Genomic DNA, 123,720 nt, shown 5'->3' on the forward strand with positions numbered 1-123,720 from the left:
GTGTCTGTGTGTGTCTGTATGTGTGAGTGTGTCTGTGTGTCTGTGTGTGTCTGTGTGTGTGTCTGTGTCTGTATGTGTGAGTGTCTGTGTGTGTGTCTGTATGTGTAAGTGTGTCTGTGTGTGTGTCTGTGTGTGTTTGTATATGTGAGTGTGTCTGTGTGTGTATGTGTACGTGTGTCTATATGTGTGTGTCTGTATGTGTGAGTGTGTCTGTGTGTGTCTATACATGTGAGTGTGTCTGTGTGTGTATGTGTACTTGTGTCTATATGTGTGAGTGTGTCTATACATGTGAGTGTGTCTGTGTGTGTATGTGTGTGTCTATATATGTGTGTCTGTGTGTCTGTATGTGTGAGTGTGTCTGTGTGTGTGTGTCTGTGTGTGTCTGTATGTGTGAGTGTCTGTGTGTGTGTCTGTGTGTCTGTATGTGTGAGTGTGTCTGTGTGTGTGTCTGTGTGTGTGTCTGTGTGTCTGTATGTGTGAGTGTGTGTGTGTGTGTGTCTGTGTGTGTCTGTATGTGTGAGTGTCTGTGTGTGTGTCTGTGTGTCTGTATGTGTGAGTGTGTCTGTGTGAGTGTCTGTGTGTGTGTGTGTCTGTATGTGTGTGTGTCTGTGTGTGTGTGTGTCTGTGTGTGTCTGTATGTGTGAGTGTCTGTGTGTGTGTCTGTGTGTCTGTATGTGTGAGTGTGTCTGTGTGTGTGTCTGTGTGTGTGTCTGTGTGTCTGTATGTGTGAGTGTGTCTCTGTGTGTGTCTGTGTGTGTTTGTATATGTGTGTCTGTGTGTGTGTATGTGTACGTGTGTCTGTATGTGTGAGTGTGAGTGGTTAAGTGTGTGCTCTGTTCCTCTTCATTGCACTTCCAGGTTTGCTTCCAAAATTCCCAGGGCCCAACCCAGACAAAACAAGCAGCAGATACAAAGCCAGTGAGTGGGAGCCTGGTCTAGAAAGGAAGAAATTTTTCCTTTTCTCAGGAAACTAGTATCACCGATCTGAGCGTGGGCACAGGTCTCTCCAGGCGAGGCGCAGAGCGGGCGGCGGGGCTTACACAGGCATGGGTGTTGGGGATTCATTCAGCTGCACTGCTGAAATGAATTCATGTTACTGGACATGGACCACGTGCCAATTAAGTTGACGCCAAAGGAAACATGCACATCTGTGTGCATCTGTACGTGTTCCTCAGCCCGGCCCCCGCCCCGTGGTCACGTCCCTCCGCCCCTGCTGCGGGGAGCACCCTCTGTCCCCTCTTACAAGGACACTTGGGGTGACACGTAGGGCCCACCCAGGGAGTATCCAGGATAATCTCCCCAACTCAAAACCCTTGATGCCACTCCCACCGTGGAGAAACTGTCTTCCATGAACGTAGGAAGGGGCAGGGAACACGCAACAGGAGGTGAGAGGCCAACGAGCAAAGCTCCACCTGTGTTTACAGCCAATCCGCATTGCTCTGCCCACCCACCCCCGGCCCCCGCCCTGGTCCCCACCCCTGGCCGTGCAAAAATTGTCTTCCATGAAACTGGTCCCTGGCACCAAAACGTTGGGGACAGCCACCCTAATGGAACAGGGCCGAGAGGCTTTAGCCGCTTTTCTCAGTGTGCGCGTGGGTAAACCTCCACAGGGACCTCCAGAGTGTGTGCTGAATACAGAAACCACGCTCAAGTCCAGCGTCCAGGCAATTGTGCCTAAGAACGACGTCAACTGGTGGAAGACAAAGAGCCAAGGATTCCCCACGTTCTGACACCAGCCCCACCTCTGACTCGCCTCTCACCTTTGGAGCGAGCCACTTAGCCCCACCAGGCCTCAGTTCCATAAGCTGGTGGTGGGGGTGCAGGGTGGGGACTGTTGGCCTTACTGCCCGGAGGTGGAAAGAGACCAGTGAGGACACCTCCTTGCCCACCTGTGCTCCAGGCAAGCTGGGACTGAATCTGCCTGGACCACAGCCCAGCATGCAGTAGGCACTTAATAGTGATCGAATGAGTGAAGGAAACCTTGGGTTCTGCTTGGAACTTCATCTGACACAGATTGGAGCATCAAAGATGCCCAGAGAAGCTTAGTCCCTTGCTAGGGCTGGAAAAGTCTTTTTTTAAAAAATCAACTTTATTGAAATATAATTTGGCTTTTGCCAAATGCATATGTCAAGGGTGTATGTGGTCAACACCACAATCAAGAACATTTCCAACCCCCTGAAGTTCCCTGTGCTCCTTCTAGTCTTCCTCTAGTTCTTCCTCTAGCTCCGTCTAGTTCTTCCTCTCCACCAGCCCCAGGTGATTGCTGATCTGCTTTCCGACACTATAGATTGGTCTTTTCTAGGGTTTTTGTAAACAGGGCTATACTGTATGAACTCTTCTGTGTCTATCTTTTTTCACCCAACAGAATGTTTTCAAGATTCATCCCTGTTGTTGCAGGTATCAGCAGTTTGTTCCTCTTTATTGCTGAGAATCCCACTGCTGGTTCAGTCCCCTGTTAGTGAACTCCTGAGAACTGCGTTAGTCGGGTTCTCCTGATAAACAGAACCAGTGGGATGTGGGTGGGTGGATAGTTAGACGGAAGGAGATTTACTATAAGGAACTGGCTCGCTGCGGAGCTCAGAAGTCCCAAGAGCTGCAGCCGGCAAGCTGGAGACCCGGAGAGCCGAAGCTGTAGCTCCAGTCCAAAGACCAGCAGGCCTGGGATGGAAGAGAGTTGACAGTTCAGTGAGAGTCTGAAATCAGGAAAAAACTGGTATCCCAGCTCCAAGGCCCTCGAGCAGGAGGAATTTCCTCTTCCTGTTGGGAGGGGTCAAACTTTTTGTTCTATTTGGGCTTGTAAGTGACTGGCCGGGGCCCACCCACCTCGGGGAGGGCACCTGCTCTACTCGGTCTGCAATTCGAGGTTAGTCTCATCCAGAAACACCCTCACAGACACATCTAGAATCATGTCTGACCACATGTCTGGGCACCCCACGGCCCAGTCCTGTTGACACATGAAACTGACCGTCACAAGTGGTTCCCGGTTTGGACCAGCATAAGTCACTCCTACACATCTTTGCGGAGACATATGAGTGCAACGTCTGGGCTGCAGGGTGAGCAGGTTGAACTTCTTAGAGAAACTGCAAACTGCTTGCCAGAGTGGGAGTACGTCCCGCCGTCCGCCCCGCCAGCAGAGTAGGTGGGTTTCTGGGGGGGCCGCCTAATTCTTTCTTTTGTAATGGAGTTTTATCTTCCCAAATACACAGTCGGTTGGACCTGCTGGTGCATCTCTGCCAGCGGCTGGTGCCCCTCCACCCTTGGCGTTCCTTGGAGCCGCCTAATTCTTGGTGAACAAATAAATGTGAAGATGAATATTTTTATTGAAAACAAGACCCTGACAAGAGGAGGCCTCACTGGAAAAGCGGCCTTCGAGCAAGGCCTTGAAGGAGTGAGGTGTCTGGGTGAGGAGTGGGACCTGCATGGCCAAGGCTGTCCTGGGGAGGGGGGGCTGGGCATCGAGCTCCCGGGCGAGGGGGTGGCAGCTCAAAAGGCTGGAGGGGCACAGGGACAGGGAGGCCCTGGTATCAGGGCGCTGTAAACACTTTGCTTTTGATCTGAGTGACATGAGGAACCATCTGAGGGTTCAGGGCAGAGAGCTGACATGATTTGACTTACAAAAGGGCTGCTCTTGCCGCTGTGCTGAGAACAGGCCACAGGAGGGCAGGGCGAAGGCCACCCAGGAGGCTGGCGCACAACTCAGAGGTCACAGTTGAGGGGATGTGAAGTGGTCAGGTGCTGGATATAATTGGAAGGTGGAACCAGTGGGATTTTCCTGTCATATTCTCTGTGCAAAATGGGGAGAAAGAAAGGAGTTGGGATGAACTTGAGCTTGTTTGCATGGCCTCGTGGGGCACTGGGGTCAAGGGGTCAAGAGTGAAGTCCAGGACTCATCCATGGAGTCTAGTAGGCACCCAAAGCCAGTGTTGAAAGGATGACACGCTAGCTTAAAGATTAGAGAAAGAAAAAGAGAATTAGAAAAATCTCACCCCTGAGCCTACAAGAGACTTTGCCCATTGTAATCCTTCATGCTGAGTGGAAAGGGGTCGTCCTGCCCTAGATAACGTAGCGCCATAAGCTAGTTCCCGTGCGTATCTGCAGCCTGAATCCACACAACTAGTTGGACAAAATTCCTTCAAGCTGAGAGTTGGGTTCACTTTGTTCTCAAACTGGGAGAGGCCCCTGCAAATCCCCTCAGAAGGAATCATCTTCATCCTTCGTCTCAAAGAAGCTCACAGATGATTTTCCAACAAGCAGTTATTAAAGAATTAATGGTCTCTTTCCCTTTCAGTAGCAAGAAAAATCCATTTTTTCTATTACACTTACACAGCTCACAGGTAAAAACTTACTACATGCACAAAGAAATGAGGCCCCATAGATGAGAGCAAACAGGAACAAGAGACAGTAGAAATAGACCCACAAAGACATCAGGTTTTAGAATTATCAGGCCCAAAAATGAAAAAGTTTAAAGGACTAAAAGATGAGATTAGAAATATGTATGGAAAACAAGAAATGATAAGTAATGGCCAAAATAAGTTCTAGAAATTAAAAAATAATAATTAAAATTAAAAACTCAATAGGTGGATTAAACGCACAGCTTAGGAAATAATTGGTGAACTGAAAAATCATCCAGAATGCAGCATGGAGAGTCAAAGAAATGCAACGTGTGAAAAAGCAGCTCAGAGACATAAAGAATGAAGACAGAAAGTCTTGTATATGTCTCATCGATATATTAGAATGAAAGGAGACAGAAGGAAATCTCCTCTCTGGACAATATTTGAAAAGATTACAGCAGAGAATTTTCCAGGATTAACGAAAGATCCAATCCATAGATTCAAAAATCCAATAAATTCCAAGTTAAAAGCAAACACACACACACACACACACACACACACACACACACACACACACACACCAAATCAAGACACGTTATGGTGAAAGCACAAACACCAAAGCATGAAAAAAGGTTTTCAAATTTTCATGTTTTTGTGTAAATTCACCACAGGTTGGTGGATTTACTCCCCCTATATGAACTGACTTTCATTTGTGCATCTATCCGAAAACAAAAGACCCCTGATCTGGTTACAAACTAGTAAAAGGCCCCTCTTCACATCTCACTTAGGAACCAAAGTGACCACAAAATCCCTCGGGGACACAAAAATATGAAAATTTGAAAACCCTTTCAGCTATTTTTATGCTTTGCTTCCCTGTTTTCCAAAGTGACTGTGCTTCGTTTACTTGAACAAAACATTTTTAAAATGCAGTTGTCATCTATTCTATGCCTCCCCGAGCCGGGCAGTTTGTTTTACGATAAATGGTGGCCTTAGCTCGCATCACGTGACCAGAGGGAATTCAGCACACGTCCCAGCCCCTAATCGCAGCCCATAATGGCGTTTGCGCGGCTCGCTGCGGCGTCCCCCTTGACCCTGCTGACCGCAGCACTCCCATTGTGCCGGCTGAAAGGCCCGGGGATTGAGCCCGAACAAAAGGGAGTCTGAGAATTGTTTTCACACCCTGCGTCCCGGCCAGCTCGACCGCTAACTGAATAGAAACCCTCTGGAGTCCAGCCAAAGCCACTTGATGGAAAACTCTGACTTCCAAAAAGTATTCCTGGTGCTTTTTAAAAACATCACGACCGGCCCGTGTTGAAAGAGAGAGCCCGTCTGCTCGCAGAGCACGGCTAGCCGGCCGCCGGCCCCGTGGCCCCGGCTCCACAAACCGTTTCTGGGAAGGGCTGGACAGTAAATATTTTGGATACCGTGAGCCAAATGGTCTCTGATGCTACTGCACAATCCGGCCACCGTCACACGAACGCAGCCGTCGCTACCGTGGGGACAAATGGGTGTGGCTGTGCACGCACAGGCCGGGCAGGCTTGGCCCGGGCAGTAGTTCGACTCCTGCCTCTTCATAATCCAGCAATAGTCACCTCTGAGTCCCCTTCCCGCCCGGAGGTTCTTACAGTCTGGTACCTTCGGGGCAGGTGGTAGTTTTAGATGTAGTTGCCCAATGTGGATGGTGTCAGGGACCAGGAGGTGGCAAAGGGGGCTCGGCCAAGGCCCAGCGCACATCGGGTGGGGAGCCGGGGCTGCACCAGCGAGGAAGCTGGACCCCAGTTTCTGTCCCTTCCTCTCGTAGCTGAGGTGCTAACGTCTGAGCCTTGTCCTCCTCCATTGCCGTTAGGTTTCTGCAATCGGAGGGGGAATCTTCCCCTCTGCAGGCGGGCGGGGCAGGCCCAGGGCCGGTCCGAACCCGCCACCCACCCACAGCTGAAGCCCAGCTTCCCCGACAGCCTCAAAAGAGAAATCGAGTTCTTACCCCTCCTCCCCACTTTCCCCAGCAACCTGCTCAGAAGGGGCAATGTCACTTCTCAGCTCCTGGTCTGCTCCCAGCTCAGCCTCCATGTGGGGCCCAAGGCCTCCGACGGGGTCCCCCCAAACGCCCCCTCAGCCCCCACATCGGTGCATTTAGAAGCGGCTCCTGGGCGCGCCCTCTGTCTCTTCCTCTTCTCCTTAACTGTGGGCACCCCAAAAGCTCCCTCCTCTGTTCCTGTCCCTTGGAACGCCCTCCTCCTGAGACCTCATCCATCTCGGTCTGCTTCTCTGGCCTCGTCCGCCTTGCCCCGAGCTCAGCGCTCGCCTGGACCCCGAACGTGGGACAGCGGGATCGAGGGCCGGCCTCCAACGGGGTCGTCCTCCTGAGGGCCCCTTTCCGTCTGTGGCATCTCCCGAAACCCCAGACCCAGGACCTCAGAGTAGCCGTTGGCCTCTCCCTGCCCTGGAGTGCCCAACCCGGGCTGTCCTTCCTCCCAGTCCCTCCACCTGCCCTCCGCCCGCAGGCCGGCCCCGTTCAGCCGACCTCCAACAAAACTGCTCAGATTCACACCTTGAAGCCCATTTTGGAGTCACCTCTGTGAGCTCCCGTTTAAGTAAAGTTCCTAGGCCTTCTCGCTGGGCTCCTTGCCGGGCTCCTCACGGGGCTCCTCGCTGTCTCCCCAAGCTGCCCACCCTCAGCCAGCATGGACAGCTCACTGCCCTCCTCCCTGGCTTGACGGGTCCCTTCTTCAGTGACTGTGCTTTTGTTAATTCCCGATAACTGAAGGTCTTCTCTGTGTCTTTCCCTATCTGTTCCCTGACTCCAACAACCCCTCGGTGGCATCCCCCAAGCTTAGCGTCCGTCCCTCCCGTCTGGTCACCTGGGGCCCGATGTGGCAGGTGCCTTCCCGGTGGGCGAGCACCTGGGGGCAGGCCTTGGTGTTCCTGCGCACACCCTGCCCGCACACGGCGGGTAGCCAGTTAACCTTTGATCCAGTGAATAAGTGTGAGTTAAAGAGGGACATTGTTTCCCCATTCCTGGAGTAAAGATCCACAACAACCTGTTTGTTTGGGGGTTGGTTTTTCATAGCTTTTAACCCATCCCACAGACGAGCATAGACATGTATTTCATGGGTGGTTCTTCATAAACATCAGATTAATCTTAACACAGAGAAAAGCAGTACAGGCAGCCCCCCTTTCCCAATGACTTTATGCTTAAAAAATTTTTTTAAGGTGTCAGAAATATTTTATATAATCAGAACTCCTCAGGGGAACTATATAAAAACACAACATGCCAGGGGAAAGGTGGAAAATATGAATGATCATAGTTACATAAAATAATATGAGCATATGGGTAAGGACCAGACCGGGCAATAGTAATGTGCTGGGGGGGGGAGCAGGATTTCAGATATATTTGCTACATTAAAATGTTTCTCCTTTATGGTTACAATCATATATTCTTTACTGCTTTTACAAAATAGTATGACTTGAAAAATTTTTAGATCTAAATAAAGCAGGATATTTTACTGATAAGAATATGAACTGTCCAGAAAGCTGTTATTTGGAAATCCTAGCTCCAAAAACTAATTAGCCACTTTCTACTCTCCCTGACCCAAAGCTGTTCAGTATCTTTTTTGCTTCGTGTCTCTAATTTCACGAGTTTCACCAGGATGTGTTTCCACCAGCCCTTGATGGCAGCGTCGGCGTGTGGCTGCAGTTCTCTGCTGTTCGTTCTCTGAAAGCCCGGCCACATGACAGTCTCAGACGGTTGCACAATGGGACACGGAAAATTCTGGGCCACATCATCAGACCGGGACAGGGAGAAAGAGAAAGAAGAATGAGAGTCTAAACCATTATGACCTCTTCTTTCAGAAGGCGTGGTTCTCCAAAGCAAGTTCTTTGAGCCGAAACCCACCTAGGCACTGCACATTGATAACCAAAAACTCAGAGATGTGACTCTTATTTCCCGCTTGCTGTCAATTAAGCAAACATGCTACAATAGAAACAAAAATAAGGGGAGGGGGGAGTAAAATATCCCACCTGGGTTTTTAGGGCTTCTAGGATTTGCCACAGAGCTGAGATTTCCGTTACGAAATAAACCCAGCTCTCTCCCTGGCTCTGTGCCCCTGCCTGTGGCCGGCTGGCAACCTGGGTCACTCAGAGGACTTCATCCCCACACTGCCACAGAGAATGTCCTCTCCCGTCACACGCTGGAGGGGAGCGGCCGTCGGTGACGCGGACAGAGGCCTCGAGGCAGCGGCGGCGTGCGGGTGTGAAGCTGCCGGACCTACCAGCTCGAGTCCAGCCCGACTTCCTACCAAGGGAGCAAGCCCAGAGCGGGCCAGGTGGGCTTGGGGGGTGACAGATGATTCCTCTTCCACCCTAGACTCTCCCCGGCTCAGGACGCCCGCCGTCAGGTGGGAGTGGGCTTGTCGCAAGAGTGAGCTCGGCCCCTCTCGCTCTGCTCTGCTCTCTCCCTCTCGGCCTCCAGGACTGTGAGAGAGAGATTTCCCTGTAGGTAAGCCACCCGGGCTGTGGCATTCTGTCATGTCAACACGGAACAGACGGAGACACCTTCCCGGCGCCCCCTGACGCACGCTGTCCTGTCCCGAGCACCGGTCTGGACAGCTGGGCCCTCTCGGGGAGCCGCCGCCCAAGAGTTCGCTTCGCAGGGAACGGGTGCCCCGAAGACGGGTGGCTGAGACGCGGGCGCTGGCTCCAGGCCCCGAGCCAGGGGCGACACTAACCCGGCTCCGGACACCCCACAGGGTGGAAATCGGCCCGGCCGCAGTGACAGCAGATTCGGAAGCGGGCACGTGCGGCGGGTGTTCAGAAGATGCCCGGCTTCACCTTCGTCCCTGTGGCCACCTGACGAGCTCTCCCTTGTCCCTGAAGACCCAGTCCCAGAGCTCTGCGGTGCCGTCCCCAGGCTCCTCCCCACACCCTGAGAGACAGCGCCCTCCCCGGCCACCCGGGTCCCCTGCCCACCGCGTGCCCCCCTCAGGTCACATTAGACTGCAGGCCCTTTTCTGTCTGTCCGTCTGTCTCTCCTATTGAGTCGAAGGGGATATTCTGAGGATATGTTATTCATCTTTGCTTACCCTGCGCCTGCAGCCACGACACATATTAGATCCTCAAGTCCTCCCTGAATGGGGTCTAACATTTCCCCTCAGCAAGTCATGAAATGTCTTATGGAAAGATGCTCTTTGGCCAGGCACCCAGTGGCTCACGCCTGTAATCCCAGCACTCTGGGAGGCCGAGGCGGGAGGATGGCTTGAGGTCAAGAGTTCGAGTCCAGCCTGAACAAGAGTGAGAACTCGTCTCTACTAAAAATAGAAAAGTTAACCGGGCATCGTGCCAGGCAACTATAGTCCCAGCTACTCGGGAGGCTGAGGCAGGAGGATCGATCACTTGAGCCCAGGAGTTTGAGGTTGCTGTGAGCTAGGCTGATGCCACGGCACTCACTCTAGCCTGGGCAACAGAGTGAGAGACTCTGTCTCAAAAAAAAAGAACACTAAAGAATGCAGGAAGAGCAGCTGTCGGCAGCAGCTACTACCTCTGGGACAACGGAGCGTACCCAAGGCAGGACGGGGGCCGAGGGGCGGTGGCTGCGGCCTGTGGGTGGGTGGCAAAGTCAATGAGCTTGGGGCGCTGAGGCTGAGCTGCGGGTGAGACTCCCTGGGAACCCGCCCGCTGGGCTCCTGCTGGCAGCCTCGCTGGGAAGACAAGAAAAATAAGCCTGAAACCCGCGAGAAGGCCCTTCCTCTTGCAGTGTCCGCAAATGTCCTCTATGACGGGGCTCGACAGTGTGACAGTCAGCAGGGAGAAATGTCTGTGGGGTCCAGCTCCGGTACCACAAAGGAAGGTGAAGGGTGAATTTACAGTCGAGGGACGACGACGCTGGGGCGCTGGTCACACCAGCCTGCTGTGCCGAAGCCCCTCGGCACCGCTCGGCCGGGTAGCCGCTACTGCCGAGATCCAGGTCCTCCTCCTCCTCTTTCCTGATCTCATTTTGGTGGAGCAGAGCCACTCCTTGACGTCGGCTTCTACGAGGCGAACTCTCCGAGAACTTGCATGTCTGAAAATGCCCTTCCTCCACTGGGCTCGTTTGGCTCCATACAGAATTCGAGGCTGCAAATGATCTTCCCTCAGAATCTAAAGGCATTGCACCGTGAGGTGCCCATGTTAGTGCTGCTGTTTCAAAGCCAGACCATGTTCTGATTCCTGATCTTCTGTATGTGGTCTGCTTTGGGGATTTTTTTTTTCTTCCTCTGTGGAACTGTTAGGGCCTTTTCTTCACATGCAAATTTTTTGAAATTTTACAACGACACATATCCTGGTCTGAGTCTTTTTAGATTGATTACCCTGGGCATCCCCATGCCCTTTCAATCTGCACAATCCTCTTCTCCCATTCTGGGAACTTTGTGCTATTTCTTTGCCATTTGCCTCCCCTGCACTTTCTCTATTCTTTCTCTCTCAGGAACTCCTCCTCCTCCTCTTTTCTTTTTTTTTTTTAATAGAGAAAGAACTTCACAATGTTACCCCAGCTGTGGAACTTGCAGTTGTTTGATGTTGGATCTCCTGGGTTAAATTCTATAGTTTTTTTTCTCTTTCATACTTTGCCCTTTTGCATATTTTTGCTCTACTTTATGCACGATTTTCTTAACCTTGTCATCTAATCTTTCTGCTGAATATTTTATTTCTGCTATCATATTTAGGATTTTTTCCAAGTCTTTCTTAATATTCCTTTTTCATAACTTCTGATTCTTGTTTCCTTGATGTTAATCTTTTTAAATCTCTAATTATCTGTAATTTTTTAAAAAAAATGTTTCCTTTGCTATCTACATTGTAGCTCTTCCACTTTCATTTTCTTTTACTTTGCTTTTACTTTGCTTTGATCCTTGTCTTTCATGACGAAAGCTTTCTCAAATGTCTAGTCCATGCTTACTCCAGAGTGAGAAACCCCTGGAGGGAAGCTCTGTGGGCCAGGGAGGTCTCCTGACCGCTGGGGTTGTCTGTGAGGTCACTGCAAGGCTGAGGCGCCAGCAGCTGTAGGTGTGGCTGCCGTCTGCCCTGTGCTGCTCTGTCTCCCCAGAGAGGAATCCTCGGGTCTTCTGCCGGATGGGCTAGAAGACCGGCCCGCAGCATCCAGGGTGCCGAGAGCTGGGGCTCTCGCTCTCAGCTGTGGACTTGCACACAGCCCTCCTGCCTCAGTGCGCCTGGCCTCCGAGTCCCAGGCCTCTCTGTTGCACCTTCTCCTGAGACCAAACCTCGACTTCTAGGGGTGTGGGGAAGGGCTGCAGAGGCTGGGGAGAGGATCTTGGAAAGGGCTTAATGGTTACTCCGATAGACTTTTATACCATCTCCTACACCCGGTCTTCAGAGTATTTGATGCTCCCAATTCCGGAGAATGTGGGGTGTTCCGGAGCACACATCACTAGCTCTTGTTTAGTTTTACTTTCCACAGACAGATGCTTTAACTTTCCAGGCAGTGTAGTGACTACACTCACAGACTCCAGAGCCCCGACTGCCTGCTGGAACCCTAGCTTCATCATTTGCTAGCTAGCGGGCCTGGGCAAGTTATTTAGCCTCTTTGTGCCTCAGTTTACCCATCTGCAAAATAGGGATAATCACAAACTACTCTGTAACAGCTTTCAGCAGGGGTTAGCACACCACGGCCCATAGGGCAGACCCGGCCCACAGCCCGTTTATGTCGGGCCTGTGTGCTAAGAATGGTTTTTACATTTTTATGTAGTTGTAAAAAAAAAAAACTCAGAAGAACACGCAGCAAAACGTTAGGAGGCCCATGAAGCCTACAATAGTTAGCCCTCAACAGAACAGTTTCTGATGCCTGCTGTGTAGGGTCGTGGTGGTCACCGAGGTAGCACGGGTAAAACACTGGAACAAAGTCAGATCATTCATGCATTTATTCCCTGGGTTGGAGATACATAATTTCATATATTTAATGGAGTTTTTAGTGTACTGACGTCATGTAAAGCCATTGAGACCACGTGAGAACCCCAAAAGATCTAGATGAAAGAGAAGGGGCCCAAGAGCAGAGCTGTGGGCAGCCCTACCTGAAGAGGTGAGGCGATGAGGAAGGGATCGGCAGAGTGCTGAGCAGGGTTACTTATGAAGTAGGAGAAAACTCAGGATAGTACGTAATACTGGAAACTGGGTATTAAAGAGGACGCAGTGCTGTGCAGCTGGGAATGCTGCTGAGGAATGAAGCGACTGGGAACTGCCCGTTGGGTTAGACAGCGTGCGAGTCGCGGGTGACAATGGTGAGAGCAGTCAGGGGATGCTGGGACAAAATCCTTGAAGTTTAAGAGACAGTAGAAGAGGAATCAGAGACCAGGAGGACAAACAACTACTTTGAGAAAATCTGCCACAAGGAGAAGCAGTGAAAAGGGGTGGAGGGAAGTAGAGTTAAAAGAGGGCTTTGTGAAGATGGGCTCACCGGCAGCTCGTGAATAATTCATATGCTTGTGGGTGGGGACGATGATGGTGGCATCCATGGAAGTCATTTTTGATTGCTTCAAAGTTGCACTTTTTAAAAGACTGAAGTGGAAAGCAAGGTAGGCAACTTACGCAGGGACTGACAAGCTGCAGGCTGCAGGCCGAGTCTCACGCACTGCCTGCGTTTGCACAGCACGCTAGGGACGGTTTATGTGTCTTTAAATGGCCGGAGACATTTTAAGAGCTATTTTGCGACAAGAGCAGGGTGGTGCAGTTGCGACCCAGCGGGATGTGGCGCTGCCAGCCTTGCGCCGGGCACACCACACACTGCGGTGAGGCCCGCAACACGGCGGCGCCCCGAGTGCCGTGCGTGTCGTCGCCACGCACCAACATCTTATTATTGTCATCACTGCGAATCCGCCCTGTCCAGGCAACTGCAGCGTTCTCTGAACGCCATGCTGTTAGGGCACCGTGCAGTACGGGGTCGTGTGACCAAATTAGATGGCCATCGCGCTCCTTGTGAAACGACACTATAGCTGTGCTAAAGAACACGACACCCACCGACACTGCCAGACCAAGCCCTTGTCACCCTATTTCCAACACACGGGAAAGCAACGGCCAGAAAAACAAGAGAATATAAAACAATATCCCATTCCAGCAGAATTTCCTCACAAAGATGAAAACCTCAAATGAGGCTGCAACTGAAGTTTCCAAGTGGACCATTGGTTAGCTGAGCAAGGAAAGCCGTCTACCAATGGTCAATTAATTAATTACATTGCATTTGATTGCAGCAGCCAAAGAAATGTATCCAAATAAAGTAAGCTTGTTTAAGATTACTGGCCTCTTGGCAAGAAGAATTGCTTGAAGAGTTGAAAAGTAATTTAAAAATTTAAAAACTTAGGTAGATGTTTTCAGGTGGTTTTTCTTCTCTCTTGATGAGTCGAGAGCTCTCACCAATACTGCTTAGTTGTCTTTTCAAGAAGTCAGTGCCAAGTTTGAAGTGACTGAAGAACCAGCCTCTATGAAGAGATCTATCTGTAGGTGACAACTACCTACAGATACAGAAGAAAATTTTCAAAGAAGTGGAGAAAAACTGAAAGCAGAATCTGCTAAGATGTGTGCAGCTCACGGCAAACACGTGCATGCAGCAGAAAAGTCCTCGTTGAAACGCAAATGTTCACAGCCTAAGCTTGTTCATGACATCACACACCAGCAGGGACTCTGCAGCAACCATCTGAATCTCTCACGTGACTGAGCCAGTAGTGTCGGGGGTGAACCTCGCTCACTTTCGTGGATTTAACCGCCCTCAGTTGTGAACGTTTGCGGGCTAGCAAAGCTGAACGTTCTGACTTCCCTACTCCACAGGAGATCGTCGCTTAGCAGTGCGTGAGTTTTATTGTGATGTTTTGAGCTCAGGCCCAAGACTGAAATTTTTCTGAATGAGATGAACCACACTCAACCACTATTCCTGAACACTGAATACCTTTGGAAATTAGCTTTTGCTGCAGGCGTGATGATGTTTCTTAATGAATTCAGCCTAACGTTACAAGGTAAAACAGTACCTATGTGCAAAATACACTGCAGCCAACTAATTGCCAACAAAGAATGTTGCCTGAATCACAAGGTAACGTCAAGCTGCTGGCACACTTCTCGAGCTGTCAGAAGTCAGAAGCAGCGACATTCCCATCCCCACACATTGACAGCAGACATTTTCCAGTCTCAAACTATAGTTCCAGCAGTGTTTTTCAGAGCTTGATACAAGTGTAAAGGAATTTCCATACTTCAAATCCACTTAATTGTGCAAAAGAGGAGATTCCATGTAACCTTCAATTGAAAGTGATTAATCTGCAACATAATGACATGTTGAAAGGCGAACATCAAGAGAAGAATCTAATAGAATTGTGCCAATGCCTTCCAAGTGATGATGTGAACATGCTCGATTAAAATCATCTGCTCATGCATTGATATCCGATTCTCTAACCCACCTGTTAGAAAAGACAATTTCAAAGATGAAATACATAAAAGCTAACACGAACATTTGCAATCAATTCCGATAACAGCAAACTACCTTGCTTTGGACCCCAATTAAGCAAAATGGATACTCCCCCGCAAAAGGATTCTACATCTCTGATTAGGAAAAAAAATAGTACTCAATCATTATTTTGAACTTTGACAGCAAAAAATTTGCGGAAATTTCTCTCTTGTAAGTACCTATGTAACATCCTTGATGTTGCCTCTTGATATTGACTTTCTGGTCCTTCACAGAAAACGTTTACTGACCCCTGAGCATAGGATGGGGAAGTATCAGGAATTTGGAGCAGGAATCCAGCTGCTGCCAGCCGTTCCTCTTGCACACTCAGCTGTGGGCGCACGTGGGCGGGCAGGCAGGCAATTATTCAGAGCATCCATGTCCGAGTCCATTTCCACATGTCCATCTGCTTTCCGTCTTCCAAAGTCTTGCTGCATGCTCACTTATTTTTGTCTTGACTTATGCTTGCTAAACATCTACCAATGAGAAGAGGTTCATGGGCGACTCGAGTAGCCTGGGCGGGTTACCTACTTCATGTCTGTCACAGAAATGGACAGCCAAGTGGTTCAGGAGCACACAGGCGGGCTTCTAGGCACAAAGACCTACATGTGGATCACAGCCCTGCCACTACTAGTCGTGTGACCCTAGGCACTTACCGATCTTTAAATTGGGGATAATACCAACCATACATCATGATTGGTACACAGAAAACACTCCAGGGACTCTTATTCCCACAGCAACTCTTGGGGGAAAAAAAAATCATGCCTCAAACTTAATGCAAACAAGCAGAGAAATGGGTCTGTTTCAAATATTCCCTCGCTATAGTTTTGACTATTACCTATTAAGGCAAAATGAAACAGCATGTGTCCCCATGAGAGTTGTTCGCAACTCTCTGGAACTGAATGTAGACACAATTAAGAAAGTGGTATCTGAAAACGAAATGGAAGGCACAGACTAACACCAAACCCTTCCACAGTGTAGGGCTTCTCTTAGTAAGTATCCAAGGGGAGGGCTTTCACACTCTGAACACTATAGAAATATATTTTATATTTGCCACCCAATGCATGAGTATATAATATGTCTCACAAAGAAAATAACTTTATTGGTCAGGAGTGGTGGCTCATACTTGCAATTCTAGCACTTTGGGAGGCCAAAGCAGAAGGATTGCTTGAGGCCAGGAGTTTTCGAGAACAGCCTGGGCAATATAGTAACACCCCACCATCGGTACAGAGATTAAAAATTAGCCAAGCGTGGTGGCCCATGCCTACAGTCCCAGGAGACTGAGGTGGGAGGACTGCTTGAGCCTGGGGGGTCAAGGTTGCAGTGAGCTATCTTAGCACCACTGCACACACCAGCCTGGGCAACAGAGCAAGACCCTGTCTCTCAAAAAATACCTTTATTATGTTTATTATGTTCTATTCCATGCAATTCTATTTCATTTTTTAAAAATGTAAAGCCATCTTTGGGTTTTTAGCCAAGGCATTAAAAATGCAGCTCTCTGGGACTCACCCAGATTTACTATACCAATCTCCAGAGGATATTATTGGAAATCTCTATTTTAACAGACTTCCCAAGTGATTTTAAGTGTTAGTATTTTGAGGACTATAAACCATCAAGCCCTACATCTCCATCCCCTTGGCCATCACAAATGAAAGGTTAGAGGAACTCAAGTGGCACAAGAATGCTGAGTAAGTCAGAAACGACACACATGGGGCAGAGGGAGGTGGGAGGGAAATTTAAAAAATAAATAAGAAAACACATACACCAAACACAAGAGTGCTCAAAGGTACACCAAAAAACAGGCATTTCTTTATGGAGCATGGGTCCTACTTTCAATGGTTCATTTATTTTCAAAGATCTTGAACCTAAACGTACTTATGATCATAGATTCATTCAACAAACATTTATTAACACCTGTGCTAGGAACTTTCCTAGATGCTTGGGATTCAGCAGGGACCAAAAAAAAAAAAAAAAAATTCCCTACATCACATTCTAGTGAATTATGTTCTGTTCCTGCAGCTAAGTAACTGGTTAAAAACTGAATGAACAAACACTAATAACCTGTAAATGTCAAGATCCTCAATTGATCACTGCTGTTTCTCAATTTGCATTTTTCTGCATCCTAAAAGTAGTTGGCGCCTCTCCCTTTCTAGAATGGGAAACAAATGAGTATAATTAAAGTGTGGAACGCAGTCAGGAAACAGCTGGCTGGTCTCATTAAAAGTAGGCCCTTGATACATTACTTGACCTGAGTATTTTTACTTTAAAATACAAGTGATTATGCCCGACAAGGCCTAAGTGCCCATCTTACTCTGGTATTCCATCCCACTCCCATTTCTCCCCAGCTAGACTCAGCCCTTGAGAGGAGGGCTGGGTCTTACATCCTACTGCGTCCCCAGCACCTAGGTTAGTGCCTGAAAGAAGAATCATTCAAGTATTTGTTGAATGAATGACGGGCTCCATCACATGACTACAGCTCTTCACACCATTTATTGTATTTATGTAGAATACTTACAATGCTACAATATTGAGGCCACATGGAAAGTGATTTTCAAGGGTTTCAGAATTCAGTGGTTCTAGAACTGCCATTTATATTTGTGCCTGTTCTAAGCATCTCATGTATTTTTCATAAAATCTAATATACCAATTTTACAAAAGCAAGCATTCAGGTACCTCTACCAAAACTAAGCAATAAAAAAAGTGGAAAACTAAATATTTTATTAGAAGGAAAATACTAGATCTGACATTAGTTTTCTTATACAAGTCAGCAATCTCTTATCAGCAATTCTGATACAAATAAACTCTGAAAAACTAGTTTTTTCCTGAGTCTGTGATACAAAACTGACCTCAACTATGTAAGGCTATCTAGAGATAGGCTTACGTAGCCTATTCTAGTTATGAATGTCTCATTTATAACTGCAGAAATATTAACCTTTTTGAATTGTGGGGTGCTGCCCCAGACCCCATTGAGGGTGTTATATAATCTACAGGATATATGCTATATTATCTTTGAAAAGGAGAAAATTCTGAATTCTAAAACCCCCAAGCGTTTTTAGTATATTTATAAACAAAGAAAAGCAACTGAAGCCTTGTGCTGTATAATATTGCCATCTGCTGACATCTATTTAGAACTACAGATACATAATCAAAATGGAAATGTTTCATCTTGCTTATAGGGCTAAGAGTTTTCCCATGACTGGGAAAACAGTTGAGAAATTATGTCTATTTTCAAAAGTTAACTGCTATGAAAAAAAAATCCTTAAGTGAATTTTTAAAAAACATACAATATATGTTGGACCTTATGTGTTCCATCCATCCTGCATAACCCAGAAGTTGGACTACTTGTCGACTTCACTATAGTTGAAGACCTTTCTCTAATGCAGGGGTGGGTGCTCTAGCTGCCCCTTTGGGTACTATTTTTAACTACTCTTGTATTGAGTTGGACTGAAAATCAGGGCTAAGAACTGATGCCATCAAACCATACCATCAAAATATTCAGAAATTGTTCTACTGACCATTTCTAACAGAGCTAAAAGCAGTATCAAGGTTACAAGGATTCCAGTTTTATACACTGTATAATCATAGATGGTGGTAATCCTCTCAATGAAACCTCGTCTGGACCATAATAGCCTTTTGGAGTATTTGTGTGTCCACAATTATCTCTATCATAAACTATTAATAGCATGAATATATTTTCTATACGTTCCCTAGGAGTTAAATGTACAGTATACCAGTGTCTCAAAAGAGGTAAGCTTTGGAACACTGATATCTTCTAAATCTTTTATTTTCTCTTCCTCCTTAACTACCATGGTTAGCAGTTGTTTGGCACAGAGGAAATATGTAAAAAATATTAAGTTTTGTGATAATGAATTTTAGTGTGCTGAGTTTACTTCTGAAGAGTTATCTGAATTGGACTTGTAAAAATTAGGTATGACATGTTCTCAGTGCTAAGGCCATTTTAGAAAAAGATCTTTTCCCTCTTCAAAAAAAAAAATGTGCTTCTAAATAAATCAGAAAGATTCTAATGTAAGCCTCTGTAAAATCTACTATTAACCATGCTCAATGTTAAACTCCAGAATCAGAAATCAAGGCAATGCCTTCGTTTTGCAGAAGAAGAAACTGAAGTCCAGAAAGAATAAAGTACCTAAAATCCTGAAAAGAGCTGTAATTGTTCTTTTCGCTGTGCAACAATAGAAATTATGCTCATTTAGGATTTACACCTCCTAATTTAGGTTCTAGTCTTAATATTTTATTTACAAGTTAAATCTTACCTTCTTTTTCAAAATGCCTAAATTGATGGACTTGCTTAACTCAATAATTAATTAGGGTATCACCTGTCCAGATTTTAGTGACAACTTTCTTCTTCCCAGTTCATTACAAGGCCTAAGACCAGAGCCACTTATTTGGAGTGCCCCTGTAACATCTAACTTCCAAGTAAAGAAAAAAAGTATTACTTGAGACACTACTTTGTGTTTCTATTCTCAGATCCAGACTGATTCAGCTAAGCTCTTCTGCGCATCAACTTCTAAATTGACAAGATTTAGTTAGTAGTATCAAGTACTATACACCCAGAAAAAAAAAAAAAGTACTTGAATACTGGAAAACAGCATTAAAACTGGTCTAATCCTAAGAATACAGAATTAAATAAATGAAATTCAAAATCTTCTCTAAAAATGAGTAAAGGACTTATTAAGGGGGAAAATCCAAAAGTACTATAATTTAAAGAAATTTATTCTTTAAAAATATTTTCATGTACACTTTCATGACTATTTTGTTTGAAGGGAACAAGAAAGATTACCCTAACAGTCAGTGTTAGCTTAGAACATAATGACATATGTATAACAATACATTTTGGAAATATCTGGCAAAATAAAAATGTAAATGTTTATAGTAACGTAAGACTGCAAGATATTTAAGATCTCAGATTAAATGGACCCACATTAGAGTTTTGCAAACCAAAACTTGCAATTTTATGACTTCTCCATTACTGTAATCCTAATACTATGCATAACCAAGTTAACCCCATTCCCAAATCATCACTGGCCAGGACAAAGGGAAAGTCCATCAGAAAAACAGTGATAAATTTGAATGCAGCGTATAATACAATATGCACCCTCCTCTTATTTCAATGCTTACTTAACACGCTGGTACAACTCCATTTAATAAAAGAAAAACATGAATTACTATTTAAGCAAAAAGTATTTTATGGGGAAAAAAAAAGTTGAGCTTCTTGCCTAGAAAAATTCTTTAATATCTTATGTTCTCTAATACAGTAAAAAGTCTAAAAAAATGCGTTAATGAAGATTCAATTTTCATGGGAAATCCACTTTCTGCAATATGGATAAATGTTTTTCACTGGATCATTTCAAATGGCAAAATCTTCTTCAGAACAGAAAAATATAGCATCTTCAATAGACAATAAAGTTATATTTACAGGATGCTATCTATAATCAGAGATCACCAAGAACCAAAAAGAAATTGCTATCATTTCATTGTCCTTTTTCTCAGCAGTCAGCTATGACATATAAACTAAGAAGATCCAAGAATCAATGAAATGTGTTCTAGGTAAGATAAGTTTCACAGAACAAACAATTCTCATAAAATAAGTTTTTTTTTTTCTTTTCACCCTGAGAATCAAGTTTATCTACCATTGGACCGCAATCAAGATAAAGACAAGAGCTCTAAATCTTCAATCATGTCAAGATCAGAATTATGTAGACATTTCTGCTTAGAAAAGCCAAAATACACAAATGAAGAAAATGTAAATAGCAAAACAAGGTGCTTAATAGTAGTACTATGGCAGAAACTTATGGTATTTGGTAAAATATACATTAAGTGACATTTGGGAAAAACTTTATTGCTCTTGATGAAATATAGCACCACTTTGAAGAATAAAAGATGGTTAGGATTAACCACCTTTTAATCAACAATAGGCATTAATAGGAAAAGTGCTTAAAGAAGTAGTTCTGGAAAAAAGTAAGTTTGAGGAAATTTTTGTATTATATATTTTAAATGTTATCCACTTGTCTTCATTAAATAGACAATCTGTAATCTATTTTAGTAATGTAATATCAGATTTGCTATCAGTCTGATTATCACTCAACAAATATAAAATCAAGGGACAAAAAAGTCATTCAAACTTATAAAACAAGTTAGAACATTATAATTTTTATGCCAAAAACATTTCAGATAATTATTGCTTAAATATACAGTGATCACACCTGTGAAATTTTCTAAATCATGACTGAGAAAATTTCTTTGTGTGCTAACATTTATCCTAAGTGAGAGAGAAATATCTAAAGAAATGTGTACACATTGCCTAACCACTGTGGAAAATAGCCCAATTTCCCCCTGAACAATTTTTAAAAACTAATGTCACTATAATGATTCAGGAATTAGAAATAAGAAAACATGATTACACACATGCTATATGAAGTCAGCCAAATGATTTATGATAATTTGTGGCTAGCACTTTGCCTAGTCTTCAGAAAGTAGGATTTTAAATAAATTCCCTTATTCTAAAAGAAAATGTGAATAAATTGCTATGCAGAAGCACAAAGTTTTTAAATGCAATCTTCTATAAGAAGTAATTAAATTTTAAAAGCCAAATAATCTAAAATCAAATTTGATTTCCTCTTCGATTTTATCCATCAGTTTCTTTGTTCTTCAATCATCTGAAATATCAGAATTACTACACTGATAATCATCATCATAAAATGTGATACTGTCTTATTTAAAGTAGCTTGACTTTCTATAACAACTATTTCAGGAGTGGCATTTCTAAAAATAATTTTATCTAATGTATGCATGAGTCATATTTGGAAGCAGGCACAAGAATTGTAAGAAAATTGGTAAAATTTTAGAGTACTACACAGGTAATACTGCAGCATGATCTGCATCCCTAAGGAAGAAAAATAAATAAGTAAAAATTAAAAAAATCAAACCTCTATAAATGAAAGGTATTTCAGATACTTATGGCTGACACAGAAGAAAACAGAATTTTATACTTTCATCAGACATTTTTACAAAGAAAATGTCTTGATGGTCTTGTTTCCAACTTATAGTCATTCTTTATATATATACATATATATAATTTTTTTTTATTTATTAGGGTGATGCAGAAAGCCACAAATGAGAAAAGGACACTAAGGTTTTAATAAGGGAAACAAAAAGTTGTTTTCACCAGTATAGATTCACATTACAGTACACCAATATTGACAGCATTCTCTTGTCTATTTTTGGTACAGAAGATGGTTTCTCTCTACATAACCTCGTAAGGCTTCAGTAACTAAAATGTAAAACAAAACAAACAAACAAAAGAAACCCCAAAACAAAACAAAAACCCCAGCCTATTAGTTTACAGTTTATTTTAAAAATTCTGAAAGACACTCCAAGTTCTAAACTTTTAGTAGTGCTACCCATACACAACCATCTGGTTAAGAACCCAGTGAAACAGCCCCCTTTCGAGGAAGCTTTGCAACAGTAGAGCTGTGCAATGTGGATGCTTCTTACTACGAGAAAAAAATTATACATGGCACATTCTCATTCATATTTTGTAATGTAAAAAGTTACAAACATACCTAATCAAATAAATAATAATAAAAAAAGAATTTGAATGTATTTGTTAAGTATCCTAAAACCACTACATAGAATAATGGCAACTTTCACTCACAGATTATTTACATGGTAATACCCAGTGTGGGTACACTGCTACAAAACTCGAAACAGAAGGAGTAAACTTGAAATGTTTTCCATAATAAAGATCTAGCAGCACGACTATCTAATGCTGTTTTATCCCGATTGCTTCTGAAATGTTCCTTTTTAGTCTGTGTCTTCATCCAGTTCATAATTGTCTTTATCATAAATATCTTTTACTAGAAGAACCCGTACGAGCATATTTTCCAAGGTGTTTCGGTCCAGTGAAGTAGATGTGTACCAGATAGGGCTATCTGTAGAACTAGAGCATTCTGGTTGCAAATAAAAAACATCCATTCTCTGATTAAGATTCTGTGGACTTTGGAGGAAAGGAGAGAAAAAGTCAATTTCACAAAACACATACATAATTTCCCACAACTTTCTTTTCTTTCAAGAATAATTCAGATCCCACTAATCACGTTATGTGGCCAGACCCTATGCCTCATCACCCACATTAAATACTGTCATTAGAATATTCTCAAAAGTTATTTTCTGTGATAAAGAGATTTCTTCCCATTATAATTTAAACTCTGTATTTCACTGAACCCAAGACGCTATCAATAGACACACTATTCTTTATGTTACCACTAAGTGGGCAAAACACTGCCAATTATAATTTTAAGATGCATCACTTTAAACATGTATCCCAGGCCGGGCGTGGTGGCTCATGCCTGTAATCCTAGCACTATGGGAGGCCGAGGTGGGAGGTCACTCAAGGTCAGAAGTTCGAGACCAGCCTGAGCAAGGGTGAGACCCCATCTCTACTAAAAATAGAAAGAAATTAATTGGGCAACTAAAAATATATAGAAAAAATTAGCCAGGCATGATGGCACATGCCTGTAGTCCCAGCTACTTGGGAGGCTGGGACAGAAGGATTGCTTGAGCCCAAGAGTTGGAGGTTGCCGTGAGCTAGGCTGATGCCACGGCACTCTAGCCTGGGCAACAAAGTGAGACTCTGTCTCAAAAATAAATTAAATAAATAAATAAACAAACCTGCATCCCAGTTTCAGAATAGTGAAATGTGAAAAACGTGTCTTAAAATTGATGAACTATGGCAGCACATAAAAATCCTTACAGCATTCTACAATAGAAACTTAATTTTTAAAACACCAGTAAGATAATACCAAGATAGCAATTTCTAATTTCCTAACAAATAGTTACTATCATTGGAAGAATCCTGATACTGTTGTAGCCAAAAAGGGTTACCCTAAACCATGGTAAGAAGTACAGGTTGAACATACCTAATCCTAAAATCCAAAATCTGAATTTTTTTTTTTTTTTTTTTTTTTTTTTTTTTTTGAGACAAAGTCTCGCTTTGTTGCCTAGGCTAGAGTGAGTGCCATGGTGTCAGCCTAGCTCACAGCAACCTCAAACTCCTGGGCTCAAGCAATCCTTCTGCCTCAGCCTCCCAAGTAGCTGGGACTACAGGCATGAGCCACCATGCCCGGCTAATTTTTTCTATATATATTAGTTGGCCAATTAGTTTCTTTCTATTTATAGTAGAGACAGGGTCTCGCTCTTGCTCAGGCTGGTTTCGAACTCCTGACCTCGAGCAATCCGCCCGCCTCGGCCTCCCAGAGAGCTAGGATTACAGGCGTGAGCCACCACGCCCGGCCATGAAATTTTTTGAGCATCAACATGACACCACAGTGCAAAATTCCACACGACTTCACGTGAAAAGAGTCACAGTCAAAAGGCAGGCACATAACACACAGTTTATTCAGCATCCCCAAGGAAAAAATAAAATTACCTTCAGGCTATAGGTATAAGTATATATGAAACATAAATGAATTCTGTGTTTAAACTTTGGCCCCAGCCAGGCACAGTGGCTCACACCTATAATCCTAGCACTCTGGGAGGCTGAGGCAGGAGGATTGCTTGAGCTCAGGAGTTTGAGACCAGCCTGAGCAAAAGGGAGACCCCATTTCTACAAAAAATAAAAAATGAGCCAGGTGTTGGTAGAGTGCACCTCTAGTGCAAGCTACTTGGGAGGCTGAGGCAGGAGGATCACTTGAGCCTGGGAGTTGGAGGTTGCAGTGAGCTGTGATGATGCCACTGATCTCTAGCCAGGGCAACAGAACAAAAGTCTATGGCCCCCCTCACCCCCTCCCAAAAAAATCTTTGGCCTCATTCCTGAGATCTCTCATTATGTATATGTAAATATTCTGAAATCTGAAAAAAAATCCAAAATCCAATACACTTCTACTCCCAAATATTTTGGATCATGGACATTCAATCTGTACTACTATCATTCTACAGGTGACATTATTGTTCCTATAAGTTCTTGAGGGCCATCTTAGGAACCTAACTGTGATTTATAAAATTGTTAATATAAGGAAGCTTAGCATGAACTCAGGAATGTGCTTCCTTATATTAACAATTTTATAAATCACAGTTAGGTTCCTAAGATGGCCCTCAAGAACTTGTAGGAACAATAATGTCACCTGTAGGATGGTATAATTGAAAAGTATAATACTTTCAACACACTATTATATCTTTCAGACCTTCTTTAAAAAAGGCTATTTTCTCAGGTTTGTGCCCCTGCTTTGCAGAGTCATTGAAATTGTCATAATTTAAAAGAAGATGACAGCAGTAGTAATTTCATCAACAGAGAGTGATTTCTTAATACATGCTTGAATCCTAAAGTATGAAGTACATGCTAGGTATTTCATATAAAAAGTTATAACTGAATGGACTTGGATATAAGTGAGAAGAGAGAGAAATCTACAAAAAGGATCAGTAAAAAAATGAGACCTCTTGTTCGTGTTAAATTCAAACCAACCAACTTTATACTACCATTATAAAAAGTTAAAGTATCATTAATACTCACCTTTTAGATAAGTAGCATTCAAACATTTTCACAGGACATCTAGAAGGATTGGCTGTGTTTTCAATTTGTTCAAATACTGGCTCATCATCTTCATGTTTTCTTTTTCCAGTAGTAATTTTATCTTAAAAAGTAAAAATTAAATAAACCTCCTAAAACTAATCTTGAAGAATAGAACAGAAGCAAACAACTAGATAGTACTATTCATTCCTAGGATCTGTTATACCAAAGAATGGGACTAGGTGCGCTTCAGAGTTCTAAGTTATGGGTTTTGGTAATGCACAATTTTTCAAACAGAAGGAACTGAGATATCTTAAGAAGACATAGTTTGCCTTATTTTATAAAAATGACAATCCTTAGGCTCTTAACAAGGGACCCAGATAATCTTTAGTAAGGCAAGATTTGTATCCCCACCACATACGATCTGTAAAAAAAAAAAACAAAACACATGAATACACTACCTTCATTATCTGTTCCACATAAGGAAGACACTTGGTATCGAAGACACGCTTTGTTTTCCATTGTTAAAGGATTTTTTTTCCAATGCCTAAACACAGTGCCAAAGGAAAGTCTTAAGTGTTGTTCCACTGTTTTCAGGCCAAAATACTTAGTGTTAAAGTAGAACAGTGTATTCAGAAGAGCTACTGGAGAGTGTGATCCTAGTTGTTTTATCCTCCAGAGATAGTCTTCTTCAACTCGAGAGAATATTGACCCTTAAATAGAGAGAACTATTTTTAAAGAATTATAACCAATAAAACAGTTTTCATTCAACCATCTAGATATAGATAATGTTAACTTAGAAACAAACCTATTATCAATCCTCCATTCACACCAGGTCAACTGGAATGAATTTTGGAATTACCTACGCAGCTCTTTAACAACACAGAGGGCTAGGAAACACACCAGACTATGAACTATCATCTCTGGAATAGGGACTAGATGTTTGCTTCTCTCTACAATAGGAGAAGCAGACAATGGTCAGAATGGAATTAAGTCTGTAGAATTCCCCAAAAAATAGGTGATCTTATATACATACACATTTTCTTCACACATCTAAAACCGTGGTTTAAGAGAAATTTATATCAGAATCTCCACTGTAGACCTTAAAACACAACATCCAGTCTCTTATTCCAGATAAAGTGGGTCACATTTCTTACAAAGTTCTTCATAAACAGTAGTTAATAACCACATTCAATTCTAATTCAACAAGAGATGAACATTAGATGAGCTCGTAAGTACTCATAAAAATAAACTATCTAATTTAAATGACTTCCTATTATTTTAATATACTCTCTGTAAAAATAATCCAAGTATCTAGTTAGCAACACCTTTATTTAAAATAGCATTACCATCTGGAAGTATGCTTGGTTGCCAACTTCGGAGTATTTTATTCAATTCTTGTTCAAATGTCTGGTATCCTGGATCAATAAATATGTTGTCTTTTCGATTACTACCACACAAGTACTATAAGAAAAACAAAAAAATTATTGAATGAAAGCCAGCTGATTTTAAACAGTAAACATACTATATTCTGTATTTCTTAAGAAAAAAAACCAAAAAAAAACAAAGATATGTGTCTAAGAAAAGCAAGTATGCTAATAAAACATGAGGGATGACTGGTTTTATGTATGTACCTATAATCATAAAGAACCAAACATTACCAACTAATCTGTTGCTCAAAATACTCAAAGCTAAAATATACGCTCCAGAATCCACAATGTAAAAACTGGATGAGAATCTTCAGTCTGTCAGACAAACAAAATAATATCTGACTCCAATGTTTATTATATAATGCATGGGGAAAATTTAAAGAGTAATTAACAAAGAAAAACACCAAGTAGTAAGGATGGGATGAAATGTCCCTCTGTAGCTGTAGCTTTCTTCTAACACTCTTTGTCGGGCTAATGCTTTTTTTCTTATCATCTCTATATGCTTAACTCTCTACCTGTGAGCCTGTACTAATTTATGAATCTTATAACTTACGGTCACAACCTTGAATCTTAACAGTGAAGGCTGTTACAGAGTAATTTAAACACTAAAATTTAAATACTAGTGGGATTTAAAAATAAAATAAAAGTAAATAGTATGGTAACAACAGCACAAAGAATGGGAGACAGAATTGGGAGTATACTGACTATACTGCTGTAAGGCTCTTTTTCTACATGTGAAGAGGTAAAATATTATTTGAAGGTAAATAATGATTAATTAAATATGTATATTGTAAATCCTAGAGCAACCAATAAAAAAACTTTTAAGAAGTACAAATAATAAACCAGCAGTGGAGATAAATTCAGAAGAAAGCACAAAAAGACAAAAAAAAAAAAAAACCAGAATACAAAACCACCAGCACGACAAGAGATTCAAATTTAATGACAGCAGTAATTATATTATATGTAAAAGGTCTAAGCCAGGTTGGCAAAGTAGAGCTCTTGAGCCATATCTGGCCCACTGTAAATAAACAAAGCTTTCTTGGAATACAGACACACTGGCTCATCTGCACAGGGTCTATGCAGCTTTCATGCTATAGTGGCAGAGTTGAATGGCTACACAACACAAACGTGGCCTATAACGTGGCCTAAAACATTTTCCATCTCATCTTTTATTTAAAAAGTTAGTTCCAGTCTACACATATCAACTGAAAGATAGTATCAGACTGGATTTTTTTTTTTTTTTTTTTTTGAGACAAGGTCTCACTCTGTTGCCTGGGCTACAGTGCAATGGCATCATCATAGCTCTCTGCAACCTCAGACACTTGGGTTCAAGCAATCCTCCTGCCTCAGCCTTTCAAAGTAGCTGGGACAACAGGTATGTGCTACCACACCTGGTTAATTTTTTTATTTTCTGTCAAGATGGGGTCTTGCCATTGCCTAGGCTGATCTCAAACTCCTGGTCTCAAGAGATTCTCCTGCCTCAGCCTCCCAAAATGCTAGCATTACAGGCATGAGCCGTCACACCTTGCCCAGATTGGATTTTTTTAAAGTAAGGTTCAATATTCCATCTACAAAAAATCTATTTTAAGTAAAAAGACACAGATAAGTGAAAAGTAAAAGAAAAGAAAAATGTATACCATGCATACATTAATCAAAACCTAGACTAGATGGGTATGGTGGCTCATGCCTACAACCCCGACACTCTGGGAGGCTGAGATGGAGGGATCACCTGAGGCCAAGAGTTCAAGACCAGCCTGGGCAACATAGTGAGACCCCCATCTCTATGAAAACAATAATAATAATAAACCCTAGACCAGAGTGTCATCATTTGGGTTGATCTAATGTTACTCCTACTAGTTAGAAGGAATATTAGCCATCAAGATTCCAAAACAGTAGAACAAAAACTCCTAATTAATGCCTTTCAAATAGGATGACAGACCAATTGGTAAAAGCCTGGCAATCAATGAAGTAATATGCCAGGTCCCTTCCCTGCTTTTGGGTTACTCAGAGGGTAGGAGTTCTAAAATACCATTTCCTAAACTCTGGAGATCCTCACTCTTATACATATAGCACTGATTGGTTAAAATACAGTATCATGATTCAATCTATTTAATGTGACTGAACTTTTATAAAGTATCACCTCTAGATTTTTATTTTATGTATGTACCTATAATCATAAAGAACCAAACATTACCAACTAATCTGTTGCTCAAAATACTCAAAGCTAGAATATACGCTCCAGAATCCAGAATGTAAAAACTGGATGAGAATCTTCAGTCTATCAGACAAACAAAATAATATCTGACTCCAATGTTTATTATATAATGCATGGGGAAAATTTAAAGAGTAATTAACAAAGAAAAACACCAAATAGTAAGGATGGGATGAAATGTCCCAACTGGGATGAAATGTGCAAACTGAGTTGCACATTATATAAAACAATCACTAAAGTAAAACCTCCAAGTTTAGAACAGCAATTTATGTGTTGTTCTTACCATAAAGCAACATAAATAATAAAAAAATGAGGAAAATGATCCTGAAATAATTATTTTCATCTGTGAGTCTAGCAACAAAGGGAAAATAATTTCTATGTATTTTCACAACTTTAGCAATAACAAGCTAAAATCTACTTAGATCACAACTCAACTCTACTAAAAGTAGTTCCTAAGTCAAGAGCCTGCCAATACTTAGTTATTCTGAAAAGGTTTCTCTAGGCAATCCACAATAAATTCAATGATCTGCTGCCCTTGCTGTTAACAGAATGGATTACAATGTACTTTATAAGTCACTGTTGTAGTGTGGGAAGCAATGCCATATTAGTATTGCTGCTGTTACTTTCCATTATAGGCAGTCCCAATTTACAAACACCTAATCGATACATGTATGGCTGCCCTATCACCAAAAACCTTGTTATCAATGGGACTCTACAGAATAAAAGAAAACTCATGGTTTCAGAAACAGAGGCAAAAGAGAAGCTGTGAAGAACAGTAGCAACTTACAGGAACTAACCCCAAAGAAAACTCCCTGATAAGACAGGCTTGTCTCAACAGCAGCACTCTTAATAAAACATTATCTTCAAAGAAAATCTTCAATTATAGAATTATTTGAATAAGTATCTTCTTTTTTTTTTTTTTTTTTTTGAGACAGAGTCTCACTTTGTTGTCCAGGCTAGAGTGAGTGCCGTGGCGTCAGCCTAGCTCACAGCAACCTCAAACTCCTGGGCTCGAGTGATCCTTCTGCCTCAGCCTCCCGAGTAGCTGGGACTACAGGCATGTGCCACTATGCCCGGCTAATTTTTTTTATATATATATCAGTTGGCCAATTAATTTCTTTCTGTTTATAGTAGAGACGGGGTCTCGCTCTTGCTCAGGCTGGTTTTGAACTCCTGACCTTGAGCAATCCGCCCGCCTCGGCCTCCCAAGAGCTAGGATTACAGGCGTGAGCCACAGCGCCCGGCCTAGTATCTTCTTTTTAAAATACAAATACCTTAATAAGAATTACTGATCTCTCACTTTACTTAGGTTTATTTGGAACTATACATGAGAACACTAGAGTTCTCTAGATAATTTTGGAATGACTATATAGAGCAATACTGAACAATAAAAATATGTCAGTTATATATGTAATTTTAAATATTCTAGTAGCCACATTTAAAAAATTAAAAAGAAACAAGTACAATTTAGTATTTTACTTAGCCCAATATATCCAAAACATGCAACCTCAACATATAATATAAAAATAAATGAGATATTAACATTCTAAAATTCATAAATTTCTTTGAAATTGTGTACATATTTTACTCTCAGAACACTTCTCATTTCAGGCTAGCCACATTTCAAGGGCACTGTTGTTCTGGTTTAAAAATGCTTTGTAAGTCAAAGTAGCACATTGATGGATATCTATTTACTTAAATAGAAATGATGATACCGGTATTTAAGAAGCACAATGAAAAAGCCCCATATAACATAGCTAATAGGTAAAAAATATGTATTTTAGATAATATGTTCAGACCATTAACATGTTTGTTTAGCCATGTATTGTCAACTAACACGACAAATATGTATTGTCAAAGAATGTTTTGGAGAGATAAAGCAAGAAACCAATTATGTCTAACAATATAAATACGAATTTATGAAATTAAAATAAATATTGGGAATATAAGACATTCATAACTTGAGGGCTATTAAGAGATTTTACTTTTAAGATCCTAAAATCAGTTTTAGTTATTTGAATAAAGCTTCATTAAGAACAACGTAAAATAACCCACCATTACTTTAGCTACAAATCAGTAGTTCTGCACAATAATTTGGGTTTCAATGAAAATATTCCAGCCTTCAGTTGCCTACATCCAAGAAAAAAAAACAAAATCGAGTGTGATCTTTAAAACTATTTAAAACCTTTTCATGTTTCACCCTAGATAAAAGATGAAGTCTAAACATCTGATCATGGAATACAGGCCCTCTGTGGCATGACTCTTGCTGACTGTGCCACCCTCCCCCAATCACCCTAAAGCTCTCTCCACTTCACATTCTACACTCCAGCCATGCCAAGCAGTTCCTGGAAAACATGCCTTTGTATATACGTTTAACCCTTCTTGTAATGCCATTGTCCTTCCCTCATCCTTTCTGCCTAGAAAATTTCTATATGTACTTCAAAACTCATTGTTTTCTATATTGCTGTATTTTTCCATATTAGGTACAATTAATTTATCTCAGTTCTGTGCTACCAACATACAATGTTTAAATATTATTTGTCCATATATTTCAAATCCTTTAGTGAAACATATATATTGTAGTAGCTTTTAAGTCAAACTGCTCACCAGATTCAAAATGACTTCCTTATCAAAAAATGGTGATAATTACAGCAAGGTAGTCGAGAGGATTGACTGACATGTCAATCACGTAGCAGTATATGGAAGGCAATAAACAGTAAATGTAAGATGTCAACACACTTATCTCAAAGTTTACTCCAATGTCCAGTGTCCAGCATACAACAGTACCTTAATGCTTACTGAATTAACCAATGAAAGAAGTATTAGCAAAACTCTGAATCTACCTCATCACTGCTATAAAATAAAAGCAAATTCTTAAGATTCTCTGAATAAAAAGAGATTAAATAAATTTAGAAATGTTCTATGTATTTTAATAGAATTATTTGAAAATTACTCATTTACACACAAATTAACAAGCTACATGAGTGACTTGACTTTTTTAATTTAGTAAATGGAGTTCATCCTTCTTAAAAAACACATTTCTACATTCTTAAAAATGAAAAAAATACCCACATTCCTCCATATAAAAAATAAAATATGAAAATTCTGGAGAAAAATTTGGGAAAATGACAGTTACCATCTATAATAAACAAATTCTCACAAACTAAAAAGGATAAACCAATTGGACAATGGGACAACTCACAGAAAAGCAAATGCAGATGGCCAATAATCACAAAAAGCTCCTCAACCTTTCTGGAAAGAAATCTGGTGACATCTTTAAAAATCAAAAATACCCTTTTCTTATGATCTGGTAATACCCTTTCAGGAATCACATCTCAGAAATAAAAGCATCAGCTCTTTAGGATAATTATATAAGACTTAGGGGAAGGAGGAAGGAGAGTACACATTGTCTTTAATATCAATATTTTATAAAACAAAGGGAATGCTCATTTTAGAAATGACTAAATTGTGCTATGTCATACAATGAAATATAATATACATAGTTAGGTCTGTTCTAGCTGACTCAGAGGAGCCACCACAATGTATAGGAGTGTAGCAGCAAAGTGAGATGTTTAAGTATATAATATGGTCTCATGTTCTTAGAGAAATGTCTATATCTTTTCCCATGTTCATGAAAAGCATATACATCTAGCTAACAATGATGAGGTGGGGGCATTAAGGAAAAAGGGTATTTTTCCATTTCCATTTATGATAAATTTGATGTGAGGGACATATGTTCACATATGTAAATAGTGTATGAAGGAATGATCTCGAAATCTTGATGCATTGTATTGTAGGATTCTGAGATTTCACATTATTCTTTCTTCCTCAAACATTACTATATTATGTGAACATTTAAGAGTAACCATCATTCCTTACCCAAAATCAGGGGGAAAACTCAGCTATGTTGTTTGTAAAGGAGAAAAAAAAAAACAAAAAACTGTGCTCCCCTTTTATATAGTATCAGTTAAATGTTCACAATTATATTTAGATTTTCAATGTACAAAACAGAAGTGGCTACTTAACTTTTGTGTATATTCACAAGACTTAGTCCTTACAAAAGATGTTACTCCCTCTGTAGATGTATGGAAGAAAATCATACTTCAACAGTATGTTAGTTTTATTGTCAGACGTGAACAAACCAATAAATGCAACACACAGAAAATCATGGCACACTCTTCCAAAAATAGCTTCTATTTCTGTACACAACCTTGAAGTTAACATTAAACAGCACTGATTTCTGGAAAGTATATTTTAGATATCTTATCTTTACACTGAGTTTTAGGATTATTTTTAAAGCTGCTTATAAATACCATAGTCTTTGAAAACAAACCAAATCTGTATAAATGTGTCCAATGATGAGAAAAAATAGTATGCAATTTTAAAAAATTGTGGTAAACAGAACACAAAAATTACCATCTTAACCATTAAGTGTAAAGTTCAGTAGTAACACAATGTTTTCCAGGAAACATTTATCATTACCTAAAGAACCTATTAAAAAAGAAAGGAAATTCTGACACATGCTACAATGTGGATGAATCTTGAGGACATTATCCTAAATGAAATGAGCCAGATGCAAAAGAACAAATACTGTGATTCCATTTATATGCGGTATCTAGAGTGGTCAAATTCAGGGACAGAAAGTAGAATAGTCGTTGCAAGGGCTTGGTAGAGAAGGAAATGAGAAGTTATTGTTTAATGAGTACAGAGTTTCTGTTTTACAAGACGAAAAGAGTTCTGGAGATGGATGGTGGGTGAATGTACTTAATGTAACTGAACTGCAGACTTAAAAACAGTTAAAATGGTAATTTTATGTTATGTATATTTTATAATAACAAAAATGGAGGGGAAATCTATTTAAAGATATAATTAATAATCATTCATTATGTAATCCATTTAGCTGTCAACCCTCTGATAGTATTTGGAGCACAGATATTTATTAATCCATCTAACAAAAAAAAATAATCCAAAGATTCAATTTCCTCTGACAGCATTTTCCTTACTTGAGTAAAGGAAAATGAAAACACAACATAAAAATTTGTGGAATGTAGGTAATTTTAGAGGGAAATTTATAGCTTTAAATGTTTTCCTAGAAAAGAAAGGTCTAAAACTAATGATCTAAGCTTCTATCTTAAGAAGCTGGGGGAAAAAGAGCAAATTAAGAAAAGAAAAAATAAAGATCAGAGATTAAATAAAAAATAATTAATACACTTTTAGTTAAAAGTAGGGTAGGCAAACTATAGCCTGGCCCCACTGGGCTCAATCCCACCAGCCACCTGTTTTTCTGTACAGCCTGCGAGCTTTGTTTTTGCTTTTTTCATTTACAAATTGTTATATTTAAAATAGATTCTAGATTTTCACCTCTTGTTCTGAAAGCCTAAATTACTTACTATTTTGCCCTTTAAGAAAAAGTTCCTGAGATAGACTGTTCAATAAACAAAAGGTACAAGATACCAATACTAGATATACCAATACTAGATATAAAGGATAAAAAGAGGAATATTATCAACTTATGCTAACAAATTTGACAACTTTAATGAAATGTATAACTTCTTGAAAGACAAAATTGCCAAAAGTGGGTCCAGAATAGAAAATCAAAACAGTTGACATCACCTAAAGGAAGTGATTTAGTGATTTAAAACCACACCCACCCCTACATACACAAACCCCAATCCCAGGCCGATATGGCTTCACTAGCAAATTCTATCAAACATTTAAGGAAGAAATAATACCAATCCTCACAAATTCTTTCAGAAAATAGGAGAAAGGAATATTTCCCAATTCATCCTATGAGGCCAGTATTGCCCCAAAACAAAACTCAGATAAAGACAAAAAAAATTATGGACTAAAAAAAAAAAAAAAAAAAAAAAATTATGGACTATTATCCCTCATGAACATCTGTAAAAATTATAAACTATATTAGCAAATCTAATCTGGCAATATGTAAAAATGATAATATATCATTACCAAGTATAATTTATCCAAGAAATGCAAGAAAAATCATATGATCATCTCCATAGATGCAGAAAAAGTAGCTGACAAAATTCAATCACAATTTATAATAAAAACTCAATTCTCAGTCAACTAGGAATAGAAGAGAACTTCCTCCACCTGGTAAGAGCTACAAAAAAACCCTAGAGGTAGCATCACACTTAAGGGTGAAAGACTGAATACTTCCCTCCTAAGGTTAGAAATAAAGCAAGGGTTTCTGCTCTCACTACTTCCATTTAACACTTACTGGGGGAAACGGACCTTAAGCAATGTAATAAAACAAAGAAAAAAGACATGCAGATTGGAAAGAAGACTGTCTTTATTCATAGATGACATATCTGTGTATATGGGATATCTAAGATGTAAAAAAAAAAAAAAGCAAAAAACAAAACCACCTGCTAGAACTAATTGTGAATTAGTACACAATAGAAGACAAGGAAGTAAAAATCAATTGTATTTCTATACATAAATAATGCCAGAACAAATAGCTGTAACAGCAAAAAGTATTTGACTATAGAGAGAACTAGTGGACTAAAGATGGGTGGGGCAGAGAAGATCCCATTTTGTTGTGTTTTCGTACTTGTTGATTTAAAAAGTTACACTATCTAGATACTAAGTTTTAAGCTATGTTTCTAGGAGAAGCCTTTTTTTAAGTGAAATTTTATATAGAACCCCAAAATATAGCAAAAACATGGAGCTGAATTACAAGAGGAGGAGCCTGGAATTCAATCTCTCTCCTTCCTACTGAGTTAACTTGGAAGAACCCTAGTACTCTCTGTAACATTTTAAAAAGTAGTTGAAGCTGATCTAGACAACACAACTACATCTAACATAGAGATATAAATGTTCTTTTTAAAACACATTGTTCCAGCCAGACGTGGTGGCTCACACCTGTAATCCTAGCACTCAGGGAGGCCAAGCCGGGAGGATCACTTGAGCTCAGGAATTGGAGACCAGCCTGAGCAAGAGTGAGACCCGTCTCTACTAAAAAATAGAAAAATTAGCCAGTTGTCCTGGCACACACCTGTAGTCCCAGCTACTCGGGAAGCTGAAGCAGGAGGATTGCTTGAGCCCAGGAGTTTGAGGTTGCTGTGAGCTACAATGACACCACTGAATTCTATACATGGGGTGACTGGGCAAGATTCTATCTCAAAGTAAATAAATAAATAAAAATTTAAAAAGGTAAGGAAAGGAAAAGAATATGGGGTTTATAGGTTTGCTGTATAAAAGTCATGACAACCATCCAGCTCAACAAGTGCCTGCCTACTATATGGATAGCCACAACACAAGAAAAGGAAGAGTAAGACCTAGCTCCTATTTGCTTTTAAAAGGATGTATATGTAATAAATAACTTGTTTGAAACCAGAGGATTGAGATGATTTCTCTTACACTCAGTACAATATTTATAATAAAAGAGGAAGGGGGAAATGTACACACAGATATAGAGCTGGGGCCACATATGTTTTGGAATTCATAATATTTTGGATTTTATAGGGAAATACCAAGGCATATACCTAACTACAAAATAGTCCCAGAGAGCTCTGGGTAAATACCTAGTACTTGTTTAGAAACATTAACAATTCTATAGTAACTTCTGTAGTTCATAGTCTGTGATTGGATTTCACGTGTAATAAATAAAGACAACAATAGCTTCACAATTCTTCAAGTCAGGTTTTATTGTCAATGTGTTTTCATTAAAAAATGCGTTTCATTCCTCGTTAGTATAGTGGTGAAAAAAAAAAAAAAAAAAATGTGTTTCATGTTTGGAGATTTTGGAATAGAGGACCTATATCACCATCTAAGCCTGAAGCTCAAAGTACATGTAAATCTATCAAAGGGGAATAAGAAAAAAACCTATTATATTTCTTTTAGGTTGCTACTTAAAATTTGTGGTGGTCCCTGAATACACAGTAATTTACAGCCATGCACTATTTCCATACCACCACTTACATAATCTTAGGCAAATTTCTATTCTGAAAAGAAAATAAATAAAATATAAATTAAGACAGTTCTAGTTTTCTTCAGTAACTTATTTCATTATTTAACACCTGCTGACAGAATAACCTTAAATTTTAGGCATGTAAACAAAACTCTAAAGAGATCTCCCCTGTAAACAAAACTCAGAGAACTCCCCTGTGATCTACCACATTTCAAAATACACAGGATGTGAAGCTGGAGATCCTTTCTGACCTCTGGGCTCAAGCCTATAGAACTTGTTCAGAACTAGAAGTCATTACTTAAAGTTGATCTTCATGTTTATTGAAGAAAACAGGCTTACTCAGATTCAACATGTGAATGAAGTTTATTTAAAACCCCTAAAGAATGACCTATTTTTATGAGACGATTCCAAAGAATTAATGAATAGTTATACTATTTAACAAGTCAGTAACACATCAGAAGCCATATGGTGAAACAGACCTAATATTCATAGGTAAGACATATTTGTTTACATGTAGATTAGCATGATCTATAGCCAAATGTAGCTATACATCATGCCTAATAATGTGAATTCACCTATTTGCAATTGGTAAGGAAGGAATGGTGTCATCATTTATATATTATCATTTATAAATATGGTGGCAAATATACAACTTTGTTAGACCTGTTAAAAAAGATGCATGAATTCTGAGTAGCATTCCCATACCCTATTTTTCCCATAAATTCTTTCTGGTTTTGGCACACAGTTTTGGAGAACTTGAAGGTTTTTAGGAATACACACACACACACACACACACACACACACACACACACACACACATATTGCACTATAGCAGAAGCACAAAGTAGCTAAGGAAATTCTTTATAATATTCTAGTATTTCCAAGTAGACTGAATTCTTCATTGTCTTTCTTAATAAGCCAGTCAAGTTTCCATAAAGTTATTACCTTAGTATTCTGGAAGAACAACATTTTTTCTCCAAGAATTACCACAACAACCTTTGTTACACATGTTCTATTTGAAAGCAGCCATCCAAATACTGACCTCCTGTATTCCAAGGCAGAGATAATAGATGCTATCAGGTGCGTAATTCTCTCCATTTGGCCTTCGGATCTCATTAACAAAATGAGCTAACCCATAGTCAAGTTCAGCTGTGGTGTGAGAGAGTAGATCCTCTTTTAACTTTACTGATTTAGCTAAAAAGAATTAAAATAAAAAATCAATAATTGCTATTATTTAATGCCCTAATGTGAAGAAACTTTCTGAATTAATTTATTCTTTATAAGAATTTTAAAGTAAAATAAAATGCATTTGTAGAATTATTTTAAGCTACATTTTTGTTTTTTAAAATTAAAGGTAGTCCGTAACAGAAATCTTGATTTTAAATAGGACTTAAGAGAAATGAAATCAAAATACTTACGAGATTTTAGCTCATCTAATACCAGAAGATCTTCATCAAGTTGCCTAGTTTTTACCCAGTGTTTCCATGCATTTACACCATATGTATATTTGAAAGGAAAGCTGCACTCTGAATTGTCAGAACTATCATCATGAGACTGGTATCCTGATACAGCTTTTCTCTTGGCTCCCTGTAGTAAAACACCACAGTAAAATATTTTTTATCAGCCTACATTATTTCATGACTCTATGTAAGCCATCTCTCAACAAAGACAAATTACAGTTGACCCTTATGCAACACAGGTTGGAACTGCATGGGTCCACTTATACGCAGATTTTTTTCAATAAGAATTATAGAATGTGCCTGCCTCTCCTACCTCCTCCACCTGTGCCACCCTGAGACAGCAAGACCGAGCCTCCTCTTCCTCCTCAGCTCACTCAATGTGAAGATGTCAGGAAGAAGGCCTTTATGATGATCCACTTCCACTTAATGAACACTAAATATATTTTCTCTTCCTTATGATGTTCTTAATAACTTTTTCTCTAGCTTACTTTATTGTAAGAATACAATATATAAAAAATACATGTTAAAAGACTAGCTATGTTATGGGTAAGGCTTCTAGTTAATAGTATGCTATTAAATAGTTAAGTTTTGGGGAAGCAAATTTGACTGTCTAGGGGTGGTCAGTGCTCCTAACCCCCACATTGTTCAAGCATCAACTTTAACATTTACTTTCTTAGAATTTGCTGGTATTCCTGAATCTGAGAATAGTCAGTTACCAAAATTTCCAGGAATATGATGTTTCTACACAAATCACTTTGTACAACAAAATCATATTAAATTCTGCTGTGAGAGTCACCAGTGATAGGAAGATAATTAAATATAAGACAATTAACAAACTAATAACCTAAGTATTAATGTAAAAAAGTGAAGAACTTTTCAACTAACTCCTTTTCATTTTCTTTTTTTTTTTTTTTTTTTTGAGAGAGAGTCTCACTTTGTTGCCCAGGCTAGAGTGAGTGCCGTGGCGTCAGCCTAGCTCACAGCAACCTCAAACTCCTGGGCTCAAGCGATCCTTCTGTCTCAGCCTCCCAAGTAGCTGGGACTACAGGCATGCGCCACCATGCCTGGCTAATTTTTTCTATATATATTAGTTGGCCAATTAGTTTCTTTCTATTTATAGTAGAGACGGGGTCTCGCTCTTGCTCAGGCTGGTTTCGAACTCCTGACCTCGAGCAATCCGCCCGCCTCGGCCTCCCAGAGAGCTAGGATTACAGGCGTGAGCCACCGCGCCCAGCCTCATTTTCTTGATGGTATTGTTTGTGTTGCAAAAGCTTCTAATTTTAATGTAGTAGTCCAATTTATCTATTTTTTCCCCTTTTCTTCCTTGTGCTTTTGGAATTGTATCAAAGAAACTATCCCTAATCCAAGGTCCTGAAGATTTAAGTCTACATTTCCCTTTAAGAGTTTTGCACTTTTAGCTCTTACATTTAAGTTTATGATCCATTTTAAGTTAATTTTTGTGTATGGTGTTAAGTAGGAATCCACACTGATTTTATTCCAGGTACTCCCTTTTCAGTTTTCTTTTTCCTCTTTCAGAAAATTTGTGAAAGCCATCTTTTCGTTAACATAAAAGTGTTTTTTGATCCTGGTTTATGTTGGAAATTAGCAACAAAAAGTTCTTGATAAAATATTAATTAAACCTGATAATACATTTAGAGGTAGTCTATCTGAATGATCAAACTGTCTAGCATGTCTATGTGCTGGCATGCTTAAAAGAGACCAGATATAATAAACTGGGCACCTCAACTCATTGACTAATCTCATCAAAAACAATGATGGAAAAAACAGCTCAAGAAAATAATCTCAATTCTTCTCAAAAGAATTAAATTTACTTTGTTAGCAACTGTTTTTCTATATATCAAGATAAATTTAAAAAGAAAAACTAAGTAGCAATATTCACTCTTCTTCTATAATGCAACAACTAAATCTGAGATATTTTTATTACTTAGAAATAAATTAATTCTTAAAATCTTTTTCAACAGAGAAAACTAATTATCTTCCCATATACTCAGACACACCAAAATAATCACTGTATCATTCTCAGGAGCTATAGAGATATTGGTATACAGAGGTATTAAATAAATGCAAGAATACTATTAAATTTTGTACCTTTTTTTTAGATCGAGGTCTAGGCTGTTCCTCATATTCTTCTCCAAAAACAGGTGGTAATAAAAATTCATTTTCCATATCCAGCTCTTCAGCAGCTGACAATCAAATCAGAGAAATTTTTATTTCAACTGTAATAGCACAGGTTTATGTGACATAAACACAGCCACAGAAGGTGAAAAAGCATTTGTACATGGGAACAAGCTCGGCTGGGTTAAGGAGTAAATGACATGCTGTTCCTAACATGGTCCGTGAATGCTGATAAACCCTGCTCAGGCTCCTTTTTAGGAGCCATATGTATAATGAATATTAACATGGAATTTTCATGGAAATGTGTTTTATCAGAAAAATTACTATAATCTGAAATTCAACTATTAGATCTAAATGGTCTCAGTACAAATCTGTTTCCATCTATTAAATTTTTTGCCAAAAACAAAATGTTTTATGTTCTACTCAAGATGCTCACTAGCCATCCACGGATAAAGAAAATCAACAATGAAAATTCTAACACATTTCTTTCACACAAGATCTGAAAACAATTTTTTCCTCTGAAGATGAACTTATTTTTCAAAACAATATTAACGTTAACATTTTTAAATTAAAAAAGACACAAACACTTCTTTATTCTTCTAATCTTCAAAACTTCCCATAATGAATTACTTTTAGAAAGTCGAATCCCAGTACTTTGGGAGGCCAAAGTGCAAGGATCACTTGAGCCCAGGAGTTTGAGACTAGACAGGGCAACACAGAGCAAGACTCCATATCTCTACAAAAAATGAAAAAATTAACGAGGCATGGTAACATGTGCCTGTGGTCCCAGCTACTTGGGAGGGTGAGGCAGGAGAATCGCTGAGCCCAGGAATTGGAGGCTGAAGTGAGCTATGATGATGTCACTACACTCTAGCCTGGGCAACAGAGTGAGACCCTGATCTCTTAAAAAAAAAAAAACAAAAAGAAAACTTTTTTTTTTAAAAGATTTTTTTTGTTTGTTTTTGAGACAAAGTCTCACTTCTGTTGCCTGGGCTAGAGTGCGTGGTGTCAGCTCAGCTCACAGCAACCTCCAACTACTGGGCTCAAGCAATCCTTCTGCCTCAGCCTCCCAAGTAGTTGGGACCACAGGCATGCACCACCATGCCTGGCTAATTTTTATATATATATTTTTTTAATTTATCCAATTAATTTCTTTCTATTTATAGTGGAGACAGGGTCTTGCTCTTGCTCAGACTGGTCTCAAACTCCTGACCTTGAGCAATCCTCCCGCCTCGGCCTCCCAGAGTGCTAGGATTACAGGCATGTGCCACAGTGCCCGGCCTTAAAAGATTTTTTTTTTAAAGGCTCTAAGAAATTCTTTTTAAGTCTGTACACTTCAATCCCATGTCTCATTCCAGAAGTTAATTGTTAAATTTTATTTCAGTAAAAGAGAAAAAACAGATATGAACACTAAATCCAATAACACGAACATTAAATGGTAAATGCTCATAACCCCAGTATGACTCCATAACTATATTCTATAACCACAAAGTAGCGTTTTGAGTACCTCTGGGAAAATCTATCTCAATATCCAAATCTGGTTCATATGGTACATCAGGCATGTTGGACTGTGATTCTGGGTCAGGGTTCTTCAAGAGATCTGAACCAATTATATCTGTCTCGATAATTACACCTGTAATCAATCCATAATATCATTAGACATCAAAATAGAAAATCCCAACAGTATCTATATTTAATCTAGCAAAGAGAAGTAATTTAACTATAAATGCAATAAAAATACAAATACATAAATACTATGTCACAAAAGAAAAAGGCATATAGCTATCTAAAAATGTAAACTACTATAAACTTCATAATTATAATTAGATAATCATTAAGTACATGAAAACTTTTAATCCTATAAATGTTGAACACACCCTTTCAAAAGCTAGTAAGTGTGCTTTGATAGCAAAACACGTCCAATATGTACAGTACTTCTAAAAGCAATCTCTTGTCAAAAATAAACAAATGAAGGTAGATAACTGCAAATTTCAAGACTTTTTGAATTCTGATGTAGATTCTCCATATCATTCAACATATGCTTATTCACAACTGCCTTCTAATGTTTTGATCAGTTTCTTTTGAACATTTTTATATTGTAACCATTGTAAGAAATGCATTTTATCCAGTACATAGTACAGGGTGATTGTGGGAGACAGAAAGACACACAGGAAACAAAAGTTTCACGAAACAATACTTACCCTTTCTATGAGGAATTTATACTGTCTTTTTTTTCCCTGTTCCACTCCATTTAAAAAAAAACAAAAAGCACTAGTAGTAACCCACTACATTAATTTCACAACTCCTTAACACACTGCTTCAAAAACAGTCACATTATGAAATAGAGAGAAAATTATAGTATTTTGATTGTCCTCTAGGGTAAAGTTGAATAGGACTCTAGGTGTCACCAGAGGGTTAAGGATAGGAATAAATATTCTAGGCAACTGAGAACCATCTACGACATACTGGGCTGTACCATGCAGTAAGCACTGCCCTAACAGATGTTAAGGTAAACCCTGCTTTAGATGATGCCGGTTATAGTATTAATATAAGCAATAAAACAAAATTGGGAATAACCACTACAAAATAAAGAGTTTGGATCATTATAGAGCCTACTACAAGTTAGTTTTAAGAATTACAAGAGTAATTCTTAGTTGATTTTTTCAGTCAAATCCTGTTAAAACAGGGACCGTAAACATTTCTGTTGGAGATCGGGCTTGGCTTAAGAGGCCACCCTGGCCACATGTAGTGTGGATCTCTTAATATACATTTTGTGATGATTTCCCCACTGCCATGTTAAGCTAAAGCACAATGACGTGCCCTGGAAAGTACTGTAATAATTACAACACTTATAAAACACCAACGATACACTTATTCACAAGGCATGATATAGATTCACAAGGTACAATATAGCGTCGCTCACTATTAACATTGGTGGTCTCTGTTTTCCCCTCATCTTCGGTCATCATATCTGTCATTGTAAGCAACTCTGTGTCAAGAGGATCTGAAGAAACTTTGCTTTTTAGCTCCTCAATTGCTGCAGGGATCTTCTCGCTGGTGTCCAGTGGAGCAGGCAGAAAAACAGGAACTGGCACCTAATTAACCAAAGCATAAAACACAGTATGCACAGAGCAGACGCAGACATCTGCTAAACTTCACTCTCAAGGACAAACATACACTTGACTAAACCCAAAGCAACAACAGAGATTCGACCAAATCTAAATTAACTACTGGAGTGAAGTTGGTTTTACTAGCTTCACTAAGCGAGTAATGGCAACTATAGTCTTCTCCCAGTATCTGGGAGATTGAGTGATTGATTCTAGGACTGCCCACAGACACCCAAATCCAAATCCACGTATACTCAAGTCCCGCAGTCAGCCCTCCCTATACACATGTATTTTGCATCCCTCAAATACTATATTTTCAGTCATGTTTAGCTGTGGCTTGGAACTCACCAATACAGAGAGTCAACCACATTTATTTTTTAAAAATCCATGTATAATTGGATGCATGAAGTTCAAACCCTTATTGTTCAAGGGTCAACTGTATGTTGTTTTTCCAACTGTACCTGATAAATCTCAAAATGAAAAAGAACTTAAACTGTGACTTACAGGAACAGGAACTGTAGTAGGAACAGGAATATTCTGGCTGTACATGTGCATAGGTACTGGGATATACACAGGCACAGGGATAGGCACCGGAACATACTCTGTCTTCCAATTATCATCTACAAACACAAAACATGTTTAAGGAGCAATATTAACTTTTTATATATAGCTGTTCAATGTTAAATAATTTGATAACAAAGAAAAGCTTTAACTACCTCAATACCCACATAAAAGAAATTCCCAGTTTCTACAAAATTAGGTAACTTAACAACAAAACAAAGGAGAAGGCAGCAGCTGTTCTAACTCATAGAGAACATACCTAGGATTTAGGCTTTATTTTTTTCTAAAGAAAGAAAAACCTCCTTTAAAAAAACACTGTATAGTTCCAGACACTCTACCAGATTCCTCTCAACTCCCTCCAAGAGTTTATTTCATCAAACAATTAAAATACAGCTAACATTATAAATTTGATGAAAATATATAGTTGAATTATTCCATCTCTTTCTGATAGGAAAATAATATAATTATTAATATTATACACCATGTGTAAAGAGATGATGTTCTCAGAAGGAACACTGTAATTCTATTTTAAAGAGACCAGGGTCTTGTTCTGTCGTCCAGGCAGGAGTGCAGTGGTACAACAATACATAGCTCAACCACAGCCTTGAACTCCTGGGTTCAAGCCATCCTCCTACCTCAGCCTCCCAAATAACTGAGGCTTGCACCATCACGTCCAGCTAATATTTTTGGTTTTTGTTGCCAAGATGATCTCAAGCTCCTGGCCACAGGCGATCCTCCTCCTGCCTTGGCTTTCCAAAGTACTGGGATGACAGGTGTGAGCCACTGCACCTGGCCTATTTTAATAGGTCTTAGCCACAAGGCAATGTTTGATACAGTATTTTTTCACTTTTGACATAATTTGTATTTTAGGTCTTTATCAGAGATTAACTGACCATAAATGATTTTAAATGATAAGCTGTCTTCAAGGTAATGTCTAAAATTAGATAAGCAAAATCAACACAAAATGACTAATTGACTAAACAAATCTATTCTGTAGCCTGTCATTTGAGAAAAGCATGTATTTCATTAAGTGAAGTACAAGTATAGGGAAATATGTAAATCAAATTTTCCTAAGTTACCTGTCTGACAAGATTTGGTCTGCATGTGAGGTTTACAATAAGTAGCTTTTGTCATTGTTAAAGGTTTGCAAAGAACTGCTTTGTTCTTCATCTCTTTGTTAGGTGTTGGAGAAGGCGGTGGTGCTGAACCCTATAGAAAAGCAAAGAGAAACATTTTGATTTTTGTCTCTAATTTTCATTATCTCCTACTGCTAACGAATTTCTGGTTTCTAAGCCCTAAAAAGGGAACACACAAAAGTGGAAGAGTATAACCAAACTATGCTATTTTTTCTATATTCAACACAGTCTTAAAGCTAGAAGGATCAATGTGATTCTATTCTAACTACTGGCAAAATAGCAGGAATTGTTCATTCTACAGATTTAAGTCACATTCAAAGGACACCTTTAGGGTGTTTTTATAAAAATATAAACAGACAATTCTGACTTTTAAGTACAAAATCAAGGTGCAAACCTGAACTGTGAAAATATTAATAATTAGGCTCTTAAAAATTTTATTTTAGAAAAAAATGTCCTTGTAGTTACTAGGATTATCTAATACTCCAGCTTCTTCTACTGGATAAAACAACCTGAAACGATACTACAAATGAAAAGAAAAATGAAGCAAAGAATTACCAAAGGTATATCAAACTTTAAGTTGTGTATTTCATGCAGCCCAGCAATTGCCATTTCAAAAACCTATCCTACAGATGCAATCTCTCATACATTTTATATTAGGTTCACCGTAGCATTGTTTACATTGCAAACAAAACAAAAACCAATATAAATAAAACCTGAAATAAGCTGAAGATCCAAATACACGGGACTAAGGTAAAGATGTTCTCCATACCCCTTATTGACATGGGGAAAGTGCAGGTATAGAATTCGAGATAGTTATGTTTTACAGATAACCCAAACACTAAATTAGCAAATATGAACCATTGCTGCCAAGAGGAAATACAGGATTAGGTTGCTGTGAGCCTTTTCAACTGACCAATACAGAATGTTGTTAAAGATGCTTTATGTAGTATTTCTTTATATAATATTATTTCATTATAGCATTTTTGTGTAATATACTCTATTGGGATTATCAACTCTTTAACTCAATCATATAAACAGTACAGATGCAACACTCACACACAGCACACACACTGTACAGCACTCACGAAGACTTGACAACTGTACAATACTCACATAGAACATGCAAACCATACAGCATTCATAGCACACTGTTAACGCACTCACAGTACAACACTCACAAAGCACACACACACTATACAGCACACACACACTATACAGCACTCACACAGCACACACACTATATACAGCACTCACACAACACACACACACTATACAGCACTCACACAGCACATACACACTATACAGCACTCACACAGCACATGTATACCGTACAAGACTCACACAATATACACACTGTACACCACTCACACAGTACACACACTGTATAGCACTCACACAGTACACACACCGTATAGTACTCACACAACATACACACTGTACAGCACTCACACAGCACACACACTATACAGCACTCACATAGTACACACACCATACTCACACAGTACACACACTGTACAGCACTCACACAGTACACACACCATACAGCACTCACACAGCACATACACCATACAGCACTCACACAGCACACACACACTACACATCACTCACACAGTACATATACACCATACAAGACTCACACAGTACACACACTATACAACACTCATGGTACACACACAGTTCACACACACTTTACAGCACTCATAGCACACGCATACTATACAGCACTCACAATTAGTAAACATGATACTGTCAATATATACTGAATATTAATACAAATAAGTTTTGGGGGAAAAATTAAAGATTAAGTATTTAAAATTTTATAAAAAACATTAATGAGGATTTTACTGTGGATGGAGCTGCTGACTGTGTGACAGGCCAGTGTACTATGTGGTTCATTGGCATGTCCCATTAAAACCAAGTTTGACATAACAGAACAGGCTCCGTGCCTTGTTGACAGGATCAGTGATTTTCCCACCCAAATTGGCTCCCAAAATGCATCCACCTTGTCTGATTTTCACCTCAAATCTTTTAAGCATCTCAAGGCACATTCAAAATGGTGCTTAAATTTGAGGCTCAAACAGAAGGTCACATTTTTCCATGTCATTAACAATTTTTCTCAAGACAGAATTCCATTCCAGTATCATCATCATTCATGTCACCAAAGCCTTCTCCATTCATTTACTGTGTGATACACAAGTTTTAACATAGTTCTTTATAACTTCTGTAACTCTTTCAAACCCTTTGAAATTTTTAGTCTGGCCAAACATTTTCCCAATGGTTGTTGACAGTATTCTGCTTGATGCTGTCCCCAAACTGTGTCACCATAATCAAAGTTGTGTGTTGTGACTCACTTCCAGATAGACACATTGCGTTATGTATTCCCAAATTTAAAAACTCATAAATCCTAGCCACCAACATAGATCTTCAGATCTCTACTTAGAAAATAAATGCATAATGCAGTTAATAATCTGGTTCAGCCTATCCTTTCAGTCTCATTTCCCATATTCCACCAAAGATCCCCTTCAAGCTAGATACTCACGAGCAGTAGTTTGCCCAATACACATGTGCTTTGCACTTTATTATTCTTTCCACTTTTCATTGCCTATCTACCTGGAAACCTACTCCACTATGTAATAATCAGCTTATTCACATCCTTCAGGAAAATATGCAGTCAATCATTTCAAACATACTATTAGTACTGTCTTGAAGATAACATCACAATTTAGCACTCTATTTAAGCAATACTCACTGTCATTTTGGTTCGGGACGTCTGACAACCCTGATCTGAAAAAAATAAACAAATTTAAAATAAGACAAATACACTTTCTTCCAAATATTCTAAATCCCTGTTTTCTCATGAAATCTCAACTGATTTAAAATGTTACTGAAGAAAATACTTTAAACTATTTTAAGTGAAGAATCTCAAATTTGAAAAGTATAGAAGTATAAAGCTAAATAAATGGAATAAACCCTTTCATATTTCATCCCCTTTGAAAATATACATGGCTTTAGGGGAAATACTATGTTCTCAGATTTATCTCTTAAATAAAATACAAAGTCACAGCTTCTAAATGTTTTCTTTTTGTTGTTTCTCCCAACCTACCCTCCCAGAACATACAATTTGCTAAAAATGTATTTCACTTAAAATTGTATGTGAAGCATGATAGGTAGATGACTGTTTTAAAGTTTTTGTTACAAATTCTGTTTAGCTTCTTTCCACCCCAAACAGGGGCCTGTTTTCTCAATTAGCATTTCCTGTTTTTAAAAAGGAATAAAATAAAAAGCAAGACATTTACAGAAATATCATACAGGGTACGTCAGCCCTGAGAATCTATGGAATTTAAGTTGCTGTTAAAATATCATCCTGATTCATGATCAGTGCTTTGGATTCAAACCTAAGAATATAAAGACTAATGTTCAGAGTTTTCAATGTGTCACCTAAATTATTACATACCATAATGTAAGTTTTCAGGTCCTTTCTGAGTTGTCATATTAGGCTCATTTTGCTGACAGTAGAAACGTAGTAAGCAATGTTGATCACAGAAATGTTTCATCTCCCCACGCCACTGCACTCGCTCTTTAAGAGTTCCTTGAGATTTACAACAGTCACATCTTGCAGCCTTATAAAAAAATGAGTTTCAGACATTTCAAATTAGAAGATTTAAAATAGCAAACATTTATATATGTATTTTTTAAGATTTCTAAAAGTTTATCAGTGATGATTATTGCTGAATGTGGTAAAACAATGTCTGATAAAGAAAAAATAAAATAATATCATTTATAAACATTAACATCCATAATAAAAAAAAATAAAAATTAAAAAAATTTTAAAAAATGGAGCAATTTATCTAATTGACAAAATTCCTTTGTATACTTATCAGAAGTCAAAGACCAGCATTACAAAGACATAATAACTAAGTGAACATTGGTGGGCCAAACTGATATGTTTCAATATTTTAAAATAATAATTTTGGCCACGGTGGCTCACACCTGTAATCCTAGCTCTCTGGGAGGCCAAGGCAGGCGGATTGCTCAAGGTCAGGAGTTCAAAACCAGCCTGAGCCAGAGCAAGACCCTGTCTCTACTATAAGTAGAAAGAAATTAATTGGCCAACTAATATATATAGAAAAAATTAGCCAGGCATGGTGGCCCATGCCTGTAGTCCCAGCTACTCAGGAGGCTGAGGCAGGAGGATTGCTTGAGCCCAGGAGTTTGAGGTTGCTGTGAGCTAGGCTGACGCCACGGCACTCACTCTAGCCTGGGCAACAAAGTGAGACTCTGTCTCAAAAATAATAATGATAATAATTTTGAGGGACAGAATGATATACTGCTAGAAGTCTCCTATAATCATATTAAATTGAAAATTTCTGATTAATGAACAGACTTTCCAGTTTAACTGTATAAGACCAGTGTAATTTTGAAGCAAGAGTTTATGATGGGAAATTTATGGATGTTAACTTTTAAGTATTTTTGTTTTTCAACAGTTTAATATAAATTTCAAAAATCTTTAATGAATACACTGATTTAATTTTAATAACAAGAACTTCAAGTTCATTGAGTTTTAAAACACTCAATGTTTAATTATTTAAAAAAACATATCTTAAGACAATCAATTTGATATATCTAGAAAAGCAATCAGCCCTATTGGTCCATAACTTAATATGCAAAAACAATAACAAAATCAAACCCCTAAAATTCATGTATAGAGTTATACTTTATAAGGGTAAATCAATAATCTAAGGACAAATTTTTGTTTTTTGTTTTTTTTTAAATCCCATTTTTGCTAGATTTTATCCATTTTCACTATTTCTCACCCTGATCAATGAGTGTACCAAAAGATATGAATGACTAATTTCAAATAAAATTCTTTTCCTAACTAAGTTTCTGATATAGAAATAAACTACTATAATTTTTTTAAATTACCCTTTGGCTTAACTAACAGCTTACAAATTTTCATGAAACAACAAATATTAAATATTTTAAAGTTCATAATTGTCTATGGTTTTTCCTTTAATAATCTAGAGTTTTAAACTGTGAATTTTGAATTCTCTCACTTTGTAACTAAGAAATTCTAAGAATAAATATCATGTCAAAATTCTCAGTCAGAAATATTAACAAATGATTGCACTGGTAAACAGGTTTTATATAACAAGTATACTCCAAGGTTAGTACACAGGCTTTTTTTTCTCTCCATGTCAGGTATTTCCCCTGCTGAATAAATGTTAAATGAATGAAGAGTTTTAGTATACATTCTGACTATCAAGTGATTGCCAGTATCACATCTCTTGTGCAAAAACTTGTTTACCCAAATTTGTTTTTTTTTTTTTGAGACAGAGTCTCACTTTGTTGCCCAGGCTAGAGTGAGTGCCATGGCGTCAGCCTAGCTCACAGCAACCTCAAACTCCTGGGCTCAAGTAATCCTCCTGCCTCAGCCTCCCGAGTAGCTGGGACTACAGGCATGTGCCACCATGCCCGGCTCATTTTTTGTATATATTTTTAGTTGGCCAATTAATTTCTTTCCATTTATAGTAGAGACGGGGTCTCACTCTTGCTCAGGCTGGTTTCGAACTCCTGAACTTGAGCAATCCGCCCGCCTCGGCCTCCCAGAGAGCTAGGACTACATGTTTACCCAAATTTAACATTGCTGGTACTATTATTATGTGGTAATCTCAGTAATAGTTGCACTTAATACCAACCTAGGTCATATTTTACTAAATAATTTTTAAAAAGTGCCTGTTAAATTCTCACCAACCAAAGATCATTCTTCAAAATAACCACAGAAGTGTTCCAGGTTCCAATTTCTGTTTCCCTTTCTATAATTCATACTCAAAGAAAAGAAAAAGCACAAAGGAAGGAAATGGAAGCTTAACACTTAATTCACAGAGTCTGAGCAGGCAAGAATAAAGCGAAAGTGAAGTTGTAGCCTGACTACCTCATTCATTGAGAGACTGAAATACAAGCCCAAAACATTGTATCTGCTCTCTATAATCTTCAAACAGCCCTGCTAAATGGGTACTGGAAACTTAGACCCAAAAAGATTAAAGGAATTGACTGAGGCCAAATATTAAAAATGCAGAGACAAGATTCAAGCAGACATCCAAGTCAAAATGTGGGCTTGGGGCCGGGCGCGGTGGCTCATGCCTGTAATCCTAGCTCTCTGGGAGACAGAGGCAGGCGGATTGCTCAAGGTCAGGAGTTCAAAACCAGCCTGAGCAAGAGCGAGACCCGTCTCTATTATAAATAGAAAGAAATTAATTGGCCAACTAATATATAGAGAAAAAATTAGCCAGGCATGGTGGCACATGCCTGTAGTCCCAGCTACTCAGGAGGCTGAGGCAGGAGGATTGCTTGAGCCCAGGAGTTTGAGGTTGCTGTGAGCTAGGCTGATGCCACGGCATTCACTCTAGCCTAGGCAACAAAGCGAGACTCTGTCTCAAAAATAAATAAATAAAATGTGGGCTTCATACTGACGACTAAACAATAAAGGCAAAATGAGTTATTCTAAATGAGAATAAAAATCCTAATATAGTACAAGTAAAATGCTTCAAGAAGATTCTCAATTTAATATCTAAAATCCAAATTAATTTGTATAAAATTTATTAATTACATGTACTATACTGACTTAGTATATGGTAATATTTTCATATGTACAATAATTTAGAAGACCAAGGGCATAAATCAAACACATTCCACCAAAAGAATTCAAACAATGGAATTACTTCATCACTCTGTAATTATAGATCCTTGTGATTTGTAGTATCAATACCTGAAGCTCCTTTCTTCCAGAAGGCTCAAAACAAATTTAGATAATTTCTCTCTACCCAAAGAAAAAATGAGCACGTCTTTGATATCCCACAAAAGAAAAAAGCAAAAGATTTCTCTATTTTAATTATAAGTAACTTTTTAAAATAATGGGAAATACTCAAAGAAGCCAAACAGAGAAATACATTCAGTGTGTACTGTGAATAAAAAACAAAATCCTAGGCCGGGTGTGGTGGCTCACGCCTGTAATCCTAGCACTCTGGGAGGCCGAGGCAGGCGGATTGCTCGATGTCGGGAGTTCAAAAAAAAAAAAAACAAAATCCTCCAAGAAAGATTATTTTGAAATATTAAAATTTTAGATTTGAAATTACATGATTAGGCAAAAATTTGTACAATAAAAAAATGACAAGGAAATCATCATTATCACATGGTAACAACTCCTGTCTCAAACAATAAGATAAATTATAAAAAGGAAAACAGGCGTAAGAATAAAAGGGAATTCCCAAATTTATAATCACTAAATGCCTTTATTATTTTGAGAGGTTTTCAAAAATAAAACCTCCTAAACAATGGGAAGAAAGGTGCATTTGTGTGCACTTAACTAAAATTGTGCATTTCAAGCCACCTATTTTCTGAGCAATTTCTCAAAAACACTACTGTCTAAACAAAAGGTTGTTTTAGACTAAAAAAAAAAAAAAAAATCCATGTTTGAGGGCGTTAGTATGTTTGTCCTCAATATAATTTTGAAAATTTGAGCCTTAATTTTAAGGTCAAAATCCTTCAGAAGCAAAAGTAAAATAATAAAGTAACTTTTTTAAAGTCCACCAAAACTTTTAGTCTCAATTATTTCACCTCCAACAACTTGAAAAGTATCTAACTTTGTATTTATAACATGCTAGTTAATATGTTGAATTGTAGATATTCAAGAATTGCACAAAGAATTGCTACAATTCTCCTAGTGTCATTTTAACACTAACCACCTTCACAAAGAACTAAACAGTATTCTCCATATTTCAACTATTCTACTGTTTGTTGCTTTAGAGGTATCTTACAATTCTGAAGTCATAATGATGGCTGTCTTCAAAAATTGCTTTACAATTGCATCCACAGGAAGTTTTAGCATTGAGATGCTTTTCCATGTTATTGACGAAGGAATTAGTAACTTTTTCTTGAGTAATATCTGAATACCCAAAGTCCAAATTTACACTCATTTTCTTATCTAGAAAGAAACTAATGCAATGGGCCAAAAGAGACTTACCTCGACTTTTTAAAAAGTAAATTTTAATAGGACACAAATACATACATATTTATTTACAGTTTCAAGTTAATTGTTTTTGGTCTCTAGTGTCCTTTCAATTTGAAAGTGTCCAAAAATCCACAATTAAAAAGGCAAAAAAGAACAAAGTGTTTTTAAAACATATCCCAAGTATCCAAAACAATTACCTGCTAATGTGCAACATTGATAACGTAGTAAAAAATGTTTCTATTTAGTGAAATAAAGACAAAACAAATTTTAGGGAAATAATCTGTTTTGTTAAAAACTACATTGCTGGCCGGGCGCAGTGGCTCACACCTGTAATCCTATCACTCAGGGAGGCTGAGGCGTGCGGATTGCTAGAGGTCAGGAGTTCGAAACCAGCCTGAGCAAGAGCAAGACCCCATCTCTACTATAAATAGAAAGAAATTAATTGGCCAACTAATATATAGAGAAAAAACTAGCCGGGCATGGTGGCACATGCCTGTAGTCCCAGCTACTCGGGAGCCTATGGCTGAGGCAGAAGGATTGCTTGAGCCCAGGAGTTTGAGGTTGCTGTGAGCTAGGCTGACGCCATAGCACTCACTCTAGCCTGGGCAACAAAGTGAGACTCTGTCTCAAAGAAAAAAAAAAAACTACATTGCTGAAATACAGGTATACCCTAGTCTTTTGGTAATGCCTAAATTATATAAAAACAAAAATAAGTAAAAATGCTACTTCAAGTTATGAAGAACAAACTGAAATGACAAAATAATTCTAATAAACAGAATGATCAGGGCTAGGCCTAAAGTGTGTACATTTTTAAAATAAATAAGTTGCTATATTTGTAATGGTAACAGCTACACAATATTTTAAAATACTGGTTAAAGTAGCTGCTGTAATAAAAATTTGGAGTTACTCACCTTGTAATACCAATCCTGAAATTTTTTACAGCAGTCATCACTGCAGAAATCTCTCACGACACCATCAAGTTCTTTAGTTGCCCCCTTCTTACACAGTTGAGAACAATAGTTGCAAGTAACACATCTCAATCCTAAACGTCTTGCAAAATCCTGTTTGTACAGTAATTTGCAACCTGAAAAATACAAGGTTTAAATATTAAAACAAAACAAAAACGAAAAACTAATTGTTCAGCTGAGACAGATCTTCTAAGTCAGATTCTATCCTGAACACAACTGTAAACCTACTGTAATCAACACCAATCTATAAAAATTGGAACAGAATATGGAATATTATACAATTGTAAGTTATATATTTTATATTATCTAACATGTGGGTTCAAATAATTAACATTTTAAGACATTAACATCTAGTAATGTCTCAGAACTATTTTATTTGCTCTATTTAAATAGAATCTTGCTTGAATTTTAGAGAAATGAAACAATGTAGACTACTGAAAGACTCTGAGTAAATTCATAAAAATGTTCAGCTAAATTAGCATTTTAGCCAAATTTTCAAACTTACCTCTCTTACCTGGACCCTTAGGGACGTAAAGTGGTACTGACTTGTCCAGAGAAAATATTTTGTTATCTATTCCTTTTATAAAATGTTTTTATTTACTATGTAAATTCATTATTTTAAGTATGTTTACATATCTATCTTATTTATTCCTTATAATATCTCTGTAAAGATTAAATAATCTTCCATATTTCCATTCATACTGTGCCACTTAAATAGAATGACCTTTCACTCATATATATCTACTGAAATCCTATCCTAATTTTAATAAAGAGCTCAAAATTACACCTCCACCACAAACCACCCACATCAACCTAGTTTTAAATGATCTTCCCTATCTGTAAACATGAAATGCAATTGTTTTCTATATAATTTATTTAGCAATCATTTTTATAATGCCCTATGACTTCTTTTCTCTTACCTTGAACTAGATTTAAAAACATTTTTAAAAATTTACCTTTATGAACTTTACCTAACTAGATTTTGATGATAGCTCTAGCAATTATGTGTTTTATTTCTGACAGGTTCCAGCAGAGAACCAGGTATAGTAACAGAAAGCAAAAAATATGTCATTTAACAGGAAAGAAAGTACATCCTTTTTAACCTGTTATTAAATCCATCTAAATTTATAAATCTCTCCAATTGAAAATTATGCTCTTAAATGTCAATTGCCTATTTGCTAATTGTCTACACTTTAGTAAAATCCATATAACCTAAATGTACAATATCACTGACATGTGAGCAATCAACATCAATATGTTCTTATGAATCATTAAGGCTTACATTGTACAAAAACTCAAGTGTAAAAAGACAAGTTAATTCTGTATCAGTCTTTCCAATGAAACATTCTAAAATTTGTTATTTTTTCCTGATAGCTTTGCTCTTAAATAACAGTAAAAGATGGTTACCTTAAATTCCAGGTGAAATGTATAAAATTAAACTTAAATAGGAATGCCTTGTTTTATAAGCAGTACCCTCTTACAGATATGACTCTATATTACATGTGAAAAGTATAAATCAAGGCACTAGTTTAATGGACTTATAAATCTTTTGACTTTGCTGCCATTCCCTACTGTTGGCATTTAGGATGTTCCAAACTTCCTCTTGCCCCAAACTAGCAGTAGAAATCCATGTAAAAAGTAGATCCAAGAAAAAATTTTAAAACCTCAATAAAAAATAATAGATGAAGATTCCATGCCCTGGGAAAGAATAGAAAGCGAAAAGCCAATTTAGAATAAGAATGTGACATTCTGGAGAATATGGGTAATAATAAGAGGCCCAAACCCATAGCTACAACCCTAATTCGTATCTGTGAAAAAGTAGATTTAGAACTTTAGTTTATTTCTAGCTGGGTGCAGTGGTGTGTGTCTGTAATCCCAGCTAATCCAGAGGCTGAGGCGGGAAGATCACTTAAGCCCAGGAGTTCAAGACCAGCCTGGGCAATACAGTGCGACCTCATCTCAAAAAAACAATCTTTTGAACCTGAGGTTCATTTCTATAATCTGCTGCCTGGCACCAGAGCAGCAAAAAGGAAGTAGATGAGAGGAAAGGAAATCTTTCATTATACTGTAACAGAACCCAGTGTTTCCCTGACATCCTAAATTGAACACCAAAAAGTAGTTTCCCATTGTAGCACTGCCACATGTGATTTTCTTTTGGGAACATTATATTGCAAACCTTTGTAGGCCAGGCAATAATGCTGGGCAGGGAAAATGGAGCTAATGGACAACAATTCTAATCTACTTCGAAAATCAACTTTCAAACCACAATGTGTAAAGTTTAGATATAACATGGTATGATAATGCTTTTATTTTATTCTAAAACTTTCTTGTAATGGAATAAGAGGTTATCAAATTTTTAGAGATAAAACATCCTAAGACCCAGAGGCCTACAAATATACATATAAAATAACAAAGCAAGTCAGCAGAAAAGTGAACTCAATTATTTTGTTCAGTGACATCAAAATGGTGAGGCTACTCTTGACATATGTAGTTATATATTTTTTAAATATTTTGGCAAAAAAACATTAAATATCAATAAAAGTTAGCAACACTGTTATATACACTTGCCTTCACTACAGAAAGGTCTCTTAACGCCAGAGAAATTTACTGTTTCATGAAGAGTCTTCTCCTCTTGACAGTATTCGCAATATGTAACTATGCAATGCAACTTCTTATAGTCATCTGAACAAGTTTTGCTGCAGAACTGATGCACTTTGTTCTAAATGCACAACAGGAACCTTGGTAAGTATATGACAACCACCTCAAGAATAAGTTTAAGAAATAAAGAAGCCACTTTTATAGAAACAAAGTTAAACCATTTACCTATTTAATGTTACGACCCTTGGGGATACATTTCCCTTAGGCCACAGACAACTAGCTTAACCAATTCACTGCTAAACTTAAACATAGCTCCACAAAATCCAATACCATTAACTACTCTTAAATTACTCAGTGAAAGAGTAAAAATATCACTAAAATAAGATGGCAATCTGGTGCTGCCAACAGAATTGAAGGAATGGGAAGAAGAAAATGAAAGCTACAACACAGGTAAGCTACAAAAAGATGAGAATTATAACACTAATAACATTAGCAAACACTAATAACATTAGCAAAAAAGAAATATTCTTTGTTGAGTATAGGCAAGTAGGCTCAGTCATACTCCTATACCGCCTTGATAGTAACAGATGTATCACAGGTAAAGCATTCTATTTGGTGCCATCACACAGTGTGCTGCTAAACTTAAGACAGAGTTATTTCCCTTGAATGGAACATTGTTATTATTTAGTTATTTACCTTGGCCCCAAACTCAAACTAGCCAGAGCTACTTTTCAAATATCCACCCGAGCAGTTATGAACACGCTAAAACTTACAGGGAGGTAGCTTTTCTGCCCTGTTATTAAGGAGGATACAGACTAAGCCTAAACCATCTACTTAATACTTAGCAAAGATACTTGGAGACGAAAATAAGGAAGGTGAAAGAGTCTAGGAAACAACTCAAGTAGTAAGGCAATCATTAGCAGAAAGTTGCCCTGTTATGACTAAGTAACTTAAAAGAGGAAGAAGGCAACAAAGAAGCCACAACTGCCAAGCATGGAGAGAAAAGCAAGAGGCCCTACAATTCCCAATCTCCTAAGGGATAAGCTCAACTCTCACTCAGCATGACAGTTGTGTTTTAGCTGCTTCCATTTAACCTCTGTGTAAATAAAAGCAACACAACATCATGACTACAAAAGTGAGTAGCACTGACATGGACATGGTGGAAAGGAACTACTTTCATGTAGTATTAAATCAAAATTTAGTTTATGCAGGATCTTCATTTCCTATATGATACTATTCTTCATGCTTGCTAATGGATTTCTTTCCTCATTTCCAAATCATCCCTTTATCTCTTATAAGGCCTTCAACATTCTTACTGTTGTTACTTAAAGAGTATTAGTCACTGAAAACATCACTGGATGACAACAACAGTCTTAAAGAATGAATGGTTTAAATGCTATGGAGACAGCACCAAACAAAATAATAAACTAAAATAAATTTTCCAGTCACTACACTGCTAAACTAATGAAATTTCAGATTTCCAAAGTATGTTGGAATCATGTAGTAAAGGTCTGGGTACCACCTTTTGCCTAAGATTTAGATACTGAATGACTTACCAATAGTTGCTAATAAATTTTGTCTCAAAAACAGTCTGTTGCTAGTACATCTTGTATGCCATTTTATTACATACTCCATGCCCTATCTCCCTGACCTACCACTCCTGAAAAAAAAACGAACAGAATGGCCAAAGGTGTATGCTGCTCAAGAAAGCAATGGGCAGCCAGGGCTGCTTTGTCCACCTGGCCATCTCTTACCCCCCATGGAAACAAGTGTCAACAACCAGAGTTGCTGCTATTGGCAAAAAGATATGACAAAGTAAATTAGTAAACTAGTAAAGGTAAGAGTGATAAGAAAGAGAAGACAAACTTGTATTAGGATTCATAGGCCTCAATTCTTTTATTAAAACACAATTATAAAATGTTAAATAATAACATGGTATATAACTAACAAATTCTGATTTTTACAGGTACTGGGTAACACAAGATATTATAGTTCAGATATTATTTATAAGAACAGGGAGAAAAATGGGAAAAATCATGTACAGATAGTCACTCCAGGTATGTAGCTAAACAAAGTGACATTCTGTACACTCTTATGAGCATTATATACCCTGAATAAGACAACAGTTTTTCTTTGACCTAAAAAGAAAGAAATCCTCTGTTGGTTCCACTCCCACATAAGAGAACAAATAATCCAATCACCACAAAATCTGAAAAGCCAAGAAATAGGTTTACAAATGGAAATACCATAGTTATTCTAGACTTTCACTTTAGCACTAGATAATCATATACATTATAAAATATGACTTGCCTCCCATTCCAGGATTTCTGGTTTTGAACAAAAGGAATTTTTGCAGTAGTTGCATTTCAGCTGAATATCACTTGGTGCTACAAACTGACCGTTTGGAGATGACTGCATACTTAGAGCCTAAAACAAAGAACAGAATACACTGAGCCTGATATGTATTTTAGAGTTTCTATTCGTGATCACTGTCAAACATCCACTATGGCCAGAAAGTAATATATATCTTGCTTAAAAATTTTTCAGCATATAAAACTACATTTCTGAATTTTACCTTTAAAAACCATACTAGTATACAAAGTTAGTTTTATGACACTGAAATTGAACTTATTTTTTTACCACAGGATTACTGCTATTTACCTAAAATAAGAAAATAATATGAAAAAGAAAAAAAATCATACAGTTTAATGACAATTTGTTCACTTAAAGAAAATGTAAGTAAATAGTGAGGTTATTTGCTCAAGTTCTAAACTAGCAAATAAAAGTAAAAAAAAAACAAAAAAAAAAAACAGCTTCTATTGCTCTCTCCAATAACCATCAAATACCTACTTTACAAATAATCTGTCCAACTAACTGCATCATTGCTATAAATTTCATCCCAAGTCTAGCAGTGAGATCAGCCTACGTTACTTTTAAAAACTGATCATTTCTTCTACAAACTTAGAGGGGAAAAGATGTACAGATTGTATTTGTACCAAGAATTTATTTTATTAGAACTTAGAAGTTAGTCCTAAAAAAAAAAAAAAAAAAAAAAAAAAAGAATTTATTTTAGCTTTTTAAAACTTTTTTTAAAGTTAAAACAATTTACAGAGTAAGACAGGAAATAAGCATACATGAATTTTAAAAGTTTTTCTTTCTAATTCTTGAGAGCTAAGTATAGTGGTATTTAATTATCATTCTTTTTAACCATATTACATATTACACACATAAGCATATAATCTTCTGAATGTATGAAATAGTTAATTATGTATTTAAGGTAAGTGGAGGGGAAAAGAAACTTTTATCATTTTTAAAACTTCTGCATATACTGTACAACTGAAACTTTGTGAAAAAATAAAACATGCAGATTTAAGACTACTCAGGTAAATTTTTTAAATAAAAACCAACATTACCCTACAGTTCCCCCAAAACTGAGCCTCATTAAACCGTTCTTTCTAAACAAATGGAATATGTTATAGTATGAATGTCTGTGTTACCCCCAAATTCATATGTTGAAATCCTCAGCCCCAAAGTGATGGTATCAAGAGGTGGGGCTCATAGACCCACTCTCATGATCTAATTGGTGCCCTTATGAAAAAGGCCTGAGAGCGTGTTTCCCTCTTCCACCACGTGAGGACATAGTGAGGGTGTACCACCAGACAATGAATCTGTCAAAGCCTTATGCTGGACTTCTCAGCCTCCAGAACTATAAGAAATAAATTTCTGTTTATAAGCTACCCAGTCTAAAGTATTTTGTTATAGCAGCCCAAATAGACTAGCATAGTATACTATCCTATTATCTTAACTTTTAAAAGGAAAAACATCTAATGAAAACATAAAGTTAAAAATACATGGTTCACTTTAAGATGAAGAAAAAGGAAAAAAATGTTGCTTTTCTATCTGTATCATTTATATGCAGACAAAGTGATGAGGCTGCCTGGAGGCTTATCCAGATGCATTTCTCAAAGTTAAGAATATAAATTAAGTACAGTTGGTCCTATGTATCCATGGATTCGACCAAGGATCAAAAAGTTTTTTTAAAAAGATGGTTGAGTCTGTATGAACATGTGGAGTCCTTTTTTCCTTTTTACCCTTGTCATCATCCCTAAGCAATAGAGTATAGCAACTATTTACATAGCAATTACATTATATTAGGTATTAGAGGTTTTTTTTTTTTTTTTTGAGACAGAGTCTCGCTTTGTTGTCCAGGCTAGAGTGAGTGCTATGGCGTCAGCCTAGCTCACAGCAACCTCAAACTTCTGGGCTCGAGCGATCCTTCTGCCTCAGCCTCCCGAGTAGCTTGGGACTACAGGCATGCGCCACCATGCCCGGCTAATTTTTTATATATATATATCAGTTGGCCAATTAATTTCTTTCTATTTATAGTAGAGACGGAGTCTCGCTCTTGCTCAGGCTGGTTTTGAACTCCTGACCTTGAACAATCCGCCTGCCTCGGCCTCCCAAGAGCTAGGATTACAGGCGTGAGCCACCGCGCCTGGCTGGTATTAGAGTTTTATCTAGAAATGATTTAAGTATATGGGAGTTATATGCAACTATTATGCCATTTTACATAAGGGACATGGGCATCTGTGGATTTCTATAGATATGGGAGGTCCTAAACCAATCTTCCACGCATACTAAGTGTATTTCTTAAAAATATACAATGCATATATATACAGAAGGTCTTACCAAGTAATGGGCAATACAAGTTTCAATTACATTAAAATGATACTTTAAAAATTTTTCAATTATCAATTCAATTTACCCAATATCAAAAAGGAATAAAGTTCAAGATCTGACAAGCAGCATGCCATAGACACTACCCTTCTCTCTTCTAATTAATCATTATTCCTTAATTTCTAGTTTAAGAAAAGCCAACAAGGCAGAAGAAATATTTATCACTGTAAGGACGTATAATGGATATGACCCCAATTGCTAAAAGTTTAGTCTTGAATGTGGCTTATCACCTGAGATTGGTGAGGATAAAATATTAATAAAAATGACATTCACTTGGTTGAATTTTAAGCCTCAATTTGAATACTAGTAAGTGTTATAGTAACTATTATACTTCAGAGACTATATTTTCAGTTTAAATAAATTAACATAGAGCACAATACTTGGAACAAAACAGATTGTTGGATGAATTAACTCATGAAGCATGGCTTTATGCATGGGTTTGAACCTTTGGGTAATACCCGGAAATTTTCACACTCAACAGGTAAACCCAATCCCCTCTAAACTATTCCTTCTTAGTGGTCAATCAGGTTAAGTTTGAACACTTCCAGTGATCTATTTTCTGAGATTATCCATACTCCAAATTTGAATATGTCAGAAAGTTCTTTACATTTACCAAAATGCAAAGTATGTCCCTGAAACTGATATTGTATTAAATTAAAGCCCCCTATAAGAAGTCTCATCCCCTCTTTATATGGCTCATTTCTAACATATGAAGAAAGCATGCATTCTTATCACTTCCAGGCTTTATATATCTAAATCTTTCATCCATTTTTCACAGAGTTCCCCTTAAGGGTCACATTAAAAAAAATTTTTTTTCGAGACAGGGTCCCACTATGTTGCCCAGTCTAGTCTCACTCAAACTCCTGGGCTCAAACAATCTTCCTGACTCAGGTTCTTGAGTAGCTAGGATTACAGGCACAAGCCAAAGCACACAGCTAAAATTTACATTTTATTCAAACCATTTAAAAAAAATACTACACATTAGGCAATGAGCACTATATTAAAACTTATTTTCGGCCGGGCTCAGTGGCTCACACCTGTAATCCTAGCACTCTGGGAGGCCGAGGCAGGCGGACTGCTCAAGGTCAGGAGTTCAAAACCAGCCTAAGCAAGAGCGAGACCCCGTTTATACTATAAATAGAAAGAAATTAATTGGCCAACTAATATATATAGAAAAAATTAGCCGGGCATGGTGGCACATGCCTGTAGTCCCAGCTACTCGGGAGGCTGAGGCAGAAGGATCACTTGAGCCCAGGAGTTTGAGGTTGCTGTGAGCTAGGCTGACGCCACGGCACTCACTCTAGCCTAGGCAACAAAGTGAGACTGTCTCAAAAAAAAAACAAAACAACTTATTTTCCTTCAAAAATCTATATCATAGTAAAAATTAAAATGTTGATTAGATTATTTGTGCTAAAAGTAGAGAGCTGGTACAGCCAGGCATTCTGTGACTCTAGAATCTCCAACCTCCAATTTGGACCTCAACAAACTCTGTAAAAATTAACAGATAAGATAAAAGTAAAGCATTTTACACTGATTATTTTCTATATATATTTTATTGGGAACAGGGGTAATTAAAAATAAATAACAAACCTGAAACTTAGCCACACAACTGGAATTGCAAAAGTTATACAGTTTTCCATCAGGCATTGTGGCTTGGTATTGAGGTAAAGAGTTTCGCTTACAAAAATGGCAAATAATTCCCAAACCTAGGAGAAAAAAGGTATATATCTGATTTCATTATAAGGTAATAGTTTTTATAAAAAAAACTTAACTGCTGAGATTATTTTTTAATGTATCCTCTGTAAACTATTCTTTTATTATCTGCACCTTAAATAGACAAGATATTTGTACCTTAAAAAATACTGTCAAAAAGGCAGATTGGTATTGTCCCTAAAACATACATGGATACATCAAAAAAAAAATCTCAGTTTTAGATAATTTTTTGGATGGAACAACAATTTTAGCTAAGAACACAGATATAGAAAGAACTTTAAAAAATTAAAAGTACTGAATGATCAAAATAATTAGAATAGTTTGCAGTAAGAAAGTTTAGTGTAATAAAAATTTTAAAATAAAAGCAGTTAAAAACAAGGATAAAAGCAAAGTTAAAGGAGTAGTTACTTGTGCAAAAAGTAATTGTGTTGTAAAGTTTAACTTTCCAAATACCTGAAACTTACTTTGTGATTTTGCATATTTTGTCTTGTGACTGTTCATACAAGCAGTTGAACAATATGGCTCCATATATCCATTAGGACCTATACACTGAGTCATATCAAAAAACCTGCACTGTGTTCGGCAACCAGTGCAAGTTGTCAGTTTTCCATATTTCTAAAATATGAAACATAAAAAGATGACTTTAAAAACCACAACTAGAAAAAAATTATCATATTTTTCATTACACTTTTTGTCTCTGCAAAACAATTCTGTTAATCCCTAAACAGGATTAGTCAGAAGTCTGGATGCAAACTGTTAACTAACTGCAACAACTGCTAAATTAGGTTCAAAAAAACAATGATCATCAGCTAAGTCAGCTTCAAAAATAGAGTGTTTTTCTCTGTTAACTTCATTGAACAGAAACCCTACATGTAGTTAAGTAAGAACTCAAAATCTAGGAAAGGCACAGTATTTTTTGTCTACAATGAGACCACATTTCTTTGTCATTTGGCAGAGGAAATTAAATGGAGCTATAAAATATAAAATATAAGCCTCAATAATCAAGAATTGATCTAAAGTACATCAAAGGAAGCGTTTAAAGACTTTAAATACTATTTCCATTGAGCTGCTATTGTTCCAAGCACTTTTTAGACCCTCTTTTAAAAAATGATTTACACCTAACTATTACATTTAAACCTCATTTGACCACAATAAAATACAAACTTTTTTTTAAATTCAAAAAATGTTTAAACTATACTGAAAGTGATTTCTGGTTATTAACTAAAGTTAATAATTAGTCAATAGACAATAAAGTTAATCTTCCTGCCACAATTGAATAGTTATGTACCGCATAATGATGCTTCAAAGATAGACCATATATATAACGGTAGACACATAAGAAAATAATACCATATTTTAACTGTACCTTTTCTATATTTAGATATGTATAGATACACAAATACTTACCATTGTGTTTTAACTGCCTACAGTATTCAGGATAGCACCATGCTGTACAGATTTGTAGCCTAAGGGGAACAGGCCATACCAGATAGCCTATGTGTGTAGTAGGCTACACCACCCAGGTTTGTGTAAGTACACCCTGTGATGTTCACACAATGATGAAATTGCCTACCGATGCATTTCTCAGAATACATCCCTGTCATTAAGTGATGCATGACTGTATTAGACGCACTTCAATAATTACAAGGACAAAAGCAATAGCACTGAAATATGAACAGTCTTGCGAAAATACAATTCAGATGAATTGGTAGGTTTATATTAAAAAATTGACCTGAAAGTAATAATTAGAAATCAATCATAAGGAAAACTTCCATAGAAGAAATCAACCATAAGGAAAACTTCAAGTGCAGCTTGTTTTTTGACCGTCTTTCTGAGTGGTTACAGAACTCTTGTCTTAAGTTAAATCAAATATCACAAATCGTGCTGCAAAATAATTGTATCCATCTTTCTATCTGATGTTGCAATGATTTAACTCAATCTTCATACCCAGGAGAATGTAGTACAATATGAAAATATAAGAAAACCTCGAAGTGTTCCATGGATGGGTGAATGACAGATGTCAGCGAAGATAACAATCAGGCCAAAAATAACACATGAAATGGATAAACTGCATGGGAAAATGTCACAAACACCACAGGATTTCAGTAAATAAAGGTAATAAATTGAAAGTAAAATAACCAAAAAGAAAAAAAAAACACAACATCAAAAAAAGAAAACAATTTTCTCAGTTTCCAACAAATACAACAACCATGAGAAAACAGCTGTTTATGTGTCAGGAATGTATCTAATATTGATTCTTATACTATTTAAAAAAAAAAAATCCATGCTGCCTATTACTCATTTACTGAAATGTTGCCTAAGGAAACCCTAGATTTTATTCTTCAAAGTAAAAATCAACTCATTCTTCATCTCTGCTAGGCCCACAAAAGAAGTACTTATCAACAGCAAAAGAATGATAACAAGGAACAAATAAAAATGGCTGCAAATATTGCATACAGTTATAACTTTTCCAATGGTACAAGGACAATAGAGGAGAATGTTCTAATTTTTTGTGTTCCTGAGATCTGATGACTTAAATTTTTTTTTTTTTTTTTGAGATAGTCTCACTTTGTTGCCTAGGCTAGAGAGTGCCGTGGCGTCAGCCTAGCTCACAGCAACCTCAAGCTCCTGGGCTCAAGTGATCCTCCTGCCTCAGCCTCCCGAGTAGCTGGGACTACAGGCATGTGCCACCATGCCCGGCTAATTTTTTCTATATATATTAGGTGGCCAATTAATTTCTTTCTATTTTATAGTAGAGACAGGGTCTCGCTCTTGCTCAGGCTGGTTTTGAACTCCTGACCTTGAGCAATCCACCTGCCTCAGCCTCCCAGAGTGCTAGGATTACAGGTGTGAGCCACCCCGCCCGGCCTGATGACTTAAATTTTTATACTACAAAAAGGACAAAAGAAAGCAGATCAATAATAGAAGATAAAAGAATGTTTAAAACCTAAAAACTACAGTACAAATTAGTGATACTAAAAAACATCCACTACATCTGCCACTGTGTTGCAGGGTTAGAGAAAATAATAGAATAGCTCCCACTAGATATATGTATGAGACCTCCAGGTATCAGCACCTATAAAGAATTCTTTTACCAATATAAATGAAGCCTAAACATCTATTCAAATCTTGGATTTGATTTTAATTATAAACATTCAAGTTGACAAAGTGAGTCTTATCACTTGGATGTGATTCTGACATTGATTTTATTGGCAGAATGATTAAATAATTATTAACAGTTTTAAGATATCAAGTAAACATGGAGCTAGGCAACTGGTCCACACTCACAAGTACTTTTGCCTGAAGAGAATGAGAAAGTGCTATCAGAAAGACAGAATCATTAGTATTGAGATTATTTCAACACCACCACTTTCATAGCTACCACTGCTTCAAAAACCAAAGGACCCATTTAAAGAAAGAGTATTAGCAAAAAAGGAGATGTAATTTCATGCCATGTTTGCTCAGCTTCAAATGTATTAAAAATAATCATTTAAATTTCATACAAACTTTCAATGCATCCTATAAATTTGCATTTAATGTTGTAAATGAAAAAAAATTAAATGGAACAAATTCAGAATTTAAATATTCTCTTTTCAGGCTTGGGGGAAAAGAAGCCTACATACAACTGTGGTAAAAAAGAATAAGACAGAACTGATGAACAATATATTGGTAAGGTAAAAGGTAAGTATGATGGGGAGTTTATGGCAAATTGGTTCACTTTCAGTCTACTAATTTAAAAAATGTACCTTATATTTTAATTTTAACCAATTTCACATGAATATCAAAATTAACCTTCACATGATTTTATGCATTTAACACATTAACTGCCAGGTACGGTGTATTTAACTCACTCTAGTTTTGAGCCTGGGGCCTCGTGGAACATATATAACTCACAAGTCTCTTGACCTTGGGAGCAGCATGGTGCACAGGCAACGCATGCTGCCATGCTGTAGCACACATGTTACATGATGGGTGGCCCCTTGGCCAAAAGCCTGCAGTTGGCTCGTGAAAATCTTACTCATTGATGTTCTTATTGTTACAATTAATATTGACAATTTAATTCTAAAAATGTGGATTCAATGAATAGAAATCAATAAATTCCATTTTTCTATTTATGTTTACCTTTAAATTACACTTAAGCCTCACAAGTCAAGAAAAACACTTTACCTCTATGAACCACTTTTCAAGTTTTCAAACTGCTCTTTACATTACTCATTTTCAAGTTTTTATACTACTTTTTCATTGATGTATGTTTTAGGAAAAAGCATTCTACACAAAAGTACACATTACATTTGCTGCATTTCCATGCTGTCTGTTTACATCTTTTCATGGCATATTCACGTCCTTTCTCAGCTTGTGTTTTTTCATAACACACAGTACATCTTCTTCTGGCAGAGCCCATGTTCATGAGGGAACAAGTCACAGATGGCATGGGAAGGGACAGCACCACAGTAGATGTTTCATCTGTCTGGAGTAGTTTTAGGCAAACTTGTTCTTTGAATTTTGTGATTGAGATCTTCTTTTTGTTCACAACTCTGTAGAGAACAAGTGAGTTCACCAAAGCTGATCCTGTGATTAGCTCTATGGCTAATTTTCTGAACCACTTTATGCCACGTCTCAAAGAACATGAATATGACTTCAGTTGATCTGAGAGGTCAACGAACGCCTTCGAATTATTATAATCTACAATCATGTGTGGTTTTTCCACAACCCCTTTTCTTGTTTCAACCACTTTAGTGTCTTCACCATGCATAGTACTCAGCATCAGTACATCTCTCTTGTCCTTCCATTTGAGGACGACAACTCCCGTGTCACTTTCTCGAGCAATTACTTCATTCTTGTTCAGCTTCGCCTTCACTACATCTGGCGGGTTTAGCTTCCTGTTACTTCTTAGTGTGCCCACCAGATATGTAGAGCGTTCAAGGAGTTGATGAGCTAGGTGGATGCTGGTGTAGTAGTTGTCAGTGTATAAAACATGTCCACTATCTAGTAAACCTTCTATTAGCTTCATGACAACTGAGGATGAAACAGGAATGCCAGATCTTGCTTCCTTCCCACAGTAAATTCTCACATTCCAGGTGTAACCATCTTTTAGGCAAAGTTTGAAAAGTTTTATTCCAAATTTATGGCACTTGTTTTTTACATACTGTATGAAACTCAAACGTCCATGAAATGGCACCATTGTTTCCTCAATACATATTTCCTTATCTGGAACTACAGCAACCTGAAACCTTTCAACAAGACGATCAAGAAGTGGCTGGATCTTGAAGAGACGGTCACCAGGAGGACACTCTTCATTGTTAGAGAAATGCCACATTCTCAGAAGCATTTCGAAGCGGTTACGTGATATAAGCTTTTTCACTGAATTGTCATACAAAATGTTTTTTGACCAGTAGTCTGGAAGTCTTGGCTTCTTGCTAAGGCCCATCCAAAACAATACTCCCAAAAATCGCTCCATTTCTTGAGAAGTAACATCATACCACTTTTTTAGTCGGGAGTGGGGTTTGACATTACCCTTTTGTAAAGTCTGACTTGCATAGATATTAGTTTCCTTCACCATGTAGTCAATAACATCATCTGTTATGAAGAATTTGAAAAAATCATAAGGTGTTTTTTCATGGAGATTTACTGCAATTTCGGTTGGAACACCAGGGTTACTTTCAACGAAGTCAAAAATCTTCATGTTACTTCCTGACACTGGACCCCAGGTCAGAGAACTTACACTAGTCACTACAGGTTCTTCAGAAACATCTGACGATGAATCACTCTCACTGAAATCAGCCACAACTGCTTCGATTGTTTCAGTAATAGATTTTGAACAACCTTCCCCACTGGAAAGATCTGTATGTAATGTTCTTCTTTTAGTTTTTCTTGGTGGGCTGCAACTGCTATCAGAACTGTCCCCACTATCTCCACTAGGACGGCACTCCTCTGAATCATCACTAAATAGATCAACTTCTTCATCACTCATGTCCAAAACTTCGTTCACCATTTCCTCCAACAATTCCTTACGCTCATTTTCTCTAGACATTTTCTCCTGAGAACGAAAAACGCAAAATAAACTTATGTGATGATCACAGCTCTGGTCACAGAAGCTACACTAAAGTAGAACTGGTGGATAGGCGGGAAGGTCCATAGCAGCCTGCGTGCTGCGAAACCTCTGCTCATTTCGCTGTCAATCGGTGTCTCCCCCACCTCCTGTTGCCCTGCTCCAGCTGCCCGCCCAGCACACCACACGTGCTGGACTGTGTTCTCCAATTACCATAACTTCCAACTGCGCATTTCCCTTTGAATGTTTGCCTGGCAGCTCTTTGAACGAAATCAATGACAGTATGCGGCGACGTGACATTGTTGCAAATACTTAGGGGATATGATTCAGAAGTCATCATCCAGGACCACCCAAGGTCCACTCCAGACACAACTAAATACTTGTAGAATGACCAAAAGACTCAATTCTCAGAAACAAATTCAGTAAGTATGTCATGAGTCACATATAATTCACGTGGCATGCAGTGTATAAATTGATTCTAGTACCACGTGAGTTGAACATAACTCACACACAGAAAACAATAAAAAATAACAAATTTTTCATTAAGTTAGAAAGAATTGTTTTGTTTTCAAAATTTTTATTCTATTTTCGTAATAAAACACCGTGGCCCCAAGAAAAATTTCTTTTTCTAAGAGTGTGGCAGTCAATGTGTTAATAACATTCTGAGAATGGTCTGTCCGTATACACTAAAAAAGTTCAAAGCATGGAAATAGCAAAGAACCCTGATTAGAGGAAGTGGTAATCAAACTTCAATAATGATATATATTATGCTATTTAAGATTAAGGGATAAATTCAATTAAAAATTATAGTTCATTTATTCAATAAAACCCTGAAATCATCTCTTTATGCTGCAAGATCTGTTTTTGTATAAAGAAAAAAAGGTCTAAAAATTATTCACCATTGTGTTTTAGTTTTTTTCTCTACCATATCAGTTACAATTTTTCTTTTAACACAAATATTCTACTTTTGTAGTTTAAAAAAATTTTCTAATGGACAATGGATGCTAAAAATAGTGGGTAAAAAGTTTTCTGAAGAGGATATTTATATAGTATCATATATATACCACCCAATAAAAAAATTACACAGATACAGAGGGAAAAATAGCAACTTTACCCTAGAGAAATCTAACATTCACTTAACCAAGTTAACATACTTTAATGGGACAAAATAGACATCATGTATCTCCTGATATACACAAAGGACACAATATCACTTATTAGGTATTCATTCCAAAAATGCTTTACCTCAATCTAATCTTGAAAAAATACTAAATAAGCACAAATTGCAGGGTACTCTAGAAAATGGTCTATATTCAAAAATGTCAAGGTCATAAAAGACAAAGAAAAGACTTTGATTATCACTTCCTCTAACCAGGGTTCTTTGCTATTTCCATCTAGATTAAAGCAAACAGGTCTTCAACTCCCAACCATAGGGACTAGATTTAATCTTTAACAACTAGAAACCAAACAAAAATATGAAATGGTTTTCAAACTTTGCACACAAAGTAGTACAGGACTGTATACCTAAGAAAAGGAAACAAATCAAGTGAGCTCTACAGTCACCAAAGCTTACTGCCTGAAGGCAATTCCAGGGAAGGGAAAGCTAACAGAGGCTATCAGTTTCACTGGAACAGATGGAGTTCAGGACAGCTAGAATTTGGGAAGCTGAGTACTGAAGATGAGGGAACTGCACAAAAAAGAGCTCTGGGTATCTACAAAGAGGTATTCATAAAATAAATCTTTGCCTGAAAACTGATCTATGCATATGTGAGAAGAAACCACCTGAGGCCAGAGAAAGAGGCACAAACCCACAAGAAAGCATTAAGCCAAACAATTCACAAAGCACACACAGGCTGGGAGTACTCTGTGCTGCTACCTGTTCAAGAGTGAGAAAAATCTTAAAATACAAGAAGATTCAGGTAGAGTAGTCAGAAGGTATCACTACAGTAGTGGAGATAAACGAGACTTATACTAGTCTGTTCTCTCAAAGGCTATTTAAAAAGCTTAAAAGCAAGCCTCATAGGGAACCAAATAAAAATAATTCCAAGTAATTTGACAGCATGCCTGAACAAAGTCCAACAACACAATCCAGTAACCAACAAAAGCAAAATTCACAATATTAAAAATCAAATAAAAAATTACCAGGCATTTTGCAAAATAGCATGAAAATATGACCCATTACCAAGAAGGAAAACAGAAATTCAAACTGTAAAAACAGACATAGATGACAGCTATGAAAATGGTAGGCAAAGATACTAAAAGAACTATCATAAATATTCTGACATATTCAAAAACTAGTAGAGGAAAACATGAACATAGTTTAAGGAATGTATGATATAAAGACCCAATCAGGCAGAGTGGTATGTGCTTATAACCAGCCACTCAGGAGGCTGAGGCACATCACTTGAGCCCAGGAGTTCAAGACCAGCCAGGGCAACATGGCAAGACCTCATCTCAAGGAAAAAAAAGTCCTCAAATGAAACTTTTATAGATAAAAAAATAGAACATCTGAGATGAAAAATACACTGTATGATATTAACAGTTGATCAATGAACTCAGAAACTCTCCCAAATGGCACACAGAAGGAAAAAAAAGACTGAGGAGAAAAAACAATAAATAGAACCTCAGTGACTGTGGGACAATAGCAGGAAGTCTAATATGCCTGGAATTGGGGTCTCAGAAGAAGAGAGGGAAAGGACTAAAAAAAAACTTAAAGAAATAATGGCCTATGATCCTGAATTGGACAAGAAAGGAGAAATATTTTTTAATTTGCTATGAGGGACAAAATTTGAATAAGATCCATAGATTAACCTGATAACAATAGTTTACAGATGTAAACACACTTATATAGATTCACCGTACTACAGTTAAAATTATTCTAATTGCACACATTTATTATCCGTATACTAATTTATTCATCTGGATTAACAAGAATATAAACAGAAATTTTTTTAAAAGAAAAGATTTTCGGTTGTTTTTTTTTAACCTTTCAGTTTGGCACAAAAGACAGCGGTTTTTATATCCCATAATTAAATGCCTACTGTATACAAGGTACTGTGTACTAAAAAATTAAATCTGAAATTAGTTTCCTAAGATTATAAATATCTGAAGGCAAATGAGCATATCACAAGAAAATACTTACATGTAAAATTCAATAGAAAATCTATGTCTTGAAGACAAAGAAAATATTCATCATCTGATAAGTTTTAAATTCAGAAAATTTAATATAGTTCAAAATGCACAAGACTTTTCAGGTACATATTAAAGACCGCAGCAATGCTTGAAAATGTAAAAGCCTTAAATCCCACCTACATTCCTGCTTACCTCAGGCTGCATTAAGAAAGAGTCCTGCATGTGATCTCGAACCTCCTTCAGGAAGCTTGGATGGCTACCTACCTAAAAAAAAGGTTAAAAAAGACTTTATAAATACACATAAAGAAAGGCTGCTAGACTGAAAGGTAAATGAGCAATATGTAAAAGCTGCTTCTCAATTATGTTTTGTGATTTATAGATTCATTCCCACTTTTAAAAATGCCTGTCATATCCCCACTGCTTTTGTCCAACTTAACACAAGAATGTCAAATAATTTTAATAACCCCCAAAAAAATGATATGATAAAACAATAACATAATAATGTGGTAAGGAATAAAGATAGACACTAAGATTTGACTCAATTCTAATTAAGAAAAATCACTTTCATCAGATGGCTTAGTGAGTTCTAAGATCTCTTTAAAACCCATTAAACTAACACTAATAATGAAATATCAAAGCTTACTAAATTAAGTGACTTGGAGATTACACAATTACAATTTTCACCATCTGCAAAATGGGTCATTGGGGAAATTCTTTTTAAAGCACATATGACATCTTCCAGGATGTAATACAAATTTACAGAAAAGTAACTTTTCTGCAAACTTGCAGAAAACTTTAAAAGGTATGCTTCCTGCTTTCTGTGAAAGTAAAAACACTGTGCTAGAAGAGGAAAACTACTGAAAGGCAAAGGGTAAGCATTATATAGTCTCCGCTAACAGGATCCAGATTGTTTATTATATCAGTATGCTCCAGAAACTAATTGAGCAATGAGGACACAGATAAACAACAAAAGCAGCCAAGTTAAATGTTAGAGACAAAGGTCAAAGTAGGGGAAAGAAGGATCACACATCAATTTTAGTTCCTAGACTGCAGAAAAAAAACATTCACTAGAGCATCTCACGTAGTGGTCTCTGAACATGTCGGATTGCGTTCCTTTATGAGTAAAAGGGTATGCCTGGGCTCCTACTTATTTACTAATGAATTAAGAACATATAGTATGTGAATTATAAACATATGCAAATAATTTTAAAGAATGAAAGATGAATCACTATTTTAAATTAACTTTTATTTTTTAATGATAGTACAAAGAACATTTTCTATTTTCTATATCCATTATAGTAGAATCATTTGGTATCAATGGAGCCTATGTGGGGTGTAATAACAAGGAACTCCTACTCCCCTAAGTCACAGAGGTATTAGCCAAAGCCCAAAAAAGAACCAGAAGTCCCACAACACTCAGCAATAACAAGGAGCTCCTCCCCCTTCCATGGGCATACAAAGGCTGGACTTCTATTTTCACCAGGTAACAATGAAGTACAGGCTTCCATCCTCTTCTGAGAACAGTGCCAAATGAAGCCAGCTAAAACAAAAGTTTACAGAGCCTCACAACATAATGCCCAAAATGTTCAAATTTCTATTAAAAAAAATCACTTATGATACCAAAACAGGAAAATTACAATGTAAATAAAAAGGACACTCAATAGATGCCAACACCGAAATACCAGAGAAGTTAGAATTCTGACAAAGAATCCTAGCACTTTGGGAGGTCAAGGTGGGAAGATAGTCTGAGATCAGGAGTGTAAGACCAGCCTGAGCAAACAGACCGCATCTCCATAAAAAATAGAAAAATTAGCCAGGCATGGTGCCATGCATCTGTAGTCCCAGCTACTCGGGAGGCTGAGGCAGGAGGATAATTTGAGCCCAGGAATTTGAAGTTGCAGTGAGCTATGATCATGCCACTGCCCTCATGCCCAGGAAACAGTGAACCAGAATCCCTTATAAACACACATGCAAAAATCCTCAACAAAGTAGTACTAAACTGAATTCAACAATGTATTAAAAGGACTATAAGGCCGGGCGTGGTGGCTCACGCCTGTAATCCTAGCTCTCTGGGAGGCCGAGGCGGGCGGATTGCTCGAGGTCAGGAGTTCAAAACCAGCCTGAGCAAGAGCGAGACCCCGTCTCTACTATAAATAGAAAGAAATTAATTGGCCAACTAATATATACAAAAAAAAATTAGCCGGGCATGGTGGCGAATGCTTGTAGTCCCAGCTACTTGGGAGGCTGAGGCAGGAGGATTGCTTGAGCCAGGAGTTTGAGGTTGCTGTGAGCTAGGCTGACGCCACGGCACTCACTCTAGCCTGGGCAACAAAGCGAGACTCTGTCTCAAAAAAAAAAAAAAAAAAAGGACTATATACCATGATCAATTTATCTCAATAATGGAAGGGTGGTTCACTATAAAGAAATCAATATAATATACCACATTAATAGAACAAAGGTAAAAACCACATGATCATTTCAGTACAGAAAAACATTTGATGAAATTCAACACCTTTTTATTATTTAAAAAACTCACTCAATAAACTAGGCATACAAGGAACCTACCACAAAACAATAAAGGCCACATATATGAACAATCCATAGCTAACATCATAATGTTAAAAGACAGAAACCTTTGCTCTAAGATCAAGAAACAAGACAAAGAAGCCCACTTCCACGACACTTCTTTTTTAAGAGACAGGGTCTTGCTGTGTCACCCAGACTACAGTACAGTGGTATGATCATAGCTCACTGTAACCTTACATTCCTAGGTTCAAGCAATCCTCCCACCTCAGCCTCCCACGCAGCTAGGAATACAAGCACACACCACCACATCCAGCCAATTTTTAAAAGTTTTTTGTAAAGATGGGGTCTCACTATGCCCAGACTCACCATTTCTATTCAACATAGTATTGAAAGTTATAGCCAGAACAATTAGGAGGAAAAGGAAATAAAATGTATTCAAATTGAAAAAAAAGAAGTAAAACTATATCTACTCACAGATGATAGAGAAAATACCAAGGAATTCACAATAAAGCTACCAGAGCTAATAAATTCAGCAAAGCTGCAGAGTGCAAGATCAATGGAAAAAAATCAGTTGTATTTCTACACACTAGCAATGTACAATCTGAAAAAGAAATAAAGCAAGTCCATTAACAATAGCATCTGAAAGAATAAACATCTAAGAATAAATATAACCAAAGAGGTGAAGACTTATACACTGAAAATCAGAAAAGACTGCTGGGAAAAAAAATTAAAGGCCACCTAAATAAATGAAAAGACATCCCATGTTCACAGGAAGACTTAATATTGCTAAGGTGTCAATACCACCCAAAACAATCTACGGATTCAATATAATCTCTATCAAAATTCCAAACACCAAACTCTTCTACATAAATGGAAAAGCCAATCCTCAAATTCACATAAAATTGAAATCAGTCCAGAATATCCAAACAATCTTGCAAAACAACATAAGTTGGAGGACTCACATTTCCTGATTTTAAAACTTACCATGAAGATACAGTAATCAAAATGGCGTGGTACCTACATAAGAACAGACATAAAGACCAATGGAACACAGAATTGAGAGAAATTCACAAATCTCTGGCCGATTAATATTTGACAAATGTTCCATGTCCATACCATGAAGAAAGAATAATCTCTCCAATAGATGGTGGTGGAATAAATGAATTTCCACACACAAAAGAATGAAGTTGGACCCTTGCATCACATAATAAATAAAAATTAACCATAATGGATCAAAGACCTAAATGTAAGAGTTAAAATAATTAGTCTCTTAGACGAAAAGGTGAAGGCAAACCATTTTGACCTGGGATTTGGTAGTAGATTCTTAGATGACACCAAAAGAAAAAAAATAGATATATTAGACTTTAATCAAAATTTAAAACTATTGTGCATCAAAGGACATTATCAAAAAAGTAAAAGACAACCAACACAATGGGAGACAGTATTTGCAAAAATATATACAGGTTGAGCATCCCAAATCTGAAATCTGAAAAGTTCTAAAACACAAAACTTTTTTTTTTTTTTTTGAGACAGAGTCTCGCTCTGTTGCACAGGCTAGAGTGAGTGCCGTGGCATCAGCCTAGCTCACAGCAACCTCAAACTCCTGGGCTCAAGCAATCCTACTGCCTCAGCCTCCCGAGTAGCTGGGACTATAGGCATGTGCCACCATGCCCGGCTAATTTTTTCTATATATATTAGTTGGCCAATTAATTTCTTTCTATTTATAGTAGAGACAGGGGTCTCGCTCTTGCTCAGGCTGCTTTCGAACTCCTGACATTGAGCAATCCATCTGTCTCGGCCTCCCAGAGAGCTAGGATTATAGGTGTGAGCCACCGCGCCTGGCCTCTAAAAGACAAAATTTTGTGAACAGCAACATGACACTCAAAAGAAATGCTCATTGAAGCATTTCAGATTTCAGATTTTCAGCTTTAGAGTGTTCAACAGGTTAAGTATAATGCAAATATTCCAAAATCAGAAAAAAATTCAAAATGTGAAAACACTTCTTTCCCCAACCATTTCAGACAAGGCATACTCTACTTGTATCTGATAAGAGATTAATATCCAGAATATATACAAAACTCCTACAACTAAAAAACAGAAGTACAAATGAATACAAAATTACACATAAGCAGGAGGAAGTACCAGTGTTCTACAGCACTGTAGAGTGAATATGGTTAAGAATTATTATGTATGTTCAAAAAGCTAGAAGAAAAAAAAAAAAAAAAAGCTAGAAGAGAGGATTCTGAATGTTCCCAACACAAAGAAATGATGTTTGAGGAGGTGAAATCCTAATTACAGTGATTTGACCACTATACATTGTATACATGTATCAAAATATCACTCTGTACCCCAAAAATATGTAAAATTATGTGTCAACCAAAAAAAAAAAAAGGAAAAAAGAAATAAAAGTAAAAACAACCAAATTAAAAAACAAGCAAATGCCTTGAATAGATACTTTTCCAAAGAAGATATACAAATGCCCAATAAGCATATGAAAAACTGCTCACTGTCATTAGTCACTAGGGAAATGCAAATCAAAACCAGAGATACCTACTAGGATGACAATAAAAAACAAATAAAATTTTAAAAACAGAAATAACAAGTGTTGGCAAAGATGTAGAGAAAATGGAAGCCTTGTGCATTGGTGGTGGGAACATAAAATGGTACAGCTGCTGTGGAAAATAGCTTAACAATTACTCAAACAGCTAAACACAGAATTACCCTATGACTCAGTTCCACTCCTAGTTTTATACTCACCAGATAAGAAAACAAGGATATTATATCAAAAACCTGATACTGGCCGGGCGCGGTGGCTCACGCCTGTAATCCTAGCTCTTGGGAGGCCAAGGCGGGCGGATTGCTCAAGGTCAGGAGTTCAAAACCAGCCTGAGCAAGAGCGAGACCCCGTCTCTACTATAAATAGAAAGAAATTAATTGGCCAACTGATATATATATGTAAAAAATTAGCTGGGCATGGTGGCGCATGCCTGTAGTCCCAGCAACTCGGGAGGCTGAGGCAGAAGGATCGCTGGAGCCCAGGAGATTGAGGTTGCTGTGAGCTAGGCTGATGCCACGGCACTCACTCTAGCCTGGGCAACAAAGCGAGACTCTGTCTCAAAAAAAAAAAAAAAAAAAACAAACCTGATACTTATACACCAACATTCACTGCAGCATGATTCACAGTAGCCAAAAGTGAAAACAATGCAGTATCCATCATATGGACAATGAATTGATAAACAAAATGTGATATGTACATACAACATATCATCCATGGCTACAGCATGGATGAAACTGAAAACATCATGCTAAGCGAAATAAGTGAAATAAGACACAACAGGAGAAGTATTACATAATTCTACTTGTATGATGTATCTAAAATATGGAAATTCAGAGACAGAAAGTAGATTAAAAGTTACCAAGAACTGAGAGTAGGAAGAAATGGGGAGCTTAATGTCACAGAGCTGTTTGGAGTGATGAAAAACATTTGTAATGAGGTGATGGCTACACAACACTGTGAATGTAATTCATGCCACTCAATTGTACACTTTAAAATGTTTAAAACTGCAAATTTTATGACATATTTTACCATAATTTTTCTTTTAATTTTTGAGTTATTTTCCTCTCTTTTTATGCTCTGGAATTGTTTAAATAGCATTGAGATTTAATGGTCTAAATTTTTTTTTTTTTTTTTTGAGACAGAGTCTTGCTTTGTTGCCCAGGCTAGAGTGAGTGCCGTGGCGTCAGCCTAGCTCACAGCAACCTCAAACTCCTGGGCTCGAGTGATCCTTCTGCCTCAGCCTCCCGGGTAGCTGGGACTACAGGCATGTGCCACCATGCCCGGCTAATTTTTTATATATATATCAGTTGGCCAATTAATTTCTTTCTATTTATAGTAGAGACGGGGTCTCGCTCTTGCTCAGGCTGGTTTTGAACTCCTGACCTTGAGCAATCCGCCCGCCTCGGCCTCCCAAGAGCTAGGATTACAGGCGTGAGCCACAGCGCCCGGCCAAATGGTCTAAATTTGATGGAATTGTCCTGTGAAAACATCTGGGCCTCCTTCTTGCTATGGTGTAGCTCTTTGATAATTATTTCTTCTATAGAAATTGATCTGCTTAATTTTATCTGTTCAGAAGTCAATTTAGAGAAATTATATTGTCATAGAAAATTACTCAATCTAGGTTCAACATTTTTTATATAGGGTTGTATAAATTTAGTCCCTGTGATTGACTTCTATCAATTTCTTCTGTTTTGATGCTTAAATCTACTTCATCATTTCCTATTTTTGTTGTTAAACCTCTTCTCCTGATTGATTTAACTATTGTGTACCCCCCCCCCCGTTTTTTCCAACACCTGATTTTTCAAAGATTTTATCTCTCTCTCTCTCCAAGTAGCTAGTACTATAGCCACACATCACCTTGCCTGGCTAAATTTCTTTTTTTTTTTATTTTTTTGTAGACATAAAGTCATACTATGTTCCCCAGGCTGGTCTCAAACTCCTGGCCTCAAGCGATCCTCCTGCCTCAGTTTCCCAAAGTGCTGGGATCACAGGTGTAAGCCACCATGCCCAGCCTTTTAACTATTTTAATACTATTTTTATTTCTTAATTCATTAATTTTTACTTTCCTTCTCTTTTGTTTCAGGTTTTCTTTTTTCAGCTTTTTTAGTTGAATATTTAATTTATTTTCATTTTTACTGCTTTATGTAAGAATATGAATTTTCCTCTGGACATTTTATAAAGCAAATATAACACCAATATCTTAAAGAATGCACCAAAGAAGAAAATTACATACCAATCTCACTTGTAAATATCAGTGGAAAAGTACTGAATTTTTAAAGTATTGGTAATCAGAATGTATGGACATTTAAAAAAAATGACATGGTACAATTTATTCTAGGAATATAAAGATGGTTCAGTGGATTAGGAAATCCATTAATACAGTACTCTCTCCTTATCCTTAGGGGATACATTCCAAGACCCCCAGTGGAAGCCTGAAACAATGGATAGTACTGATCCCTATATATACTATACATACTTACCTATGATAAAGTTTAATTTATAAATTAGGCACCATAAGAGATTAATAACAATAAAATAAATTAGAACAATTATAACAGTATGCTGCAATAAAAGTTATATGAATGTAGTCTCTCAAAATATTTTATTGCACTGTATTCACCTATTTGGATGTAGTAGTTGACTGTAAGTAGTAACTGAAAATATGGAAAGCAAAACCTCAGATAAAGGGGGACTGATGTATGATACACACATTAATAAATTTAATGAGTGAGAAAAATATACAATCTCCTCCAAAGATACCGAGAAGACCTTCAAAACTCAACACTCATTTCTGATTAAACACTTAAAATAGAAATCAATGGATACTTCTTTAATATGATAAAGTACATACACCTCAATCCTAATGCTAGCATCTAATTTAACAAGGAAACATTAACAACATTCTTGCTGGAACAAGAAAAAAATATCTACTATCTCCACTATTTAAAATTATATTGCAGTTATCAGGAAACACAATCAGGCAAGAAAAAACAATAGTGGAATGAGAACTAGAAAGGAAGATTTAAATATTCTCTATTTGCAGATGATATGATGGTAAAGCCAAATAATCTAGGGGAATCAACTAATAATGATGACTCAATTAGGTATAAGATATTTAAAACCAATACAAATAAATGTATGCACACATGAACACAAAATAATGAAAAACTCATTTAAAGTAGCAACAAAAAGGTAAACTATTTATGAAAAACCAAGAACACTAACTTAACAAATGGAGACAAATACCTTGTTCTTTCACAGGACAGTTTAACATCATAAAGATGTTTATCCTCCTTAATATATACATTTAAGTTTAACAGAATTTTAATAAAAAATGCAAATGGGAGGAGGGTAGCATGACAACTTCATTCTAAAGTTCATATGGAAGAACAAGAATAGCTAGAAAATCCTGAAAAAGAAGTGTAATGAGAATAGCCTTGTTCTACCACATATTAAAACACACAATGAAAAGTCAATTATTAAAACAGTGCAGAAAGAACACATGAATAGGCCGGGCATGGTGGCTCATGCCTATAATCCTAACACTCTGGGAGGATAAGGTGAGTGGATATGAGGTCAGGAGTTCCAGACCAGCCTGAATAAGAGAGACTCCATCTCTACTAAAAATAGAAAAATTAGCCAGGAGTCATAGGGCGCATCTGTAGTCCCAGCTACTTGGGAGGCTGAAGCAAGAGGATCGCTTCAGACCCAGAGTTTGAAGTTGCAAATGACACCACTGCACTCTACCCAAGACAACAGAGCAAGACTCTGTCTCACAAAAAAGAAAAAAAGGGACATATGAATATAGTGATAAAACAATGGAAAAGACTAGAAGGCCTAGAAAGAGATACACGTGGGAATTTAAAATATTTTATGTATGATCAGGTGACATCTCAAATCCCTAGGCAAAGGGTTAGGTAATTTTTAATTAATGATTTTCAAAAAAGGACAGTCATTTGAAAGCAGATAAAATTTGATCCATAATGCAAACATACACCAGAATAAATTGCAAATGGATTAAAGATTTAAAGATTAAAATGAATACTTATAGTGGAAAGTATTCATTTACAACCTAGGAGAAAGTCTATGAAGCAAAACCCAGAAGCAACACAACTATTAAAGTGGACTATATTAAAATTAAAAACTTTACATGACCAAAAAGCAACAATGACAAAAACCCTATAAGCAACCAATCGCAGTTACCGTGTTTCCCCAAAAATAAGACCTACCCACAAAATAAGCCCTAGCAGGATTTGTAAGCATTTGCACAATATAAACCCTACCCTGAAAATAAGAACTAGTGATGGGCGTGGCTACACAGCATATATGCACAACCCATGCATTTTGTTGGGGAGTGGTAAAGAAGACGAGGAGCCCTTCTCACCTGCCCCATGAGAGCTCTACTGCTAGACATGAAAGATTGGGACCAATGGTTCTAAAGGAAATAGAGTCGCAAGAAATTCAGGATGGAATTCGGGGTTTGGAAGAGTTATGATGATGTTCCAGAAGATGACAACTTAACTATATGTGAATAAATATAGATTGTAGTACCGTACTTAAAAAAAATAACACATCCCCTGAAAATAAGCCCTAGGGTGTCTTCTTGAGGAAAAATAAATATAAGACCCTGTCTTATTTTCGGGGAAACACAATAAATATATACAATAACAAGCATGACTCTTGTGACATATTAATGGCATTTATATAAAAGTCACAACTCAAAATGTGATGTCAGAAGTCAAAATATTGAGTACCTTTGAGAAGCTTAGGAGATGCTACTTAAGACAGAGCACAAAGGAGCTGATGGAAAACTAGTTATGTTCACTTTCTTGAACTAGGTTCTTAAAAATCAAGATGAAAGGCACAGATTTCATCTTTATAATACTGAGATAAGGACTAATATTTTCCCAACTTCAGAGATGATGAAATGCAAGCACAAGGAGGTTAAGTAATTTGCCCAGAGCACACAGTTGGTAACTGCTGGGACCATGATTTTAACCTGGGCCAACTAACTCTAAAGCCAGCACTCTTAACAAATCTTATAGGTATCGAAGATAACAAACACAACATCAGCAACAACATGAAACAGTATGATTAGTCTTGGGAATTATAAATAGTCTAATCCTTTTCATCACCATATAGCCTTCCTTATTTACAAGAATTTGAGTATGTCACTCCAACATAAACTCTATGAAGGCAGGAACTATGTCTTCTTTACCACTCACTGTGTATATACCCTGTGCAACTAGCACAATGCCTGGAACATACTATTTGGTGAATAAATCATTGTTTCATAAACAAATTACAGATTTATTTTGCACATTAAATAAATGTTCAAGCTAATGGAAAAAAAATTAAGATCAAAGCCCAAACAGAAAAATTGATATAAGATAGAAACAAACAGTTCACATAAAAGAAAAGATAGCTTTGAAACAGGAATATCTGCTCATCATCATTCCTAATAAAAGGAATACAAATTACAGCTACACTAAGATACCATTTTCACCAATCAGAATGAGGTATTAATATTCTCTGTTGGTGGGGCTACCGGGAAACAGAAATTTCCACGTATTACTGAAAGGAATACTAACTGGTAGGACTTCAACAGGGGGGAATTTAATGATACATAACAAACTAATGCATTTAACTTAGCCAAACAATGTTACTTCAAAGAATCTACCCTGAAACCCAACTTCCAAAATACAGAGTAAAGCAGATGGCAGTTTATTCATGATCCATTATTTGTAACAACAAATGACTGGACATAACCCAAATGCTATGAAAACCAAACTGATCAAATAAACTACCATACAGACCAGTGTTAATTCATACATGGTCAACTATCAGCTCCTGAGGAGTGAGGGGAGTACCAGGATTTGTAGCCTTTGCTGTGAAAATACTCCCACTATGGCTATTTCCAGGCTACAGGCATGGAATTGAACATGTAATTGGAACAAGATGCACAGAAGCACATCATTATATATAGTATTACTACCATACAAATATAATGAATGTATAACCTTAAGAGTATAGATATTAAAATATAGTAAAATAATTAGAAAGTAATGAGTTTTGAGCATCTTTACCTTAAATATTGTTATGGACTGAAGTATGTCCCCTCCAAAATAGTATCTTAAAGCCCTAACCTACAATGTAAACTGTATTTGGAGATAGGGCCTTTAGGAAGATAATTAGGGTTAAATAAAGTCATAAGGGTAGGGCTCTAATCCAACAGGACTAGTGTCCTTATAAGAGGAAGAGACACCAGAAATCCATAAATAGAGTAAAGCAAATATCGGTTTATTCATGATCCAGAGATCTCCCTCTCTTTTTCCCATCTGCACACAGAGGAATGGTCAGGTAAGTACACAGCAAGAAAGTATCGGTCTCTTATGTTAGGAGAGGCCTGACTAGAAATCAATCCTGATGGCACCTTGATCTTACACTTACAGCCTCCAGATCTATGAGAATATAAATTCCTATTGTTTAAGCCACCCAATCTGTGGCATTTTCTTATAGGAATTATGGCAGACTAATATAAATATAATTTGCCTATAAGTTTCTATAATTTAATTTTTAATAATGGGTCTTTTTAACAGCCAGTTCACAAAATTCCTGAAAATTTAACTATGCAGCCACAAAAAAGAATGAAGGTCTGTATGTGTATATAGATAGGGAATGATTTCCAAGATATACCGTGAAGTGAAAAACAGAAGATGCAGAACAATACATACCATTTTGCTGCCTTTTGTATAAAAAAAGGGAAACTAACAATAAAGTATTTAAAAAAAATACTTAATTTAAAAAAACCAGGAAACAAAACAGTAAGAATTGAAAAGTGATAGCTATAAACAATGTGTAAGAACCAAGAGGAGAAAATAAAAATCAGAGCTAAACTTCTCTGAGTGTATCTTTTTTTTTTTTGAGACAGAGTCTCACTTTGTTGCTCAGGCTAGAGTGAGTGCCATGGCGTCAACCTAGCTCACAGCAATCTCAATCTCCTGGGCTCAAGCGATCCTACTGCCTCAGCCTCCAGTAGCAGGGACTACAGGCATGTGCCACCATGCCTGGCTAATTTTTTTTTTATATGTATATTTTTAGTTGGTCAACTAATTTCTTTCTATTTTTAGTAGAGACAGGGTCTCACTCAGGCTGGTTTCGAACTTCCAACTTTTGAGCAATCCGCCCGCCTCGGCCTCCCAGAATGCTAGGATTATAGGCATGAGCCACCACGCCCGGCCTGAGTGTATCTTTTAATGTACATTTTACTTTGGAGCCATATGTATAAATTCAAAAATAAACTACATAAAAGATCTTAAAATTGAAATAAACCTTAAAATCATATATAAACAAAGTAACCATTTCTAAGCTAACAGTTAACAGTTTGAAAAATCGGATCTGAAACCCCTCTCCAACTCACAAAAAAGAAGACAATTCAAAAGAGAAATCATTCTGATAGCACTTACCATTATATATAAAATCATAAATTTATTTCCAATAATCTACATATACAGATGCTCTTCGACTTACCATGGTGTTATCCCAATAAACTTTTAAGGATACTTAAAAGTATCCTAAGACAAAAGTGCATTTTGAGATGATTTAAAGTCAGGATGGTTTACCGAGACTGAACCCCATCATAATTCGAGGAGCACATTGAATGAGTATTGCTTCTGCATCATTGTAAAGTTGAACCAAGTCAGGGACAATATGTATTTCAGAATTCATTTGAGGTAGGTCATCTACATGATATGATGACAATAATGGAATTAAAAGTGATTCCAAGATAAATCTGGTTAATAAATGCTGTTAGAGTAAAACTATTACAGCACTTCCAAAATACATTCTAAGAATACTAAATTTTGATTAGAACATGAATTACCTGCTTGTATTCACTGACACAACTTTGACAGCAAAATCTTTTCTGCTGACCGTCAATCACCAGAACATTATTTCCAGCACCTTTACTGGGCAAGTACTCTCCACACTGTTCACAGCAATTCATTATTAGACCATTGGCCATTCTATATCTATTAAAGCAGTGGTCACTGCACAGTTTATGAGTCATATTTTTAAAGCTAACTTCATGGCGAATCTAAAAGAAAAATAATAAACAAAATATTAAAAACCAAATCAGTCTGACATAGGTGTTCCAACAGAAACAAAAATGCCTCAGAGCACAGACTGTTTGGGAAAAAGGAAAAACGAAGTACATTTCATAATTCTTTAAACTGTTTTTATACAGACAGGAACACATGTATGGCACTGAAAAAAGAAAAAAGCCCATCAGTGATACCACTATAAACTTTTCCAGAGCAATCAAAAACTGATAGAGAACAACCTATTTTGGATGGTAGTTATATTGATCTTCATAAACAAACTGACTGAAAATCTTTAGACAAATTCAACAAAAACTATAACTAAAGTACATTAGAAAAAGGAGGAGAGGGAGAACCAATATTATAAATAATTCAAATGAAGTATATATAAACAGATTACCTTTTAATACCATATTAATGATGTAAAACTATTCCCTCTACTTGTTCTACTTCTCAGAAAGATTATTTATAGTATTTCTTGTATAGTCAGCCTATTTGTTTAAATAAATATATTACTAGACAAAAATCAATGACAATACTATGGTTTTGTCCCTGAGTGCTCCCAAACTCAGGAAAAAAAAAAGCATTTAACACAATAATTTTACCTACAGGAGAATGGGATTACATAATGGGATATGTATTAGATAATTTTTATATATCTTCACTTTTAAGGAAATATACACTGATAAGAATATGTAATAACATTTATTAAATAAAGTTTGAAATATTCCTATTAGAACTAAATGATAAAAGTACAAAAATACAAACCTCTGTTAGTTTACCACAGATTGTACATCTTGATTTATTTAGAGCTCCTTTAGTAGGATTCTGTTTGTCTTCATAGAGGGACAAACAAGATGTACTACAGAATTCCTGGAAGGACTCACTTGAATCCACTTGAGCAACAATGGTTCCTTTCATTGTAGTTATATCTCTGAAAAATAAGAGATACAAGTCAATGTAAAATTCCATTTTAAAAGAAATCAAATATAAAAGTAGTAAGTGATAATTTTCATTTCTATAGATTGAATCCTAGAACTCACATACCATTTTGAGATCTAGTTAAATCACTTTTAAAATTTATAAAACTCTTGACAATAAAATATGAACTTTTGGAAAAAAAGATTGAGAAGCAAAAATATTTTATATTATTCAATCCTTGCTACCACCTATCTTCAAATTCAGTAAAAAGGATTTCAAATATTGGAATCACTAAAAAAAGAAAAGCTATTATTAATTATATAGAATTAATCTCAAGGACTAATTCATTGAAGTATAAATTTATAATACCTATTCTAATAACCATTCCCCGGGTAAGTAGAAAACATGAGTCATCTAGGTCACAAGAATAAGACATCTGTTCTAAAGGGAAAACTCAACTTAAATACACCTCCCACCCACCTTACCCCCAAATAACCTCCCTTGCCCATCATTCTACATGGCTGTCCAATTACAGTTAGGAAATGATAATATTGATGACCTTTGAAGTTTTTCTTTAATTCTGAATTTCAAGATTCTATGTTATAGTATTTAAACTTACTACTGTAAAGCAATCTAAAAACTGTAATAATTGTTTCACTATTTGACTTTATTAAACTTATACAGAACACTAAGCCCTATCCAGAGTTCCAAGATCTAAATATAATTTCACAAACTTGGGTTGCTCCAAGATATGGTACAGAAAGTCCACCTGGTTTGACCTTACATATATTATACCATATTCTAGCTATTTTTAACCAGCAAAGTCAGACCTTAAAAATGGCAAAAGATGCTGTCTTTCCAAGGCTGGCGAAAAAATGGTACAGTAGTCTTGAAACAGTATTTCTAATGACTTAATAATATTCAAAACAAACATTTATATAATCCAAAGACTTCACAATTTTAAATAATCTCAGTCTGAAGATAGTATAAAATTTGATCTATTTTAATAAAAAATTAGTTATAACAGCTTAACATTTTTATTTGGCTAGAAGAACTAAATTCTTACAATAAGTATGAATTGTTACAAATACAAGGAATCTAATGGAGATTACAGACAAAATTAATTATAAGGGCGTATCTTAATGAATCCCAAGTCTATCCAAACAGGAAGGCTTCTATCCATAAGCTACGTGGACTTGACAGAGGAACTTCCAAAGCCATTACAAATTTGAGTCTGGCTTCAAGATTTAAACTAGCTTACCAATTTTTAAAATATAGTAATTCTCCTCTGTAACTCCTTATTAACAATCTTCTTAAAATTTTATACCACCAATATTCAACTTTACAGAATGATGTTGAAAGGTAAACCTTACTTTTTGCACATAACACAGAGTTTCTTTGGAGCAGGCTTGTGAGAGAAGGAAGAAAGGCAGGTGGTAGAACAAAAGAGGTGAGCTGATCCTTTTCGTTGATAAGCTGTCTGTCCCTTCTGTAAAGGTTTTTTGCAGTTTGCACAAGTGACTTTAACTGGCTTAGTGGGTTGCTGTTGGGCAGAAGGCTGGAAAATCTGTTTAGGAAGTGAGGCCACTGGTGATAAAGAATCCACCCCTGGTTGTTTCTGATTACGAGGAAATGAAGCTGACTGGGAGATCCAAGAATCTTAAAAACAAAATACACAAGAAAGAGTAATGAAACTGGTATTTGTTTATACACACTGAAAATTATATCAGAGAACTAGTTTAAACTTCCTATTTTGTACAAGTTTTAAGATGTTAACGAAGCAGCAATATGGCACACAGGTACACAGGGGCATATAGCACAAGTTTTGGAGTAAGAACATCTGTCATAATAATGACATATTGTATTTTTGAAAATTGTTAACAGAGTAGATTTTAAGTGCTCTCACCACAAAAAATTGGTAAGTATGGGAGATAAAGCATGTGCTAATTAGCTCAATTTAGCCATTCCACAATGTATACATATTGTAAAACAACATGTTATATATAATAAATATATACAATTTTTGTCAATTTTTAAAAAATGTAAAGTCTGGGCCGGGCGCTGTGGCTCACGCCTGTAATCCTAGCTCTTGGGAGGCCAAGGCGGGCGGATTGCTCAAGGTCAGGAGTTCAAAACCAGCCTGAGCAAGAGCGAGACCCCGTCTCTACTATAAATAGAAAGAAATTAATTGGCCAACTGATATATATATAAAAAATTAGCCGGGCATGGTGGTGCATGCCTGTAGTCCCAGCTACTCGGGAGGCTGAGGCAGAAGGATCACTCGAGCCCAGGAGTTTGAGGTTGCTGTGAGCTAGGCTGACGCCACGGCACTCACTCTAGCCTGGACAACAAAGTGAGACTCTGTCTCAAAAAAAAAAAAAAAAAAAAATGTAAAGTCTGGTTCCAGCTAGTTTTATTAGTTAACAAGATTGATAAGCTACTTAAACTCTATGCCTCACTCTTCTCTAAACTGGAAATAGTACTAACCTCATACAAATGGTAAACATTAAATGAGATAATACACACAATAAAACATAGAAATAGCATATAGGAAGCATTAAATATTAGTCGTTAGTTATTAAGCAATAAGTATTTGTGTGTTTACAGACTTACTTTAAGCAAGCAACACATACATCAACGTAAAAGTAAAATAAAATCCTGACCAACTAAAACCTTTGACAAATGTTAACACAAATCTGAAAGTTTATATATAATTATTTCTAAAACATCTTTTTAAGATTTTCCATATATATGTTTGGTTTCATAGCCTCTAAATACACCACATAATCTCACAAAAGTAGAGTACAACACAGAAATTGTTCAGTTAAGCCAACCTATGTAAGCATAACCTCAGAGATATTTCAAGTTCAGTTCCAGACCACCGCAATAAAGCAAATAACACAAAAAGTCACACAATTTTTTTGTTTCCCAGGACATTTAAAAGTTATATTTACACAATATTAGAGTCCATTAAATAAGCAACAGCACTGTCTTTTAAAAAATCTACATAAATTAAAAAATACTTCATTGCTAAAAAATGCTAGAAATCATCTGAGCCTTCAGAAAGTCATAATCTTTTTGTTGGTGGAGGGTCTTTCCTCAATGTTGATGGCTGCTGAGTGGTGGCCGCCAAAAGTTGGGAAGGTTCTTCCAATTTCTCAAAATAATACAACAATGAAGTTTGCCAACTGATTGACTCTTCCTTTCATGAAAGATTTCTCTACCATGTGCAATGCTGTTTGATGGCATTTTACTCAACTAGAACTAGTTTCAAAATTGGAGTAAATCTTCTCAAGCCCTATCACTGCTTGATCAACTAAGTTTATGTAATATTCTAAATCCTTTGTTGTCATTTCAACAGTGTTCACAGCATCTTCACCAAGAATAGATTCCATCTAACGAAACCACTTTCTTTGCTCATCCATAAAAAACAGCACTTCATTGTTTAAGTTTTATCATGTGAATGCAGTAATCCAATACATCTTCAGATTCCACTTCTAATTCTGGTTCTCCCGCTACTTACACATTTACAATTACTTCTTCCACTGAAGTCTTGAACCCCCTCAAAAGTCATCCACGAGAACTGGATTAACTCCTGTTAATGTTAATATTTTGTACCTCTTGTTAATGTTAATATTTTGTACCTCCTCCCATACAGGAATGTTCTTAATGGCATCTAGAAAGGTGAATGCTTTCCAGAAGGTTTTCAACTTACTTTTTGCCCAGATACATCAGAGGAATCACTCTTTATGGCAGCTATGGCCTTATGAAATGTATTTATTAAATAATAAGACTTAAAAGTCAAAATGATGCCTGATCCACAGGCTGCAGAACTGATATTGTGTTAGCAGGCATGAAAACAACATTTATATCTTTGTACATCTCCCTCAGAGCTCTTGAATGACCAGGTGCACTGTCAATGAGCAGTAATATTTTGAATGTAATCTTTTTTGCTGAGCAGTAGGTCTCAACAATGGGCTTAAAATATTCAGTAAACTATGCTATGAACAGATGTACTGTCATCTAAGCTTCATTGTTCCATTTATAGAGCATACACAGAGTACATTTGGCATAATTCTTAAGGGCCTTAGCATTTTTAGAATGGTAAATGAGCACTGGCCTCAACCTAAAATGACCAGCTGCATTAGTCCTGACAAGAGAATTTGAAGCTTTAAAGCCAGGCATTGACTTCTCCTCTCTAGCTACGAAAGTCCTAGATGGTATATTTTTCCAATGGATGGCTATTTCATACACATTGAGAATCTGTTGTTTCACATAGCCACCTTCATCAGTTATCTTAGCTAGATCTTCTGGATAACTGGCTTCAGCTTCCACATCAGCACTTTCTGCTTCAACTTGCACTTTTATAATGGAGATGGTCACCCTTCATCAACCTCATGAACCAACTTCTGCTAAGTTTTCTTTTGCAGCTTCCTCACCTCTCTCAGGCTTCATAGAATTGAAGAGAGTTAGGGCCTTACTGTGGATCAGGCTTTGGCTGAAGGGAATGTTGTGGCTGGTTTGAACTTCTATGCAGACCACTCAAACATTCTCTATATCAGCAATAAGGCTGTTTCACTTTCTTTTAATTTCTGTGTTCATTGTAGTAGTACTTTTAATTTCCTTCAAGGACTTTTCCTTTGTATTCACAACTTTGCTACCCATTTGGCCCAAGAGGCGTAGCTTTCAACCTGTCACAGGTTTTGACATGCCTTCCTCAATTAACCATTTCTAGCTTTTGATTTACAGCAGAGACATACAACTCTGCCTTTCACTTGAACAATTCCAGGTCTTCATAGGGTTATTAATTGCCTAATTTCAATATTGTTGCATTTCAGGGATAAGGAGGCATGAGAAGCGGTAGAGATAGAGGAATGGCCAATCAATGGAGCAGTCAGAACACACACAATTACCAATTAAGTTCACCAACTTATATGGGTGCAATTTCATGGCACCCCAAAATAATTACAATATTAACATCAAAGATCACCTATCATAGAGCACCACAACAGAGAAAATAATGAAAAAGTTTGAAATATTGTGAGAATTAACACAATGTGACATAAAGACATGAAGTAAGCACATGCTGTTGGAAAAACGGTGCCAACAGACTTGCTCAACTCAAGGTTATCAGAAGCTCAATTTGTATAAAATGCAGTTATCTGTGAAATACAATAAAACAAAGCACAAAACAAGGTATGCCTATACTGATTGATTAACCCTACATCAAATTGCTCTACCACTGCAAAGATTCAGCATAGCACAGCACTGAGGTATGTGTAACTATTAATACTACAGTGCATCTTCTCTCTTCCATACTAAGGTTCTTTGGTTCTCAGCAGGAGGTCTCCTGCCTGCTCCAGAAGTTTCCTGTTCCCAGGTCTCTCAGGACAATACCAATACTATAATCTATCTTCATTTTGAAACTTTTAGGCCACTGCTTCTAATTTCTACTCCTTTGGTCTCTCATAAATTTCTTTTTCCTTTCTAGTTTCTTCTCAATTTTCAACTTTCATACATAAAAGTTCCCCTTCCACAGGAAAGACAAATAAAACAAGAGGTTGGAGAAACCTCCTCATTATCAAAATCATAAAGAGGATGATTTCTTAGTTCTGACCCATTCCATCACCCTATTGGTGGTTTCAAGGGGCTACAATGCACTCACTGTTATTCTGATTTTACCTGATTCTGTAATATCTCTCAATTATTTAAAAAAAAACTTTCTATATAAACAGAGTTCATTCTGGAATCCTGTTATCTTGCTATTTTGACCAGTTTTAACAAACAGGTAAAAATACTAAAGAAGAAGAAAGAAAATCACTAAAACTCCTAGGAATTTTATATCATGAAGCCTTCAATCAAAAATTATGCTTAAACATATGTTAGAAGGGATAGCTCTTTGCAACACAAATACTGGTTCCTTAGAATTTTTAATTTTGTAGGCTTATCATTTGAATGCATACTTAAAGAAGCCTATTTAAACTTAAGGCTATCTATTGCCTTGATATTGAAAAAACGGTGTTTTTTATTTTTCTATTTAGCATTAGGCCCTGTATAAATAATGTAATGGTTCCCTTTATATTTCAGCACTTACATTTCCCTTACTCTCACATTTTCACTTCCCCTAAACATTAAATAAAATTCTTAGGAATAGAAGAGACCTCATCATTTACACCCTCAGTATCATACAAGGGACATCAAAGGATAGCAGTTGAAGTTCTCCAAGTCACAATTAGTGCAAGAAGCAGTATAAACAGCCAAGATTTTATAACTCTTGATCTATTATCCTCTATTACAAATAAAAACAGCATAGAAATACAAGAGCTAATTCATAAATGCAAAAGGCACAGTTATGACTGTCTGTTTACAGTTTTTCTGATGAGTAGTTTATACTCCCTTGTGTAAGAGTTTAACTAAATAGAAACACAGTTCCTATGATGATATGATTCCTCTGACCCAGCTATATTCCCAAAGAAATAAGTATCCAAGATATATATACAATAATACTCTTTTTCTTTTTTTTTTTTGAGACAGAGTCTCACTTTGTTGCCCAGGCTACAGTGAGTGCCGTGGTGTCAGCCTAGCTCACAGCAACCTCAAACTCCTGGGCTCAAGCAATCCTTCTGCCTCAGCCTCCCGAGTAGCTGAGACTACAGGTATGTGCCACCATGCCCGACTAATTTTTTCTAATATATTAGTTGGCCAATTAATTTCTTTCTATTTGTAGTAGAGACGGGGTCTCGCTCTTGCTCAGGCTGTTTTCGAACTCCTGACCTCGAGCAATCCACCCACCTCAGCCTCCCAGAGTGCTAGGATTACAGCCATGAGCCACCTCGCCTGACCTAAAATATTCTTAATGAGAGTTATTAAAATAGGAACAACCAGAACTCAGCTAAATAGAGAATAAACAAATTTCATACACATATATTAATACTTGATGATATAGACAAAAGTTGAAGGTTTATTGTTAAGTATGCAAATGAGTGGTACAAGAGAGGTTTCAAAACTAGACCTATGCTATGATCTCAGGTTATATTAATAATTTATGTGCCATTAATTAAGTGATTTTCTTCTTCATATTCTTATGTATTTAATATATGTATAATAACAAGAAAGACAAAATAGCTATTTTAAAACTATTTTGAGCACTATCTTTTTTAAACTTTTACATAAGCTGAAAGACTATGATGAAAACTAATACATAGACAGTATGAATTGCTAGAGCTTTCTAAAAAGCAATATGAAAATATATTTCTACAAGTTAAAAATGCTCAAACTCACACATATACCTATACACGCATACACACACCTCTACCTACCTACAAATATATATACATATTGGGGGAAGAGGTCTTAGAAGGAGCAAGAAATTTCAAAACTGAGTAATAAGGAACATATTTCTTTTAAAACCACCATAAACCAGATATATATATTTCTAAGCCAAAAATCTTTGGGGGTATGGAGGTAAATCATATCCTTTGGCCCAGTAACTTCACTTCTAGGAATATACTCTAAGGAAATAATCAGAAATGTGAACAAAGACGTTCATCACAGTTCTACAACAGCAAAATATAGGAAACTGTGTAAAGGCCAAATATGGGAATAGTACATCAAAACCCATTGTACAGCCATTAAAACCTGCATAAACAATGTTAATGATATGAGAAAATACAGTGTAGTATTAAATAAGCAAAAAAACAGGAAGCAAAACTATACAGAGCTGCATTTCAATTAGGTTAAAACAAACAAGCAAAGATTGGGCCAGGCGCATGGTGGCTCACCCCTGTAATCCTAGCACTCTGGGAGGCCGAGGCAGGCAGATTGCTCAAGGTCAGGAGTTCAAAACCAGCCTGAGCAAGAGTGAGACCCCGTCTCTACTATAAATAGAAAGAAATTAATTGGCCAACTAATATATACAGAAAAAATTAGCCGGGCATGGTGGCACATGCCTGTAGTCCCAGCTACTCAGGAGGCTGAGGCAGCAGGATTGCTTGAGTCCAGGAGTTTGAGGTTGCTGTGAGCTAGGCTGACGCCAGAGCACTCACTCTAGCCTGGGCAACAAAGCAAGACTCTGTCTCAAAACAAACAAACAAAAAAAAACAAAGATTGAAAGACAACCACCCAAAACATTGGTCATTGCTTATCTTTAGTTGGGATTTCTTTTTTTTTCCTTTTTAAATAGACAGCATCTTGCTGTGTTGCCTAGGCTGGCCTCATATTCCTAGGCTTAAGAAATCCTCCCACCTCAGCCTTCCGAGTAACTGAGACTACAGGCCTGGCTCTCATATTTAATTATAGATTTTCCAAACGTTCTTCAATAATCATATTATTTCTTTTCAAATAAATAGAAAAAAATATCTTGCAGTTCATAGAGCATTCTACACTGCCTAGGTTTTAGTTACTCCACACTATTCTCCACAATTCTCCACAATTCCTAGGCTAATCAAGTTGTTAATGAGCCTAAAATAATGAAAGAATGAAAAAAGCATCTCTCACAGGTATGTGAGAGACAGAAACAGACACATACACATGCACAGAAGTGGAGAGGTAAAGAAGTATACACAGACATGTCATGAAAAAACCAAAGTGCTTGTAACTTCCACATTTTAATGTTTTCACAAAGCTAAGCTGCCCACAGAAAACTACAACTTTCAAAAACTACAACTTTCAAAACTAAAAAAAAATTGGCCAGGCGCAGTGGCTCAGGCCTGTAATCCTAGCACTCTGGGAGGCAGAGGCGGGTGGATTGCTCAAGGTCAGGAGTTCAAAACCAGCCTGAGTAAGAGCGAGACCCATCTCTACTATAAATAGAAGGAAATTAATTGGCCAACTAATATATATATAGAAAAAATTAGCCAGGCATGGTGGCTCATGCCTATAGTCCCAGCTACTCAGGAGGCTGAGGCAAAAGGATCGCTTGAGTCCAGGAATTTGAGGTTGCTGTGAGCTAGGCTAACGCCACGGCACTCACTCTAGCCTGGGCAACAAAGCAAGACTCTGTCTCAAAAAAACACACTATATATATATATATATATATAATATAAATAAACAGAGGGACACATCAAGTTGTATACATTAAATATGTACTGCCTTCTGCATGTCTATCATACCTTTAAAGTATTTTCCTCCTGTCCCTCACCCTTATAAAGTGGTTTTAAAAAAGAAAAGAAAGGAGGATATGTGTTTGGCTGCCTTCAAAAGTGAGATAAAAAATAAAAATCCTTAGCTAACTCTTAAGTAAAAAGTAAACACAGGCCAAGTAGAAACAAATCTAAATGCAACTCTTATACAACATTACATTGTTATTTAAGTGTGCTATTAATCTTTTTGTTCTCAATTTACACATTAAAACAATACTAGTAAAAATCTATTAGTAAAACGTAATACATGACAAATAAAATGACAAATTATCAGATTTTGGTGGTAAGTGTAATTACTTTGTGATTAATTTTCTAACAATCCACAGAGAAATATTACACATGGTTTCACAATTCTTTTCTTAAAATTTCAAACTTAAGATACAATACAAGTTAATAGAATTAACATATTCCACATGAAACTAACAAAGGTAACACCAATTACTACAATGAAAAAAGAATCAGCAGAAAGCTTAAATTCATTTACATGAGGTAACACTTACTGCTTACCAGGATTATGATGAGTTGCAGATTCTCCATTCTGAAATACGTCTCCTGCCACATTCATTCTACCAGGATTAAAAGGTCCTACTCCAGTCTTGGTCTGTGAAGTTAAAGATGGGGTGTATGTTTGTATATTAACACCAAAATTACTTGACTGCAGTCCGTTAGAGACATCTCCCAAGTTGGCATTCTGCAGTGATGTTACATGTGTAATCATTAGGTTCATATCTCGCCCGTCAGTATTTTCTAATTGGCCATCATTCACAGAGCTTACACCTGTTTCTAAGGTTGTAACATTAGCAATCTGAATTTCAGAGTCTGGTTCTGTGGTGATACCACTATTACCCATTCCTGCATTTACCTTACTTCTTGAAAAACTGGAAGTGGAGAAATCCACATCATTGGTTCTGTTTTTAGTCTCAGAAGGTCTCCGTTCAATAAAATTGGAGGAATTTTTTTCTTGCCCTTGATTTGTTTCCATGTCTTCTTCATCATCGATGACAATTGTCTCACTTACACTTCCCTTCTGAGATGCCAACTCTTTTGAGGAAGGTAGAATTTTGGAATCATTTCCTTGTAGTTCTTCATTTTTTGATGATGTAAATGTTATGGTTCTTTGATCAGATACCACTGGTGCAAAAGGTGGGGGAGGTTGTACAGGTTCGATAAAAACAACATCATCATCATCTTCCACAGATGAGTTTTGAAATTTATTAGATCTAGACACCAAAGGATTAGTGGGACCACTAAATGAATTTCCTACATTTGTGAGACTAGTTGCCATGGCGGTACTCCCTAATAAAACAGGAGTCTGATCAGTCAATTCTAATCCTCCCACTGAACTTGTGTCCATGCCAAAGAACCTGTTAGGGGATTGAAAAAAACAAAAAGTCAGCATATGACTTTTAATGTTACTCTAACTGAAACCATTTTTTTAAAAAAGTTACTTTTTTTTATGCTAAATGAGAATGATTATTGTCTAACATTCATAAAAATATGTGGTATCAATTCTGTGATCTTCTCATTTGTTAATCATTTCACATAGTTTACATGTTAACTTCTATAGGATAATAAGGAAGGCAATTATCCAATTTTTAGTAATCATATGTGATGTATTCCCAAAACCACCACATCCTTTCCAGGGTACACATACTATGTACTATATAAACTACCAAAAAATGTACATAAATCCTCCCTCAGATTTGAATAGGAAAATATTCAAAATGTGACAATAAAAATAATCTTCAATATAAATCTATCCCATTCATTCATTGTATTAAATAAAATGATATGATTGAATCCCTAATTTCCCCTACCTCATCTTTTTGTAATCCCTTTTTTTCATATTGTCAGGCTCCAACATAACTATGATTAAATCTTTCTGAAAACTTGAAATCTTTCTTGACCCTATCCAGAAAGCAGAAGTTCTTCTTTGCCAGGCACTATGCTGTGTGTTTTATATTCAAATAGCAGGCTGAATAATGGCTGCCAAATATATCAGGTCCCAATCCCTGGAACCTATACACATTAGCTACCTCAGATGGAAAAGCAGTCTTTGTAGATACGATTTAGGTTAAGGATTTTAGAGTGAGATTACCTGGGATTATCTGGGTACGTCCTAAATGCAGTCAGAAGTATCCTAATAAATGGGAGGTGGGGGAGGTTACAGACAGAAGAGGAGAAGGCAATGTGACCATCGAGGCAGATCAGAAAACACTGAAGTGATGTGGCCAAGGAATGCTGGCCATCACCAGAATGTAGATTAGGCAAGGAAGGGATTCTCCCCTAGAGCCTCCACAGGAAGGGCGGCCCTGCTGACATCTTCATTTGATCCCAGTGAAACTGATTTCAGACTTCTGACCTCCAGAACCCTGAGAGAACAAATTCCTAGTGTTTTAAGCCAGCAAGTTTGTGGTAAATTATTACAATAGCCAAGAAAGCTAATACAACCAACCCACTTTTTAGTTAAATCTCCCAAACAACCATTTATATCGGTATGAATTTTTTTTTTTTTTTTTTTGAGACAAGAGTCTCATTCTGTCACCCTGGGTAGAGTGCAGTGGCATTATTGTAGATCACTGCAACCTCAAACTCCTGGGCTCAAATGATCCTCCTGCCCGGCCTAATTTTTTTTAAATGGGATGATGACACAGAATAAAGAGATAATGGGCCGGGCACAGTGGCTCACGCCTGTAATCCTAGCATTCTGGGAGGCCGAGGCGGGCGGATTGCTCGAGGTCAGGAGTTCAAAACCAGCCTGAGCAAGAGCGAGACCCAGTCTCTACTATAAATAGAAAGAATTAATTGGCCAACTAATATATATAGAAAAAATTAGCCGGGCATGGTGGCGCATGCCTGTAGTCCCAGCTACTCGGGAGGCTGAGGCAGAAGGATTACTTGAGCCCAGGAGTTTGAGGTTGCTGTGAGCTAGGCTGACGCCATGGCACTCACTCTAGCCTGAGCAACAAAGTGAGACTCTGTCTCAAAAAAAAAAAAAAAGAGAGAGATAACTACTTTAGTTTGGTGATCAGAGAACACCTCTTTGAGCAAGTAACATTTACATTGAAATATGAAATGACAAGAAAGAACCAACCGTGAGGAAACTGAGGGAAGGATATTCTAAGCAAAGAACACAGCTCCTAAAAGCCTAGAGGGAATGAGGTTGGCCAATTCAAGCAACAGAATAAAGCCAATGCAGCTGGAACAAAATAGGAAGGGAAGAGGATGAGATGAATTAGCACAGAACAACTCATCAAAGCCAACAAGTTAATGAATTATATTCAACAGATTTACAGAGCACCTAGTATGCACAAGACACTGTTTTAGTATCTTGTGAAAAAAACAAAATCAGTAATCAAAACAGGTAAGCATCTCTGCCCTTAGAAGGTATTAATTCTCAATGTAAGAGTTTGGATTTTACTGTAACAGGAAACATTGCTGTATTTTCAGCAAAGCGCTGACATAATCTCAGGTTTTAAATAGATCACTCTGGATGCTATGTGAGAAGTAGATTATAAGCGGGCAAAACTGTAAGCAAAGAAACCAACTGGATGGTCACTGGAATGGTCCAAGTGAAAGATGACAGTAACTGAAACAAGGGTGATGATGAGAGATGGAAAAAGTAAACAGATAGGATATTTTAATAGGTAAATCTTACTGACATGAAAAAACTTACAAGATATATTGTTGACTAAAAAAAGTTATACAACACAAAACGTATCACTGCTACAATGTTACATATACTCCAAAAGCCTATATGTATTTTTCCTGAAGTGTATATATATTTGTACATAAATTCATGAGGGAAAAAACCCCACCTCTGGAAAGATCACAGCATACTGACAAGTTGTTTGCTAACGGGGACAGGAAGTTTAGGTAGGGTAAGTGATCGATAAGATACACTTTAGATTCTGCTTCAATCTAGAATTTGACACAGCTAAGCACCTGACTGAATAAAGGGAATAAAGGCAGTCAGTAACGTAATTTAGAAAACTCTAGTCAAAGATGAAAGGACTATCAATCTCTGGATACAAAAAGAGAGACACAGAATAAGCACTTTTCACAGACATCAAATAAGGAAATATCAACTTTTCAATGAAACACTGTATATAGACTATAAGAAACTTGTTTTCTCAATTTATCTCTAAGACCTAACATAGTGGTTAGGCATAGAGTAGATGCTGAATTATCCCAAATATTTGTGGAAAGACCAGAAGGCAAAACCAATTATGTTCACTTTAACTATCAGAGCTATTTTTTAGTAATACCATTCCTTATTTATTTAAGTACACAATCTCACCCTTTAACTTATATATAACGTGTTATTCTCTGACCATTAAGCATCCTCGTCAAACCAAGTTCTAGTATTGGGAGAGTACTTTTTTTCACTCAACTCAGTAATGAAAATGAAGTATTTTCAATAACTTATATAATATTTTATAGAATACAAAGATTTTTATTCTCACTTAACTGTGATGAGTTAAGTAAAATAGATATTAACTTTTTTCTATAATAAAACAGCAGCTCACATAAATGAATCAAAACTGCCCAAGGTCCCAAGACAATGCAGGATTCAAACACTACACCCAGCACTCAATTTCAAAATCAATCTCCAATCCTCTAAGAACAAGAGCTGTGTGACTGTGTCAGGATGAAAGACATGCTGAGGCTGAAAAATGGCAAAAGATACATTTATACCTGCTTTAAAGAAAATGGATAATTCTATTTGAAAATTTAAACCAGGTGCCAACTGTGCCTGTAGTCCCAGCTATTCAGGTGAATCACCTGAGCCCAGGAGTTCAAGTCCATGCTGGGCAACATAGAGAGACACCATCTCGGGGGTAAAAAAAAAAAAAAACCCTAAGGGTGATTATTTGCTTTACTCAAAGATCTACAAGTTGCTATTTTATATCCTAAGGCAGTATTTTAAAAAACTAATATATAAACACTATTACTCTAAAATAGCTTGTTAATAAGGAAAACTTCTTTATAGTAAAATAGTTAAGATACGCTAAGGGGACAGCTTCAAATTTTAAATAAACATGAAAAAATGTTTAACATTACCATTACTGAAAGTTTTAAAAATTGAAATATGATGAATAACATTTCATTCAAAAATTTCACAACTAATTCAATCAAAATTTTTTGCAAAAGGCAATACAGCCATTCAGTAATAGTTAACATTTATTTAATGCTTATTATGGGCCAAATATACATGCCAAACATTACTGCAACCCCCTGAAGTACAATCATTATTATCTCTATTTTATAGACTAAAAAAAAAAAATTCTCAAAATTTAAGTAAGCTGTCCAAGACCATAGCTAGGAAGTGGCAAAGATCAGGATTTAAATATTCATAACTACTAAACAATATGATATTAAGTATTATAAAATAACATAAATAAATAACACAGCTATTATTTTAAAACTCAGCCATTCAATGAAACAATAACCACATCAGTATTAAAAATACACAAGCTTCAAAAGGAAGAAATATCAAGCCCAAAGTGTCAGGCTAAAAGGGGGCTTAAAAAAACAATGAAGTTGAACCTCTAGTTAACATTCACTTGTCCTAAGGTAGAAGTATCCTGATCAACACAATGATTTTCTGAGAAATGAGACAATATAAATCCACTAATGTTATAAAATGTGTAGGTTTTTAATGTTTAAGTTCTTTGGATCATTTCTATTTTAACATACCCAACAAAGAAGAAAACAATTCTGGGACAGAAAAGTTAAAACTGACTTCATATTACTCTCTAGGGCTGCTATGAGTCAATTCAGTCTCCTCAGAAGATAATAAAGTGGCACAGAACAGGATTTTCCTTACCAGTTAGTTCTCTGCAGTAATCTACTTCTCAAAACAGAGTAACAGCTATTTTCAAATCTGAGACTGTAAATAAATTTAGTCACTTCTACACATCATTGAGAATATGTTTCAATCACAAAACACTTCATCCTGTAAAGAAAAACAATCCAATTAAAAGTTGACCACTTCTCCATTATCCAAATAAAATCTGCTCCATTTGGCCACTTTCCTAGCTCAAGTCAATTCTAATTAGCTATTTAACACTGAGCTTCACTTCTTGAGCTTCAATTTTCCCTAAAGCAAATGATATAAAAATGGTTCACAAGGCTTTTCTTAGAATTCAGAGAGAGAAGTGGATGTGAAAACCACCTAGCCCACTCCTAAACACTTACCTAACTCCTAAACAATTACCAATCTCTGCCTATACCTTAGGATTTCAATGAACTTCCAATTCATTTTTAAGTTTCATTGTGATCATCATAAATGATAAATAATCAGCATAAATCAAAAATACTTTCACAGTTTTATCTGGTCTTTACTAAGAATCAATTAGCACAATAGTTGATGCTCTCATGAAAAAACAAGGAAAAGGTGGTAGTTAAAACATAAATACTGGCCGGGCGCTGTGGCTCACGCCTGTAATCCTAGCTCTTGGGAGGCCGAGGCGGGCGGATTGCTCAAGGTCAGGAGTTCAAAACCAGCCTGAGCAAGAGCGAGACCCCATCTCTACTATAAATAGAAAGAAATTAATTGGCCAACTGATATATATATAAAAAAATTAGCCGGGCATGGTGGCGCATGCCTGTAGCCCCAGCTACCCGGGAGGCTGAGGCAGAAGGATCACTTGAGCCCAGGAGTTTGAGGTTGCTGTGAGCTAGGCTGACGCCACGGCACTCACTCTAGCCTGGGCAACAAAGCGAGACTCTGTCTCAAAAAAAAAAAAAAAAAAACATAAATACTGACATAAGAAAATATCAGTACTTGCAGAAAAAAGGTGATCAGGCTTCAAAAAAATAAAATCACAAAGGAAGCACTTTAAAGTGCTTCAACAAAAATATTCATCATTCTCTCACTGACAAGCTTATCTCAAAGCTTTCCAGGTACCAAAAGAATTACAAAGAAAGCTAAGGTGAATTCTTCTTGACAGCAAAGGGTATTAGTGTTCATGGCACTTATAATAGTTCTAACGCAATATGACAAATTTAAAATTTTAAGAATAAAAATTCCTAGTAAAAGGAATAGATGGATTTATTTATAAATATTTATAAAAACTATCAAACCAAAATACATCAAACTTAAAGGGAAATGTTAAAAGCATTATCATTAACATCAAGAATCAGATAAGGACATTCTTTTTTTTTATTGCCATATAGCACTATTCTGAAAATCCTAGCCATTGAAATTATAGAAAAAAGAAATAAATATAAAAATTTGAAAGGAAAAATACCATTATATAATATGATTCTTTGCCTCAAAGACCCAATTTATCTGAAAAACTAATACAGTGAGATAACTTAGTAAAGTGACTAGTAAGAAATTAACATATAGAAATTAGTCACCTGGATTACAACTGAAGACAGATACAATTTTGCTCCCATCCAAAGATCAACTAAAACTACATTAAGGAAATAAAAAAAAAAAAAAAAAAAGACAGACCTATCATAAAGGGAAATAGGGCAGAATTCAAGAGTACCAAAATTTTGGAAGAGGAAAACCAGGTAAGCATGGATTAGCTGTAACTGACCTAGCAGGCCTGAAAACGCTAAATCCTGAACCCACACTAAAGAAAGTTCTGAAATGAACAAATTACAAATGAAACTGAACTTGTAGTTAACATTCACTTGACACCAAGTAGGAAGCATTCTCATCAATATAATTTTCAGAGGAATGAGGTAACAGCTCAAAATAGAATCCTCAAAAGGTTCAGGAACCAGCAGAACCACACCGCCTTTTCTGCAAAGGGGATAGTATATCTAAGACAGCTTAACTCAGAGAACTGAGTGAAAGCTACTTGAGCAGTTAGACACCTATACTTCCTTTCCAAACATCCAAATAAGTCTTGAGGTTTAATCTATAGAAAAAGTACAAGACTGACATTAGACAGTAGGATGCCAGGCACAATTTAGGGCCAAGCACCTTACTTCATTTGAATCTGGGGTATAAAATAAACCTACACATACTTAATGCTGATGTTGAGATTTAACTCCCACCTTAAAGCCCAGGTCACACATCTCTCCTTTCAAGGAACTGAGGACTTTTTCTGGGAAACACGATTTCATTAAAAAGATTTAAAGGCCGGGCGCTGTGGCTCACGCCTGTAATCCTAGCTCTTGGGAGGCCGAGGCGGGCGGATTGCTCAAGGTCAGGAGTTCAAAACCAGCCTGAGCAAGAGCAAGACCCCGTCTCTACTATAAATAGAAAGAAATTAATTGGCCAACTGATATATATATAAAAAAAAAAATTAGCCGGGCATGGTGGCGCATGCCTGTAGTCCCAGCTACTCGGGAGGCTGAGGCAGAAGGATCACTCAAGCCCAGGAGTTTGAGGTTGCTGTGAGCTAGGCTGACGCCACGGCACTCACTCTAGCCTGGACAACAAAGCGAGACTCTGTCTCAAAAAAAAAAAAAAAAAAAAAAAAAAAGATTTAAAGATACCAACAGTGGGGATTTCCCAACACCCACCCACCCAAATCATCCATAATGGAGTGTGACATCAACAGTACCCTGATCCCCAAGGGCTGAGCATATCCACACAACTTTTAGACATCCATCTTAATCATGAACAGGCAACCAAGGATTACCTGACAGCTGAGAAAAGATACAAAGGCTCACACCTGTAATCCCAGCACTTTGGGAGGAGTACCACTTGAGGCCAGGAGCTCGAAACCAGCATGGACAGCAACATAGTAAGACCCCATCTCTACAAAAATTTAAAAATTAGCCAGGCATGTTGGCACACGCCTGCAGTCCCAGCTACTAGGGAGGCTGAGGCAAGAGGATCCCCTTGGCCCAGGAGTTGGAAACTGCAGTGACCTGGAATCACGTAACTGCACTCCAGCCCAGGCAACAGAGCAAGACCTTATCTCATAAATAAATAAATAAATAAATCAGACAGTATGGTACAGAATAAGAACAGGCAGACAAACAGAAAAGAAAGTCTAAAATTGATCCAATATATCAAGAAATTTAGTATACAATGAAGATTTCAACAGGGGAAATGAATTTTTCAGTAAAACAGCATGAACAACTAGAAAGCAACTGAGGAATATTATTTGAATTCCTCTCTCACACAAAAGAAATTCCAATATAAAAATGAAAATTTTAATGTGAAAATGGATAATATTGAAAATTTTTTATTTTTACTAATTTTGGAGTTGCAGGGTCCTTATAAATCTGACATAAAAAACAGATGAAGACAGACTTCAGGCAAAAATGATCATTCATAAGTGACTAGCTCGAACTAGCCACCATCCCCCATTCCAAATCCCAACTCAGCTATGGGGATAGCATATACTACATTCCCAGAGCAGGTGGCTGGACATAGGGCTGGCAGTGAGGAACTTTTACCAAAATTTGGAATTATGTGTTTGGGTGCAGGTAATACTTTTAGTTTCAGTCCTCTGGTCAACAGCAACAGCTTTCCCTGAGCCATCTATCAGAAGATTTAATGAGATATGACACTTTTTTTCATTTTTTCATCCAGACATTTAAGGAAATCTTCAACAGATCACTACCTCACCACAACAATAACAGAACAGAAGTGTCAGACACCAAAAACAACAAGATATAAATTGTGCAAAAAGGGTCGGGCACCGTGGCTCAAACCAGTAATCCTAGCACTTTGGGAGGCTGAGGCAGAAGTATCACTTGAGGCCAGGAGCTTCACACCAGCGTGAGCAATACAGCAAGACCCCATCTCTACAAAAATAGAAAATTTAGCCAGGCATGGTGGTGCACACCTATAGTCCCAGTTACTCAGGAGGCTGAGGATAATTTGAGCCCAGGAGTTGGTTGTAAGTGAGCTTTGATGACCCCACTGCACTGCAGCGTGGCAACAGAACAAGATCAAGTCTCTAAAAATAAAAAAATAAACTGTGCATTTAAAAAATGTTTTAAAAAAGTAACACTAAATGGCTCTATCCTTCAACAAGTAAAAATAAACAAACTATTATAAAAACTGAGTTACCAAATCATTTAAAGAAAAAATAGCCAAAACCTTCCCAAATATGAAGAGATATATGTACATCCAAGAAGCTCAATGAACTCCAAAATCAGGATAAACTCAAAGATATTCATATCAAGACATACTGTGGACCTTAAAGATAGCAGGAATTTGAAAGCAGCAAGAGAAGCGATTTATCTTGTACAAGAGATCATCAATAAGAATAGATTACCAGCTCATTTCCCATCAGTAACTATAGAAGCCAGCAGCCAGTGCTCTTAGCACTTACTAAAAGAAAAAAAAAATCCGTCAACCAAGAATTTTATAGTCAGCAAAAATCCTCAAAAAATAAGGAGAAATTAAGACATTTCCAGATAAGCAAAAGCAGAATTTTTTACCTCTAGGGAAGAGAATTATCTGGATGAATCAAAAGAAAGAGTCTTTCTTGTTTCCCTCCCCTCTTTTATCTTTTATTTATTTATTTTTTGTTTGTTTGTTTGTTTGTTTGAGACAGCTTTGTTGCCCAGGCTAGAGTGAGTGCCTTGGCATCAGCCTAGCTCACAGCAACCTCAAACTCCTGGGCTTAAGCAATCCTGCTGCCTCAGCCTCCCGAGTAGCTGGGACTACAGGCATGCGCCACCATGCCCAGCTAATTTTCTTTATATATTTTCAATTGTCCAGCTCATTTCTTTCTCTTTATAGTAGAGACGGGGTCTCACTCTTGCTCAGGCTGGTTTCGAACTCCTGACCTGAAGCAATCCGCCCGTCTCGGCCTCCCAGAGTGCTAGGATTACAGGTGTGAGCCACCATGCCCGGCCTTACCTTTTAAAGTTGGTACCATATTCTTCCAAGTGCCTGTACATGATAACTCAAAAAAAAAAAGAAAGAAGTCTAAAATTTTTTATTTAATAATTATAATTTTTAAAAAAAGATAAAGTTGGTACCATATGCATATACTGCAATTTGATGAGGGTGTTTCAATAAATTTATAGATTAAATTATTGAATTTTACCCATTCTGACACATGCATATATTTCCACTTAGGTTTTCTTGTATATCCTATGGTATTATTTTATAGTTTCCTTCATAAAAGTCTTGCATATTTATATTACAGTTATCCCTATTTGTAGCAATAATGAAATGTATTTTCCTCTATTACATTAAAAATGTTTATATAGCAGAATAAACATAAATAAAATTTTTAAATATACAAATTAAAAAGAATTGGTATCTATACTTCAGAAAAAACAAACATTGAGAAAAATTTAGCTATTTGATAATAGCTTTCCCAATGTTGAAAAGAACATAGAGAAATTGGTAGAAATGCAGGTGGTATAGTAAAACAATGAGGGCAATTTGGCAGTATCTATTAAAATATATACTATGCATATACTGACTCAGCAATTCCTATTCTCAGAATCTTCCCTAGAGAAAACACATAAGAATCCAAAAAAACTACAAATATATTCCTTGCAGCATTATCTATAATAACAAAAAATTGGGAATAGACTAAATGTCCACCAAATAGAACATAAAATACTACCAGACAGTTAAAAAAGATCCTTCTGTACTAACTCCAAAAGTTTTCTAAGATATACCACTAAGTGAAAAAAAAGAAGCAAGTTGCAGAAAAATACAGTATACATTTTTAAAATGCACACACAAGATTACTACAATATATAATTCTTATGGGCACATGTTAGTATAAGCACACAAAGGGGTTGGGAGTAATATACACTAAATTGATATTCCTAAGAAATAGGGAAAGAGACCAGGAACTAATGACAGGTGACATAACATATGTAATTATGCTTTCACGTTGCTTACAATCTAGCCATAAAATCTTTTTAATCTATCTTTATCAGATATCTAAAACAATACCACTCTGGCTTTAAAAGCTCATAGGAATCATTTAATTCATGTACTTAGCCACTAAAAATCTATTCAAGGGTGATGACAGAGTCTAAAAAATCCCTTTTGATCTAATAAATAAATGAATAATCAATTAATTCATTCAGGTATCTCTAGGGCTCAAACTTTCTAGGGGTAAGAAATAATCCCTTCTCTCCAACAGAACCAAAATTTAACTACAAGGTACTTTCAAGTAATTTTAAGTTTCTTTAGGGATCTCATCCACTACCATTACCCCAGACTCCTTAATTTATCTCAATCAAGATGTTTCAAAGTACCAGGTGCAGTGGCTCACACCTGTAATCCTAGCACTTTGGGAGGTCAAGGCGGGAGGACAGCTTAAGGCCAGGGGTTTGAGACCGGCCTGAGCAAGAGAGAGACCTGTCTCTACAAAAAATAAAAAAATTAGCTGGGCATGGTGACACACACCTGTAGTCCCAGCTACTGGAGAGGCTGAGACATGAGGATTGCCTGAGCCCAGGAGTTGGAGGTTGTAGTGATTTATGATAACACCACTGCACTCTCGCCCAGGCGACAGAGCAAGACCCTGTCTCAAAAAAAAGAAAAAAAAATCCAACTTTTTTTAACTTGCTCTTTCCTCCTAAATCTGCACCTCTTCTAGTTGTTGCCATTTCAGGAAGTCTAGCTACTCATACCAGAAATCTGGAGGTCATTCTTTTTTTTTTTTTTTTTTTTTTGAGACAGAGTCTCGCTTATTGACCAGGCTAGAGTGAGTGCCGTGGCGTCAGCCTAGCTCACAGCAACCTCAAACTCCTGGGCTCAAGCAATCCTTCTGCCTCAGCCTCCCGAGTAGCTGGGACTACAGGCATGCGCCACCATGCCCGGCTAATTTTATATATATATTAGTTGGCCAATTAATTTCTTTCTATTTATAGTAGAGACGGGGTCTCGCTCTTGCTCAGGCTGGTTTCGAACTCCTGACCTCGAGCAATCCGCCCGCCTCAGCCTCCCAGAGTGCTAGGGTTACAGGGGTGAGCCACCGCGCCCGGCTTGGAGGTCATTCTTAATTTCTTATTTTTCCACCTACAGCCCACCATCACCGAGTCCTATCCTATTTCCAAAATAAATCTTGAAAATATCCACTTTTAACCAACTCTATTGATAACTCTCTGGCACTTGCAGTCCATCATGTCATTCTTCTGCTGACAATACCTACTATACTCCCCAGACTATCCAAAGATCTTTTTAAAAATTAAATCAGACTACACCATTCAATTCTTACATAGCTTTTCAGTATACTGAAGAGAAAACCTACAATTCTTTCCCTGACCTGTAAGATTCCTGCCTATAATCCAGATTCACTTTCAGCCCTAGTCTTCCCCCCCTTGCTCATTAAGCTTCAGCTAAACCAGGCGTCCTCAAACTACGGCCCACAGGCCACATGCAGGTGTTTTTGCCAGTTTGTTTTTTTTACTTCAAAATAAGATATGTGCAGTGTGCATAGGAATTTGTGCATAGGAATTTGTTCATAGTTTTATTTAAACTATAGTCCGGCCCTCCAACGGTCTGAGGGACAGTGAACTGGCACCCTGTTTAAAAAGTTTGAGGACCCCTGAGCTAAACTAAGCCTTCTTTTGGTTCATGCAAGCTCCTCATCTCAGGATCTTCCTCTGCCTAAAAGACTCCTTTCTCCACTTCTCTTTCTAGTCTGAGCTTAAATGTCATTCTCTCAAAGGTCCTTCTATGTCAAATACTCCACTAATTCATTGCTGGTCTAAATTAGGTCTCCCTTGTTATACTCTCAGATCATCATACACACTTCCTCAGCTGCAATTATCCAATTGTTAATTATGCTTATTTATTTATTTGTAATCCATTAGACTACATTCTCCATGAGGGCAAAGACCTATGTTCTTATTGCCTCTCACTGTATCCCCTGAACTTAACATAGTACCTAGCAAATAATTTACTGAATAAATACTTTTCTTTAATAAAAAGAAATAACAAATAACCTTTCTGGGTTTGGGGGCTGGTTTGGACATATTTTTTTATTTTTTACTCTTCCCTAACTCCACTGAATTCTAGTTTTTTCCCTTCTTGTATATCACTTCTTCATGCCTGAGCCTCAGTTTCCTCATTATAAAACAGGAAATTAGAATAACTTCCTCAAAAGATTCAACAAGCTAAAATAAAAATATCTCTGCCTGATGTCTTTGGTCATGATTTTTTTTTTGGAGACAGAGTCTCACTCTGTTGCCCAGGCTAGAGTGAGTGCCTTGGCGTTAGCCTAGCTCACAGCAACCTCAAACTCCTGGGCTCAAGCAATCCCTCTGCCTCAGCCTTAGCCTCCCGAGTAGCTGGGACTACAGGCATGCGCCACCATGCCCGGCTAATTTTTTCTATATATTTTTAGTTGGCCAATTAATTTCTTTCCATTTTTAGTAGAGACGGCATCTGTGCTCTTGCTCTGGCTGGTTTCGAACTCCTGACCTTGAGCAACCCACCCACTTGGCCTCCCAGAGTGCTAGAATTACAGGTGTGAGCCACCACGCCCGGCCTGGTCATGATTTTTTACCATTTCTCTATTCATCTACATAATTACAGTAAATTGACATGACCTGATCTTAGTCCCTAATGAAAGGTTATCATATCCTATCCCTATGTTCCCCTTAACCAAAGTTGTTAAATAAACCCACACTTCTTTCTCCAAACATAGTTTTAAAAATATAACAACACAACTTCAACAATACATATGTTGATTTGGAAACAAATCATCAAAACATTCATTTATTCTTATTACCATTTGGTATTCCAAATCTATGATCTAGCGTGATGACTGTTTTTGATAATCAATTCTCCATAATGTTTAAACATGATGGAGTAGAGGGCTTTAAAAAAATGACCTTCTTTACCGACTTCAAATGTTCCACAATTAAGACATCATCTAACCTAAAGAAACAATACTTGCATCAATAAGCAAATGAAACCAGAGATTCAAAAAGGCTACACTTCAATTACCAAGAACCAATTTCTCCAATACCAATTACTATTATATAAAATCTATTGCCTTTGTTACATAAGATTCAAAACTCATGATAATTTTTACCAACATTTTTTCCCTGAGACATATTCTTCAGATGATTTACCAATTGCTTTTAAAAATCAAAGGAATACAAACAGAACATGGAGTATACCAAAGAAAATCTGTTCTCTCCATTAATAGACAAATTTCAGAAAGTAAACAGAAAATCCTGTCATTTACAATTCAATGTAGTTTTTATTTTTTAAATTATCTAGTAAATATTTAATTCTCTTTTAAATGAGCCCAAAGCAAAGACACTAAGTCTCATCTCACTCATTTCTTTTTTTAAATGCCTTCATGCCTGAGCTCTACTGTTGTCTCTGAAGCTCCTCACACATCTAATATGGTAACAACTACCAATTATAAAACATGCTTCATACAACTCTCATCACAACTACCTTCAAATCTATCCTATAATAGATCACAAATATATTATTATCCCACTTTGCAGATGAGTAACTGTTCTCTATAATCAAGTAAATTTCCTACAGCACACAGCTGTTAGGTGACAAACCCAAAGCTTAGAGTCCACATACCTCTCATTACACCATCTTATCTCCCAATCAAATAGAGCTAAGAATTGTGAACTGCTCTAATACACTGACCACTGGAACTGAAACCCACCAGCTAAAGACTTTTACAACGTAAGAATAGGGAAGGAACTACAAGAATGTCAGTGTGTTAAATGTCAATTGTTGATAGTAACAGTATTTATGCAAAATATTAGTATCATGATCAGGAAAAACAATCATTAAAATATACTTAAAAATTTAAGTATTGGTCCCAAGGGGAGTGGGATTACAGTGGAACTTTCATTTTCTATGTCATATATTTTACTGCTTAAAGATTATAAGGGCATGTTTTATTTTTATAACCAAAATATTCTTTTAAAACTGTCCTTTCTGATATGCCTATGATTATTCTTTACTACATATCGCCTATTACACTCATCTGTCAAATGAGTAAACTACAGCTCAGAGTTAAGTGACTTGCCTGAGATCATAAATTGGAAAATATTAGAAACTGTTTTTTAACAGTTTTATTGAGGCATAATTTACATACAGTAAAACTTATTTTTGTAAAAAGTTTGATAAATTTTAGTCAATCTATACACTTCTACAACCACAACTACAATCCAGTTTTAGAATGTTCCATCATCCCAAAACTCCCATCATGGGCACGGCAAATTTAAACCTGAATCTGTTTGATTCCCAACTCATGTCATGCTACAAATCTCCTGGGAAACATTCAGGTGAGAAAAATAGCCCTTTTAGATAGAAAACCTAAAAAATTAAGTTATTATCCTTCCAAATTCTTAGTCCTCACTAGTTTCCTTTCCACATGAGCCCCCAGCATACCTCTATTCACACCCAATATCTCATGATGTCACCAAATTTACAAGTTTACTAAAATTTGGAAATGTGACCTCTAAAGCACAGCATAATTAGACTTATGAGTGAAGATATCATAGGACATAGGATACTATATGGTCTTTTTAAAAAATGCAATAGGAGGTCAGATAGGGAAGCCAAATGAACACTTAAGTCCAGGAGGAACACAGAATGAAAACAGCCAGGTAAGGCCATTAAGGATAGAAAAATATGACATACAGATGGAAAGAACATGGAATAACTGAAGTCAGAGTTTGTGTCATAAAAGACAGAACAACCCAATCAGAAGCTTCTCTTCTATGAGCAATGCAAAACTGTTTGGAGATACAAGATGATGACTTCCTCGGCAGAAGTTAACACTTGTTTGGATAAGAAACAGAACTATACGATGTTATAACAAACAAAAATAAAAATAGAGACAATATTCATAGTAATCAAAGTTGTAAACCTAAACTAGTTAAATTTATGATTTTATATAACTAAAACAAGGGCAAATTTTTCATTACTTAAAAAAGTAGATATAGCCGGGCGCGGTGGCTCACGCCTGTAATCCTAGCTCTTGGGAGGCCGAGGCGGGCGGATTGCTCGAGGTCAGGAGTTCAAAACCAGCCTGAGCAAGAGCAAGACCCCGTCTCTACTATAAATAGAAAGAAATTAATTGGCCAACTGATATATATATAAAAAAATTAGCCGGGCATGGTGGTGCATGCCTGTAGTCCCAGCTACTCGGGAGGCTGAGGCAGAAGGATCGCTGGAGCCCAGGAGTTTGAGGTTGCTGTGAGCTAGGCTGACGCCACGGCACTCACTCTAGCCTGGACAACAAAGCGAGACTCTGTCTCAAAAAAAAAAAAAAAAAGTAGATATAGAATCACAAACAAATAAGAATTCAGCTACCATATTGGGGGTCACAGTTACAGTAACTTAAAATATGACAAGTTTGGAAGCAAAAATGTACAAATCTATAATAAGAGAACAAAATAAAAATCTCATTTAACCTACATTTTCACTTCTACTCAAATCTTTCCTTAGTTCTATAGAACTGTAAACACAATTCACTAATCTGATCATCACTGGGCCTAACCAAAAACTTACAAATTTCAAGTTAGGGTCCTAGAAGATACTATCAGAAGTTTAGATGAAATGCTCTTCCAAGCAAAGAGCCAAAGAAACTGCTAGTAGCCCACTATTAACAGAATGCATCTTTTGTGACTACCTAATTTATAGTAAGTGTTATAATATCCAATTTGTTAAATAAACGACCTCTACAGTACCCTGATAATTACCCTGAACATTCTCAGTCTGGTCCACTTCAATATTCCAAGAAACACTACTCTGCCTAGGCAAAAGATGTGCATCTTTGAAATGCATGATTATAAAACTGTTCCAGTATTACAAGAAAAAGTTCTTTTTTAATGTTAAGGAACCCCAACCCAAAATTTTAGTTCCAAATCTTCTACTAGGCTGGGCGCGGTGGCTCACGCCTGTAATCCTAGCTCTCTGGGAGGCCGAGGCGGGCGGATTGCTCGAGGTCAGGAGTTCAAAACCAGCCTGAGCAAGAGCAAGACCCCGCCTCTACTATAAATAGAAAGAAATTAATTGGCCAACTGATATATATATATATATAAAAATTAGCCGGGCATGGTGGCGCATGCCTATAGTCCCAGCTACTCAGGAGGCTGAGGCAGGAGGATCGCTTGAGCCCAGGAGTTTGAGGTTGCTGTGAGCTAGGCTGACGCCATGGCACTCACTCTAGCCTGGACAACAAAGTGAGACTCTGTCTCAAAAAAAAAAAAAAAAAAAAAAAAAAAATCTTCTACTAGTAAGTCCAGACAAGGTATCTAGGTGAATACAGCAAAAAGTAATATACATATGTATTACTATAAAGTAAAAGGACTGAAAAATCTGTCCCGCTGTATTATAGTCATATAGTCACAGCTTATAAACATTCTTCCGTCTACAACTTCTAACTGTACATCACAATTTTCCTAAAATAGCTATTTAAGTATTTTTCTTATGCAATCTATAAATGTATGATAAGAAATAAGTTTACGGCCGGGCGCGGTGGCTCACGCCTGTAATCCCAGCACTCTGGGAGGCCGAGGCGGGCGGATTGCTCAAGGTCAGGAGTTCAAAACCAGCCTGAGCGAGACCCCGTCTCTACCATAAAAATAGAAAGAAATTGATTGGCCAACTAATATATATAATATAAAAATCAGCTGGGCATGGTGGCGCATGCCTGTAGTCCCAGCTACTCGGGAGGCTGAGGCAGGAGGATTGCTTGAGCCCAGGAGTTTGAGGTTGCTGTGAGCTAGGCTGACGCCACGGCACTCACTCTAGCCTAGGCAAGAAAGCGAGACTCTGTCTCAAAAAAAAAAAAAAAAAAGAAATAAGTTTACTGCAGAAGTTATAACTGATCTTGCCCAACAGTTTTATATGAAGTTGCAATAATTAATTCTACTCCTAGTAAAACTATCTTGAAAGATTATAATGATTTTAACTAAATCAGAATCATACTTAAAATATTTAATAAAAAATTTTAAACCTTTTAGACTAATTTATAAATTCACAAAAATAAATTTTATCTTCAAATTCACTAAGACCACTAGAGAGGAAAAACAAAATCTAAAAGCCTCTGGAGAGTAAAGAAACCTAATCCTTGACAGCTCGTTGATACTAAAGAGATGGGTCTAAATTCTCTAGCAATAATATGATAATATTTTAAGAATAAGCAAAAACAAGATAACCTGTACTACTGAAACAAATGTGCAAGTTTTTTTTAAACCAGACATACTAAACGTTCATTACCTATTTCTCCTAATATACAAAGTTTAATCTTAAATCATTTATTGAAATAGCAAACATGAATACTTACAGAACATTAATCAAATCAGTGAAAATAAAACCCAGTTAAAATCCTTCTTTCAAATTAAACAACATTAATTTTTCTTAAAGTTCATTACTTCTAATTCTCAATGGACTTTTTTTTTTTTTTTTTTTTGAGACAGAGTCTCGCTTGTTGTCCAGGCTAGAGTGAGTGCCGTGGCATCAGCCTAGCTCACAGCAACCTGAAACTCCTGGGCTCAAGCGATCCTCCTGCCTCAGCCTCCCGAGTAGCTGGGACTACAGGCATGCGCCACCATGCCCGGCTAATTTTTTTTTTTATATATATATCAGTTGGCCAATTAATTTCTTTCTATTTATAGTAGAGATGGGGTCTCGCTCTTGCTCAGGCTGGTTTTGAACTCCTGACCTTGAGCAATCCGCCCGCCTTGGCCTCCCAAGAGCTAGGATTACAGGCGTGAGCCACAGCGCCCGGCCTCAATGGACTTTTATAAAATGAAAAATAGAATAAACCCCAAAATTCTCATGTTATCAAGTGACTTTGCTAACCTCTGCACATTGTTTTTTAAATTACAAAACAGATTTTTCAACCATTTATAAAAATTTATTCTGCAGCTCCACAGATATGCTTAAAGCATTATGTAAAATTTGATCCAAAAAATTAATATACTTTAAAATACAAAATTAAACAGGTATGTTTAAATGTGTTGTAAAAATCCAAATTTTAACATCCTTTAAGATGACCAACACATCTTCTTACCAAGTATTTAGTGCTGGCCTTCATGAAGATGATCCTCTTCTATTTTAATAAGAGAACTATAAGACTACAAAGTGACTTGTTGAAAAAACAGGCTGCAAACATAAAAATTTGCAACTCCAACTATGTAAAATAGACTTGTTGATATATAACCAAAATAAAATATAAAACATGCTGCAATTGTTACCTGGATCCCTATATTCAAATTTATGGATCTATCCAACAGCAATTTTTCTCAGTGACAACTTTGTAAATCTTACGTATCAGAGCTCTGCCTAAGAACTTTTAGAGCCGAATACTTTGAAAGTGCTGTTCAATTTAAAAATTCTAATTTTATGCTCTCACAAGAATATTAGAAAATTAACCAACTGAAATTTTAAAAAAGGAAAATGCATGGAGTCCAAGCAATCTATTTCTTTCCTAATTTGAAATGCCCAACATAAAATACTGTTTGAGAATCCATGTGTTTTGAGAAAAACACTTAAGTTTGAGCTCTTCTTGCATTCCCTGAAAAAAATACAAGTTGAATATTCCAAACTATTTTATAATAAATGTCATTTAATATGAGATATATGTTAATACTGTCAAATGGGATAGAGACAGATAGTAATGCTTAGAAAAACAGAAAATATAAAATCTCTAATTATACCACAACTTTTGATAACAAAGATAGAGTTCCGGGCATTTCATACATATTCTTCCCATCACAGTAATACCAGAGTATCTCATGACAAAGATTCACTTTGTCTCAAATGCATTAAGTTTGTGCACTTTTGTACCTCAAATAAGGGCAAAATACGATGAAACCTTTAAAATATGAACACTGTTGTACAAAGATGGTATAACAAGCTCCATATCCACACAAAAATATGAAACACTCATATGTTAGCATCTGTGTGATACTTGAGTGATTCCTGGTTGACTCACATAAGGTATAAAAAGCCTACCTAGCCCATGGTTACATAAACATAGAACATAGGAAAGTAGGGACTACCTTTTATCTTTGCCCCAAAAGTTTAAAGTATAGGTAGAAGTACATACTATTAAGGGTGCACTAAAGAAGGATGCCATAAATATGCAAAGTATTTTCAACTGTCAAAGTACTTCATAAATACATCTAAAAGCATCTATAAATGTTAATACTATATAATAAAAAAATTGGCTGGGCACCGTGGCTCACGCCTGTAACCCTAGCACTCTGGGAGGCCAAGGCGGGAGGATCGCTCAAGGTCTGGAGTTCGAAACCAGCCTGAGCAAGAGCGAGACCCCCACCTCTACTATAAATAGAAATTAATTGGCCAACTAATATATATAGAAAAAATTAGCTGGGCATGGTGATGCATGCCTGCAGTCCAGCTACTCGGGAGGCTGAGGCAGCAGGATTGCTTGAGCCCAGGAGATTGAGGTTGCTGTGAGCTAGGCTGACGCCAAGGCACTCACTCTAGCCTGGCCAACAAAGCAAGACTCTGTCTCAAAAAGAAAAAATAGAAAGAAAGAAAGAAATTAATTAGCCAACTAAAAATATATAGAAAAAATTAGCCAGACATGGTGGCACATGCCTGCAGTCCCAGCTACTAGGGAGGCTGAGGCAGAAGGATCGCCTAAGACCAGGAGTTGGAGGTTGCGGTGAGGTTACTGACGCTATGGCCCTCTAGCCAGGCCAACAGAGTGAGACTCTTTTTTTTTTTTTTTTGAGACAAACTATAATAAAAGAATTTATATGGTCAAGGTCAATTAAAAAGTGTCAGGTTTTCCTCTTCTTGCTATCTGGCACATTATAGCACCACTAGTTGGTGTTTTTAAGTAAAGAAATTTTTAATTCTGAGCTAAATCACTAAGCAAAATGAGAACCACGTGTTGGTATTATTTAAAAGAATCACTGCTTTCCATTAGTATATACGTGTTGACATTACATAAAAGTCCTGATTGCATATTTTTTATGTTCCTCATCTCCAAATATCTACTAAATGTAATGAATTATCAAGCTTTCCTATCAATCAACATCACAAGAAGAAAAAAAGAAGAAAGGCAAATCTTTTGTGAAAATATGTGGTGACATACAGCATCCATCTATTTGAAAGATCTGATCCTTGATGCATTATATTTGAATGATCTAATGCCTGAAGAAAGCTTTAACCTCATTAGAAGTTATATTCATTCAAGTTATAGTGTATAATAAACAATTAGATTATTAATTGTATAGACACATTGAAAAAGAAGAGTATGTTAATTCTGCTCCAAACAGACACTGTCAGTTTTGAAACAAGGCAGTATAAAAACCTAATTGATAACTTTGGTTCTCTTATTTTAAAAAGGAGGGGGGTTACTCAGTATGGCACAAGCATTTTCCATTTCTTTACACACTGTTCTCTAACCAGAAAAAGACCATAGGCTAAGACTCTAATCTTAGATGTTTTCCACTGTCTCAATTTGTAAAATGATATATTATGTACTTTAAAGCAATATAGTTTAGTTGCTGAACTTAGGCTCTGTAATCAAACCATTTAAGTTCAAATCCTTGCTTTACCAAATACCACTAGCCGGGTATCTTCCTATGCCTATTTCCTCTTCTACAAATTAGGAATAAAAAACAGTATCTACATCACTGGGTTTTCATGGGATCAAATTACTTAACACATGTTAAAAATTAGTTTGGACAGGTATTGATAATTTTAGAATGTAAATGATGGGTACATGAAGGTTCAGTACGCCATCCTTACTCATGAAATTAAAAGATTCCATAACAAGCATTTTTTTAAAACTCAGAATTAGGCTGCCATACAATAAGGGTTCAACACATGCTATTTGTATTATCCTGCAGACTACTTGCTATTATTAAAGGAACTACTACATTACAGAATCCTGCAATGTGCCTAGAATGATGTGTATTTAGTAATGTTACCATTCTCACATCATCCTTCACAATCCATATTCAGCAAATCCTTATCATTAATTAACTACCTTTATATGGACTTAATACTTAAAACATAAACTACTACACTTATAACCCACCTCTGACAGAGATCTACAAGTTACAATATCAACTGTCAAGGGGCTGAAGAGATATAATGTGTCCACAGCGCTGACTTCACTGACATTTTGTAACCAGTTTCAATTGACTGAAGGGAAAATTGACTGATTATCTTTTATCTCACTTTCTAGCACATTACAAGACTGCCTTGAAACCAATAAATTTCAATCGTTAAATGACAATTCTCATGATTGTCATTAAGACATTCAAGAATGATCTTAAGTAAAGACTGATCAACATGGAAAATGGGAGACTAAAAGAGTAACTAGAGCAGTACACTGGTCTGATCAGCATACTAGTCGGTGAACTAAGATAAAAGATAGTACTAGCGGAGGACTCCATCCCCTTCCTAAGCAAAGACATGAAAAAGGCCTAGCAACTCATGAACCATAAGAAGAGTCCAGATTTGTGTTTTAGATCAGACATAAACAAAAAAGTAAAGGGTTCTGTGTCTCCAATCACTTTAATCAATTATCCATTGTTAAGGAAGAAAAAATTAAAGATGGTTGCATGGATAGTATTTAAAACGAAATAACTTTAATTCCCGCTTGGGAACTCTAGAGGGCACCAGAAATATGCCCTCCTTCGCACCACCCCTCCTCCCGGTAACGTGAGCAGCTGCAGAAGCCCGTCGTCTGGTTGCTGAGGTTGGTATTGCAGCAGCAGGAGCGATGTCTGCAGCGGTGGAAACAGCAGCGCCCACTCCCAGCTGCCTCACCAACCATTACCCAGGATTCGCCCCGGGGGCAGCTGCCACCCAAGGGAAAGATCCTCCCCCTCAAAACAATGGGGAGGACCAAGTCCCAAGGCGGAACCCCTACAACCTGACAATGTCCTCTATTAGCAACAAATTAGGATCAAAGGACTCACAACGGGGGTGTTTTCCTCCTCACTTTCTGCCAAAGACGCACCAGATGGGGTTGAAGCCAATTCCTGGTCCTGGGATAAGAGGAAAAATGAAAAATGGATCAAGAAAACCCAAGCTGGTGGGAGAACCAAACCCTTTCCACCAGAAGGAGGCAGAGAAGGGAGTAAGAGGTCAAGGAGGTTCGGTCCTTCTATTATAAGCCCCACCATGCGCACAACAGCCCCCTCCTGCGTAAGTGGAGCAAAACAGCGTAAAATATATGTTTGGGGCCAAAACCCAGGTGGAAAGCAAAACCTGGAAGGGAGAGGGGCCTGAGGGCACCAAGCCTGCTCCCGGGAACGGAGGGGGGAAGGGCAAACGTTGCCTCGACGCCAGCAAGGGATTTGTATTCCCTCCTAAATTTACCCACCCAGCGTCATCCCCGTCACTCTGAGCACCAATTCAGAGGTGAGGGGCGGCTCACGTCACCGCTGGGCCGATACCGTCCATATTTGCCCCAAGCAGTTGCCCTGGGCCCGAGGTTTGTCCCCCCCCTGCAGTCGGCGACCGGCAGCGCTGCCTCCCCGTCCGCCATTAGAGACCCAGCCAAACAATACGTGAGGAGCAAGAGCCGCGCAGCGCTGCGCGGGGGAAGAGAAGAGCGAAGAAGGGGGCCTGGCGGGGCAGAGGCAGCAACCCTCACCCCGAAAAACTTGGGGACCTCGGCTCCGGCGGACGAGGTGGGAGCGCAGCCCCGAGACCGCGAGAGCCGACCGGGGCGCCCCTCCCCCCCACACCCCCGCAAGAGAGAAAGGAAAATACCCCGCGACCTCCCCCGGCCGGCCGGCACCCGCGCCCCGCCGGCCCCCGGCGACCCCCGCCTCGGGGGCCCGCCTCACCCAGCCCTCCCGGCCTCGCCCGCACTCTCGCAGCCCTTCGGGCCGCACGCGAAGGCGCCTGTGACATGAGCGCAGCCCCGAGCAGCCCCCGAGGCCCCGACGCAGCAGCGGCGACGGCGGCCGCGCCGCGGGGCATTAATCCCGGGTCGGTGGGAGGCTCCGGAGGCTGCCCTCACCCATCTCCGCCTCCCCAGTCGCCTCCGCCTCCGCCTCCTCCTCCAGAGGCTGCGCTGCTCCCAGCCACCCCCACTCTCGGCGGCCCTGGACTGGAAAGACAGCGGGGATAAGCCTCACCCGGTTCTGGCTGCGGCTCCGCGGAACGAACCTCCCCTCCCCCGACCCACCCCCCTTCGGCGACACGCACAACTCCGCTCGGTCCAGTCCCGGCTTTAGCGCTGAGGAGGAGGAGGAGGAGGCAGCGGCGGAGGAGGCGGCGGCGGCGCGGCCGAGCCCGACGAGGCCCCGCCCTCCGCGCGCTCATTGGCTTGCAGGGAAGGCGGGCCGAGGTGCCTCGGGCACGTCCATTGGCTGCGTCGGCCTTCTTTCAGGACCCCCCTTGGTAGGGTGGTCCGCGGGGCTGTCCGTCAGGGCGGGCCACACCCCCGGCCCTGCCGTTCCACTCCCCCCTCCGCCAGCCTTGGGCTCCGGACCGCGTCCCCTCCCCGCCGGTTCCCCCGCCCCAACCCACCGGGTCCGCCAGGGTCAGAAGCCCGAGTTTCGGGGCCCGCCGCACCGGCCTCCGCTCGGCCCCTGGGGCAGGGGGCTCTCCGAGCCCGGGACAGCCCGACAGAGTAGGGCGGGGCCGCCTGCCCTCGCCCGGGCCTGGGCGCACAGGCCGCTGCAGCGGCTCCCCACGACTCTGCCCGAGGAGAGGCGCGGCCTCGATGCCCCAACGCCCTCCCTGTCCAGTTCCTTGAAGCCCCCCGCGAGGGGCGAGACCGGGGAGGGGCTGGAGCGGGGCCCACTGGACAGTCGGGGCCGCGGGCGAAGTGGCCCCTCGGGCGCTCTGAGGGCGGTGGGGGCACTTCCAGCCTCGCCGCGCCCCCGTGGGGAATAGTCCCCCCACCTCCCGTCATGGCTGCAGCAGGAGGAGACGACGTCCTCCATTTTGTCGGAACTGCTGTGGGAACTTGGGACCCATTCAAAACCAACCCCCGTGGGGCCGGGACACTTGTCCCCGCGAAGCCCCGACTGGGCCCTGCCATTCGGCCGAGGGAACAGCCCCAGCTTCCGGCGTCTGCGTCCGCCGGGCCGTGGGGGACAGGCGCGACGGTGGAGAGCCCCAGACGCCGCCCGTCTCCACAACCAAGATGGAGGGAGCGGCGGGCTCCCCTGGAGCTGGGCTCCCGCCCGATGGCGGGGCCGGGGCCTGCCCCGGGGCGTCCCGCGGCGCCGCCGGCCTCCTGTCGGCGGCCCCGGGCGCTCGGCCTGCCCCAGCCTCCCCCGGCCTCTCCACCGCCTGCCACCGTCCCCTGGTCCTCAACGGTCGGTGGAGGCTCCCCTCTACAGCCCGCTCCATCGCTTCGCCCGCCCGGGGCGGCCCCCGCGGGGAGCGGCCCCGCGCCCGGGAGCCGAGCCCGGAGCGGACGGCGCCGCGCGCCCCGGGGAGGGCTCGCCCCGGGCCGCCTCCTCGAGGGCCTCGTCTTTTGTTCCTAGTCTACACCTACGTCTTCGGCGGACGTCATGGTGCTGAACGATTTCCAAGACTCCACGTAAAGATGCAGCGCTGCCTCTTGCGTCTCGCCCTGGCGGTTGTCGGCGGGATTACAACTGACGGTGTTGGGTTATTTTCCCACCCAAATGGATGGGTGACTTAGACTTCTCAAATTCCACGATTATCTGACACCACTGCCTATTAATAAATAGACATGTGATGTTACAGTTTAAAGTTCAACACGACGGTGAACGTGAAGTTTTTCAATGAAGTTAATCATCCACAAAGGACTCCGTAAAGACTGATGTGTACATTGTAATAGACGCCACTTACAAAGGATAATCTAGTAGAAATTGAGATGCATTCACTCATTATCAACAAAAATTAAATCAAATAGACTTTCCACCTGGGACTAAATGCTTTAAATATACTGCTGCCTTTTTTTTAATAGAAAAATATGCACAACATTTATTTGCTCCAGCCTTTGAAAAAATACCTCTTATTTTCCAGGAAACTTTTAATTTCATAATTGCTAACGGTTTTCCTTTTTCAATAGACTAAAATATCTTTGTAAGATTTTATATTACACGGTACTGTTTTATATCGACCTGTTTGATGTCACTATCACAACAGAAACATCCTCTGTTACAAACCTGTAGTAATTCAGTGAAAACTTACACCATCCCTTTTCTGCTACCATGTCTTATTGCAGTAGTTGATTGTGCTTATATCTAGAAGAGCTGAGTAGAGGTACTTTGAAATAAGCTCTGTCTTAAACTGAAATGATAGATTGGGTTACCACATGCTATTCAATTGGAGGAAGCTCTATACTGCTACTGATTCCCTGGCATGATTGTTGTTTTATGATTGATTCACAACAATAATAAACACAACAGTATTATTCACAAAAAAATTTCTGTCATAATTTCAATACAAATTATACTTAATGTTACATAAAAGTACTTCTAAAAATAAATATATGAATATTCATGACAGCATTAGTCATACTTTCCAACAACCCAAAATGTCCATCAACTGATGAATGAATAAACAAAATGTGGTATATCCATACAGTGGAATACTATTCACCTGTGAAGAGTAATAAAGTTAGTTTTTCTTTTTATTAGGGGATCTGGCTGTTCTGTCCAGGCTTGTCTCAAACTCATGGCCTCAAGCCATCCTCCCACTTCAGCCTTGTGAGTAGCTAGGATTTCATGCCCGAGCCCCTGCACCCAGCTAGGAATGAAATGCTGATACATGCTACAACATTGACAAACCTTGAAGATATTATGCTAAGTGAATTAAACCATACATAAAAGACCACAGAATATATAATTCCATTTATGTGATACGTCCAGAATAGCCATATCTGTAGAGACAGAAAGTAGATTAGTGGTTGCTCAGGGCTGGGGAGGTGGGGCGTAGGGAATGATTGCTAAAAGTTATGGGTTTTGGCTGGGCTCAGTGGCTCACCCCTGTAATCCTAGCACTCTGGGAGGCCGAGGCAGGAGGATTGCTTGAGCTCAGGAGTTCAAAACCAGCCTGAGCAAGAGTGAGACCCCATCTCTACTATAAATAGAAAGAAATTAGCCAAACAACTAAAAATACAAAAAAAAAAAAATTATCCAGGCACAGTGG

The 123,720-nt window shown here is 37.8% G+C and overlaps 1 protein-coding gene across 4 annotated transcripts; it reads right to left on the reverse strand.

The window, feature by feature from the left end:
• Positions 1 to 19,875: 19,875 nt before the first annotated feature.
• On the reverse strand, positions 19,876 to 120,810 carry ZMYM2 (zinc finger MYM-type containing 2). Of its 4 annotated transcripts, XM_020290489.2 has the most exons (27): positions 120,723 to 120,810; positions 119,553 to 119,621; positions 101,569 to 101,697; positions 96,601 to 97,102; positions 96,246 to 96,339; positions 87,972 to 88,257; positions 86,446 to 86,611; positions 85,461 to 85,673; positions 72,688 to 72,759; positions 63,779 to 63,929; positions 63,192 to 63,307; positions 59,175 to 59,291; positions 56,835 to 56,985; positions 54,210 to 54,382; positions 48,745 to 48,910; positions 48,040 to 48,074; positions 45,234 to 45,363; positions 44,098 to 44,213; positions 43,410 to 43,581; positions 41,994 to 42,119; positions 40,460 to 40,554; positions 38,309 to 38,477; positions 37,933 to 38,084; positions 26,668 to 26,782; positions 25,780 to 26,031; positions 25,322 to 25,442; positions 19,876 to 22,810 (listed from the first exon to the last, which is right to left on the reverse strand). In XM_020290489.2, exons 4-27 carry the CDS (start codon positions 97,090 to 97,092, stop codon positions 22,618 to 22,620), a joined length of 3,873 nt encoding a protein of 1,290 aa, XP_020146078.1. In that variant the 5' UTR covers positions 97,093 to 97,102; positions 101,569 to 101,697; positions 119,553 to 119,621; positions 120,723 to 120,810; the 3' UTR covers positions 19,876 to 22,617. The 4 variants fall into 4 exon arrangements, with proteins under 4 accessions (XP_020146078.1, XP_020146075.1, XP_075865682.1 ...); XM_020290486.2 differs by having other exon boundaries at positions 96,246 to 97,102; XM_076009567.1 differs by lacking the exons at positions 101,569 to 101,697; positions 120,723 to 120,810 and adding an exon at positions 120,429 to 120,569.
• Between the last annotated feature and the right edge of the window lie 2,910 nt (positions 120,811 to 123,720).

Source organism: Microcebus murinus, chromosome 13 (assembly GCF_040939455.1).
Source record: "Microcebus murinus isolate Inina chromosome 13, M.murinus_Inina_mat1.0, whole genome shotgun sequence".
Lineage (NCBI taxonomy): Eukaryota > Metazoa > Chordata > Mammalia > Primates > Cheirogaleidae > Microcebus > Microcebus murinus.

What these genes read in the sequence shown, in the direction of transcription:
- ZMYM2 (XM_020290486.2), bottom strand. Translation starts at nt 97,092, where the DNA reads ATGGACACAAGTTCAGTGGGAGGATTAGAATTGACTGATCAGACTCCT. An exon ending in TGCAACTCATCATAATCCTG is followed by an intron (nt 88,258 to 96,245) that starts GTAAGCAGTAAG and finishes TTTGTTTTTAAG; the next exon opens with ATTCTTGGATCTCCCAGTCA. An exon ending in ATGTGGAACAGATAATGAAG is followed by an intron (nt 25,443 to 25,779) that starts GTAGTGTATTCA and finishes TTACTTTTTAAG; the next exon opens with ATAAAATTACTACTGGAAAA.